Source organism: Pseudorasbora parva, chromosome 5, assembly GCF_024679245.1.
Source record: "Pseudorasbora parva isolate DD20220531a chromosome 5, ASM2467924v1, whole genome shotgun sequence".
In the NCBI taxonomy this organism is placed as follows: Eukaryota; Metazoa; Chordata; class Actinopteri; order Cypriniformes; family Gobionidae; genus Pseudorasbora; species Pseudorasbora parva.
In genome coordinates this window covers 25,558,016-25,702,194 of record NC_090176.1, presented here as the reverse complement: position 1 = coordinate 25,702,194, position 144,179 = coordinate 25,558,016, and the positions used below count along the sequence as shown (strand labels likewise).

The following is a 144,179-nucleotide window of genomic DNA, read 5'->3' as shown; positions in this document are numbered from 1 at the left end:
TTTTGTGGTTTGCAAAAACATTGCCACAGGTACATTTTGCCAATGAGGTTGCTCGTTTTATGAGAAAAAAAAGATATGTAAATGTGCAGATGTGAACGTTTGTTTGTGGACGTGTGTTCGGAGGATTCAAACGATTTGTCAATGCTTGCACAAGAGCGCATATGAGGAAAACACTCGGACAGTGTGTGAAATAGTATTACAATAAAGGAAAAGTGCCCATAGTACCAAATTACCATTAATAGTGTTCAAATATAGGTGTTACACTTACCACTGCTTTCTCAGGTTGGAGCTGGAATTATGCTGAGATGACAGTTCATATTGGTGCACACAGCATGCATTAAATTATGAAACTGTTCTTTTTGACATCTTGGACTGAAAACAGGCTGAACTTGAGGCCACGTACGGGTGATCTGCCGCTCACACACATCTCCCTCTGCTTCGGCCATCATCTTCTGACTAAACGCGCGCTAATTTTATGCGGGTGATGCGTATCCACCTCTCGCGAAGCAGCCTCTCCAACGTTTCGCGAGACTTGCGAACAAGTCATAACTTATTTTAAAATATATAATTAATTATCACCATTGACAGTAGCGGAGGAACGCCACCGAATGTAACGAAGTAAAAGTACAGTTTTTTCACAAGAAATGTACTTGAGTAAAAGTAAAAGTACCCATTTTTAAATATACTCTAAAAGTACAAGTTACCCAAAAAATGTACTCAAGTAAATGTAACGAAGTAAATGTAATTCGTTACTACCCACCTCTGCTGGGCAGTCTCAACTTTATAGAAGTGGTAACGCTTTAGCTAACGTTGTTGTGATTAAGGGTGCGTTCACACTTGTAGTTCGGTTCGTTTGGTTAGTTTGGTCCGGACCAAAAAACAAAAACAAACATAATAGTCCTGGTCCGCTTAGCGTTCACACGGGCATTTTTAACAGCGCACCTAAAGTTACCGAACCAAAGGCACAGGGAGACGCTCACAACCTGATTGGTCGGTTTATATGAGGTAGGAGCTCGTTTACCGAACATGCAAAACAATGCTGTGGGCGGATTACACGCGCGGGCATTTTATGCGTGTACATGGTATTATTTTTTACCAGAGAACTCATGAAGAGCTCATGAAATGTTCACAACATTCAAAACAACGCTGTGTGCTGGATTAAACGCGATCATTTTATGCGTGTGTAACATATGGCATTATTTTTTTACCAGAGAACTCATGAAGAGCTCATGAAATGTTCCAAACAATGCTGTGTGCTGGACTAAACGCGATCATTTTATGCGTGTACATGTGGCATTATTTTTACCCGCTGAGAACTCATGAAGAGCTCATAAAATGTTCAAAACATTCAAAACAGCAGCAGGATTTCCTCCGTTGTGCAAAAGAGACGGCCGTTCTGTCGTCTGTACCTGCTAATAATGGGCAACACAGGAACTTTGATGAGAAGAGCCAGGTATGCTTTTTGTGTGTTTTTTTCTAGCATTTTCGAAACATGCTCGTCAGACCAAATATTGATGAGGCTCTTCCTCGTTGCTCTACGTTTGCCCTCTAACGTTAAAGTTACTCATTTTGGATAACGTACACCGATCTTTCCGCGTCGTCAAATCAGCTGCATTATGCGTGGCATCTTGTGACATTATACGTCCGGTTTTTGGTCCGTTTACATGTCTTTGGTCCGTGTTGCGTTCATATATCAATCGAACCGCACCAGAGTTCGTTTGGAAGCGGACCGAGACCCATCTTTTTAGCGGTCTCGGTCCGCTTGTTTGGTGCGCAGTTCGGGTGGCAGCGTTCAAATATGTTCAAATGAACCGCACTAACCGAGCAACCGCACCAGGGTTCGTTTTAATCGAACCAAACATGACAAGTGTGAACGCACCCTAAAACTCACATTCAGTTCATGTTGAACCGTAACATATACAATAATCAAACCATCAAAATGAATGGTTTTCATTTTAGTTGTTTTCACAAATCTAAAATAGAAAAGTAAAAACTTACAGAGAATAAGCCAGCCATGTAAAAGCGATATCCCAAACCGATCGTCTCTGCCACCACTGAACAAGCAGGATCTTTTTGGAAAAAAACAAACAAACAAAAAAACTTGTGGGCAGGGGGAAATAAAGGCCTTCTGAAGCGAAGCCATGCATTTGTGTAAGAAAAGTATCCATATTTAAAACTTCACAAAGTGTAATCTCTAACTTCTGCTAACTGGCGTAGGCGTATTCACAAGAGACTGGCATTGAAGCATATGATGGGGTGAGAATATGCAAATTTTCGCGAGAGCCACGTTTGTTGTCATCAAAGGGCATCCATGTAAAGAATTTGAGTGTTTACATCCAAGTTGCTTCAACAAAGCAAAAGTCGCAAGATTATGTGATTCGACATCAAAGGGAGATGCTCCGTTATCAGTTCGTCACTGGAACATCGTCTCGCTTTAGAAGGTCTTTATTAACCCCCTGGAGCCTTGTGGGGCACTTTTATCATGGATCGATCGCCTTGTATGAACTTCGAAACAGAAACAGCCATTCGCTGCCATTAAAAAGCTTGGATTAGCCAGGACATTTTTGATATAACTGAAAGAAGAATGTCATATACATCTAGGATGGCTTGAGGGTGAGTAAGTCATGGGATAATTTTCCTTTCTGGGTTATTTTAACTATCCCTTAAAATAAGCCAAATGTTTGAACTGTAGTGTGTTTACCGCTAGTGGATCATTTCAATTTGAAGCTAGATCTCATATAAATAAATATTGTGAGCTACGCTATAGTCACTGCTAAACATCAGCGGAAACTCAAGCTACTGCTGTCTTTATGTTCTCTGATTTTGCTTGGTTGTTGAACACCCAGCTCTCACTACAATCTACAGCCATCCATAATAGATGAGCTTTAAAATGTGTGGTTTTCTATGGGGGCTCAGCACTGCTTTAATGAGCTCTAGTTCCAGGCAATGTGAAATCTAAAGTATTTCAGGTGAGTATATTACTGTCTTATTCATTTGCCTCAGAGCAAGTGTTTAGTTTACTTGTTATTGTTTACAGAGGGAATGTTTTTACCATCTCATTTTGCTGCTTGACGTGTTTTAGATTGTGCCGAAGGGTTTCATTATTAACCTCCCCATTAAATCCAGTCTCCTGTTAGCTGTAGTTGTTAAGTGTTATGTAAATGAAGGGTTTCTCTTTAGAGAGAAAGTGGGGTCATTTGGATTGGTTAACACTATTGATTTCTGCACATCACAGTGATCTTCAAGTATAAATATATGAAGCATATCCACATGAACCCTTCTGAGTTCACAGTTGAATAAAATCACTTGAAATGCTGGATTAGAATTTTTTTTTAAATTCTCACACATCCCTATTAGTGGTGTTCACAAGAAAGAAATGCCTTTCTTTAGTAAAATTGCTGTCATTAGGCAAATGCAACTTCAGCTACACTTTACAGGTATGCCGCTAACCCTGTGATTTTCACCAGAGGAGGCCAAAGAGGAGGAGGAAAGTGAGCAGAAGAAGAAAATCATACATGTATTAGAGAGCAAACAGGAAACACTTTCATTCGTTAGAGCTTAATTTGCCTCGCTCTGCTGAAATAAAAAAAAAATACTTAAGCTAGCCTCTGTGGTTAGATGATTGATGGTTTTAGAGATGTACTTTTACATTTATTTTTTTTATACAGTGACATAACTCACTGCTTCAACACAACAGGACTTGTTGATTCAACACACCAGTGGTGGAGTAATCATTTCTGCTGATATGTTTGATATTGAATTACAGAATATTGCTGTAAATATTGAACATTATCTAAGGATGATTTCCCTATTTTTGTTATCTGATGTTTGGCCTTATTTACAGATGGTTCCCCACACATTATTTATGGCACTCTTCAAAAACTGTGTAAACTAAATTATTATATATAATGTATATAATGTATATAATACACACACACACACACACACACACACACACACACACACACACACACACACACACACACACACACACACACACACACACACACACAGGTCATAACATTATGACAGGTGAATAACACTGATTATCTCTTCATCACGGCACCTGTTCGTGGATGGGATATATTAGGCAGCAAGATTTTTTTGTCCTCAAAGTGGATGTGTTAGATGCAGGAAAAATGGACGACTGGGTCAGAGCATCTCTAAAACTGCAGCTCTTGTGGGGTGGTTCCGGTCTGCAGTGGCCAGTATCTATCAAAAGTGAACCGGCGACAGAGTCATGGGCAGCCAAGGCTCATTGATGCACGTGGGTAGCAAAGGCAACCAAACAGACGAGCTATATCAAACAGACAAGCTATAGCTGGTTCTGATAGAAAGGCGTCAGAATACACAATGCATCACTGTTTGTTGCATATGTCGCTGCATAGCCGCTGACTCCTGTCCACCACCAAAAGCACCAAAAGATGGCATTTGCACCTACCATTGTTGCAGACCATACACCGTTTCATGGAAACGTTATTCCCATGGTTGCTGTGGCCTCTTTCAGCAGGACAACAGATTTTGTAAGTTACGCCTGCTAGCTATACCTGAGTGCATCTACTAAACAAAAAACATGTATATTTTCAGATACTGATCGATCCATGATATATGAAAAGCCGTTCTCCTTTTAGCTGCAAAGTGAGACTTTGAAGGTTGTGTTTCATAATCATATGCTCACACATTGCTTTTGTTGTGAGAAAAAGGTGAATCTCTGTGCCAGTCTCCCTCAGGTTTTCAGTAGAATCCCTGAATATTTTGTCTTGTGGTTATCAATGGGGACGTGGCTCAGAAACTGTCATATGATGACCTGATAGCTGATTTTGCAGCTAGGAAATGTAGACGTGTGCCTCTGTAGGGCCTCTGACAACTGATGGTAGTAAAAATGTTTAATATAGTTCTATAGAATAGCAGAATGGACTCTTTATAGATATGTCTGTTGAGTAATTTCTACTGTGCAGTTATGCATGGTTATTAGCAGTTTAAAACGTGCACTTTAAAATTCATACTTATACTATTTGCACTAAACTTTTTTTGCACTTTTAACTTTCTGTGTTTACATTGTTCAGTTCCAATTATTCATTTGCATCAGTTATTTTGGAAGTAAAGAGAACCTAAATAAGAAATTCTGAATGGGGGGGGGGGGGGGGGGGGGCATTTGTGCTTAGGGCACCCAAATGGCTAGCGCCGGCCCTGGTCCTCATAATATCTGGATAAAAGTTTTTGCTAAGTACATATGTACAATTATCTTTCATGTACACACACATGAAGAATTAAGATTTGTGTTGTTGGGCCTACCTGGATAAGCAGATACTTCTCATACTCCGCATGTCGAACAATGTTCAATCATATTGCACATTTATCAGCTCTTCTGTAATGTTGTTTGCAGTTCATTTTACACTGCTGCCACAAAATGAAGTAATGTTTCTACATTAAATGTTGTCACAACAGCAAGCTAATAAGCTGAGCTCCATTTACTTGCTCTTCTGGGGCTGAGTAATTCTGAACAAATGTGAAATGAAATAATGTGCTTATGATAAAATTACTGATCGCTTTTGCTAAGAGTGTTAATCAATTCCACAATACTGCGATAAATATTTCTAAAGTCATTACTAACATAGAGACAAAGATTAAATGTCTCAATAATACATAACAATCTAGAAGACTAAAGAAATTATAAATATTGACTACTATATCACTGGTGTTTGTTGAGGCAAACATTGAAGTGAACTACAGTTTATGCCTTAGCTGTCAGCTGTCTGAATACACATCAGTTTTTTTTCTATAATATTGTTAGAGCATATTCTGATTTCCTGTCTTGTCAATATAAACAAAAGGTCATGAAATACAGTTTTGTCAACTGCTTTGTTCTGTAGATGAAAGATTGCACTGATGAAATGTTATTCTGTATATCTTTGGATTTTCACTTTTGTTTGTCTCCATAAACCTATTTTCTCAGCTCAAAAAGTAAAGGGGCCTCCACAAACTTCCACATCATTTGATTTAAATTTTGTTAAATTAAAGGCACGATATGTAAGTTTTCACCAGAGGTCACCTTTTCAAAACAATAAGAAAAGGCGAAGCATGATGAAGCGGAAGGAGAGATGATGGGAGATGTTGTGGATTTCACAAATCATGTTCACAGATGCGTTTTTTTTTTTTTTTTTTGTACTTTTGTTTGATCCCACTATTTTGTTATCATAATGATGAATTAGCTGCAAGGAAAGTGAAATGTAATGCTAGCCTTCTGATATGTTTTGTCAAATGATTAAGTGGATTAATGCTGCACAGTTTTACTAAGTAAATTTCAACAAACCCACAGTATTTGCAAGTAATGGCTAACTATTTTTATGCAACACAATAATTTCACTGCCGTAGACCACCAGACTTGATAAAAAACTTTGCTGAAGTACAAAAGTAATACATATATAATACAAACATATGCTGTAATTCATAGGGCACCTTCATTCATATCTATTTAAAACCATCTGTACACTTTAACTTGTACAATAAATATATATATTTGCTTAACTTACTTCTTTAAGTTCCGTCTATTAAAACACATGCAAGAGCATCTCTGTCAAGTCCACATTTGTCACTGCACTCAACACTATGCCAATATTGATCCTTGGTTTATTTCTCTGTTTGTCTCAAACCCTGCTTGCCTCAGTTGATCTACGTTTAGGTTTAGGTTTTTTCCCCTCTGATTTCTATAATTGCCAATGAATTCCACATTTGTCCACGTGTGTTGCCATGGTTTCTACAAGTGGAACCCGAGGATAGGATTATGTCATTGATATACAGTAGGTGGCAATGACAAGGTACGAGCCATTATTGACAATAAGAATTTCTCTGAATTTACAAATTCTTGGGAACTTTTGGGATAATAAAGTAAGTACACAACTGCATACAACGAACAGACATAACATTATGACCATTAATTGAATAAAACTGATTATTTCTTCATCACGGCACCTGTTAGTCGGTGGGATATATTAGGCAGCAAGATAACATTTTGTCCTCAAAGATGTGTTAGAAGCAGGAAAAATGGGCAAGCATAAGGATTTGAGCGAGTTTGATAAGGGCAAAATTGTGATGGCTAGACGACTGGTCAGAGCATCTTCAAAATTGCAGCTCTTGTGGGGATTTGAATAGGTCATGGGTGGTCACAGCATCAGAACTGGACCACGCAGCAATAGAAGAAGGGGGCCTCGTCTGATTAATTCATTTAAGTCTTAATTAATTTAATTAAGTCTTCTTTTACATCACGTGGTTGGCCAGGTGGGTGTATGTTGCTTACCTGGGGAACACATGTCACCAGGATGCACTATGGAAAGAAGGCAAGCCGGCAGTGGCAGTATGATTTTTTGGGTAATGTTCTGCTGGGAGACCTTGGGTCCTGCCATGTGGATGTTACTTTGACATGTACCACCTATACCAAAGCATGGTTGCAGAAATGGTATTCCCTGTGGCCTCTTTCAGCAGGAGGATGCACCCTGCCACTAAGCAAAAAGAGAAAAAATGGTTCAGGAATGGTTTGAGGAGCACACCAACGAGTCTGAGGTGGGTCTCCAAATTTCCCAGATCTCTCTAATATAATCAAGCATCTGTGTGGTGCTGAATAAACAAGTCCGATCCATGGTTTGGGATATTTTATTACAAAAATCTTACACATTGTCCCTTTAATAATGGCAACAGTGTAAAAAACAGAGAGGTGTGTAAATATGGAAATGAGGAAAAGTGCAGCAAAGTGTGTCAACATGTAAAAATCAGTAAAAAAAGTGTGAAATTTTGAGATAACGTAAATAATACACCGCATATAGAAAAGACTATGCCTGGAGCTTGGGTGGCTGTTGTTTAAAAGAAAATGTAATGCTTTAATATTCTGATTTATACACTCTTTTTCTCCTGTCTCTCATACACTCCCCAGAGTCAATGCCAGCAATTCACTCTAGCCCTGTCCTCCTCCAGGGCTGGAGTACCTCGGGGAAGCAATGAGTGAAAAGCTAAGCATAGAGAAGCTGAGAGCACTTGCCACTCTCCCTAACAGGATTATCCCTCACTCACGCTGCTGTCTCCACTCACGAGCGGATCACATTCTTAATAAACGTGTTACCTCACACTCTAAACGGCCGCAGGTGATGATATGTGGATGTGGCGGTGGGGAGTTCTCGCTGTCACGGTTAGACATTGAAACTTGAATTTGTTACACTCTCTCTGAGCACCCGTAGCATTATGGGTAGGGCTACAGTGCTGCAATCCCACATAATCAATAATTCATTGAATAACATACACTCAACTAAGTTAAGTCAAATGCTCTGTGACCAGCCCAAACTTTAGGGGACGTGTTTAGATTTAAGGAGTCAGCTCGCTCATGGTTGCTCAGCACTATAGCTGTGAGCTAAAATTTGTTTTTGTACTTGTCATTTCCCTGGTCTTTCAGAGAGCATCTGAGTCCCAAAGCAAAGCACAAACATACTGTCTGCCTAAATACAACAATTTCGTCACTATGTCATCACCACCAGTTTTGGTACACAGAGAGAGTTCTCTGTTAATGTGTTACCCATGAGTATGGTCACCTGCTAGAAGGTCAGTATTTAGTTGCTGACAGTTATTCTTCCTAATATAAAAGCAAAGAAGTCAAAATAGCTAAAAAGCAAAAAAGTCGAAATATGTCATATAATAACACTTAAATAGCCACTCCATAGCCTATCACTGTTTGGCTTTGGCAGTCATTAACTGCATAGGCTACTGACTGATAGATTTTCACTCCTTGAGATGAGTAGGACACGCCCTCTTATGTCCTTTTCACGGTGATAAGAAATATTGCTGCTCCAGATGGCATTTCACATAACTCAACAATTCTTTCTTCGTAGAGCAGCCAGAGATGATAGCTACCTGCCTGGTTAGGAGAAACTTCAGACGAAGCGTAAGCTGAGCAGCTGCTTTAATTTGTATTGTAAGCATGTGCTTTTGTGGCATTTACACACTCCTGAGAATAAGACTTCAGATACTTCATTATACACAATTTAAAAAAATGCTGGCTTGGAAATTCTAATGTTGTTTGGAGGACTCATAACTGCAGTAAAGTTCTAATGAACTAGATGAAAATGTTTTGCAGTCATGACAAAACAAATAAAGCCTCTTCATTTATGCATTTTAACTATAGACCTACATACATGTTTATTTTTTTACATTTTCAATGGTAGCTAGAAATGAAAGTGAAATCAGAAGAGCCTAGAATAACTGAAAATTATGTGAAAAAAGATGTGAAAAGATGTTCTGAAGAAAATTGTAAGATCATTTGAGGATATTTATTAGGGGTGCTGATGAACCTAAGTTGTATTGGAAAATTGTGAAGCAGTCTGAGAGATGATTTTGTTTGAAGCCAAACAAGACATATTTGACGGTGATTTCATATTTAAAAAAAGCTGAATTGCCCATAACAAAATGTTTCTGTTGAAGATGCAGAGGAAAGGGCCCAGATTATGTTCAAATACGCCTATGAGTTATAGCTCAATATGGGGTAGGTAGGCCTATATGGATTGTGGATGGATTGTATAGGCCTATTCGTAGCATTTTTTTAAAAAATGGAAATCATTAGGTCATCAGTGCATCCACCCAGATAAAATTCACGATTTTCCCGTGACAGCTGGCAGGGAACTAGTAGGCCTTTATATGTGAGCAGCACAGTGACTGTAGCTCATATTTAACACCTTTATGTATCATATTCAAAACACAAACTAGACGCATCACTTCTATCCTTTCATGTGCAGATGACTCCATCTGCTGGAATAGCCAAAGAAAGTGTGAACATTTGGCATGTTTGGTCAAGCAACATGCCTGTACAAAATGTACCATGCAACTTAGCATAGCTTCTGCCAAAACACCACTGCTCATTTTGTGTCTGATGTGCAAATTTAGTTACAATAGGTCGGTTGTTTAGTAATTGGCTACAGTTCGATTACGTCATCAGAACAGCGACAGCAGCGCCAGTTTTTGTTCATAGTGAAAGTGAAGCCGGTGAGTGAATGAAATTAGCCGCTGTCATAAGAAGATGGAAAGAGTTTTGTGTGAAAAACACGGTGAGTAGGCTACTGTACACTCGTTTATCAGAGAAAGATTATTGTTGAGCATTTTTACTCTGTAAGCCGTTTGTGTTCACAAGTTGTATAGCTCCCGGCAGTATGCTTTTGTTGTCTTCTGATACATGGTGCGAAAGTGCATTTTAATTTATTTAGGAAACATTTGCTTATTGTACTTGTGTTATTCAGGTTTTACATGTTTGTTAAAGACTGGTGTAAAGGAAGGACCGAATAAAGGCAAAAGTTTCTATGTTTGCACTGCGCGTGATGCAACGCCCTGCAACCTTTCACTGCCTACAGAGTAAGTGTTTACACGCCTTTATGCATTAAAATAATATCAGCATACTGTTTTCCCCCACTACATCTACTGGGCACATTCACAGGAGAATAAGTGGTTTTGTTTCTCATTTTCTCGTGGTGTTACCCTGCTCTGAGTATATCATGTGTGTTCTTCAGGATCCCCCCATCTCACTGCCTTCAGCATGAGGACTCCATGGTTGAACTTCAAGCACTAATTTACAGTGAAAAACAGGACAAATACAAGTAAGGGTTATGTATACCTATCTACTCTATTACATACATGTTTATGAGACTGAAAATGTATAGTGTTAGGGACAACAGATATAGTTGAAACTAATATGAACAATGAAAAACATTGGTTTGGTCAATTGAGAGGATACAGCAATGACTGATTAACATAGTTTTTGAAATCTTATGCAGAATCAGTTAGTTGTTTTATTGCTACAATTATGATAATTTCATAAAAGTTCTGTTTCACTACATGAATGCAGTTACTTTGAGATAAAAGACTCAATCTCCTTAATTCAAAAATAAGTGTCATAGGTTTGTCTAGTTAGTCACAAATCCCAGATGACTCTTGTCTAAACATCTCTGAATGTCTCTAGGCAGAAACTGATCGGATGGAGACTCGTTCTCTTGGCTTGGTCACATTTTTCAAATCTCCAAACAATCTCTGTAATATAATAGTGAAAGGAAGAAAGTAAATGATTGTCAGTCCACACCATTAATACTTTATTTCTTTCATAATCAGGTTGTTTTATCGCTGTATGCTTGGAAAAACTGAGGGACAGAAGTGGTGTGGGTGTATTCCATGGAGAGAGGTGCACTTTGATTATTTAAAAATATATAAATATATTATATTCTATATATTAAATCATAAGTAGAGTCTTTTAAACTTTCACCTTCTTGCAGAAAGACCCTGAGAGACAGACTGATTTGTCAGACAAAAATCTTCAATCCTCCAGCCTCACTCCAGTCAGAAACCCTTTTAAAGTCAAGACAAAACAAGACAAATCTTCAGAACACAGGAGGAATCCAGATGCTGAAAAGGATAGAGGAGTGGTTAATGGTGAAAATAAACATGTGAACAGTGAAGATCATGACAGTGCTAAAAAGAAAGAAGAGCACTTCAAGATAACAGAGATGGAAGGGAATAATAAGAGTGGCCCGGATGGTCAAAGTGTCTTGGACAGAGAGGGGCGAGACTCTGGAGGTTCAGAGTCCTGGAGGAACAAGAAGCTTCCCGCTGGGATGAAGATAAAGAAGAGAGTATCTGATGATGAGAGACCTAGGAGCACAGCTGAGGATGAGACATTTCCTGAGAGTCCAAACTCTGTAAAGGAGAGTGTTCAAGGACCGTGTGAATCTGAGACCAGCATCAAAGTCCAGCAGAAACAGAAGCCTACAAAAACAGGCAGTTCTGCACAGAGCCCTTCAAAGAGCTCATCTGGATGTGATAAGAAACCTTCAGTAGATAATAAAACAAAGGATGACTGCTCAAACAAGCAAAGCACTTCTGATTCAAAACCAGTTACAGATATAGCTCAATGCCTGCAGACCAAGAGCCAGTCCCCTTCTTGCTCCACATCACGGGATGTGCCAGTTTCTGAAAAGCCATCAGCACTTAATGTACAGAAGACAGTACCAAGCCAGAGTCAGGAGAAGGACCAGAAGGGCATAGCGCAGTTCGGTGAGTGGAGTGATGAGGATGATGATGTTCAGCTGGTGTCGGTGCAGCCTCCCAGCCAGCAGAGTGCTCCGACTATAGCTGCACCTGTTCAGAAAACACTCACCTCTTACCCTGGTTTCCAGCCTGCTTCTAAAGTCCAGGGTCAGTCTGAGGAACTCCACAGCCATCTCACAGCCCAGCTCAAGCAGAAGAAGGTTACTCGCTCTTTATTGCTTGTATTTAGTATTTAGTTACAATAATAGTGTTATATAATGTGTTATAATGTACTTCTTTTGCTTAACACTTACTTTTTATCGGTGCTCCGTCTTTTCTTAGGCCACTCTTTCAGTGGTGAATGTGTCTGCTCTGCCAGATAAAGGAGAGCGTTTGAAGAGTCAGGTGAAAGAACTGGAAGAGGCTCTGGAGTCTCTGAGCTTGACAACACCTTCTCTGTCTGGTGAGACTGATGCTATTCATATGTGACTAGTATAAACTTCTGCTATGATGTGCAGGTTTTTAATTTCCAAATCAAAATGTACTTAGCTGGGTTTTTTTAGGGGTGGAATACACTACCATTGAAAAGTTTGGGGTCAGTAATTACATTTTTTTTTTAAATAAATCAAAAGTCTCAATAAAGACATTTTATGTTTATGTTTATTGATTTCTGTTTCAAATAAGTTCCTTTTGATCTTTCTATTCAATTAAGAAACCAGAAAAAGTGTATTATGGTTTCCATAAAAAATATTAAGCAGTGATACTGTTTTCAACATTGGAAGAGACTGGAGTAATGATGCTGGAATAATCACAGGAATAAATCACATAAAATATATTAAAATAAAAAAACTGTTATTTAAAATAATATTTACAATATTACTGCTTTTACTGTATCAAATTCGATCAGACCTCGTTAAATGGTAGTGTAAATGTGAGGGTGATACTGTCCTGCTGTTAGAATGAATGAAAGCCTCAATATAGGAATTATATTTTTGAAAACCTTATTTAGTTATTAGCAAAATCGTATCATGCAAATATCATGTTTTATAAATAATAGTAATAATATAATAAAGAAGATCCCCACAGACCCCAATGACTTTGGCAAGGTCAATAAATCTGATGATATGCAGGGCAACTTTTTTGATTTTAAATCTTAAGGTTGTAAAATATAATTTGGTGCGACACCCCAATAATATAATGACGTTTATGAATTAATTATAATTAAGGTTTATACACATAATACCCTCATACTGTGGAAAATTTGTTAAAATATAAATTAATTAATTAATTGAATTATTTAAATATAGGGTCTCAAGATAAAGACAGAGCAGATACAGAACATAAGCCCACACACAGCCTCTCCAATCCATTCAGTCGTCCTGGAGGCACCATCCTCCTGCCCATAGCTCCTGCTCCCATGCTGAAGGAATCCTCTAGTGGCTCACTGGGCCTGAACCTGAGCCAAGGCTACTCCCAGATGTATGGAGGTATAATTTTTGATCTCATTCTTCTCTTACAAACTGGTGTTTTCTGTGCCCATTTCATTAGTAAGTGTATTGATGTTCTGATTTGGCCGGTTGTCTGTTCAGTGAATCCTCAGAGCCAGGCTTTCTATGGTGGCAGGATGACTGAGAACAGACTACTGGCTGTTCGCAATGCCACCACTGAGACCATCGACCATCTGCACGACTCACTGGAGTCCTGCCCTACAGAAGACACAGAGGTACCGGATCCCAAAGGAATCAAGGCAAGTCAGTTCAGGCTATAAATCAGTGTTATTCTGTTGATCCCATTCATTCATTCTTAAACTGTTTAAAGCATGAATAAACACACCATAATGCCATCATAGTGTAATTTACAGAAATTGAATTATGCAGTTCTATTGCTAGAAAGAGATATTAATATATCATGAAAATAAATGTATTGTTTATTTTTTTTATTTTTAGCTAGGAGATCATCTATTATACTGTACTCTTAAACATTGGCATTATTATTATTATTATTATTATTATTATTATTATTATTATTACTATTATTTACAATTGTTTCAGATATACACTTTATATTGATGATATTGCTCTTAGTTAATTAACTTCAGTTACTACGAGTATATGGTTTGTACTATCCACATTTTAAATAAAAGATCAGCAGTGTTTAGTGGGTGTTTGAAACTTGTTCTGAAAATGGCTTTAAGAGAGAAATTGCATAATAAGGTAATTTCACATTTTTCTTGGAATGCTTAAATAAGGCTTTTTTTAATGAGATGATATAAGAAAGTCAATTCACATCATTTGTCATCTTACTAACTAAAACAGCTAAATGTAATAATAATAAACTGACTTTGTCATTATGGGCTTGTTTCACAAGGTGGAGCTGTTGCCTCATCAGAGGAGAGCCCTGGCCTGGCTGCTGTGGCGAGAGACACAGAAACCCTGCGGAGGAATTTTGGGTAATATTCTTTTTAAAATTGTTGTTTCAATTTATCATGTTTTTTGTGCAGAATTATTCTGTTTATTCAGCCAGTCATTACTGGATAACAAGCCCTGAGAAGATGATCAGGATGTGATGCCAAGTGGTCTTGTATCACACCGTGACCATCAGAGTTTTGCAACATTACATTATTAATTAATTAATTAATTAAAAATTAATTAATAATGTAATGTTGCAAAACACTGATGGTCACGGTGTGATACAAGACCACTTGGCATCACATCCTGATCATCTTCTCAGGGCTTGCACATGTAGACCCAAGTTCTGTACAGTCAACATACACATAAATAGTTCACCCAAAAATGTGTAATTATTTACTCACTCATAATTATTTACCTGAGCAATTATCATAATGCAGGAAACCTCTTTTAGCCTAATATTAAACAACATCCAGTTCACAGTCTGCATAAGGACTTACATTTCCATGGTTTTTAGAGGTTGGGGTAAATAGCACAAGTATATTTGCTCCAATAGCAGAAGAATATATCCATGAGAATGTTTCCATAGATTTCTGAAAGTGGCATAAATTATTATAGATTCATTATATCAGTCAGAGAATAGAGAGAATTTACTGCCACTCCCTCAGCTTATTTTAACACCTATGTAATACTTATAACACAAATGATAGTTACAAAGGAACATCAATTTAAATCAATTTCTAGATTTATGATGTTAATAACTGTAAATGTTATTACAGTATGTTAAAGGGTTCCTTAAACTTGTTTTATTATTATTTATTTAGTTTCTTACTTACTTACTTTTGTTAAGCTGATGACATGGGCCTGGGAAAGACCCTCACAATGATCTCCCTCATTCTGTCTCAGAAGAAGAAGGATGAAAAGCTGGAGGAATGGCTCTCTAAAAAGGGTATCATCACTAATTAATAGCTCAGCCTCAGTGTGTTTTATCTGATTAGCTGTTGTATAATCTAACAGATGCAGAATTGTATGTATCATAATTACCATCCTCAGATTCAACCATAGTGGCTTCTCAAGGGACATTGATCATCTGTCCTGCTTCTCTGGTGCATCACTGGAAGAACGAGATTGACAAGCGTGTGAAGAGTAGTCGCCTCAGTGTGTATTTGTACCATGGCCCCAATCGACAGAGGAGTTCAAGCATGTAGGCCACAGGCTCACATACACACCAACAGCAGAAGGATCAGTCACACTTTAGATTAGGTCCAATTCTCACTGTTAACTAACTATCATCTACGACTTCAGCCTCAATAAACTCCTTATTTCTGCTTATTAATTGTTAGTATTAGTCTATTTATTGTTAAGTTTAGGTATAAGGGATGTAGAATATGGTCATTAAGAATAAAGCATTTATATGTGCTTCATTAGAAATAATAAACAGCCAATATCCCAGTAATATGGAAGTTAATACGCAACTAGTTCATAGTGAGAATTGGACCCTTAACTAAAGTGTTACCGAAGGATCACATACACACAAACACATATGCCTACACATTCAGTGGAGCCAAAAAGTACTTAATTCTATATTTTTAATTACATGAAATACAAAATACAATATTATACTTTCTAAATGCATTTTTAGTGGATATGAAGTCAGCCCCCTTTTTACCCAAATTTTTTTTATGATACTGGGCTACTTATAGGTATTGTTTTTTTTATACTTTGTTTAAAAATGCAATGTAATTCATACATTTTTTTGTCGTCCAAATATTTGTGTGCACACATTGCATACTTAAAAGCAGCAACAGTACACGTATAAGTTCTGTTAAGTTCTTTTTTGTCTTTTTCTGTTTTTCTCATGTTGCTTTTGGTTATCATCTAGCTTAATCTTTTATTCTCTCTTGGCCTCCACCAGCCTTGCTGAGCATGATGTGGTGATCACTACATACAGTCTGGTATCTAAGGAGATCCCTGTGCAGAAGGGGGATGCGGAGAAACCCTCTGAGGACTCTGATCATCTGGTATTAATACTGACCACAGCATTTGAATTATTTATTTGATTAGCTGAGATGTTTAAGGGCCTGGACCTGTTTGCTTTGTTGACCCAGTATTACTCAGAAGTTTCTTTAACTAGCTTTTTCTTCTGGTCATAGGCCTCAGACCTGCCTCCTCTTTTGCGTGTTGCCTGGGCACGAGTGATTCTTGATGAGGCTCACAACATTAAGAACCCTAAAGTTCAGACATCCATGGCAGTTTGTAAGCTGCGCGCCAGATCCCGCTGGGCTGTCACTGGGACCCCCATTCAGAACAACCTGCTGGATATGTATTCACTGCTCAAGTATGATCAGTTTGACTCTTTCTTGCTGCATTTCAATACATATCCCAGGACTTTGTTCAGACAGGCAGCAAAAAAATTGTAGACATAAGGTGGAAAATTAGTATTTTTATATATATTTTTTTCTGATTCATATCCATTTTTTTGTGAAGCCTGAACAGAAAAATAAACATGGCTTTTGATATTTAGAGTCTTTATCTAAACCCCATATGTTGTTTGAAATCAGATTAAAATAAACTGGAATGTTTTTGGTTTTTGGGAGATGTTTATCCAAAGACTTGAATTTGAAGCTATGAATTTGATCAGTTTGTGCAATGTCTCCGATGTCTAAAACCTGTTATCAGCTTTGCTGGTATCCTACTCTGAGATGCACATTCCTTAGCTTGAACAACAGTCTGAACAGTCATCTGGTTTTTAGTAGATTCTTCCATAGTTCAGGAGGGCACGCATGCAAGGCCACATACCATGCTTAAGTGTTTACAGCTCTGTTCGAATACACACATTTTTGCTCTTTCCTATGCGGATATGGTTACTAGGACAATGAGCTTAATCGCATTCATTTGATTGAAGTATTGCATTTACATGAGGCAAAGTTTAATCACAATATTTCTAAAATCCATATATGCATCTATGCAGATTTCTGAGATGCTCTCCATTTGATGAGTATAAACTGTGGAAGGCTCAGGTGGATAATGGCTCAAAGAGAGGAGGAGAGAGACTGAACATCCTCACCAGAGCATTGCTGCTTCGCAGGACCAAAAACCAGCTGGACTCTACTGGGAAACCACTGGTACACACACATGTTGTATTCATAGTATTGAAATGAATAAAAAGTAAAATGGAAATATTAACAACATTTCAAAATGGTTTCCTGACCTGAAAATCTATCAAATCCAAAAATATCCTGGAAATTTCTATAGTGAGCATACTTTTTTTTATTTTGTTGTTGCTATGCTCAGACTACTTCTTTAAACTAGAAATTGCTCTTTGTGAGTTTAATCTCTATAAAATAAATGTATTGGCAAATTGGTTTCCTGAAGGATTTTTGTAACGTTTGTGCTTCTGACTGTTTCAGGTGTCTCTGCCTGATCGGACCTGTGAGGTTCACAGATTGAAGCTGTCTGAAGATGAGCAGGCTGTATATGATGTTGTGTTTGCACAATCCAGGTATACCATGTCACTGAACCTCAGTCGATATGTCCATTTCTTGAAGTTTTGTGTGCATGATGTCTCATACGGACATTGGCTTGTGTTCTTCCTCCCCAGGTCCACACTCCAAAACTATCTTAAGAGACATGAAGAAGGAAACACTAAAAAGGGAGACAATAGTAATCCTTTTGAGAAAGGCAAGCAGTCTCTGGCATAACATTCTTAGTTAAGGGCTGAGTATTTGTGTGTATTTATTCTGTTGTTTTAAGCCTTAAGTTCTCAGTCTTAAGCTTCAAATACATATTCCAAAATTAGGAGTTTAAATGTGATGTTCAACCATTGACTTGCTAAATTGTTAATGGCTTGTACACATGGGTGGTTGTACACATGAGTGGCCATAGAGAGGTGTGAATGGGCACAGTCAATACAATGGAAAAAAAAAAAGACGCTGTCTAATTTATCTCTTTATCTTCATATTTGTAACATGATGGACAATATAAACTTAAAATGTATTGGCATTGTTATAGTTTTCTTGTAATGATTGTGTTTGTGTCTCAGTTGCACGGGAGTTTGGGATGTCTCAGCAGGACTCGCTGTCTTCCTCTCAGCAGCCTCAGGCCTCCAGCACCATCCACATCCTGTCACTGCTGTTGCGTCTCAGGCAGTGCTGCTGCCACCTGTCTCTGCTCAAGAAGGTGACGTTTCCTCTCTGTCTCACACACACTTATTACACACACTCACGTACTCATGCAGCATCTATGTGTTTTTCCAGACTCTGGATCAGTCAGAGCTGCAGGGGGATGGTGTAGCTCTCTCTCTAGAAGAACAACTGTGCGCTCTGTCTCTGACTGAGCCCTCAGACTCTGAACCTAAAGACACTGTCTCCCTCAACGGCAGTCGCTTCTCCTCTGAGCTCTTCCAGGACACTCGTGAAAGCACTAAGGTGAACATCCTCTGCACTAGCCACCTTATTTTTAGCATAAAAGATCTCTGACACTTCTCTTTGTGATGTTATTTATTTCAGATTTCAGCCATACTGACAGAGTTGAGAGAAATTAGAAAGAAAGATCAAAAAAGGTATGTCAACTACAGTTTAAGTATATTTGATCAGTAGTAGATCCACATGAATAATGTTTAGAAAGCCTGAATATTCTATTATAGATAAAGGTTTCTAATTTTCAGCATGTTTTCTTCACTATGTGTTTTATCTGAATGTATATTGTTATTTTTCTCAGTCTGACTTTATTGAGATTCCTTATCCAAAACCAGTTTGTACTTTTTTGTATTTTCTCACTGTTGGAATCACTTGGCAGTGTGATTGTGTCTCAGTGGACCAGCATGCTGCACATTGTTGCTGTTCACTTGAAGAAAATGGGTCTGACGTTTGCAGTAATTGATGGCACAGTCAATCCCAAACGCAGAATGGACCTAGTGGAGGAGTTCAACACTAACCCCAAAGGACCACAGGCATGTGGCTTATTTCTTCTCATTGAGATCACAGGGGGTCAAAGTTAAACTTTTCATTTATTGTATAATTGAATGGCGGTAATCTCACTGCCTGAGTACCTGTTAATGCTGTCAATTACTTTGCCCACTGAAATTAGGAAGCAATATGTTTGTTGTTTGTTTGATATCACAGGTGATGTTGGTGTCTCTGTGTGCTGGAGGTGTGGGCATCAATCTGATTGGAGGGAATCATCTGTTTCTCATTGACATGCACTGGTGAGCCACTTCACAGGTCCTCAAGAGATTTTAATGGTGTTTAAAGGAACACACCCTTATTTTTGAAAATAGGCTTATTTTTCAACTCCCCTAGAGTTGAAGAGTTTTACCAATTTTGAATCCATTCACCCAATCTTCAGGTCTGGCCGTAGCTCTTTTAGCATAGATTAGCATACATCATTGAATCTGATTAATCTATTAGCATCTCGCTAAAAAAAAATGACCAAAGAGTTTAAATATTTTTCCGATTTAAAACTTGACTCTTCTGTAGTTACATTGTGTATTAAGACCGACAGAAAATGGCAAGGCAAGTTTATTTTTATAGCACGTTTCATACCCAATGGCAATTCAAAGTGCTTTAAATAAAAATTAATTAAAATAGTGGTAACATATGCATGACTCAAGTGGCCCAAAATGAGTGATGGGAAGGAGTGGTCCATGTTAGATGAATATCTGGACAAACTGCTTGGAGCAGTTCAGGCAGGATCAGCAGAAAGGAAGGTGGATGTACTGACAGCCATCACCTACAATGTGGCAAAGGAACGGTTTGGAACAGTGCCAAGGAGAGAGAATAAAGCAAGACCAGAAAAGCAGGACAACAGAAGAGAAAGAAAGATCAAACAACTTAGGAAGGAGATCAAAACCCTAAGGAAGCAGTTCAAACTGGCAAGCGCAGGAGAAAAGGAAGGAATAAAAGAGCTGCCTGCCAGCCTCCGCGAGCAGCTCATCAGAACAAGAAGAGCTGAGAGGTTCAAGCAGAGGAGGAAGAAGCAGGAAGCTGCACGACCCAGTTTATAAAGGACCCCTACCGTTCCACCAAATCACTTCTGGGGGAGGCGAGGTCTGGGACTTGTTCCAAAGAGGAGGTGGAGCAGTCTGTTGAGGAGGCATTCAGTGACCCCACAAGAGACGAAACCCTAGAAGAAAATCATGGCCTTACTAACACTGACCCACCGTCTACATCCCTCAGTACAGAGTGTCCATCATCGAGAGGTCCAAGAAGTAGTCAAGCATGCAAGATCAACTTCGGCTCCAGGTCCCAGTGGTATACCGTACAAAGTATACAAAAAATGCCCTAATCTCCTCCGAAGGCTGAGGAAGCTTATGCGGGTAATTTGGTCCAAGGGAACCATTCCAACAAGCTGGAGAAGGGCGGAAGGGTGCTTTGTGCCCAAAGAGCAGGGATCCACACAGATCAGTCAGTTCCGAACTATCTCCCTGCTTAGTGTGGTGGGAAAGATTTTCTTTGCTGTGCTCGTGAAGAGAATGAGCGCTTACATCACCCAGAATGGATATATTAACACCTCTGTCCAGAAGGGCGGTGTTGAAGGGTTCTCTGGGTGCTTGGAGCATACAGGGGTCCTCAGCCAACTTATCCAAGAAGCAAAGGAGAAGAAAGGCAGCCTAACAGTTGTCTGTCATGACTTTGCAAATGCATATGGTTCTTTTGCCCATAACTTAATCCAAGTTGCTTTGGACTACTACCACATCCCACACAACATCCAGGGACTGATCACCAGTTACATGAGAGACATCAAGCTACGATTTCAGTCTGCCAAGTTTACAACAAAGTGGCAGCCAGTAGAGAAGGGGATAGTGACAGGATGCGCAATCTCTCCCATCTTGTTTATCATGGGAATGAATCTGATCATCTCTGCAGCGAGTACAAAGTCAAGAGGGCCAAAGACTGCAGCTGGATGTCAGAAGCCAGTAATCAGGGCATTTATGGATGATTTTACCATGATAACACCAACTCATGTGCAGGCAAGATGGGTCCTGGCAGAACTGGATCGTATGGCCAATTGGGCAAAGATGGTCTTTAAGTCCAAGAAATCAAGGAGCATGGTGATCCAAAAGGGCAAAATCACTGGAAGGTTCAAGCTACTTATTCAAGGAGAACAGATCCTGAACATCCAAGGGAACCCAATTAGATGCCTTGGAAAGTGGTTTGATGATTCCCTTTCAGATAAGAACAGCATCTCCAGCACTGGAAAACAAGTTGAAGAATGGCTGAAGAAGATAGATAAGTCTGGCCTGCCTGGGAAATATAAGTGCTGGATCTACCAACATGGCCTGCTCCCAAGACTCATGTGGCTTCTCACTGTATATAAGGTGTCCCTATCAACTGTTGAAGAAATGGAGAGGAAGTTCAACAAGCACCTTAGAAGATGGTTGGGAATACCTCCGAGTTTTACATCCGTGGGGCTTTACATAAGGTCGGGCCAGCTCCAGCTTCCCCTGTCATCAGTGGTGGAGGAGTTTAAAGTCGCTAAATGCAGACTGTCTTTGTAACTTTTAATTTTCCGTCGACCATAAAAGAGAATGGTCAAATTTTGAAAAGGAAAAATATTGAAACTATTTGGTCATTTTTTTAAGCGAAATGTTACTGAAAAGTGCTACTGTCAGACCCAGAGATCGGATGACTGGATTAGAAAACGGTCAAACTGTTTAACTCTAGGGGAGTTGGAAAATGAGCCTATTTTCAAAAATAGTGTTGTGTTCCTTTTAATGAATATGTATCAGTCAATGGAGTACCTTTATGTAAGATATTCTTGATGCTTGTTTAAATGTTGTTCATACCATCAGTCTGAAGACAGTAAAATGCAAACAAAACGGTTTTGGTTGCAAACTGGAGTTATGAACTCCAGTCTGCGAACTCTCTCTCAAGTGCAATGCTTGAGAGAGACAACAGAAAGATGTATATGAATTAGGCCTTCATTCACAGGAATCCAGCGCTAGAAGACCAGGCCTGTGATCGGATCTATAGGGTGGGACAATCCCGAGATGTTACAATTCACAGGTGAGTTTTTGTATTCAATATAGTCATTTACACAGTCAATGAGTTTCATACTGGCAAGAAAATAGTTGTTTGCTCATGAATGAGGCCCTGTTTACGATTGATGTTAAGATGCAATTTGGTCGATCGGATCACAAGTAGACAAGGCAGACACATTCCCGTTTACAGCTGGTGTTTAAATCTGTAAATGTATGGGCGGGTTCGCAGATCATTCGATCTAACGGACAAAGTAAGCACATGAAATTTCCTTATGAATGTGCCCAGAAACAACAGAGCTGCTTCTGTTCCTGCTCTTATAGCTGCAATACCATGCCAAACGTGATGAGTGCTTGTTAGAAGTCAATTGTGCAAGAAAACATTAGCTGCAGATAAAAATCAAACAATCAGATTGATTGCATTGTGTCGTGTGGGCCAATCTCTCCACAGGTTTGTGTGTGATGGTACAGTGGAAGACAAGATCTCTTCTCTACAGGAGAAGAAGAAGGAGCTGGCTCAGAAAGTCTTGTCTGGAACTGGATCCTCATTCACTAAACTGTCTTTGGCAGATCTCAGAGTCATCTTTGGTGTGTGATGTGCATTTTATTTCAGAAAGTAAATATTAATCTACGGTCTCAACTTTATTTGATCTACTTTTGTTATTGTCTTGGACCATGTATTGTATTACCAGGAAAATGTCATGCAAAGACTTTATATTCAAATGCTGCATGTTTATATTGAATAAATTGAAAGGATGACACTTATTGTCTTGTCATACAATATTCTTACTTTTAAAAATAATAATACTTTCTCAGCTTGAAATAGTCAAAGGTATTTTTTAAATGCCTCTATTATTCTAGTTTAAAGGGGTCATGAACTAAGAAATCAAATTTTCCTTGAACTTTTGACATATACAGGGTATCCGCGGGGTCTTGAAAAGTCTTAAAAGGTGATAAATCAATTTTGGGAAAATTAAGACCCTTATAAAGTATTAAAAAGTCTTATCACGGCTTTATAAAGTCTTAAATTTTGAAAGTATTTTGTTCAAGCTTTGTCAAAAGAGTTTGACTCCATAAAGTATTTATGAATATATTTCTTTTCATCCCCATAAATATTAAAAAACAACGGGGCGCTCAGTCTGAGATCGGCTCGGAGCGCGCGCGGCAGGGATGGACATTAGCACCGCCACCAGCCAGACGCGGCTGATTTAGAGTTGTGGCGGGTAAAATCGCTTCACCTACCGAGCTGTTTCACCTCTTTGTAAACTTTGTTCAATGCATGCGAGCGCTGCCGTATGTGCGCATATAACCAGTCGTTTTGATGACGCGCTGTGAGACTCGCGCGCTGAGAGAAGACCTGACGCTGTGCATCATCCGAGAGCGCGCGCGAGTCTCACAGCGCGCAAATATTGAGTTTTCTTTCAAATCTTGCGCTTAAACGGACAAACTCACACAAGAAGTATGTCAACATGTCCATCTTGATGAGTATCCTAGCAGACATCGTCTGAATATGCCTTAAGTGAACTGTATAGTGTGCACAGTCGAGAAAGATGAGCATATCCCTGCCTCAGGTCTTAAAGGCGCAGTAGCCTTTACTGCTGCCTGAGGGATGTCCTTATATTTAGTTTGACATTAAACAATGCTCTTGATTGAATAGCTTTTGTAAGTTTAATAAGGATTAATCTTTCATTTAAACAGTTAAATATGCAGTTATTGTACATTTGATTACTTTATTAAATTTCTGTACCTTTCTGCAGGCCAGTAGGCCTGTACATTATTATTTAATGTACACATGAGTGAGGTCGAGTTAAACATTTTAGTTTGAATTTTATTTTTCGGTTTTTGGCTTTTGTTTCTTCTTTTTTTGTTTCGGCCAAGAATTTTGATTTCGGTGCTTCCCAATCCCTACTGACAATGCTCAGTATGTTGTCAACACGCTTCAAAGATGCCAGAACGAATAGTTTCATTCTTGGGACTAAAAACCATAAAACTGGAAGCCATACAAGACCACAAATCATCGTGAAAATGTCAGTATTTCATTGAGACTTGAGATTAAATAAACTGCCCAAGTATTGTAGAGCTTGTAGTATTAATTTGTTAAAAACAAAAAAGTGGCTGGTAAAAACATTGAGTGGTAGACTTTGAAAAAAGTTAATTTCCATCCCTGGCGAGCGCTGTCCATGGGTGACGTCATGTATTTTGCGTAATGCACAGTTGGGTGATGTGTCGCCCTCCATACGTTGTAAAACAGATATGCAATATAAACAATACAAAATTGGCCTACGATAGAGATTTTAAGTTTACATTCGATTACAACTGTTTATTAAAGGTTTGTTGCCGATTAGAACTTGAAGTGCGATGAGGTCTTAAAATATTTTGAGAAGGTCTTTAAAAAGTCTTAAAAAGGTATTGAAATTAACTTCAGGACTCCTGCATATACCCTGATATATGAGGTCACGACTGATCTTTCAGCATGACGTGATCGGTCACGAGACACACGAGAGCCAATGGCATTTTACAATCAAAGCTGAAGTAATGACGTAATTGGTCACGCGACATACAACAGCCGATTCTGTCAAACCTGACCTGACGTTTCTTCCGGCAGCAATATTTGAAAAGAAATAAATGTAAATAAATTATGCTGACTGAATCAAACTGACGAATATAAGGTGTTGGAACAGGGAATCCGTGTGTGGACCACGGATGCTGCCTGCATTGACATTCAAGTTTCTACAGTAAGGAGTGGGAGAGTGAACAAACTCTCAAACGTGGATTACACCTGTGACTCGAAGACTCTTTATAAATATAATGTTGTTTTGTTTTTTTTGTTTTTCAGCTTTGTTTTTAATGTCCAAGTAGTTAGCTATATTTCGTTTAGTTTCTTTATTAAGATAATTTAGAAAAATGTTTGGATAATTTTTTTGTTTGTTAAATTAAAGTTTTTATTTTTTTAAAGTGACAATCAAGCAGTCAGTGGGCGACAGTGGGTATGAGGTGAAAATGGACCCGAAGCCTGGCCCTAGGGGGCGTAAAAAAGTCAGGGTCCGTCGGGTTCGGGCAGAAAATGTAGGACTAAATCGTCTACCCAATCTGGCAACAGTGATCACACATGTAGCTTACATTTACATTCCAATAAAGGTTATTGATAACATGCCTCTGAAGTTTGAATTTTTGTACCATTACATTACTTATAGGCTATATGTAATGGTACAAAAATACAATAACCAACTAGTCATCATATCTTCCACTTCAGGAAACATGTTAATGCTCAGCAGTAGGCTACACATATGGTATATTTCCATTGTAGCCTACTAAATGCATTAATTTTCAATGGGTATATATGCGGCTGAATTAGGTAGCCAGTGCATCCCACATTTTTCAATATTAACATTTTAATATAACATAGTCATGGCCTTTAGAAAATGTTTTTTGAGGAGGTGGGGTATTGCACTATTAGGCCCCTGTGGTGTGGCCTAAGCTTCCCAGCAAGCAATTTTGCGTCTAAAAGACGTCTACTAGCCGTCTAAACACACCCCAGACGTCTAGGCTAAATCAAGGCTAAACTTGGGCTGTCAGTGAAAATCTAATAGACGTCTAATCATAGCCCAAGATTAGACGGCTACATCTATACGTCTAATAGACAGCAAATATGGGTCTAGGCTAAATCAAGGCTAAATTTGGGTTCTCAGTGAAAATCTAATAGACGTCTATCATAGCCCAAGATTAGACGGCTATTGAATGGCTACATCTATATGTCTAATAGACAGCAAATATGGGTCTAGGCTAAAACAAGGCTAAATTTGGGCTGTCAGTGAAAATCTAATAGACGTCTAATCATAGCCCAAGGATAGACTAGTCATCAAATAGACGGCTAACACATGACTAATCTATACATTTAATAGACAACAAAATGGCTAAAGGATTCTTTTCACTCAAATATAACGGGTTCTAAAAAATAACAATCCATCCAAACACATTAAATATAAAGGTTTTATTTAGAAAAAGAACATTAACAACCTAGACAACTTAAGATAATACTAAAAGATCAAAACATTAAAATGACCAAATAAAATGTTAAAAATAAAATTAAAAATAAAATTAGGATAAGAAATATGGAATATTAACAACGTAATATAATAAAAAAAAATATATATATAAACTCTGTTGCCGCTGGGAAGTCGGTCATCATGGCATCTGCCAAATAAGAAACAAAACATTGCACAAGAAAAGCAATGTTGACATCATAATTGTTTACTTTTTTTAAAGTAATTGTGATGAAGTCATTCTCTTTAGCTTGGATGCGCACTAGAGCTGGGCAATAAAAGGTTAAGATACATGTATGTGACATGTTTAAAGAGAGAGTCATCATTTACTCACCCTCAAGTTGTTCCAAACCTGTATGGGTTTCTGTCTTCTGTTGAACACACAAAAATATATATTTTGAAGAATGTTGGTAACCAGATATTTGATGGTAGCCACTGACTTTCACTGTAGGAAAATAAATACAATGGAAGTCAATGGGGCCCATAAAGCTTTTGATTACCCAGGTTCTTCAAAATATCTTTTGTCTTCAACAGCCAAAAAGAAACAACTTGAAGGCGAGTAAATGACAGAATTTAAATGTTTGGGTTTAAAGATATTTTAGCCATTATGTTGCATTAGAACAATGAGGAAGATGATTGGGAAAGCATTGAATGGTTTAAGGCCAAAGTACATTTCTGATCATCTGTCGCATTATGAACCATCCTCTCAGGTCATCTGGGTCAGGTCTGCTTTCTTTCCCCCGAGTCAAAACTAAACATGGAGAAGCAGAATTCAGTTTTTATACATAACATATCTTGAACAAACTCAAAGAAAACCTGCAGTCCTGTGGCAACTCTTCATTTTTTTTAAAATCAGGGTTTAATGTTTGCCACTGCCTTTTATTAACTGGAAAGGAATGATGATACATTTCTTACACTGCACTTTAAGTTTTACTCTCCTGTTATCATGTTTTTTTAATTATTATAGAACAATGTCTTCTTATATTGACTTTTTAAATTCCCCAATGTTGCTTTTTTGTTTTATGTAAAGCACTTTTGGCTTGGTAAAATATGCAATTCAATTTTGCCTTGCCAATTCAAAGACTCATATTTTCATATAATGATCTAAAGAGTAAAAGGATATTTGTGGCTTTCATAACAAATTATTATAGGTTGCACGTTTCATGTTTATCCCCTTGAAGGTGTACATGTAGCATGCTAACCACATGGCTTCATTCTACAATGTTACTAAGCTAAAATCTCACCGTTCATACACGATAACAAATAATGTATATAATGAGCATATGTCAAAACGAAAACACAGATACTTACAAGGCCAAATCATGTTTACTGTTGCCCGTTGTTGTTCTCCGTTCTCCTCTTCTTGTGTAAAAAAAAAATCCACTCCAACCGACAGAAATGTTTTTCGCGATATCTGCCGTTGCCAGTAGCACAGGCTACAGTTGCCATCTAGCGGTTGAGAGTGGTAATTCTTTTTTTTTTTCTTTTTTTTTTTTCAAATATATCTAGCTTACGATTTTCTTTGACTGTCTTACATTTTAAGTGAATGTTATGCGGGACAGCAAAGCTAAAACTAATTCAAATGTTTACAAATGGGTGGGCTAAAAGCAGACTACACATAGCCCGTCCAATTCAGAGCTAAATCGTGGCTACAGATAGACCATGACATGAAATGACACATCTTGCAGATATTATTGACAATGCGAACATGATGTAATATTAACCATATCATGTGCTACATTGCCAAAAACTAATTAATCAGTTTAGTCTTTTGACTAAAAGTGGGCTACGAATAGCCGGTCTGTATAGGAGCTAAACCGTGGCTACACACAGCCTATGCACATATCATGTTAAAGAAATTATACCAAACACCTTGTAATCACTGTTAACTTTGCTTACATGATGAAATATCATACATCTCACAAGTTGTTTGGACAAAAATTGGATGTAACCAAATTCAAGATTCTTTTGGCTAAAAGTGGTCTACTCATAGCCGGACTATATCAGGTCTATAGTTAACCTAGACGGTGAAATGACGGCTATTGCTTGCTGGGTTGTCTCTTGGCATTTTTTCCTCACATTACTTTTATACTTTAAGTAGTTTTGAAACCAGTACTTTTACTTAAGTAAAAAGCTTGAGTTGATACTTTAAAAAAAAAAAAAAAAAAAACTAGTATCTTTACTTGAGTAAAGAATGTGAGTAGGCTACTTTTGACACCTCTGCTAATAATGATATAGGGAACCCCCAACAATAAAATAATAATAGGCCTAATAATAATTAGCCTAATAGAAAATACATTAGATTTCAGTGATATTTTGACGACTCAAATAGGAAATGTGCCCCATACTCATATGCATGAATTATTGAATTATTATTATTATAATTATCAAATGTCCCCCATACTCATTGTTTATTAGCCTATACAATTTAGTTGTTTGAAAAACCATCGAACTGACCCCAAACCAGCCCACTTTTTACTCGCACAATCAAATTCAAAACCGGCCAAGACTGAAACCCGCTCAATCTGGCAACATGAGAGGAAACGAGAGGTCTTGTTCCTTATGAAGCTGTATCCAACTAGTTACAGAGCTTCAGCTGATCAACCATGCCGCATCTCATCTCTGATATTCCAGACAAACTGCGTTTGATACTGTCTAAGGCTGCGAATATATTTCTAGTCATTGTCATGTTTTACAGTTTTCAGTACGTCTTTAATTCGCAGTATTCGTGCTCATGCACACCTGCGTTTCCTTATAATATGGTAACTTACGTTCTTTTCGCTCCTATAATATTGTATTTTATTTTAAAACTAATGAATCAAACTAGAACAAAGGTTTGTTGGACTGTTTGTTGCTGTATTTTCCCTCAAATCTTCCAGCTTTTTGGAATCTGTCTGTTCTGGGGAGGATTCATCCTTTTAGACGGAGACGTGTTTCTCTGTATAGTAACCCGATATAATGACACACTGCGTGAACTTCCATGCAAGAAGAATCTCAGTCTTGAAGAAATAAACATTACTGCAATCTACAAAAACTGGTCACAGGTAAGTAGCCAATAAGAACAATTTCAACTAACATTTAGGAGTTTCTTCTGAATGGTGAGATTACATTATTTGTTATGTTTTTAATGTCTGATATCAGAAATGATAATCAGTTTGGACTGTATAAAGTGTCCTAACTTTTGATTTGGATACCGAGGCTGCCTTTACTCCCGTTGATTTTTCAAAATGTGGGTCGCACACGCACACACACACACACACACACACAATTAAACTTCCCCACCATTAATTGCCCAGGAAAATACAGAATGGTTTCATTTCTTTGGGACATGTTTTCATGGAATTTGCCATAGATGTGAGTTAAGCACAATCATAAAACACAACAAAGGATACACTTTTTACGAGAACAGAGTCGAACATTTAGGTTACAATCATCCTTCATTGGTTTTGTTCTTTCTTGTGCAGTTTTTTGGTTACATCAGCATAGCTGTTGGTTTTATTGGATGGTGGCTGATATCAAACACCAAGGTTGGAGAGTCCTGTGGCAGATGTTCTTGTCAGTGTTTGAAGGAATGCTGCAACCAGTTCTGCAAATGTAAACCATACTACAAGAGCCGGTATGAGGAGCTTCTGTCTGTGGAGACCGATAAAATGCTGGATGAAAAATTGCAAGAAATAGCCAAAAAGAAAGCAGAAATGATATGTTTAAAGCACATTGTTGAAATAGAAAAGAGTGAGTTTAGCAAAAATAGAACCACACAAATGGCTGAGAACGCTTGGGCTGAAATATCTCGGCCAGATTTTTATACATCAGACATTTATGATAATCAAAAACCACAATTTTGTATCTATATGTAAGTATCTTTGAGTGCCCAAAAAAGTGCTATTTAAATGTAACAAACTATTATTATTACTTATTAAGAAGCAGATGTCTTTGATATTTTCCGTTTCTGCCCAACCAGAAGTGAAAAGGGAGGGTGACTAAAGTTGGGCACAGATGCTGAATAATTGTTAATAAATACAAATAGCTACAAAGTAATTCTGCTTGTAAAAATGTATTGTCTACTAATAATAATTATTATTATTTTTTTCTAAAGAATGTATATCAGGATTTCTGGTATAGAGAGCTAGTATGTCTGTAAAATGAGACATTCTATGATTGTGTGTGGTGCTACTTCAGACACCAGTTATTACTGCAACAATAATTAATTTACAGTATGTGTGTATAGCTTGTTCTTTGTACTGTCTGTGCTTGAATAAAAATAATCGTTCAATGATCAGTTTCTACCACATCCACACAACTTGCTACATATAACAACCTGCATTCAACATTCAAGCAGACATATATATATATTTGTATATGTTAAATATAGATGAATCTTTATTACATTTATTACATTTATGCATTTATGCATCTGGCAAACGCTTTTATCCAAAGCGACTTACATTGCATTCAAGGCACACATTTTTACATTATTGTAATTTCTTGCTTTCCCTGGGAATCGAATCCATGACCTTGGCGTTGCTAGCGCCACGCTCTACTAGTTGAGCTACAGGAAAGCTATTTTACTATTTTATACTATTATTAAAGTTATTCAGTGGATTTTCTTTTTCTTTTGTTGCTTGATTAACATTAATGACGGACAACAGCAGCCAGTTTATTAGTCTGCTGTCACTTCAACACACTAATCCTCCCAACTGTTTACAATCACTACGACACAACCGTGTTTAAGTGAGTACTCTGAAAAAAAATGACATTTTGACATAATTTTGTGTGAATTCCATGGACAAGCGTTAAAAGACTTAAAGAGAACTCAATTGAGTCATGCGCTGACGTCTGATAGAAGGCTTTCTGTGTGCACACTAAAAAATAGACTGAATAGAGTGGTGCAGGTATGATGTCACTTTGTATGCCAAACGTGAAAGCGAGTTTGCATTTTAGCACTTCTGGTTCTGGTTGGTTAAATGGCTGAAATAATGCCTGTGGTGAAAACAAGCTCAAGCATAGACAGTAAAAGAAATAGACAGAGCGATCCCATTGACTTCAACGACAGAAAATGAGGTCAATCAGAGGCGCTCACTTCCTGATGGCTGAGCGAACTGCACAGGCTCAGACTGAGCTTGACAACGTAGATGTGACGTGAGCCTCCTGTCTGACAGCTGTAGGTCTTCTAGTAGTTGTGGAAAGTGAAATCTGAATCACGTTGTTTAAATATTTTCTATAAATAAACAATGGACAAATGGAGTCTTTAAACGCCTCAGATGTAAAGTTATTCACTGTCAAAGTGACTCAAAAATGAATGGGAGTCAATGGGATGCTAACAGCAGGTGATGGCTTGGTTAGCAATGGCCGCCCCTATGGGTGGAATGCTTTCCGAGTGCTAGATTACCCCCTTGAGCTCAAGACACTTCACATTCACTTTTCACACTTTCACCCTGACGTAGCAGTAAGCATTTTTTACAAATCGCAACAGCACGAATTACGTGAACAGCAACATATTTCTGCTTCAAATATTGTGCGTAGTTAACAGTGTGTGGTGGTTTCAGATTTTGTATTTTAATTAAAGTGCTTTTGTCAGTCCCGCACTCGTATTCTACCTGACAGAATGAAAAGCTTGTACTGAAGGCAGAGCGGTTTGGCCAATCAGATAAAAGGGGCGTTTCAGCGGCACACACGTGGAAAAGAAATCTGGAACCCATAATAAACCGATTTGTAAACCACAAACCAAAAATTTAAATCGAGCCAAAATTTGTTTTCCGTTTTTAAACGAACAAAAAAACGAATAAACATGCCAATTTATCTTTTCTCGTTATTCCATTCCAAACAGGAAATGCAATGATAAAAATGTACAACTTGCCCCTAACCTGGGGTAATTTGATCCACATGAATACTATTTTTAGAACAATTTGTCATAGATGTGTATTCTGATCATTTAAAATGATAGCAATTATCCTGAAATTACTTTAGATACTTTTATTGTACTTTGACCTAATTTTCTTACTATCATGAGGACCACATAAGTAAAAAATAAACATAAAAAAGGCTCATCATACCCCACTCTCCCCCTATTCATTACAGGGAGAATCCTTACAAGCTGCAGTAGGGAGTTTTTAGCAAACGTTGACTTAACCTTAAAATTTGCCCATACTTTGACTACAAACCTGGGCCCTCATTTATCAAGGGTGCGTACGCACGGTTCTGTGCGTAGTGAGTGCGTAAGAACAGTTTCACGCAAAGTGTGGGATTTACCAACTTGTACTTATACATAGAAATGTGTGTAAATATAAGCACACCTCTAAGCATGATTACGCAGAGAATGGTAGAACAGCGATACTACACATAAAACAGCATGTAAAGGGTTACTTCAGCAATTAAAATATGGCTTTGTATCAGTAGAAACCTGGGAGTATATTCGAATGATCGTGCTAAATTTATATATATATATATATATATATATATATATATATATATATATATATATATATATATATATATATATATATATATATATATATATATATATATATATATTTATTATTTGGATGGATGGATGGATGGTTGGATGGATGGATGGATGGATGGATAGATAGATAGATATAAAGTCATTTTAAACACAATGCGTAATTGGTTTCAAACCCTAAAAAAACAGTTGTGACAAATGTTGGATGCAATTATTTCCTTGGACCCAACCCACAGTTCCCTTACTGAAATCCTCAACAAGCCGAAATAAAATGGGGCTTGCATGCTATCGCCAGATTTCCAAACAGAATTAGAGCCACAGACTGCACCCACATCGCCATAAAAGCACCATCATAAACCAACAAATGTAATTATGTAAATAGAAAAGTGTTTCATTCTGTTCTCTGCTAGACAAATAATCATTTGTGTTGCAAATTTGTTGTTGTTGTTGTTGTTGTTAAACGTCATTGTCATCAATGTCAAAATGATTGACTCATTTTGTTTTTTTGAAGTTCCTGTTTTTGCCATAACTGCGGTGAGGGAAAAAAATGTTTTCGTGATTTTTAAAGGGATGTGTTGTCACCATATATGGTTCATTGGAGGCGTTTCTGAATGCTAATGACTGTGAACGTGAACGAGCATGGCACTTAAGGCTGCAACATACTCCGCAAGAACAGAGAAAAAAGTTCTCGCTCCCAGGGCTGCGAGAACAAAATGACGTCATTTTGTCCTCGCAGCCCTGGTTTGAGAGTTTTCGCAGCTTGTTTCTCGACACATCGCCTGAGCAGAACTTTTTTCATGTGCGTGTCCGAGAACTATTGTGTGATTGGTCAGAGATTTAAAGTGGGCGTGGTTAATGTGGAGAAACGCAGATGATCGGCACCTGCTTTTCTCGTGAAGTATGAATGCACTGGCCAAAACAAACTGTGTTCTTGTTCTTGCCACCTCGAGAAAACAAACTAATTTCTTTGTTCTTGCAGAGTATGTTCCAAGCTTTACGCACATGTGGGATTTATCAACAACGATTGCTTACTCATGTGCGTAAGAACTGTGTACGCACGTTTGATAAATACGGATTTTCTTGTACTTAAAGGGGGGGTGAAATGCTGTTTCATGCATACTGAGCTTTTTACACTGTTAAAGACTTGGATTCCCATCCTAAACATAGACAAAGATTCAAAAAATAATGTTGGACGTTTGATGGAGTATTTCTGTGTTAAAAATACTCATTCCGGTTTCTCACAAGTTTTTTTTCGAGTATGGGTCGACTTGACGTTGATAGAACGGAAGGTCCTTGTATGGGCCGTACGGCTCTTCTCCCGGTAGGGTGCGCGCACGTGTGACTAGAGCGAAAGAGGAAATGCACGGCCGTAAACACTGCTCAGCTGCAGATCCAGTCTTCCGTGAACACTTATGTCGGTTATAGTCCACTTCATTCCTCCACGCGCTCCACTTCATTCCTCCACTTTGACATCAAGCGACTTCAATTCTTCAGCACAGCATTCCGGGAAGGCAGCGCTGCATTTGAACCGATTTTAACGCAGAAATGCTTCAGTCGCATTGCAGAGTGGATCTCCACACTCCAAGAAGTGTGTTTTTGACGGAGCGGTCCCAGCGATAAAGGTTCGGTCCTGCTTTGGAAGCAGCTGGTGAGTTAAACTGCTTCAAATGTCTTTATTGTTGGCTATCGTCGCGTGAGCAAACATCAGTAAACGACACGATCGCGTGCTTCGTCATTCAAATGCGCTAACGGTTACTCCATTGCTGTTCTATGTATAACGTTACACTAGTCTGACGTGCAAAACCGTTTTGCTTGCTACTAAGGTTTGGTCACATACAATAGTCCATAAACCGAATCATGTCCTCATAAACTGAGAGTAAAGACAAATGTTGACAGGCCACTAAATACAGTACATACCACAGAGACGGACGTCCTGCTGTTGCTGTTTCTATTTCAGCCTCCGAATTAGATTATGGATCATATCTATTAGCTGAGATCAATAGCAAGGATTTCTCCACGCTTGAGGACGTCACCGCTTTGCGCATTCGTCGTTCTTTAGCTCCGCCCACTCAATACGCCTCCAGGCGCTCGTTTTTTTCCGGAAAGACTCGGTACAGCCCATATTTCTTTTACAGATATAATAAAACTAAAGACTTTTCGGGTATGAAGGATGCAATACTACTCTATAGGTACTCAAGATTGACATGAGATTGACGAATTTTGCAATACATGTAACGTAACTATATGACGTTGCACTATTTCTATACGTAATAAATAGCTAGTAAGATAATATAACGGCAACTAACGTTACAGTATGCAAGTAATTATTCTATCGATATATAACGCTAAATAAGGTTTGCTAGTAAATTATTTCAGCAACATGATAAGCCAGTGAATTAGTAAGTTTTAATAGTTGCTTTGCACAGTGCGTGACATTTTATCTGTATGTTATGCGGCTAGAGTGTTGACACAACGAGGAATTCACACCCACAGCAACTTCGAGGGAAGAAACAAATCAGGCAAGAATACTTACTTGTCAAGAAGAAATGTGGCTAACTGTGCATCGTTTTTTTGTTTCTCCGCCATAAGCAAAGCTGTGGACACACCAGTGATCTTGAATTTAAATGCTTGCTGTGCATGAGAGGGGGTTGTGATCAGGGCATGAGCTTGATTGACACTGCTAAGACACTCCTTCTGGCTCTGATTGTTTTTTTCTTACCGGGAGCGGTGTATTTCTGCAAATGGCAATAGGACCACTGGGAGGACCCAGAGGAGCTTGATTTTTTCACAGATTACCTGTCTCATATTCTACTGTCAGGAAATAATAACAAGTTTAACAAATATGTAAAAAATACAATTTTACAAAAGTTACCAACTGCAGCTTTAATTGGTGAAGTCTGGTGCTAATCTCTTTATTGTGATACAGTAGAAAAGCACATAAGATCTTTCATTTTTTAAAATTTTAAGTTCAGTCTGGCTAAACTTGACATGTTTAGCCCCCCATCTCCTGCAATTGATGTCAATGCGCATGCTCAAGTAGCCTGGTTAAAACCAGATCATTCTCAGTAGTAACTGAGTTATGGTCTGTTAAAGCTTCAAAGACAAATAATTTCCAAAGGGGTGTCACCAACCGACGATGACATAGCAGAGCGACGGAGAATCATTTGAGACAACAATTCTCTGTTTGTGGTTTCAAGGAAGATGATGCAATGGCTTATTAAGGCGTTTGCTGTTGTTTTTACATAAATATAATATTAGCTAGTGTCCACCGCCACTCCATCAACATTTTTGCAAAATTTGGAAAACCTAATAGCATTTCAGACCGACTGAAACATCTCGGATTGACGGTCGAACAGAAAACATCCAGCTCTGTTCGCATTTGCCCCCATTGAAACCCACAATAAATAAGTAGTATTTAAGCAGTAATAAGGAAGTATTGCGATTCGAACGCGATTTGCAATTTTTGACAATAAAATAATATTGAGGATCTTTGGAAAATTGTCTCACACAAACTTTATTCAAATTCAGTCATTTCAGATGTGTTAGAACTTTTTCAGACTAGAGCATAGTAAGGCTAGTTATTTATTTACATTTTTTTTTTTTTTTTTACATGATAACATGATATGATAGCAGATTCGAACGAGTGATATTCCAATATATATTTCAATATATATTTACAGTCAATGGTTTGAATGAGCTCTTTGCCACACTACTTGCAGAGCAAATCTAAATTTGCCGGAAGTCGTCTGTGTTTTCCCAGGCTAATGCACAAGCTGAAACAAGCAGAATGGCAAACATGAGCTTGCAGCAAAGGCTTTGAGCATTCAGTCTTATGTGGCTGAAAACCTTAACCCACATCCTTGTTTGGCACAAAGCAATAGACGATGGTAGATATTTTTATGTAACTGATTAGATGTAGATCAGATGATGAGTTCAGGTGAACTACACAGATGTTTACATGGAGATGTTTACGCATTTGAAAAAAAAAAAAATTCTCATGGTTATTTAAACATATCAATACTTACAGCAGCAATTTTAATTAATTAATGTATTATATCACGTGAATGATTCTGCTATTTTTAAACTGAACAGTTTTATTAGATGTACAATTGTATATGATTATTAAAATGATGAGAATGTGAGACATTCAAACTGACCAATCAGATAATTACACCTTTACACCTAAGGTGTGACACACATTTTGGCCTACAGGCCTTGAGGCTTATCAACACATCTGTCTTTATAAATTCCAAAGGACCCTTGTGGTTAAAACAGTAAAGCAAATGTCTTTGTTCATTTTCAAATAAGTTTCAATGCTACAGCAGACTTCAACTCAACAGACAAAGCAACTACATCATCATATGAGGATATGACCATTCATAATTTTTAATATTAACATTAAGGTAAAAACAGCTAAGAGCAATTTTCCTCTTTTGTAGGCTAGGCTATAAGAAACCTTTATAATTGGATTAGCATAAATGTAAATTTAACATTAATATTCATATTATTGGATGGTTCATAATGTGATATAGAGTGATGTAATAATCTTACACTCAGCATCAGTAAGTTTATCTTTTTCTGTACAAGTTGAACGGTTGTTGTAAGCATTATATGGGCATTGGAAGTCAAGTTTAAATGTGTCCTGAAAACGATGCACTGCTAGAAGCCAGCTTGTTCATCAAGATCCTTGCAGCTCAGAAATGTTTGCAGTACTGAATAGGTTATGTAGTTAAAGGTATTAAACATAGTTGCAAGAAAAAATGTGAACCGCTTGCAGTATCTGTGAAAATGTGAATAATTAAAAAAAAGAGATTATACAAAACTATTTTATCTGTATTTTTTTATTTAGTCCTGAATAAGATATTTTACATAAAAACAAGTTTACATATAGTCCACAAGACAAAAAAACAAAGCTGCATTTAAAATGACCCATGATGTTTAAAAAAATTGTTTTTTTTAAAGTAACTAGTAACTGTAACTAATTACAAATTTTCAGTAACTGAAATTTTTGTTGTGATGTTTGTTCTTGAGGACCTTGTTTGTCCTGAGCAGTTAAACTGTTCTGCACCTTCTTCAGTTTTCCAGCGGTGACTATGATTTTGAGATCCAAATATAGACTACAGGTATATTAAATTAATTAAAGTAAAAAGAAATACGCAATTATTCTTGCATAATTGTATTTTTATATATATATATATATATATATATATATATATATATATATATATATATATATATATATATATATATATATATATATATATATATATATATATATATATACCTAATGGGTCTGGGTTTAACTGAGGTGTGTGTGTAAATCTTAGATAAATTAGGGCTTTTTATTGTTTTATTAATTTATGATACAGGAAATATTGTTTGAAAAATAGTCAAAAGGTTATAACCCTAGTGTACAATAAATCTAAACTCACTAACTTAATATAAAGATAATATACAACAACAAAAAGGTTTGATAACACGATTATACTATAAAGATGATATTTTTGTGCTAGTTCACCCATTAAAGGTAGGGTAAGAATGATCTAAAACACTTTTGTCCAAATTTGTTTAAACTTTCTTGTCAATACATAATTAAAATGTAAGTACTCTGAAAAAGAGAATATAAAAATTGAGTGACTCTATCTTCATCTGCAATAAACACCGCTCATGCTTGGGTGACTGTCACTCTCTCGGTACCATGGCTTTTGCTACAGGATCTGCCCACATGTGCACACCCCTAGGAAAGCAAGGCACAAAAAATCTTTAGATAAACAAAGAAATCAAACATGAGTAAATATCGGCGGGGCTTTACAACGATGGTGAGAACTGAGGGACCTGAAAAGCGACTCTGTGATGGCTATATTTCTGCTGGACAGGTAATCATTCATTTTGATTATACATTTTTTGGTTTATGTTTTCATGAAGCATGTATCACTAGCACATGTAGCTGCCTAATATAGCTAACATAACATTACTTAGCATAAAGTTACAATGTTATACACTTAGCCATTAGTAGAGATGATAAATACTCAATATGCTTAGCTCAAGTTGATCGCTGTCGTGTTGAATTTTGAAAAATTTAACTTTAGATGACAAAATGCATGTGTAAAAGCTAGCACATCGCATCCAGGAACTTTTCAACTTTCTACTAATCAACAATGCTTTCATCATGGAAACTCTTACATGCAAAACACCGTATATTTTATGAATCTTACACTAAATTCATCTTCATCACAGTATAACTGATGTTATTGGAAAAACATGTATCAATGCTACCCGTTTTTAGCTTGCCTTATAAATATAACTAGCTCATTACCAAATCAAACAAAAATATATTTTAAACTTTACCAGTACCGGTATTCTAGCTTGATAGTGAGTAATAAAAAAACATCTTATTTGTTTATATTCATACTGATAAAGTAAGATTTTTTTATTACATGTGATTCTGACATGATGTCACTGTATGCACACTGCTCGTCTCAGGTCAATAATGCTCTTCCAGCTGAGCGGCTGGTGTAGCACGTTCATGTATTTTGGGGGCGTGGAAAGACTTGAGAAAACAGTCATGAGAGGTCTACAGACACTAAATTTTTATACTTTCCTTTTTAGAGTACTTACAATTTAATTATGTATTGATATATAAAGAAAGTTTAAACAAATTTGGTTAAAAAAAATTAACCAATTCTTACCTAACCTACCTTTAAAGGACAACTCTAGGGATTTTTTTTAAAGGGGGGGTGAAATGCTGTTTCATGCATACAGATCTTTTTACACTGTTAAAGACTTGGATTCCCATACTAAACATGGACTAAGTTTCAAAAGTTAAGGTGGACGTTTGATGGGAGTATTTCTTTGTCAAAAATACTACTTCCGGTTAGTCATAAGTTTCGGCAAGTTTTTTGCGATCATGCGTCCCCTTTGACGTTAATGGGGGCGGAATTTCCTTGTATGGGCCTTACGGACAATTCTACCGGAAGAGCGTGAGAGAGAGAGAGAGAGAGAGAGAGCGAAAGTAACAGCCTACGCCCATCAAAGCGCTGGCTCGTAGGCTGCGCTGCACAGGTGATGTGCACAATTACAATGTCACCAAAAAAGTGCGTTTTTGGTTGCCAGACCAAGACAGTCCTGCACAGATTCCCCAAAAACCCCACGTTAAGGCAACAGTGGATGTAATTTGCTTTTCCGGATCAGCAACTGAGTTGCGCGAATGTTTATATCTGTTCGCTGCATTTCGGTGCCGACTGTTTCATAAACAAGGCCCAGCTCGACGCCGGATTTTCCAATCGCCTATTGCTAAAGGATGGAGCAGTCCCAACGATAAAGGTCCCAACGTTAGAACCGCAGGCTGTGAGTTAGACTGCTTCAAATGTCTGTGTTTTTGCCTATGCCCATCAAGTAGCCCAAACATGATCACGTATAGTTAATTGATCAATGGAGCATGTGATGTGTAGTGCGTGTACATTTGTTTAGCTGGCCACTATATGTGTAACTTTATGTTTGTGTATTGTAAAAGCACTCCAAACAACAATACACAAAGAGTGGGGAAATATGTTGAACTAAATAAGCGCGCTTCTTCATTCAAATGCGCTACTATTCCATGTCTTTCTATGTAAACACTAACTTAGCCTGCCGTGCAAAACCAGTCCGCTTAATAACGTTACAATTGTCTACACAAACCACGCGTAAACACACACACACACACGTGCACAACTGCACTTCCCACATGTACACCTTCAAAGACAAAAATACGACGATATAATTCAAGTATAAATATGTAAATACCACAAGCCGCTAAGCATATTATATAGTTAGTGTATAACTTGTACCACATAGAGACGTCCTGCTCTAGTCGTTTTTGCTGCTGCTCCTGTTCAACTGCAGCCTCTGGGTCTGATTCCGGATCATAGATGTATGGCTGTATCTGATTAAAAGCCATATTTTTATTTTGAATAAAGTTTTTTTCCCGCTGTTAGGGATGACACAGCTTTATGACGCACTCGACTCAACACAATAGCAGCAGCGAGCACACGTCATTATTTAGCTCCGCTCACACGACACGCCCCCACCCGCTCTGCTTTTTTCGGAAAGACTCGGAACAGCGCATCTTTCTTATATAATTATAAAAAAAATAAAGACTTTTCGGAGATATGCAGGATGCAATGCTACTCTATAGGTACTCAAGATTGACATGACACTGACTGAAACTGAGTGTTTCACCCCCCCTTTAAGTTTATCTCTATCGTTATACCTTTGTGAGTTCAGTCTATAGAAAAAAAAAAAAAACGAACCGGATTGGTGCTTGCAACACGGAGTTATTACAGTTAATGCCCAGAGCCCCACTCAGCTAAAACGGCAGATTTGGGGGCATAGACGTAAAGGGTGTCTTTGTGCATCTCAAAAGACACAAAATGCGATTAAAATGTCTGTCCAACATGAATAGGGCCCTTACATGACAACGAGATGTGTTTAGCTACTTAGCTATTCATCTGTTGTAGACAGCTAGCTGCTCAGTGGGAACTCAATGTTGCCGGAAAAAAAGGCAAATAGTCCAGTTGGGAAGAGCGTCATGTGTGTGTAAAGCATGATTATTTTATTACTGCACATCTTTCCTCAAGCCGTGTGTGCCCAAATGTAAGGATAAATAAAGTTTAGATTACCTCCACAGTGGTTGCACCCATCTTCGACTACAGAATGGCATTTTTCTTCAACCGGCCCCGCTGTGTTGTGTCTGTGCAAGTTAGTCATCCTTGTCAAAGTATTTGCTGCAAATTTTCACATTCTTTTGCCACAATTCAGAAAGGCACAAACGCGAACCATTTCTTCTTTACTTGTGAGCCCGATCGGATCATCACTCTAGTGATGTCTGGTTCACGAATGAATTGTTCTTTTGAACCGGTTCTTTTTAGTGAACCCGTCGAAACAGTTCACCAAATCGGACTGAATCATTCTTAACGGTTCATGTCTCAAATCAGGCCCACAAATTACTTTAGTTACTCACTTTCTGACATGAGTGACAGTCCCTCCGAATAGAAATAAACTAATGTCTTGAATTATATGTTGTAACGCCAATCGTTTACTGAACTGAGACATGTTTTGCTGAGAGAACTGATGAACTCATAAGAAGCTGATACTGAGCATGCGCATGTAACTGAACGTACAGCGGTTCTCGGATAAGCAGTACATAATCGAAAACCATTTCTCTCGGACACGTTCGATACTGAGAACCGACGAGCCGATGATCAGAGCAATGAGATCACTCTTCATACACTCGACGCTCCTCCCAACTGGACTATTTGCTTTTTTTTCCTACAGGACTTCAGCGCGAGACTGTAGCTAGCCTTCTAAAACAGATGAATTTAAACAATGGCTAAGTAGTTAAACACATCTCGTTGTCATGTAAGGGCCCTGTTAATGTTGAACAGACATTTTAATTGCATTTTGTGTCTGTTAAGAGGCAGAGACACCCTTTACGTTTATGCCCCAATAACAGCTGTTTTAGCTGATTGGGGGCCCTGGGCATTAACTGTATTAGCTCCGTGTTGCAAGCACCAATCTGGTTCGTTTATTCCTTATAGACTGTACTCACCAAGTTATAACTTAAAAATAGCCTGGAGTTGTCCTTTAAGGGTCGATCCCACCATTTGTTACAGGTTTTTTTTGTCTAGAAATCTGTTCTCTCAAGCACGCACCAGCAATTTCTCTTACAGTGACAAATGCAAGGCAACAAGAAAAATGGTACTGCTCACCTGACAAAATGCTATGCTGTCCATCATCATCATACAGAAGACAGCTCACCATACACATTATGACCAATGTGGCAGCACCATATTTATAAGCCCTTTATCTCAGGCACATGCACACTATGCACTCTCTCACCACTATGATCTAGAATTCAACGTGCCAGTCTGACAGAAAACCATGTAATATCCTGAGTTGGAGCTGCACTACACATCTTCGCTAGCAGAGTGTGCTGTTGCTCCAGAAAATGCTTCACTTCCATTAATGAAGCGATTGAAGAATAGAGAGGCCTTGCTTACTCCTTTATTGTTATTACTATATTAAAAAATACAGACAAATTTACAATTACTGAGACCTGCACAAAATATTTTGTTGTGTTGGAATCATAGATTTTAAAATCGGAAAAAAGCCTTGTCAGTTTTATCTAGGTAAATGAAGCCTGCAAATACCTTTTGTGAGGTTAAGATTTGTAGTGTCATGTTTTATGAACTGCTGTTTTAATAACAGCAAATAGAAAGACAAGGTTCTGTTTAAAGTTCATGGCTGTGTCTTATGGTCACCTCCACATTGGAAAACACTTTGTCTGGACCTGCAAAAATATTCAGAATGTGAATGAAGCCTTGTGCTTCAAATGTTCATGTTGGTATTACTTCTGAGATTTCTTAATGCCCACAAAGTAAAAATCTACTGGTAAGTTGATAAAACAAAACAATTGCCAAAATGAAGCAAAACAACTGGAAAACAAATTATTTGTTTATTGATTTTAAGGAGATTAAGCAATGATACATGTACATACTCACCTTAGAATCTTCAGTGCCGTTTATGTTCCATGAAAATGTGACTGACAAGTGACGTCTCCAGATTGGATTTCTCTGCAGACGTATGGAGCCCACTATAATGTCCCCTTCCTCGACTTCCACTGGAGCATCCAACATGAAAAGAGTCTGTTTCCAGTGAGTGATCCTGGAGAAAATGAAGGCTATGTTTTACATTTAAAGTTACAGATTATCCTGTGAACTTAAAATTAGAACCTGCATTCAGATCTGAAATTGCAAACTGAATATTAAATATGATATCACGTATTTGGTTCTTTTTTAAGTTTGTGCATCATACTCTGAATATGGTCCTGTGTTCAACTCCAGTGATGATCCATCCTCTTCTAAACTCTGGAAATGTGCACTGAACCAGACAGTGAAACCATGGAAAATGCCTGACTTCTCAACAGTGAAACTAAACTCTCCTTTGAGTCTCTAGAAGAAGAGGGGGAAACCAGTGTAGTTAACATTTGCTTTCATTTAAAAAATGGTTATTTAATATAATCCAAATTCTAAAATGTACCTCTAAGTCTGAGACCTGTATTGTGACCATTTCAAGAGTGATAACATCAGCTGGAGTGGACAAACAGTCCTCAGGTAGGAGATGATGGCTAAATTTAGGCTTGGAGAGAAACTCTTTCTGTGCAAGTGACCTACAATACACACATGCACGGTCAGAGAACTCAATTGTAATATAACAGTGATGCATTTTGATGATCAAAACATCTTGTTTCAATAAAATCCACAGTATACAGTGATACAGTTTTAATTACTCTTAACTACAAATTATTCAATAATAATAATTAATTGAAATACTTAGTTTTATTAAATAAGTAATTTAATTATTTTTTACACAGCAAACATGAAGTAGTACAAGAACATCTGAATTCTTTTTTTCCCCCATTGACTTCCATTATGGTCAATCATCTCAAGGCAATTTTTTGTGGATATATGATGTTCAATTTACAGGTGTCCTATCCCAGCATGTTCCACTAACATTTGACAACCAGAAAGTACTACAATAATGTTGGCCTGTAAACATTATCATTTTAGAGCCACTTGAGTTGATATTGTCACTTAATGCAATGGCAAGCTGCTGAAATTCACACAACATGTCACAAAGAGCTGTATATCAATAAGAAAAGCCTCACTGTAGGTAGCTGAAGTCTAGACCATACGGTTTCTCCCAGAACTCCATTTTTTGCCTGTAGTCAGAGAAGGCCTGGCAAGGAACGACTGTCAGACAGGCAGAGGACGGCCAAATCATTCCACCTTCCTTCAGCCAGCGATCACGTGCCAGCAACACTGACTCCAACATGTACTCAAACTGAGAGACAGTGATAAAGATCAGTTTATTTCTGTCTGAATATTAAAGTGAATTAAGCAGTAGGCCTAAGTAGTATTTAAAAGCTGCTCTCGTACCAGAAGGCAGTTGCCCATCCACTCTGACACTAGAACATCCACTTTCCCAGGAAGAGTGAGATTCTCAGCTCGGTCCCGAAACACTGTTACGACTCCCTCACAGCCATTCTTCCTCACTAGTTTCTCAGTGTGTTCTGCCATTGAGCTGGCCTCCACAGCATATACCTACAGGAACAAAAACAGAAGGAAATTCTTCTTCTTTTTTTCTTTTTTTAAATCGAGCAGTTTATTAAAACCAAATAAAAAAGTTTGGATATATTTTATTTAGAGGCCCCAAACTGAGAAAAATCAGTATTAAGATTTTCTACTACAGGTTTTGTTGATAATTTAAAGGCTTAATTTCACAAATCAAATATGACATAGTAGACTTTACATGGTTAAAGAACTTTTACTAATTACTTTATTTAAATGGTTAAATATCTAGACTGATAATCAGATCCTGTATAATCAGACTGATAATCAGAGCCTTTATGTCTGTTCAAACTCCACAAGATGCCACCAAATAAAGATGACGAGGATTGTTCATATTTAGGGCACCTGTTTGAGTTTACATTAGAAACTGTCGATATAATAAAATATTCATATACACATAAGGTGTATATGACTTTCTTTTTTCAGCCAAACACAATCGAAGTTATATTAAAGCTTTATAATGGAAGTGAATGGTACCATCATTCATTCATCATTTTTTAAGCCCCAAAAAGCACTTCCATCCATGACAAAAGTAATCCATATGGGAGTTAATAAAGGCCTTCTGAAGTGATGCATTTTTGTACAAAAAATATCCATAATTATAAATTTATAAACTGCAACAAACTCAAGCTCCTCAACATATAGTTTGTAAAGTTTTAAAAATTTATATTTTTCTTATAAAAACATTTCTTTGCTTCAGAAGGCCTTTATTAGCCCCCTGGAGCTGTATGGATAACTTTTTTGATAGATGCATGTGCTTTTTGCGGCTAAAAATGGTACCATTCATTTTTAAAATAACTCCAATTATGCTTGGCTGAAAGAAGAAAGTCATATACACCTAGGATGGCTTGAGGTTGAGTAAATGATTGGATCATTTTCATTTTTGGGTGAACGAACACTTTAACAACTTTAAAGCATTCTGCAGATATTTAGTTTGTCTCACCGCTGCAGGTTGTGCTAGAAGGGCACAGAAGAGGCTGATAATGCCTGTCCCACAGCCCAAGTCCATGACCACCTTCCCCCTCAGGGAGGCGCTATTACTCAGGATCACCTGCCTGTATGTTTCTGTGCGGGGTTTATCTGACAGCATCTCCAGATGAAGCCTCTGAGAGAAAGATCCAGATAATACATGTTAACACATAGTTTGCTTCTATATGAAGAATCATTTGAGTTTAATCCTGCCATTGTATTGAAGACATTTTAATGATTTAACTGGATACTTGCTAGGTTTTAGATTTAACATTTAAAGTACTTACTAATGTCCCATAATTTCCAAAGTATTCGTCATCTTGCCAAACATCTTCTACATCTTCTATACTTTTGTGCAAATAGCTGGATGGGACATAACCAAAAAGACCCTGTAGTTCAGCCCACCACCACACGTCTGAAATCCTCTCATGGACCAGCAGTTTATCACCAACTGAGAAACTAAGCTGTCAGTTAAAAAAGAAAGTAAAAAACGAAGAGAAAAATATTTGTTCTTTTGTGCATATCGTCACATGTGAACAGATTTTGGTCAATATGTTTCTCTATCTAAAGCTATGGCTTTAGAAGACTAAAATAGTAAGCAAACCAGAAGTTGAATGAGCTGTGGCATTTGGTCAACCATTTTAAAAGCGAATGAAATAATATTCCACTTAATCCTTCACGTGCTAGTGTACGTTATTGTGTAAATGGCGTGTTGCTTTAAGCCACTTAGGGACGCTTTAGGCCACTTTTTTTTGTTTTTTTTTTTAGGTCGACAGCGTACCTAAGCAAACTTTATATAATGTCATGCAATCTGATCTAATTATCTGTGACAGTAACAGAGCTACAGATAATCAAGAAAAAAAAAAATCAGATATATTCATAATCAAAGATGTTTTCTGAAATAAGTACTACATTTTATAGCATTTTCATAATGTCTGTCCTGTATATCATGATTTTAAATAACATATAGCTAGGCCAAACATATAGAAAAAGGTAAAAGTTCACACTCAGTAGGTTTTGTGAGGCTTTATTCAAGTCATGGAGACATTAAAGTTATAAAAACATAAGATTATAGAAATCCCCACGGAAAAAAGGACGAAAAGTTTAGGTCGACAGCGTATAACGTTTTGTAGACCTTACTGTAACGTTACACCTTAAAACATAGCAGCTTTTACACATTGTTCTGTTTTTTTGTTATAAGTCAGAAATGACAAGGAGACCGCTTCATGCCTTCAACTATCCAATACAAAGTCAATGGAGATAAATAGAATAAACCTCTTCCCACAGCAAAGTATTTGAATGCGACGTTCTCACGACTTCAGAAGTGGAAAGTAGGAATATAGCACGTGAAGGTGTCAAGAATCTCACTCACTCACTGTTTACGTTATTTTGAGAGGCGACCATCATGAGCACAACAGCATTTATAACGTACCTGCTCATCTCCTTCAGCCACAAAATCCGCAATGCCGACATACTCTTCAGCTTCACCCTCTCTGCTTTCATTTTCAAGCATTTCAGCACGTCAAAAAATGCTAAATGTACACAAACTACGAAATGCAACCGCAGGTGTCTACAACAAAGTGAAAGGAACGTTTAACTTTTTCCCATGGCGCCCCTCCCACCACATATTCTTTTTTTTCAAAATAAAAGCCCTGTTGCAATACATAGAAATTACAGTTGTCATATGTTTTAACAAGGGTCAGAAATGAAAGGTCGAGCTTAAAATGTATCCCCTAACGTCACAATTATTTCTTAAACTTCTGTTTATTTAATCTTGCATGCGTCTTTATCATAAAGTAACTTTACACACTATTCATTGAAACTCTGCAAAACTACAGTGAAAACAGTTATGTTGTGAAATATTATTGCAATTTAAAATAGCTGTTTTCTATGATATATGATATTCATATGTGATATGAATATCAAGTAAATTTCAATGTGTTCCCGTGATCAAAGCTGAATTTTCAGCATCATTACACCAGTCTTCACTGTCACAAGATCTTTCACAGATTATTCTCATGATGGTTTGCTGCTCAAGAAACATTTATTTTTTATATCATGTTGAAAACAGTTGTGTAAACATCGTTTTTAATGATTCTTTGAACGCTTTCTATTTTAGATAAATGCTGTTCTTTTGAACTTTCTATTCATCAAAGAATCCTGGGGTAAAGAATTGTGAGCATATTTAGCATGAAAAAAATAAAAATAATTAATCGTACATATCCCAGTCTGAACCGTACTGTAATTTTGAATATTAAAGTGCAAACGAACACCTGAGCACTCTTTTGGGTTTGCTACTTTTACAATTAAAAACCGTATAAGGGTAAAAACATGACAGACAGACAGACATGATGTAAGCAGCACAGCTACAACTAATAAAAATTGATAATCGGTGTACGATTATTATCAAAAATTGACAATAGTCAATCGGTTCTGAGGGGCCCCCAAATAAAATTCTGCTTAGGGCCCCATGAAGGCTTGGGCCGGCTCTGATTCAATATTCCGTTTCACTCGGAAATATGTCACACTGAAGAAAACTCACTTGTTAAGTCTGGTTCATTGGGACTTTAAAGGTCCACTATGTAATATTTTTGTAGACTTAAATCCAAAAACCACCAGGCCAGTGTTATATATTTTGTTCAGTTGAGTTCTTACAATATCCCAAAAGTTTCCAACTATTTGTAAATTTCGAGAAAATTGCTATTTTAAACAAGGAACTGGGATGTATGAGGGAGTTGCCTGTCAGTTGCGTCATATCTGCGTTACCCTTGTTTTCCTGTTTTATTTGGCAGAAGCGCTTTACTCTTAGCAGTGTGCAACAAGTGTCACAGCAGCCGCAGAGCAAACACACAGACTAACGTCAACATTATTTTAAACACACTCATATGTATCTAATATGATAAACACAGCTGCATCACCTCATACTCATGACCAGAAGAGCGGAAATGGAGTCGGCGACTATGTTCCATCATAATAAAAGTCCTGCTGCCCGCGAGCTGTGTGTTTGCGTAACAATCACTTGCTCAGCACCACAACACTCGGTCCTGCTCTGCTTCATACTACAGTAACGTTAATAACCGCAACCATGAACATGATTTCTGCCCGAGTCGAGTCCTATCCCGATTCTTTTCCGAGGTGAAGACCGCATGTCCCAAGATTCTGAGCTCAAGCTACACCTTTGTTTCGAATAGACACCCTCTAGAGGATGGAAAAATTACATAGTGCACCTTTAATGTGTCCTTGCTGAATAAATATATTGATTTTTAAAAATAAAACATTGTACTGACCCTAAACTTTTGAACAGCAGAATAAAAAACTTCACAACAGCTCAATCACAACAACTAAATCATGCATTAGTGGTTAAAAAAGTATATCAATTTTAATTTTTTCTTGAAATAACAGATTGTTTCACAAGATAAGACGCCATTCCTCTGCTGGGATTGTGCAGAGCCCTTCGATGCCATTTGAAAGGGCATTGACTTGGACCTTCAACCCCTTGGTTGCAATTAAAATCCATAATATGAAGAAAAATCCTGGAATGTTTTCCTCAAAAAACTTAATTTGTTTTCAAATGAAGAAAGAAAGACATGAACAATTTGGATAACATGGGGGTGAGTAAATTGTCAGGAAATTTTCATTTTGAAATGAAAAATAATTCTTTAATAATTCTTTAATAAGTATACGAAATATTGGACTGGTTTCACAGACAAGGTTTAGATTAAGTCAGAATTAGGCCTTAGTCAAATTAGGACATTTATTTTGCTTTTATAAACATGTAGAAAAAAATGCTTTACTAGTCTGCATCTTAAAACAAAACAATGACACTAACATATTTTAAGATATGCTAGCAAGTTGCTTTCAGTTTAAGCAGCTCCAACATGCATTTTAGTCTGGGAATATTAAACCATGTCTGTGAAAATGAGGATTATCATTAAGTTTTTAATCATTAAAGCCTATTTCAAGGATTGAGACTAAACAGACAGCAATTGTATGAAGGTACCTATATAAGCAAACTTTATATAATTTCATGTAATCTGATCTAATTATCTGTGACAGTAGCTACAGATAATCAAGAAAAAAATATCAGATATATTCATAATCAAAGATGTTTTCTGAAATAAGTACTACATTTTATAGCATTTTCATAATGTCTGTCCTGTATCGTGATTTTAAATAACATATAGCTAGGCCAAAACATATAAAAAAGGTAAAAGTTCACACTCAGTAGGTTTTGTGAGGCTTTATTCAAGTCATGGAGACATTAAAGTTATAAAAACATAGATTATAGAAATCCCCACGGAAAAAAGGACGAAAAGTTGTCTTCATGTATCTACTCCTTCTTCTTTTTCTGAGTTTTCTTGAAGCATTTCCTGAAACAGAACATGCAGCTTTTGACAGTCACAAAAATAACAGTCACTAGAATGAGGATAAGAAAGCCAATGACGTCCAGAGAATGATACTGAATCCAGTTTAGCTCATGAGCTGCAGTCCTGAGATGATCTGCCCCTTTGTGTCTCATGACAAACTCAGTCCAGAAAACAGCCAGGTCTAGAGGCTCAATGGGCCGGTCTCTGTGAATAGCTGAAAGCTTTGTCATCTTCTCCTTGTAACTGTTGAGTCAAAGATGGAGGAAGTATGTTTATATTTTGTTGCATAAAAAAAGAATTACACAAATAATTAAAAAGAAATGGCAAGTAACATGTTGAATTAAGCATGAATTTTTGAAGCAGAGACTGAAATCATATTAACAAACCACTTTGAGTTCATTACTAAATGTTTTATGATCTCAAATTTTAAAAAAATATGTTCAATCAAATAAATTTTTATGAGTATTTAGAACTTCCTTTTTCTTATAAGTTCACAAAACCGACACTTTTAAAGTAATTGTTTCACTGTATTGAGTTTTAGGAACTTGTTTCTTTTAATTTAGACAAGCTTAAATGTATCTGAAACTGGGATGGGATTTATATTTCCCTGCGTGCTTTTATGACACTTACAAGGGAGAGTAGATGCTAAAATGCATTTGTAAACTTTACATTTCTTAACTTAAAAAATGTGATGGAACTGATTACCTTAAATTTTTATTTGGGTTTACATAAACTACATTTCATACACAGGCTGAACATAATTCATATGTTTACCTTTTGTCATTCAGGACCTTTCTCAATGCAACCAGCAGTTTATCTGAGGTCACATCAAAGATACTCAGGGCTTCAGCAACTCCTCGAGCGACTAAGCGCTGGGCATTATCCCCTTGGTCTCCAAACAGAGGAAGCATCACCATTGGCACCCCATTACAGATTCCCTCATAGATTCCATGTGATCCGCCATGTGTAATAAAAGCCTTAACCTTAGGATGGCCTGCATCATACAAGAAAACATTATCAACACATTCAGTATATCAGTGTAATTCAAATTATTTTTTAAATAAATTAAAATATGACATGAGTTCCAAAAAGCAAATTTCTTTAAATCAAAAAACTTCCAGGAGGCTTAGCGAGTCAAATGAGAATATAATCATACCTAAGAGATCATTTTGTGGAAGCCATTTCATCAGTTTGACATTCTTTGGAGCATTTTCAGGGACTGGTCCAGTGTGCCTCCATAGCACCTACAAATCATTGAGAGCTAAAGGTTAAAAATATAAAGCAATGTAATCCTAAACATACACTGTGATGACATGCATTATTTTGCATAAAATACATATTGTTTCACAAAATAGGCCTATATATGGCTTGCCATCAGAGTTGCCAAATCTTTTTCACAGCAATGAACAGAGGCAAATACCGCTCTTTTTAACCAAAATGTTGTAGTTATTCAAGCCAGAGATGTGTGGTTCAAGGTTTTGCTAGGCATACTAAAAACTTCCAGGCTGGTAAGTTGAGGGAAGTTGGAGTTGTCCTAGAACAGAGTTTAGACTCCCCTGGTTTAATCTAACTGAACCCACATACTGACTTTTTACCATACAGTAATTTTATTCAACATCTTTATGTCATTACCAGATGCTTTTTGTGCAACAGTAATACATTTCTTAAATAAGTATATATGCAGACTGTAAGATGTGCATATAACCAAAACCAGAGGTAGCTTATTTTGGTCTTTTTTTCTTCTCTAGCAAAACATGAAAAAACTGCTGGCCATACTTGGACCCAAAAGGGTCATTAAACATGATCATGATAGCGTTACACATTAACGTTTGCATTTCAATTTAATAATTTAAAAGTAGTCTTTATTTGATGCTTCCACACTTACCCTCTGAGGTATCTGCCTAAATGCCTCAAAGAACTCTCTGGCTTTGGCCTCGGGTAACTGTGACACCATGGAGCCCAAAGTGAAGACCACAAACCCATGCTCTCCAGAACCATTCACAAACTCCTCCAGCTCCTGTACAGAGACCAGACATCAGCATTGAACATATATATCACATTTCATGGACACAATGGAGCACATTTTGTTAACTCCCCCTTTTCACTGCAGTTCTTCTTAAAAAAATTTTTGTCACTCACAAATACCTAAATGAACTTGCATGTTCATACTTGCATTCTTTGTAAAAACAGCATTCTGCAACAATACAACAGATCTGCCTTTTGGTAAAAAGGTTTCCTTTCCTGCTTACTGAAAAAGTACACTACATAATTACAAAAACAATTTCCCCTACTGCTTCATGCTGTAAACACTGAGGGGCGCCTCATTTCCTCTCAAAATGAAAAAAGAAAGAAAAAATCAAAAGGAAAAAAATACTTTTTTTGCAAATACACTCATGCTGGATTGGAAATTTCTAAAATGATGCACCATGTCTGAACTCCTAAACGGACTCTCTGAGTGGTCTCACTTTTAATTATACACATCTTAGTTGATTGCAGATTGGACATTTGAACATTGTTCATAAATGTGCAAGTTGGCACTCTTAAACAAGTCGAGTCATGCAGACCTTGATCGTCCTGATGTCGTTAAATAAACATTGTGTGATGTAATGCATAAATGCTGTTTTTCTTCCTTTTCATTAACTGCACGCCTTACCAGTAAGTGTATTTCACTGTTGTAAAATTAAATTCATAAAACATCTGAGAATTATATGCTCATTAACATCTTACCTCTGTCAGTGGACCGTTCTTTGCACAGTTGATACCCCCTATCTGGACCATGTTTGGCATTTGAGGTTTGGGGAACTCAAAGGTAAAGTCATACCTATGAAGCCAGATTGCACCGTGCCCTAATAGCTCTTTGTATGTAGTGTCCTTCTGCAGATATCTACTGGCCAGTTCATCTGCACTAGCAAACAATTTACTGCAAAGGTATATTTCAAAAATGGTCATTAAAGTATTTTTTACTCTCTGAGAAAAAGTCATCTTATCTGAGTAACCAGTCATCAACCGTGGGACAAAAGACGAAGGTGATGGACACTGGGTGGCTGACTCATCAAGCCCACAGGGAATCAAACGCAAGAAGTAAACAGCGGGAAGTGAGAATGAATCAGCAATAATAGTGCCACATGGCAGGAAAGGATCAGTGAGCAAAACATCAAATCCCGTTTCTCTTAGACTCTTCATCAGGGGCTCGTCGTACAGCAGTCCTTCACAGGCTTTCACCTGCATATTTGTAAACTGCATCAGGTTCCTCAAATTTTCAAAGATATCAATCAATTGTGGGGGTTTCTCAAATGCATTCTTCTCTATATTGTCCAAGTTGGCCTTCAGATCAGCATAGGTGTAGGGCACATGAAAAGACTTAGTGATGTAGTTGTCAGATGCCTTTATCAGAACACTGGTTTCAGGGACCAGGACCACCATCTCATGACCCCTCTGAGACAGCTCTTCCACCAGGATCTTCATGCTCAGCCAGTGGCTGCCATCCACCGGCATGACAAGCACCTTTCCAGCCTGAACAGGCTCAAAGGAGAACAAGCATATCCAGGATAGAAGCCCCAGAGTGGGAATACTCAGTGCTCTCACCATTTCTCTAACGCTTGACAGCAACTGGAGATCTGCTAAATTTAAGAAACCTGGGAATGTTTTCAAATGAGGAGTGGCCTCTAAACTAGACAAAGGGGGAGGGAGTGGTGATATCCTTTGTTTCCTGTTTACGCTATGTCACTGCACTGTGGTTTAAAGTCTAACAAGTGGGTTAAATGTAGCCCAGGGTTAATTATTTCAAGAGCATACATATAACAACTGTTATCTAAAGACAAAGGTCAAGAGGACCAAATGTCAGCAACAGACTAATTGGTAATTCTTTTCAATAAGGCTTAACATGTTAACATTAGATAATGCATAAAGGTACACTGAACAATACTTTAGTTCAATACTAAGTTCAAAAACAATTCTAGTTCAAAAACAAAGGATGTGACAGGGGCGTAGTTTATGGGGTGGACGGGCGGGCGGGGGGGTGGGGGGTTGCACGTGTCGCCCCGCCCACAACTCGTCTCATTGGTTAGTGCCAAAGTATGACGTCGATTGAGGCGGGGTTGCACCTGGAGCGGGACTGCACGACTCGTACCGCCCTCAACTCTTCTCATTGGTTAGTGGCGTTAAGTCTGACGACGACGTTATGGCAAACAGGAAATGCGGTTAATAACAATGTCCTGAGGCAGTATATGTTCAAGACAGCATGTTTTTAGGAGACAATGATATTCTGAAACACAGTTGTACTAATAAACATTAGGGATATTATAACAGGTGAAACAGCTACTCATAAAAGTTTATTGTGGAACAGTGTATTTAGAAATATAAACTGGAATAAAGCTTGGTGTATTTTTGGAGCATACTGCTTAAATAATAAAGTAAAAGAAGTTACATTAAAAATTTTGCATGGTATATATCCAGCTAAAAGTGTGATAGAGAGGTTTAATTTAGATATTGATTATTCATGTGATTTTTGTTCAATAGAAAAATTATATATTATTCATCTATTTTGTTATTGTATATACACAAAGATTTTTTTGGGTGGACGTGGAAAATTTCATTAGAAGGAAAACAAATGTTATATTTAAATTAAATAATTTTGATATATGTATATTATTCCAATAATAATAATAATAATAATAATAATAATAATAATAATAATAATAATAACAATAATAACAATAATAATAACAATAATAATAATTTCACCTTTATTGTACAACTTTTTATTATTTTGGGAACACAAAAAGAAATGGTCAAGATCCAAGCCACATTTTATTCATTTTCTTTAGGAGACTAAGGACTTTTGCACCAGTTTGAATAATATTGTGAATAAAAAAGAAAGAAAGACTTGTTATATTTTTAATGAATATACATTTTTAAAATTAATTTATCAATGTTTGTACACTCTGGCATTTTTTGTTTGTTTCATTGTTCTTTTTTATTTTATTTTGTTGTATTTATGTATTAATATGTTTTCTTTGTTGTATATTACATGTTTTTTCTCGCAATAAAAAAAAAACACACACAAAAAATATATAAATATATGTTAATAACAAGTTAACTTATACTTATGAAGTACTATCATGTATAAAACAAAACGGTGAATCCGTTAATTACTTATACCTGGTGATAATATATAGTATCAAACACAGCACATTGTAAATTGGTTAATTTTTGGAAAACGTTTTATGTATGTAGACTACTTTCCTAACAAGGTTAGGTTACTGCTTTTGACTTTTCACATCGCAATGTTACAATGCAATAGTTTTAAATTATTTTTGTTAATGTATATTGTTTATAACAATATACATTAACTTATTAACTTATTTGTAAGTTATTTCTATTGTTATTTCCATCTTATTTGGTTATTTATATTGTTATTTTATATACATCTTTTATGGTACACGCATCATTAACATTTAAATAAAAGTTTAATATTCTCAGCAAGTCTTAGGATGTTATTAAAATTAATAGATTATGGATTTACTTAATAATGAAAAGGGTTAAAAAAAAATACCAGCATGGTTTGTATAACAACATGCCAAGACAAATAGTTCATTGCACACACACTCACACACACACACACACACACACACACACACACACACACACACACACACACACACACACACACACACACACACACACACACACACACACACACACACACACACACACACACACACACACACACACACAGCTTCTCTATAATTCAATTCAAAAAGCTTTTGGCATGACAAAAAAATGCATCTTGTATTGGCGTCTGAACTCAGTGTGTTTCTCTACTGTCCACCACAGTAACCTCAGCTCAGTGTGTGTGTGTGTGTGTGTGTGTGTGTGTGTGTGTGTGTGTGTGTGTGTGTGTGTGTGTGTGTGTGTGTGTGTGTGTGTGTGTGTGTGTGTGTGTGTGTGTATGTAGGCTGTGTGTATATATTATATATTATGATTAATGTTCATATATGTATTATTATTTATGTTCATAAATAAAACAATAAAACAAATCTGAATCTGATCTATATCTGAAAGATATGGAGAAATAGAGAGATATTATATATCATTTATATAATGTATATGTTCAGTTGTTACATGATTTATTGTTATAATTTTATCAGTTATTTATTTTGTCATTAATATTTTATTAAAATGTATTATTTTGCTATATCTAGCCATCTGCACATAGCCTACTATGTATGTCTTTTTATGTTAGTTCTATTATTATTACTAATATCACTAAATATATTCAGATGTTACAAATCATTTTCTATTGTTTGAATGCCTTGGCAATACAAAATTTATTTTTTGTCATGCCAATAAAGCTTCTTGAATTGAATTATAGAGAAGGTGTGTGTGTGTGTGTGTGTGTGTGTGTAGTTGTATATACAAATCCCATCATCTATTCATTTTAATAACATCTTAAGACTTGACATTCTTGCTGAGAATATTAAACTTTTATTTATATGTTAATGCATGCGTGTAACCATAAAGAATATACTAAAATAACCATATAAACAACCAAATAAGATATATAACTTACAAATAAGTTATAAATAAATAATATACAGTATACAAATAATTTAAAACTAGCCTATTGCATTGTAACATTGCAATTGCGATGTGAAAAGTCAAAAGCAGTAACCTAACCTTGTTAGGAAAGTAGTCTACATTCATAAAACGTTTTCCAAAAATTAACCAATTTACAATGTGCTGTGTTTGATACTATATATTATCACCAGGTATAAGTAATTAACGGATTCACCGTTTTGTTTTTTATGCATGCTAGTACTTCATAAGTATAAGAAACGATATCATTAACCGCATTTCCTGTTTGCCGTAACGTCGTCATCAGACTTGACGCCACTAACCAATGAGAAGAGTTACGGGCGGGACGAGTCGTGCAGTACCGCTCCAGGTGCAACCCCGCCTCAATCGACGTCATACTTTGGCACTAACCAATGAGAAGCGTTGTGGGCGGGGCGACACGTGCACCCCCACCCCCACATGCAGCCCCGCCTCGATCTGCAGGCTGCAGACAGGTGCGAGTGGCGTTTAAATGGGAGAGCAAACGGGTAACGTTAGCGCTAAAAATGAAGAGAAGCACTGCAGAGCGGACTATATTTAACTACTGCTCATGAGGGATGCAAAAAATAAAATAAAATAAAATAAAGCATGTACTGAGAATGAGGTAGCCTACTGTGTAATAAGTACATATTTTAGCTAGCTAATCCATTGCAATGTATTTAGCTATAACTATCAATATAATAAGTTACAAAGTAGCAGAGTTCATTTTTCAATAGTGTCTATAATTATCGATGACAAAAGTATTTACGTCGGTGTTTGTTTTCTTCCTAAATTAACATGACTTTTGAACAATAAGAGGCTCACTAATTTAAACTGTGAATCGCTGCCGCCTAGAGGCTACTGGCGGTTTCAATAGCCTACTTAATTTCTTTATTTTTATAATCTCTATATCTATGTTAGAATTTTATGAACTATTATACACAAATTTCATTACATTATGAGGTGTATAATCTCTTAACATGTTTTATTAACAGATTCGAGGTAAATAGCAGCAGAGTAGAAAAGTCAGAGGGAGAGGAGGAGCAGGTGATCAGGTAAACGAAGATACCCTTCAATCAATAAAATAAAATAGGAAAAAGCATAAGAACAGCACAGATAGATAGGAAAAAAATAATTATCCAAAAACAATACACATTGAAAAAAATAATCAGCATACCAACGTTCAACCCCAATGTTTAAACCAAACGTCACCCCATGTTTAAACCAAATCTACGTCCTTAGTTGTGTCAGATAATTCTGAATATTTCTGACCTCAGGGTTTGCAGGGATGATCTCTATGGTATAATTATTTGTTTCCTGTTTGTTTTTTTCTGAATATAAAATCGTAGAAATAATAAAAGATTGTCAAACTTTTTTGAATAATAGTTTCTGTTCCTCTCAATTTCGATTTCGTTTCAACTCCTACGGTGGCCGATTTAGTCATGACAGTCATGGCTTCCAGTTCGACCCTTTTCAGTGAGTGTTGCTTCAAGTGATGAGGTTACTTTTGAAAACTATTATAATTTGCAGTTATTTAATTTGCCAAATGATCTATGATCAAATTAATCTATGTAAAATGAGTAATAGTTTTACGTTTTCGTTATTTTTTACCATTTCATTGCTAACATCAGCTATCAGGTTCCCAGACGAATGCAAGCTAATCTTAGTAAAGTAACTTTTATCAGTGCTATCGTTCTTCTGTATATTGTACGACATCACTAGTGTAAGGCAAACAAATTATAATGCAATTAAAATATGAATCTCATGTTATCCGTCATAGAACACGGATTTATGTTATAAGGTAAACAATACTTTTTCATCATTAACGCGAGGAAAACTATCCTAGACGTCGTTCTAGTGTTATGCACAGCACACCATGATATAATTAGCCAAGCAACAATAAAACTTCCAATATACACAAATAGGCTGTCCCTCTTTGGCTAATGTACTTTCAAGATGGAGGAGCAACATGGCGACCGCCATCCGAACCCTCACCCGTATGTATTTTCAAAGGTATATTATAAAATTACGAGAATAAATTATTACTTGAAAGAAGTAAATATACATTAATGAGCACATATATTTTTGAAAGAACTAAGTGATTTTAGCTAAGAATAAACTAAAAAAGTTACACAGTGTAGCTTTAATTATCATATAGGACAGTTCACTCTGTCATTTAAGATTGGATTCCCCTCAAAATATAAATTTTAAATAAATATAGTTTATTTAGCAGGTCTAAGAGTTTTTATATTTCACCAATAAATTTAAGCTGCAATCTGTAACTTTTTTTGGGTTAAAAATTATCCAAAATAAATGTTTGAGCCGGTACATAACCAACTAGTGTTCAAAACTATCTGCTTACCGTAGCTCGATTTACAGCAGTAAGCTTGTAATGTTTTTAATTCCAGTGGTCAGGGGCGTCGGGCTGGGGGGGGGTAAAGCGTACCGAGTACCCAAGGCCCGAGGCCCGAGGCAGAGGGGGGCCCTTAGAAGTCAGTTTTCTATACATACATATACATTAATCAGAGTGTGGCTTATTTTGTTTACATTTTAAGTGTTTTTATGATAAAAATGCAATACCCCACCCACTGGTATCACTATGGTATTTGGTACAGGGGCCCAGCAAAATGGTTTGTACCCAGGGCCCAAAATTAGGTGCTACGCCGCAGCCAGTGGTACTGGTGAATTTCCGTGGGAAATTAAAACATATGTTTGCGTCATTACGTCACATCTGTACACATAAAGAAGGAGTCCTGGTTAGCAGGCTATCGCATGTGATGTGAGGATGTTGGAAGTGGAAATAGCCTTTTCTAACAGCATTTGATATAACTTATCAATTTGATGGCGGGTCCAAAAAGGTTCAAAATGACAGTCACCAGTGACAACTGGAGATTCATCCGTTGTAAAATGCAAAAGTCTTCAGACTTCGGAGTGAAAAAAAAGAGACTTCACCCAGGTGATGTGAAAACAAGGATAATTTAAGGGTGGCGTGAACTCTGTGTTTTGAAGGGGTTTTTCAGCTTTTTTTCTGCTGGACAGGTACGACATTTCAATGGTTGAATTGTGACGTGTAACAGTAGCACGACTGTTAATTCGCTTAATTCATGCAGTAAAGGAGTTTTCTTTATTGTGCCTTTCTTGTTTTGCTATGTGCATTATGGTAATATCAGTTATTTTGTGCTTGCTATGAGAGGGAGCTTCACCTCTACTCCACATTAATGTGTTGGTATAAGACGATTAGAAGTTAGACTGCACAGAAATGGAAACTACTACAGGTAGTTTGACGTGATATGATAAACGATCGTTAGATTAATCATCGCGATGTTGCCTATTGCAATGCTTTTTTCTCCTTACTTGGTCAGAACAAAAGTGGATGTTAGCTAGGCTACTTACTTGTTCAGATGGCATTATTATGTCGGTCATACTTTCAAACAGTAAAGTCTGTGATTTTGAATGACAACCACACCGGCACTTTGACTGACAGCCCTTCTCCTGACAGCTGCACATCCCAGCTAACAGGGAACGTTCTCAGAACGTTGGCTAACGTTCTCTGAAAGTTCTCTCAAAGTTTTCAAAAAACGTTCTTGCAGTAACATTATTAGAACGTTGTGCCAACGTTATTTGCTATTGAGTTACGTTCTAAAAACGTTAGCTATAAAACGTTATTCTTACATTGTTAGTGGAACGTTTTAAAAACGTTACTACATTAACAAAAGTATTAGTCACTATAAATTAGTCATACAGCTTTTTTCTCAAACTTCAGATACATAATTTGTATATCCAGAGATAACTTAATGACACAAATGCCATTTTATGTGTATATATTTATTTATTTTACAATCAGAAGAAAAATCTAGTAAACTAATTATGTATTAAGTATAAATGTAATATAAATATAAAAGTAAATTATAAAAGTGGTTTTAGCTATTTTTAAGAAAGAATAAGATGTCAATAAACAAAAGCAACATTAAAGGAGAAAACAGGAATATTTTATTTGATCATACTCCACACCCTTATAAGAATGCTATTTAACGTTCTTAGAACCTGATGAGAACGTTAATACAACGTTCCACAATCTGGACATTTCAACGTTCCTAGAACATTCAAAAACGTTTTTATAACTTAATGGGAACGTTAGGGAAACGCTCTTATAACCTAAAATTGTTAGCTGGGATTCTCCTCAAAACATTGGATTCCTCCGCGCTGTGCCGACCGGGGCAAGTCTCACGTAAAGGTGATAATTCGGCGAATAACTGCAATTGCAGTTTTCGAACAGAGATGGCGAGAAAGAGGAAAAACTACGGACTGTAGCTTTAAATGTACTTTTCAAGGTTAGCAAACAGTAATTAAAAAGGAATCTTTGCCATACTTAACATCAAACCTAATCCTCTTTCTCCTAAAAAACTTTCTCTCAGATTATCATTTATATAAAAATCTTAAGCACAATACATTCAATTGCTATCATGTTTATCACAGTCATCAGTTTTTACATAATTCCAAGAAAACAGAACAGAACGGAACAAAAACAGTAAAAGTTCTTGGTTCATTTAGACAAAATCACTGAATTTGAAATTCCATACAAGTCTTACTGGCTATATAAGATATGGCAGCAAGAATATTTTGGTCATGTTCAGCAGCAGTGATTTCTCTTTCAACAGTAAAGCTTCTCAGCCTGTCATTGTAGCATCTCTGTAGATTATTTTATGTTTTACAACTGTGTTATACAAGTCTTTATGTTTGTTTTTTTACAAGTAAGTTATACATGTTACAATTGTTTTATAAGCTGAACAGATATTACATTATATAATCTACGCATATCCTGTGTATTCCAGAAGTCCAGAATGTGCAGAATTACTGGACATTTATGCATTTCTATAGTTTGGAGATTTATTTATTGTTTGATTTATTTATTGTTTAATCTACATACCAGCTACAGCACTTGCATTAAGCCTATATTAGGAGCTGAAATAATCTCTTCTGCGTTTGTTTTCAAACGGTCGTGAATCAGCAGATTGATTCGTGATTCGTGAACTAACTAACGGATTTCACATATGGACTACTTTGATGATGTTTTCATTACCTTCTGGACGTGGACAGCAGGTGGACATACACTTACATTCAAAGGACAGAAAGCCCTCGGACTAAATCTAAAATATCTTAAACTGTGTTCTGAGGATGAACAAAGGTCTTACAGGTGTGGAACGACATTGGGGTGAGTCATTAATGAAAGAAATTTCATTTTTGGGTGAACTAACCCTTTAATGATAAATGGGACACCCACCCTACTGTCTTGTGCCTGCAGCGGCCATTGTAAGTCCCCAAGACCTAAAGCGCACATGAAGTGTGCCATTTGGGACAGGGTCGATGTCGAACACACTTAATGCACTGCTTCAAGTCAGCCGCCAATCGGTTTGTGCAGTGCTGTATGAAGTGGAGCCTATTGTCATAATCACCGACATGGGACTTGTCTTAACTCCTTAAAGAAACAGACTGAATATTTGGGACTTATTTACTGTATCCCCCAGAGTTATACACAAATCCATTTTATCATTTGCGTGCCATAATTCTGTCTGATGCAGCCACCACAAGCCTAGCTCAGCACAAAGTTTGGAGGTAAACAGCTCCATCTAGCCTATAGACCCCTTCAATGTTTGTAAACATCGCAGGTGCGCGCGCAGCATGGGGTCAGAAAAGCAACGCGATCTACTGTAGGGAAAGCGCTAATGTAAAGCCAGTCTGCAGCATGCCACAGGTCAAATTACCAGGTATCAAACTTCACCTAACTATTGAATCAGTCTACAGTTTACAGAAAACATTTTGTTTACTTACGGCTTCACTATACCGTCATTGTCACAATGTTGGCGCCAGCATGCGGCTAACTACTAACGATAAATTACCTTTTTTCTTTTTAACCTTGGCTTAAGTCAGCTAATGGACCAGCTTATAGGTTCACTACAAAGGGCAAGTATTTATAAGGCACATATAAAACACAGACAATGACTATAAACAGACCAATTTTGTTGGATTAAATGAAAATACAAAAGCATCGTTAGCCAAAGGCATTATTAGTTTCATTGTTATCAACATAGTTCTAGTCTGTGTTTCCCGAAATCATCGTTCGAACGAACATCCATAAACATCATCGCAAACTTGTGTGGTTGCAACGATAGCTCTCGACCTGTGCAGATTGTCTTGTTTGCATGCCATGTGGACTTAATAAATCCTTATCTTGAGCAAGATAAAGCAAGCTGACATTCAGTACGATCATATATTTTATTTTGAATTCATAAAAATGTCATTCATGTCTTTTAGTCTGTCAAGCACCTTTTTTTGAAGAGCGCATGTGCGAACATTAAGAATTACGAGCTATGAACGAATCTGGAAATGAAGCAAAATAACGGAGAAAAAAAGAGAATTAGTCCTCAGATGCCATGTCTATAATTTATAGCAAAAAAATCTAGCATTAATTCGATCTTAAGCTAATTCATTAAAAGCAGTTATTACTCCACCACCTGCGTGACATTAACACACCCCAGCCCGATATAGCTTGCAGTCACGTATGTCGTCGATGTTCTTTAACGGATGAGATCCTGTGAAAATCCTGAAAAACTTGACTCCACAACTGGTGCGATTTTCACAGTTCACGATGCAAGTAGGCATTTTCTTTCTTGATGAAAAATTCTCTGGTTAACATACAGTTCAATGGGATGGAATTAACTTTCTGACCCCGACATGCGCACTGCGAACTGTGAATTTTCCTGTGACGTCACCCGTGAAGGGGTCTATACTGCTCAATTAGATAGAAAAAATAACATCAACATTTTCCTATTTACATGTTGGGATGTGTACAGTTACATTGTGTACTGAGACCAACGGAAAATTAAAAGTTGTGATTTTCTAGACCGATTTGGAACAACTTGAGGGTGAGGATGACAGAATTTCGGATAAAGAAATTTAAATTGAAAAAACCCTAAGCTCTTGAATGCTATATGTACTTTCACAGAAAATTAATTGATATTTATATAATGCCATAGCTCAGAGGTGTTTATTCCTCTTCATGACGAGATTAGCTCCAACACACCTGCCTGGAAGTTTTCATTAATCCTAATGAACTTGATTCAGGTGTGTTTGATAAGAACTGGAAATAACACGCTTTCTTTTGATATTGAAGGATTAATAGATTTTATTAAAAAAATATAAACAGAATTGAATTATACTATAATCATAGTTTGAATATTTTGTTTTGAGCAACTTGATTAAAACCTAGGAACCCAGCAAATTAGTTATAGACCACAGAATAAAGGACTTTTAAAGGAATTTCAAGTACTTCACACAACTTATTCTATTGCACTTCGAAGCTCAAAAGTCTGAATATTATCTAATTGAAATGTTATTAATGCTGACATTACCAAATCACCATTATAACATTAATGTACACTTTGCATTGCTGTCGAACTCATGTGACACAATAACCATATAATAATACCCTGATTGCTTTAATTTACTTTTGTTTTTTATTAAACAATTACAAATTATATTTTAAAAATAGCTAAATAATACATTAATCTTGCAATAAAAATTACTTTGCATTGACCTGACCTGGCAGTTAAGGTATGGCAGCCATACCCAATTGATGCCACTAGGCATTAACATGAACATAGAATAATAATTGCAGGTTTTTGTTTTGTTTAGTGTTTTTGTTTGTTTTTTTGCATTAACTGTAGTCTTAACTGTAAAAGTCACGTGACAGTAAAATTTCTGTATTTTGTGCATGACTTAGAACTGAGAATGACTATGCTCATTAACATCTTACCTTTGTCAGTGGACCCTTCTTTGCACAGTTGATACCCCCTATCTGGACCATGTTTGGCATTTGAGGTTTGGGGAATTCAAAGGTAAAATCATACCTATGAAGCCAGATTGCACCGTGCCCTAATAACTCCTCATATGTAGTGTCCTTCTGCAGATATCTACTGGCCAATTCATCAAAGCTGGTATACAGTTTACGGCAAAGGAACATTTCAAAAACTGTCATTAGCATATTTTTTACTCTCTGAGGGAAAGTCATCTTATCTGAGTAGCCGGTGATGAAGCGCGGGACAAAAGACGAAGGTGAGGGACACTGGGCGGCTGACTCATCAAGCCGACAGGGAATTCCATGCAAGAAGTAAACAGGGGGAAGTGAGAGGGAATCAGCAAGGATAGTGCCGCACGGCAGGAAAGGATCAGTGAGCAAAACATCAAATTCCGTTTCTCTTAGACTCTTCATCAGGGGCTTGTCGTACAGCAGTCCTTCACAGGCTTTCACCTGCATATTTGTGAACTCTATCAGGTTCCCCAGATTCTCAAAAAAATCTGTCAACTGTGGAGGCTTCTCAATCGCATTCTTCTTTATGTGGTCCAAGTTGGCATTCAGCTCAGCAAGAGTGTAGGGCACGCGAAAAGACTTAGTGATGTAATTGCCAGATGCCTTTATCAGAACACTGGTTTCAGGGACCAGGACCACCATCTCATGACCCCTCTGAGACAGCTCTTCCACCAGGATCTTCATGCTCAGCCAGTGGCTGCCATCCACCGGCATGACAAGCACCTTTCCAGCCTGAACAGGCTCAAAGGAGAACAAGCATATCCAGGATAGAAGCCCCAGAGCGGGAATACTCAGTGCTCTCACCATTCCTCTAATGTTCGTACAGTAGACAGCATAGAGAGATACATTTAAGAAGCCTGGTAATGTTTTTAAAAGAGGAGGGGCCTCAAAACAAGACAAATGGGGAGTGAGTGTTGATAGGTCTTTGGCTGCATCAGCTCAGATGTTTCGCCCTATGTCACTGCACTGTGGTTTGAAGTCTAACAAATAGGTTAAATGTAGCTCTGGATTAATTATTGCAAGAATAAACAAGCATGAAGAACTGTCAGTTATCTAAGGACAACTTTGTTCATACAAAGGTCAAGAGGACCAAATGTCAGCAACAGAATAATATATTGTCAACACATTTCAATAAGGTTCAATATGTTAACATTAGTTAATGCATAGGTATCATGAACCAACAATACTTTTACAGCTTAAAGACAGAAACTTTTTTTGTCATGCTAGTCCTGATAAAGGGCACAAAATGTACTTTTTTTATTTAACAAGCATAAATAGGCAAGTGTAAGGATTTGAGTGAGTTTGACATGGGTGATGGCTAGGTGACTGGGTAAGATCATCTCCAAAACTGCAGCTCTTGTGGGGTGTTCCCGGTCTGCATTGCAGTATCTATCAAAAGTAGTCCAAGTAAGGAACAGTGGTGAACTGGAGACAGGGTCATGGGCAGCTAAGGCTCAATGATGCAAGTGTGGAAAGAAGTATGGTCTGGTCAAACAGACAAGCTAATGCTCAAGAAGATCATATTGGTTCTAATTGAAAGGTGTCAGAATACACAGTGCATCACAATTTGTTTCTTATGGGACTCCCAGAGATCAGTCAGGGTGCCCATGCTGACCACTGCAAAAAGCAGCAACAGTAAATGGACTGTATTTATATAGCGCTTTTAACAGACCCTATGGCCATCCAAAGCACTTTACATTTTTGCCTCACATTCACCCATTCATACACCAACGGTGATGTCTGCCATGTAAGGGACCATCAAGCTCGTCAGGAGCAGCCGGGGTTAGGTGTCTTGCTCAAGGACACCTCGACACTTGGTCAGGTGGAACCAGGGATCGAACCACCAACCTTCCGGTTTATTGACAACCTACATGAACCACTGAGCCACTGAGCATCAGAACTGGACCACAGATCAATGGAAGAAGGTGGCCTGGTCTGATGAATCACATTTTCTTTTATATAACATGGATGGCCGGGTGCGTATGTGTCGCTTACCTTGGAACACGTGGCACCATGGTTGCACTATGGGAAGAAGGCAGTGGCAGCGTGATGCTTTGGGCAGTGTTCTGCTGGGAAACCTTGTCCTACCATCCGTGTAGATGATACTTTGATACGTACCACCTACCTAAGCATTGTTGAAGATCATGTACACCCTTTCATGGATACAGTATTCCCTGGTGGCTATAGCCGGATAAGCAAGATAATGCACCCTGCCACAAATCAAAAATGATTCAGCTGAAAAAACAAATCCGATGGAGGTATCACCTTGCAACTTACAGGACTTGCAAGGCTGTGCTGCTAAAATCTTGGTGCCAGATACCACAGAATACCTTCACGGGTCTAGTGGAGTCCATGCCTTAACGGGTCAGGGCTGTTTTGGCAGCAAAAGGGGGACCAACACAATGTTATGCCAGAATGGTGTTCATTAAAAGACCATTTTTGGTAGAGAAATGAAAATGGTAGTAATACAAAATCATGATTTTTTAAATTTTTTACAAGCAAATTTGCCAATTCTGATGCCGGTTGCTGGTTGCTGTTTGCTGTTTGCTGCTCCAACAAAAATGGACAGACTGAATGAAAATTCAAGTTCAGTCTCTAACAGCATTGCGCTTGGTGCTTAAGGAAGAGAAGCGATTCTTTGGGTAGCGCTAACAAAGCAGCTGCCATGTAAACACTACTTTATTCAGAGGTAAGATGAAAAGAAAATGCCATCAAAATATTATGAAGACAGTCAGTTCCCTATAGAAATACATTCATATAAAACTCCACTCCAATTCCATATTTCTTCCTATATTTCGAGCATTGCAAACATTTTGCTGTGCCTTGTACTATGCCTGTGCCTTCTGTGCATCTTTGCACTCGTTTTTGTGTCCATCTTCAATGTGTCTTAATATTCTATCAACAGACTTCATAAAATTTTCACACAGATTACATTTGAGGAAATGATTGGAATGCAGTTTGTGTGCAAGTCCGGAAAAGAGATCAGCTAAAATTAAACTAAAAACTGATTGGCTCATCTCTAGAAAAAAGTTTGCACTAAAACAAATATTTGCACTTACACAGATGCTCACACATATTAATTTTTAGGAGCATATGAGTGTTCAGCGCGCCGTGTGCCATCGAGCGGCTGGCTGACAGCGGTGGTTGTCAAGGCAACCAGCGTGCGTCAGTCGTCACCCTAGATGCGCGGTCGAGACTGTCATAGACAGTAAAAGAAATGGACCGAGCGATCCCATTGACGTCAACGGCGAAATAATGAAGTCAACCTAGGGGCACTCACTTCCTGATGGCTGAGCGAACTGCGCAGGCTCAGACTGTGCTTGACGACGTAGATGTGACGTGAGCCTCCTGTCTGACAGCTGTAGGTCTTCTACTAGTTGTGGAAAGTGAAATCTGAATCACGTTGTTTAAATATTTTCTCCCGTTGCTTTTGGCTCACTATGGGCTTCTCCCCATTCTTCTCCCTTGACTTTATCAGACTGTATGTCTCCACGTCCCCCCGACTGTCTCATAGACAGTAAAAGATTGCTTGTGAACGTCTCCTCAGGTCTATACGGTAATTTCTCAACTGTGCGACAGGGTCGCGTTGGTTATGACGCAAACGTTAGCCTATTTTTACAAAAACAGCTTCTTCGGGGTGATAGTGTAAGATACAAGGTAATGGAGCCTTTTATACATTGTCGTGTTTCTTTAGAAATAAACAATGGACAAATGGAGTCTTTAAACGTCTCAGATGTAAAGTTATTCACTGTCAATGGCAATGGCAGCCCCTAGGGGTGGAACGCTTTCCGAGCGCTAGATTACCCCCTTGGAGACTATCCGCTTGTTAAGTCGTGTCGTAAGGAACGCCGTTTCCGGGTCCAAGCCTCAACTCGTTTCACTTGAGAATGCCATTGACGCCCGTTTATGAGCGCGATTTATTCATATTAAACATCAAACGTTTAAAAAAGTTTAACATTTTAAATACTTACAGTCTACACAACAGTCTCTGTGCTCACAGCGTCACATACATTAATATTTTAACGATTTACAAAAGATGAATCACTGTCTGGCCATCTAGAATTTTGGTACGGAGAAAAAGGTTATGATTATAGCTTTTTTTGTAGTATCACACCACATTGTGTGTGTATATTAGCACCGTTTGTAGTTTTTCTTGTGGTATAAGATAGAGCGTTTGGACCCGGAAACGCTGCCGCGTGACGTCAGCCTTAACAACCGGATGAAACCTCAGATGGGGTTGAGTCCCTTCGCCTATCCCCCGAATACTTTTGCTGATAAGCGCTGGTGACCTGAGGATTACAGTGGGAAATACTGTGAGCAAATACTGAACTTTGCTCTCTCTCCCTCATCTCCCGACCGGCCCACTGTCGGAGAGGTGTGTGTGTGTGTGTGTCGGTGAGATGGGCATGTGTGTATGTGTGTGTGTGTGAGTGAGAGAGAGAGAGCGATGCACAGTGGACCAATCCACTGTAATGCAAGAGAGGGGGGACTCAAAATGTTTCTTAACTTAAAACTCTTTTCTTTTTTGCCTGTTTGCATTTTTAGTGTTTTACTACTTACACAATTAAGTGATGATATTATTGATATACAGTGTAGAGTAAAAAAAAATGCTTACCAAAATTAATATTTTAATAATTAAATCTACCTCAGTTTTAATAAACTGTTCACCTGTTGAGAAGTGTTTGTCATGTTTTGACAATAAAGGATCATTTAACACTGTCTGTTTTCTACATCTTTCACTCAGGAGCAAAAATATGCCTTTAAATTTTAAAGATATAAAAATATTACATTTACCGTGATATTTATTGATATCGACTGATATGGAAAATTATATTGTGATAATTTTTTGGGGCGATATCGCCCAGCCCTAACTCGGTATGAAGCTGGATTCTGTCAGCCGGACTGCGCGCCTCACGAAGGAGTGAGTCCAGTCGGTGTTGAGCTGCTTCAATTCATTCAAAGGCAGGACAGCGGTCCCACTGAAACTCTTTCAGAGGCTCCTGCGGCATATTGCATCTGCAGCCGCGGTAACGTCACTTGGATTGCTTCATATGAGACCGCTTCAACACTGGCTCAATGGCCGAGTCCCGGGTGGGAGAGCGGTCAGTACCGGGTCCCAGTGACTCCGTACTGCCGCCAAACTTTCAGCCCATGGTTTCTCCGGGCCGGGGTACCCTTAGAACAAGTGTCCAGGCATGCTGTGCTGGTCACGGATGCCCCTACTACGGGCTGGGGGGCCACATACAACGGGCATGCAGTTGCGGGTCTGTGGACGGGATCCCAATTGCATTGGCATATCAATTGCTTCGAGTTGCTGGCAGTATGTTAGGCACTGCGCCGCCCAAAGGGTCTGCTACGTGGCAAACATGTACTGGTCTGTACGGACAACACTGAGGCAGCTGCGTACATCATCCGTCAGGGTGGTCTACGCTCCCGTCGCATGTTCCAACTCGCCCGCCACCTGCTCCTGTGGAGTCAGAAGCAGCTGAGGTGGCTTCGGGCCATTCATGTCCCAGGTACGCTCAACCGGACAGCCGACAAGCTCTCTCGGCAGCTAGTACCTCCGGGAGAGACTCCACCCTCAGACAGTCCAGCTGATATGGGACCTTTTCAGAGCCGCACAGGTAGACCTATTTGCCTCTCTGGACTCGACCCATTGCCAATGGTACTATTCCCTGACTGGGGGGCACCCTCGGCACAGATGTACTGGCGCACAGCTGGCCTCAGGACCTACGCAAATATGCGTTTCCCCCAGTGAGCCTTCCTGCACAGACCCTCCTTGGCCCATTCCCCTGAAGAAGGACCTTCTTTATGTCTGGTCCCTGGACGGGACGCGGAGGTTCTAGATGGGCTACAACCAGTCGTAGACACCATCTCTTCAGCTAGAGCCCCCTCTACGAGGTGCCTCTATGCACTGAAGTGGAACCTGTTCATTGAGTGGTGTTCTTCCCGCCGGGAAGACCCCCGAAGGTGTTAGATTAGCGTCATGCTTTCCTTCCTGCAAGATGGGCTGGTGCCCTCAAAGTGTACGTCGCCGCAATAACGGCGTATCACAATGCAGTTGAAGATAAGTCCATGGGAAAGCACGACCTAGTCGTCAGGTTCCTCAGAGGTGCGAGGAGACTAAATCCTCCTCGCCCAAACTCGATACCCTCTTGGGACTTGGCTCTAGTGCTCAGAGCACTTCAGAGCCCTCCCTTCGAGCCTTTGGAGTCAACTGAGCTGGAAATTTTGTCAATGAAGACAGTGCTCCTGAGCGCATTGGCCTCCATTAAGAGGGTAGGGGACCTGCATGCACTTTCGGTCAACAAATCGTGCCTAGAATTCGGGCCTGGTAACTCTCACGTTGTCCTGAGACCCCGGCCCGGATACGTGCCCAAGGTTCCTACCACTCCCTTCCTACATATGTGTATTCTTCTACGGTACCCGCTACCCTACTCGACTAGCCCTGTGTCTTTTCCTTGACAGAGCCTGCTCTGTCGTCTCTGGACGTGTTCTTTCCCCCCTACAATTAGGTTGGAACCACCCCAGAGACTGCCATATGTTGCACTACCCTGCCAGGTTAGTCCTTATGTGTATTCCGCCCCCAAGCCTTCTCTGAAGAACATGGCTCTGCAGCATACCATCTTCCAAGACAGGCATGGTTTCCCAGCGTTCCAGTAGTCACACTGAGTGGGTTTTGCAGAAACAGCAGTGACTGACCTCCCTGCTTGGAGCCTTGACTTCCGTACCATACTAGACGGTACAGTGCGCTCAAGGCCAGCAGAAGGGAAAGGCTGTCTCCAAGTGGATGCTATGGTCTTGGCTTACCAGTCCCAAGACGTGCCTTGCCCGTTCGGGTTGCGAGCACACTCAACAAGGAGTGTTGGCGTTTTGGTAGGATCCCAATTCGTCGGCCAGTTCCGACGTAATCAAACGTGACCGACTGAAAGGGAATGTCTCGGTTATGTATGTAACCCTCGTTCCCTGAAGGAGGGAATGGAGACATACGTCCTGTCTCCGTTCCCTCCTTCAGGGAACGAGGGTTACATATGTAACCGAGACGATATTATATGGTGACAGTATTTATTTAGCAAAAATAAATTCAAGATAGTAAATCCACAGGTGACAAAGTCAGGACATCCTATCATTTAATTCAACTTTGACTGGGCCATTGCAACACCTTCATTCTTTTGAAGGAGCTTTTCAACATCAGCCATTCCGTTTGTAGATTTGCTGGTGATCTTTGCATCATTGTCTGGTTTCTTGCTCTTTCTCAGCCTAGATACTCTCTATCGTATAGAGTATGAACTGTTTTGAGGTTTGTTTGTGCATTTCCTAGCTATTTTCACAGTCCAATGATGAAGACAGACAGGGATAAAGAAAAGTCAGATGACTAAGAAACCTACAGCACTGATGATATTAGTTCAGATACATGCAATGACATGCAAATGTAATAATGGGAGCTTACTTGTGACAATGGCTTTGGCTTCTTGGTTGACATTCCTCCAATCATGACCATGTTAGGCATCAAAGGTCGTGGAAATTCAAAGGCAAAGTCAAAGCGCATAAACCAGAGAGCTGCACGGCTCATTATTTCCATCACATATGCTTTTCTCTGAAGTACACGTGAAGCGATCTCATCTGCATTAGTAAACAAATGTCTGCAAGCCATGGGCTGCAGAAGAACCCTTACCAGGTTCACACACCTCTGCCACAAACTCATCTGGTCTGTAAAGTGGGTACTACGTTGTGGAACATAAGAGGGAGGACTTGGGCATTTGCTTGCTAGAGTGTCGACACCACAAGGAAGGTTTATTTGCATATAAATAGCTGGAATGGAGAGATATTCACTAACAATAACCCCGACAGGCTCAAATGGATCTGTGAGAATAGCATCAAAGTTGTAGTCTTGCAGTTTCTTCATCAAGTCCTTGTTGAAGAGCAAACCCTCTGCATTCCTCACTATGAACCTTTGCAGAATATCCATTGAGATTATAAATGTCTGGAACTTGGCCAGGTCTGTAGACATATCAATACTCAGAATTGTGTTTATTTGCCCTGCTAAGTTCGTTTCTAATTCAGCCTTGGTGTAGTTCACTGGATATGTCAGAGTGGTGGTGTTCTGTGAAGGACCCATACTCAGACTCGCCTCTGGGATGACGACCACCACCTGGTTTCCTCTCCTCCCCAACTCCTCCACAATAGGCTTCATCCCTATCCAGTGACTGCCATCTGATGGAATAACCAAAAGTTTCCCAGCTTCAGCTGAACCCAAGAAGAAGAGACTCAGAAGCAACCACACGCAAGCCATTCTATCAGTGGTATTTAAAAAAATCTCTCACTTTGGCTTTTGCCAGCTGGAGGAGAGGTCGACGAAAAGCAACCAGGAAATGTGTAGCTTCCAATATCTCACTATGAGTCTGATTTATGAAGGCCGAAGTGGAGACACTAGCAGCTGGGTGGGACTTCTATATTTATATATGGTGGTGAAGCAACCAATGCGGGTGAAAGTTTATAAATATGCTATGTCATGCAAAAAAAAAAAAAAAAAAAAAAATGCATATGGCTTGTAATGGCATAGATTAAAATGGACAAAAGAAAAAAGGCGAAAAGCGTATTACGAAGTAACTATTGCACAGTTTTGTGTACTTTTTTTAATGCTTTTCTTTTATATAATTATCTTGACTCTTCCTGTCAAATGCAAAACTCATGGCAAGCATGAAATGTTATTAGGTCTTGTTAATTAATAAAATATATGCAAAATACGTGTTGTTTTTTTTTGACCTCACATTTTAACAAAAAATGGAACACTGTTAAATACTTATCTATAAACTATAACCTATTAAACAAGCACTTACCAAAATCCAAGACACTTTTAAATGCTATTTGAAACTCTAAAATCTGTGGAACAATGTGTAATTAAAGTGTATTATTAAGTTATTATTAAAGTGTATTATTAAGTGCTCTTTTAAACATATATTTTTAAAGAGAGAAGCATGAGCTTGAAGATAAAAATCAAACACAGCCCACTACTGGACTATTACCTGCAAGGGTGCTTATAGGAATATAATTTGTTTGTTGACCAGTTAAGCTTACAAAATGTGAGTCTGTATGGCATGATTGGCAAATTATCCAAAACTAAAATTCAAAATCCAAAATTTTCACACACTTTCCCTCTGCAAGGCAACTGCATACAGGAAGATTGTTCACTACTACTATTACTGTAATTACTGTAAAATATGACAAATTAAATTAGTTTAAGGATTTGTCAAAACGATGTAATAAATAATAAAATGGATGGTATGATTGAAACTATTAGTTAGGCTACAGGTAGAGTGAGAAAACCGTTATTACAATTTGACTAAAGATTATGAAGGCAATACTTTTTTTCTTTCTTTGAGACAACATGCACAAGTGCATCTGTCACTACAAGACTAGACACATTCTGATTAAAAAATAATATTATAAAGAGAAAAATGACAGCTATTATCGAATTTCTTTTTTTTTTTAATGCAATGAAATTTAAACATTTTAAAGTGTATCCAAATATTATGGTGTAACTGCACCAAAAAAAAAAAAAAAAAAAAAACCCATCTTATATGGATTTTCTGGCATTCAATGTCGTAACAGCCCTACAAAATTATATCACGTAACATGCATTCGAGTTTAGCAGTATGATTGTAGTTTAAAAAAATTAAATGGTACTACACTACTGTTTATTAAACATGTGATGAAAGCATCCACAAAATGAGGGGAATTAAAAAAAAAAAAACGTTTAAAAACAAGCACAAATCAGTGTAGAATTTTTTTTTCCCTCAAGTTAATTTCTTGCTTAATAGTCTGACTATTAAATACCGTGATACCAATCCTTTAAGGTGCAATCACCATGTATGCATTTGCTGTCGAAAAAACAGTTCAAATCTAAATGAACAGGCTACAAAATTATAGCATTCTAAATAATTTTTAAATTTAGACATGCAGTAGTGCTATTGACACATTTATCCATATGAGCTGTACTGCATGCACTGCTGATATTTAACTCAAATAATCCAGAAAAGACTCTTTGTGTAATTGGTCATTATTTTGGTCATTGCATTAGCACACTGCACAAAATATAATACTTTGCACTGACCAGACCAAGCAGCCAAGGTTTGGAAACTGCAATACCAAATTGTTGCACCTGGTAGGCATTAACATTAACCTAGATTTATAATTGCCATTTTATTTGTTTGTTTGTTTGCTTGTTAGATTTTTGCATTAATTGTACATTTTTATCAGTGCAAGTGCATTTCACTATTGTAAAAGACGTGACTCAGGAAAATCTCTGTATACAACAATTTAGGACTGAGAATGAGTATGCTCATTAACATCTTACCTTTGTCAGTGGACCCTTCTTTGCACAGTTGATACCCCCTATCTGGACCATGTTTGGCATTTGAGGTTTGGGGAACTCAAAGGTAAAGTCATACCTATGAAGCCAGATTGCAGCATGCCCTAATAACTCCTCATATGTAGTGTCCTTCTGCAGATATCTACTGGCCAATTCATCAAAGCTGGCAAAGAGTTTACGGCAAAGGAACATTTCAAAAACTGTCATAAGTGTGTTTTTTGCTCTCTGAGGGAAAGTCATCTTATCTGTGTAGCCGGTGAAGAAACGCGGGACAAAAGATGGAGGTGAGGGACACTGGGCGGCTGACTCATCAAGCCGACAGGGAATTCCACGTAAGAAGTAAACAGCGGGAAGTGAGAAGGAATCAGCAATAATAGTGCCACATGGCAGGAAAGGATCAGTGAGCAAAACATCAAATCCCGTTTCTCTTAGACTCTTCATCAGGGGCTCGTCGTACAGCAGTCCTTCACAGGCTTTCACCTGCATATTTGTGAACTGCATCAGGTTCCTCAAATTTGTAAAAATATCCATAAATTGCGGAGGCTTCTCAATCGCATTCTTCCTTATGTGTTCCAAGTTAGCATTCAGCTCAGCAAGAGTGTAGGGCACGCGAAAAGACTTAGTGGTGTAATTGCCAGATGCCTTTATCAGAACACTGGTTTCAGGGACCAGGACCACCATCTCATGACCCCTCTGAGACAGCTCTTCCACCAGGATCTTCATGCTCAGCCAGTGGCTGCCATCCACCGGCATGACAAGCACCTTTCCAGCCTGAACAGGTTCAAAGGAGAACAAGCATATCCAGGATAGAAGCCCCAGAGCGGGAATACTCAGTGCTCTCACCATTCCTCTAATGTTCTTACAGTAGACAGCGTTACATTTAGGTAAACTGGAAATGTTTTTCTAAACCAGACAAAAGGGGAGTGGGTGTTGATAGGTCTCTGGATGCATGTGCATACAAGCCCCACCAATTAGCCCAGACTTTTATACCACATCAATGAACTGCGGTTTAAAGTCTAACAAGTAGGTTAAATGTAGCTCTGGGTTAATAATTTCAAGAATGTACAAGCATGAAGAACTGTCACAGTTATCTAAAGATAGCTTTGTTCATACAAAGGTAAAGAGGACCAAATGTCAGCAACAGGTTGCTAGCACTTGTCATGTTAGAATTTGTTGAATCATTAGGTATCATCACTTTTACATAAGTTAAGTTAATTTCTACATAGAGGTAGTTTTACATTTTCAAACTGTAAAAACATGAATCTACCAACAAGACATCATGACCTTGCGTAAACATACACACCACTTTCTAAAGGCAAGTGGCGTGTTATCTGTACGCATTTTGAGCTGTCCCCGTGTGTATGTCTACGCCTAAATGAACCATCATCTCCACGTGTATGTCTACACTGTGTGATTCCGCGTGTATGTCTCATAGAGAGTAAAAGAAATGGACAGAGCATTCCCATAGACTTCAACGGGGGAAAATGAGGTCAATTAGAAGCACTCACTTCCTGATGGCTGAGCAAACTGCACAAGCTCAGACTGAACTTGATGACGTAGATGTGACGTAAGCCTCCTGTCTGACAGCTGTAGGTCTTCTAGTAGTTGTGGAAAGTAAAATCTGAATCTGAATGTTATGTCCCATTGCTTTTGGCTCACTATGGGTTCTCCCCATTCTTCTCCCTTGACTTTATCGGACTTTATGTATCCACGTCCCTCCGACTGTCTCATTGACAGTAAAAGATTGCTTCTGAGCATCTCCTCCTGTCTAAACGGTAATTTCTCTACTGTGCGACAGAGTCGCGTTGGTTATGACGCAGTCGTTAGCCTATTTTTTACAAAAACAGCTTCTACAGGGCTACAGTGTAAGATAAAAGGTAATGGAGTCGTGTTTCTTTAGAAATAAACAATGGACAAATGGAGTCTTTAAACGCATCAGATGTGAAGTTATTCACTGTCAAAGTGACTCAAAAATGAATGGGAGTCAATGGGATGCTAACAGCAGGTGATGGCTTGATTAGCAATGGCCGTCCCTATGGATGGAATGCTTTCCAAGTGCTAGATTACCTCCTTGATATGTCTACGCCCAAACAAACCATCATTTCCACGTGTATGTCTACGCCCAAACAAACCATCATCTCCGTGTGTAAGTCTCCACCCAAACAAACCATCATCTCCGCGTGTATGTCTACGTCCAAACAAACCATCATCTCCCCGTGTATCTCTACGCCCAAACAAACCATCATCCCCGCGTGTATCTCTACGCCCAAACAAACCATCATCCCCGCGTGTATATCTACGCCCAAACAAACCATCATCTCCGCGTGTATGTCTACGCTCAAACAAACCATCATCTCCGCGTGTATATCTACGCTCAAACAAACCATCATCTCCGCGTGTATGTCTACGCTCAAACAAACCATCATCTCCGCGTGTATATCTACGCTCAAACAAACCATCATCTCCGCGTGTATATCTACGCTCAAACAAACCATCATCTCCGCGTGTATGTCTACGCTCAAACAAACCATCATCTCCGCGTGTATATCTACGCTCAAACAAACCATCATCCCCGCGTGTATATCTACGCCCAAACAAACCATCATCCCCGCGTGTATCTCTACGACCAAACAAACCATCATCTCCGCGTGTATCTCTACGCCCAAACAAACCATCATCTCCGCGTGTATCTCTACGCCCAAACAAACCATCATCTCCGCGTGTATCTCTACGCCCAAACAAACCATCATCTCCGCGTGTATCTCTACGCCCAAACAAACCATCATCTCCGCGTGTATGTCTACGCCCAAACAAACCATCATCTCCCCGTGTATATCTACGCCCAAACAAACCATCATCTCCGCGTGTATATCTACGCCCAAACAAACCATCATCTCCGCATGTATGTCTACGCCCAAACAAACCATCATCTCCGCATGTATGTCTACGCCCAAACAAACCATCATCTCCCCGTGTATATCTACGCCCAAACAAACCATCATCCCCGCGTGTATATCTACGCCCAAACAAAACATCATCTCCGCATGTATGTCTACGCCCAAACAAACCATCATCTCCGCATGTATGTCTACGCCCAAACAAACCATCATCTCCCCGTGTATATCTACGCCCAAACAAACCATCATCCCCGCGTGTATATCTACGCCCAAACAAACCATCATCTCCGCATGTATGTCTACGCCCAAACAAACCATCATCTCCGCATGTATGTCTACGCCCAAACAAACCATCATCCCCGCATGTATATCTACGCCCAAACAAACCATCATCCCCGCGTGTATATCTACGCCCAAACAAACCATCATCTCCGCGTGTATGTCTACGCCCAAACAAACCATCATCTCCGCGTGTATATCTATGCCCAAACAAACCATCATCCCCGCGTGTATATCTACGCCCAAACAAACCATCATCCCCGCGTGTATATCTACGCCCAAACAAACCATCATCTCCGTGTGTATATCTACGCCCAAACAAACCATCATCTCCGCGTGTATGTCTACGCCCAAACAAACCATCATCCCCGCGTGTATATCTACGCCCAAACAAACCATCATCCCCGCGTGTATATCTACGCCCAAACAAACCATCATCTCCGCGTGTATATCTACGCTCAAACAAACCATCATCTCCGCGTGTATATCTACGCCCAAACAAACCATCATCTCCGCGTGTATATCTACGCCTAAACAAACAATCATCTCTGCGTGTATCTCTACGCCCAAACAAACCATCATCTCCGCGTGTATGTCGATGTCCAAACAAACCATCATCTCCGCGTGTATGTCTACGCAGTGTGATTCCGCCAACCTGATCTCACAGAATTAATATTTATAACCTAATTTTATATTTTGGAACAACTAACTCCACTCCTACCCTAAACCGTAACAGGCAAATAAATGTACAGTTACATGTATTCATTGCAAAAACGGACCAAAAAAACAGTATAAAAGTATTAACTCATGTTGCATTCCAGGTCTTCTGAAGTCATACGATATCTTCATGTGAAGAACAGAGTTGATCTTAATGTTTTAGTCGTTAAAATGATGACTGCGCCCCTTTGTGAACAGAACACACATGCACTCGTTAGTATTCTGATTCAAATGATACACAAGATGGAAAGTTTAGAATGACTCGATCGGTCACGAGACACACGACAGCCAATGGCATTTTACAATCAAAGCTGACGTAATGACGCAATTGGTCACGAGACACACAACAGCCAATGCTGTCAAAGCTGACCTGACGTTTCTTCCGGCGGCAATATTTGAAATGTATTATTAATCTTTGGTGGATGGACTCGACGTTCTTATCGCTGTGTAGGGGGGTAGAATGAAACGGTGTTGATAAACACTCTAAAAAGCGATTATGCGTCTTTATAGCATTTTTTACTTTTCATTCTGAGCTAAAACTCTCTTTTTTTGGCTCATTATCAGTAAAATAAAACTAATAATAATAACCTTATAATTCTGCACACCTGAATATAAGGTGTTTTTCATTTCTAGCCTTCATGGACAATTATATATCACTTAAAAATTATTAAATACAAAATTAATAGTTAACATTAAGATTATTGTGGTTTGGAATTGGTAAAATGTACCTGAAAAAACAAATCTGAAAATCAACATGCCTAATAATTCAGCATGCAGTATTTTATTTTTTTATTTTATCCTTTATTTTACCAGGATAGTCCCATTGAGATATAAATCTCTTCTTCCAGGGAGTCCTGGCCAAGATGGCAGCACAGAAAGTTTCACATAAACAACATACAAAAAAAAAAAAAAAAAAATCTGAATCTTTCATAAAATTTTGTCCAACACTCAAAATAACAACTAAATCTACTTAACAAAACATACACATGTTTCCCTTAACTTGGTTAATAAGAGATTTTTAAAAACTTTTAAAGAAGGGAGTGCTTCTATCCTTATTATACTCTGCAGCTCATTCCATAACCAGGGAGCATAGAAAGAGAAGGCAGTTTTACCAAACTCTGAACGTACTCTAGGAACCTTTAAAAGCAATTTATCTCTCGATCTAGTGCTATAAGTACAGGTGTAATACGATAAAAGTTGACAAATATAAAGTGGTAGTTTTCCCAACAATGCCTTAGCAATAAACATCAGCATGTGTATTTTTCTCCTTTGAAACAAAGAAGTCCAACCCACCAATTCGTACAAGTTACAATGATGAGTCCGTGAAGAGGCACTCGTCACAAAGCGCAAGGCAGCATGGTATACACAATCTAACTTTTTTAGAGAAGATGAACTTGCATGCATATAAATCACATCACCGTAATCTAAGACGGAGAGGAAACAACTTTGAAAAATTCTCTTTCTTGCTTCTAAAGGAAAACATTTCTTTAAACGAAAGAGAAAACCCAGTTTTGGTCTAAGCTTTTTCAAGAGATTTTCAATATGTACATTAAAACCTAATTTTTCATCTAGCCATATGCCTAAGTATTTATAACAGTTTACTCTTTCTATACAGTCTCCTTCTAAAGTTAAAATCGGGAAATCTGTTTTAATGGAACCCCGGGTGAAAAGCATATAATTTGTTTTTTGTGTGTTTAAAACCAGTTTCAAATTTGACAATGACAGCTGCAAAGACCGAAAAGAATCTTGCAGAAACTCCATGGCTTGATTCAAAGAATGTGCGACTGTGTAAATGATTGTGTCATCAGCATATAGATGGATTCTAGCTGGAGTTATCCCACAACCTATGTCATTGATATAAATAGAAAATAATATTGGTGCTAAAACTGAACCCTGTGGGACACCTTTTTTAATTGTTTGTTCTGCAGATATAAAATTTTCAACTGAGACACATTGAGTTCGTTCAAATAAGTAATTATTAAACCAATTTAGAGCTGTTTCACTAAAACCCACACAACTAAGTCTCTGCAACAGTAGTTTATGGTCTACAGAATCGAATGCTTTGGAGAGATCTACAAATAAAGCTGCACAATGCTGTTTACTATCCAAACATTTAATAATATCATTAGTGACCAGCATGGCTGCAGTTACAGTACTGTGACCTGATCTAAAGCCTGATTGAAACTCATTTAAAATATTATTTTCAGTAATAAACTGTTTTACTTGATCATTTATAAAAGATTCAAATACTTTTGCCATCACTGACAACCTTGAAATTGGACGGTAATTATTCATCTCAGATGGATCACCACCTTTTAACAAAGGTAGAATCATAGCTGATTTCCATGCACGAGGAATAACATTTGATTTTAAACTTAAATTAAAAATTGAAGTGATGGGTTCTGTTATAAGATCTGCAGCAATTTTTAAAAAGTAAGGCTCTATTTTATCAAATCCCGCTGATTTTTTTACAATCCAAGTTAGACAAGGCTTTATAAACTTGTGTAGCCAAAATAGGAGTAAAGGTGAACAGCTGAGAACAACACGAAGCATTTGCCACATTGCCTTCTACATTATGTTCCTCTAAATTACTAAAGTCCGTAATTAAGCCAGCAGTGATAAAATGGTTGTTAAAAGCTGTTACAATATTTTCCTTGTCCCGTATTACACTCTCATTTATTTTTAAACAGTCCGGCAGTATATTGGTATTAATCTTGTATCATTATTGGTGTAATAGCAACATATCATAAAGATGACCCCTGCAGACAAAGGTGAAAAAGAATCTTGAAATATCGGGTAATTTGACCTTTTTATGACAAGGCAAAGTTAGTTTGTTTCATATGGTGTAACTCCCAGTTTCTGCATGTTTTTTTTATTGTCTCAGAGCTATTGAAAAAAGATTAAGCCAACCTACTTAATGATTATATATATATATATATATATATATATATATATATATATATATATATATATATATATATATATATATATATATATATATATATAAGAGCACCAGAAACATTATGTTGTATTTCGCTTGTTCCGATTCTATGCTTAATGGGAAATAATGGGCGGCACTAGAGCGTCCTCGCCATAGATATCCATAATAAGGGCTAGATATCCTACGGCGTAGTCACCATCGTCATCACCGGCGGCCATCTTGTCACTGGCAAGATTTTAAATCTTTTAAATCCTTTTTAAAAGTTTAAAAAAAACATACACACAAAATAACTTATTTTCAATATAAAAAGTGGTTGTGGACTGGATATTTTTTGACCTTTTATTACAGTCTTGGACATGTCAAAGATTAGTAACAACACTGGCTCTGATGGATTGTTAGTTTGTGTGCAGCATCAGATTTACATTTTTTTAATCCCTCATTTATATGCAGTTATTATACTCTATACAAATGCCAGAAACTAAGCTTCTTTCTTTTTTTCTTCAGCACAGGCCTATCTAAAGGGTTAATAGTGCCACCTGGTTATCAACTGTAAAAATTACACATTTTACCTCCTCCCAACTGGGAAAACCACCAACAATCAAGAATGCATGAGTATATGGTGTCATGGCTTTCCAATCAAAAAATGTGGCTATAATGGAAGTCAATGGGCAAAAACAACCACGAACAGTAAATGAGGGAGAAAAAATCTGATGCTGCACAAAAACAATGCATCAAAGCTAAAGTTGTTACTAATCTTTGACATGCCCAAGACTTTTATATATATATTTTATATTGAAAATGTCACTTTGTGTGTATGTTTTTTTTTTTTTTTCAAATCCGTTTTGAAAATCATTTATGGAAAATAAACTTGGAAAATAAAGAGTATTATTATTTTGGTACTGGATAATTTGAACTGAAGAGCCTCATAAATTAATAGACTTATTAATAAACTTATTTTTATTAATAAAATAAATAAAATGTATTTATTTAATAAATAAATATTTAAAAAATGAATTTTATTTAAATGTATTTATTTAAATAAATAAATTTAAATTTATTTATTTAAATAAATAAATTTATTTAAATAATACATTTTTTAAATAAATTTTTTTTTTAAAAATTATTTTATAATAAAATTTTATTTATTTTATAATAAAATATTTTATTTATTTTAAATAAAATATTACAAAAAAGGAAATAAAGCATCTAAAATGTGTTTAATAATGCAAAATTCCATCTCGCCTGGGGCAACCAAAGAGCTAGAGCCGGCCCTGGGTACTACACTGCTGTTTATTAAACGTGATGAAAGCATCCAGAAAATGAAGGGAATACAAAAAAAAAAAAACATTTAAAAACAAGCACAAATCAGTGTAGAAACATTTTTCCTCAAGTTAATTTCTTGCTGAATAGTTTGATTATTAAATACCGTAATACCAATCCTTTAAGGTGCAATCACCATGTATGCATTTGCTGTCGAAAAAACAGTTCAAATCTAAATGAACAGGCTACAAAATTATAGAATTCTAAATAATTTTTATATTTAGACACGCGGTGGCACTATTGACACATTTATCCATATGAGCTGTACTGCATGCACTGCTGACATTTAACTCCAATAATCCAGAAAAGACTCTTTGTGTCTAATTGGTCATTATTTTGGTCATTGCATTAGCACACTGCACAAAATATAATACTTTGCACTGACCAGACCAAGCAGCCAAGGTTTGGAAACTGCAATACCAAATTGCTGCACCTGGTAGGCATTAACATTAACCAAGATTTCACTAGTTCACACTTACATCAAATTAAATAGAGTAAAGATCATGCGTATTTGGCTTGCTTTCCGGGGGAGGGCTCCGGGCTCGGAATTTGGCCCGAAACCAGAGTACCCCCCAGTTATCAGAACACTGGTTTCAGGGACCAGGACCACCATCTCATGACCCCTCTGAGACAGCTCTTCCACCAGGATCTTCATGCTCAGCCAGTGGCTGCCATCCACCGGCATGACAATCACCTTTCCAGCCTGAACAGGCTCAAAGGAGAACAAGCATATCCAGGATAGAAGCCCCAGAGCGGGAATACTCAGTGCTCTCACCATTCCTCTAATGTTCTTACAGTAGACAGCGTTACATTTAGGTAAACTGGAAATGTTTTTCTAAACCAGACAAAAGGGGAGTGGGTGTTGATAGGTCTCTGGATGCATGTGCATACAAGCCCCACCAATTAGCCCAGACTTTTATACCACATCAATGAACTGCGGTTTAAAGTCTAACAAGTAGGTTAAATGTAGCTCTGGGTTAATAATTTCAAGAATGTACAAGCATGAAGAACTGTCACAGTTATCTAAAGATAGCTTTGTTCATACAAAGGTAAAGAGGACCAAATGTCAGCAACAGGTTGCTAGCACTTGTCATGTTAGAATTTGTTAAATCATTAGGTATCATCACTTTTACAAAATGTTCATTTTACATTTTCAAAGTGTAAAAACATGAATCTACTATAAACAAACATAAATAACAACAATAAATAAAAATCACTTTTTCATGAAGGCTGGAAATAATAAAAACACCTTATATACAGGTGTGCAATGTTGTAAAGCACATCTTTTACTGATAAAATGGGGCAAAAAATAGATTTAACTCTAGATTTAAGACTGAGAAGCATACAATATTAAAGGTGCACTATGTAATATTTTTGCATTAAAATATCCACACAAAAAAAACACTAGGCCGGTGTTATATATTTTGTTCAATTGAGTACCTACAATATCCCAAATGTTTCCAAATATTTGTAAATTGTGAAAAAAATGCTATTTTATCTAAGCGTCATATCTATTATGCGTCATATCTGTGCTACCCTCGGTTTCGGGTTTTATTTTGCAGGAGCGCTTTACTCTTAGCAGTGTGAACAAGTGAACGCACGGAGTAACGTCATAACATCATTTTCAACACACTTAAATGTATCTAATATGATAAACAGAGCTGCATTACCTCATAATCATAACCGGAAGAGCGGAAATACTGCAGGCGCCCGGCGAATGTGTCCCGTCCCGTCATAATAAAAGTCCCGGTGTTCACGAGGCGGGTATTTGTGTAACGATCTCTCCAGCAGCTGTGCTCAGCTCCACAACACTCGGCCCTGCTCTGCTTTACACTACAGTAACGTTAATAACCACATCCATGAATGTGATTTCTGCCCGAGTCCTATTTTCCACCGGCTGTGAGTTGAAGACCACATGTCCCAAGATGCTGCGCTCAAACTTTGCATCATTAAATTATGCATTTGTTTTGAATAGGCGACCTCTATTAGACGGAAAGTTGCATAGTGCACCTTTAAAGCAAAACTAGACATTGCCGTTAACGCCGCATTCACACGGGGCGTAGGCGTTAACGCTTCCCATTTATTTTCAATGGGTGACATCATCCTTTGCCGAACTGAATTGTGGGTTCCGTCGCGGCGCTTCACTCGCGTTGCAAGTGGCAGAAGTTGAAGATTTCTCAACTTTTCAAGCGCCAGCGCAGGCGTCATCCAATCAGATCGCCGTATGCAAATATCCTAAAGCAGACACTAGCCAATTGCATTCATTACTGCTCCGTGAACCATCCAGACTCCCAGCTCCCGGACTACTACGTGATATTCTTCCCGCTGTCTGCGCTTTTTCAGTATTTAATGTACTTAACAGCTTCGTGCACCTGTGCAGTGCACTGACAACAACTACACGGGCAATCGCACTCACACATACAACCAAATCGGCATCCATTTCATCTCACAGACTAGCTGTCATAAAAAGTCGCTTTTTTGTGTTGTGTTTTGGTCCAAGCGGCAAGTTAATGTGATTGGCTGTTGTCACTATGACGATCGCGTCAGCACCCAGCTTCAGCCACGCCCCCGTCAAGCGTTAATGCCTGCGCCCCGTGTGAATGCGGCGTAAGGCATTGGACAGTGAAATGCTCATTGGGTTAGGAGGATCAGAAAAAAAACAGGAGGTGAAGAAAAGACAATACAAAAGAATTAAGACTTAAGGTGAAGAATTAAGTGTGAGGCCATCAGGAACCCTTTAGTCTCAAGCTTCACCATTTTCCAGAACTGTGACCTACCTAGAGTCTCCAGAAGTGCAAGTGTCAGGATCTCAGAGACTTAAGTTAGATAAAGAATTCTAAAAAATTACCCCACCTTAATATGAATCACAAGCTGAAGTGTTGTAAAATATATGGAGAAGTGTTGTGAATACAGAATACTGTTTGTTTGTTTGTTTGTTTATTTATTTATTTATTTAAATATAGACAGATTGGTTGACAGTGACTCTTGAAGGACCAGCACCATATCCTCTTGTTCCAATGTTTGAAGAATTCATCTTATCTGAAATGTCTAGGATTGCATTAGTATTGAATCCTTCTCATTGATATTTATACATTTTTTACTTTTCAGTCTTCATTATCAGTAAAATAAAACTAATAATAATAACCTTATAATTATGCACACCTGAATATAAGGTGTTTTTTAATTCCAGCCTTAATGAACAATTATATATCACTTAAAAATTATTAAATATAAAATTATTAGGAGTCATTAAGATTATTGTGGTTTGGAAAAAAAAAATCTGAAAATCAACATGCCTAATAATTCAGCATGCAGTATATTGGTATTAATATTATATCATTATTGGTGTAATAGCAACATATCATACAGATGACCCCTGTAGACAAAGGTGAAAAAGAATCTTGAAATATCGCATAATTTGACCTTTTTATGACAAGGCAAAGTTAGTTTGTTTCATGTGGTGTAATGTTTCTTCATGTTTTTTTATTGTCTCAGAGCTATTGAAAAAAGATTAAGCCAACCTACTTAATGATTAATTTTTCTTCATTATGATATCAGTACAGAAGTATCACCCTGACCATTTTTTTTATTTATGCCTAAAAATATCTAAATTAATTTTAACAAAATTAATTTTTTTAACATCATAATAAGGTGTATTCAAGTCATTATATATGAATTGCAATTTTTAATTGATCAAACAAAAAATAAACGTCAGGTCACTGATAGTAATATTAACAAACAGAATCAAGCATAACCAATATTTTCCTGCGTTTTTTCCTATTCTTTTTATAAATCAATAAATTATTCAAGAACAAGAATAATTCTGCAAGTCACTATTGTCCAAGTATTATGATTACCTCATATATCATGCAAACTCTTTAAACCAATGGGATTATGGGAACACAGGACAGTCATATACAAATTTGAACTCTCACATACAAGGTGCAGTATAATGGGGGACTTTAGTGGTCAAAAGCACACTACTCTGAATGAAAGAAAGTGCTGAGAAAAAGATTAATATGGACTATATGGTATAACAACCCGATCACATGTAAATGTGTATAAATAGTACAAGTGTGCAATGTCTTGTAATGTATATGCCAAAACTACGCTTTTTTCGCGTGCATATGATACTCAATTTATGTTGTGCTCATGCATTTGCTGGCTATTTTCACAGTCTCTGATGATGAGTTAATGACAGACAAGCATTGAGAAAAGTAAGCGTTAGTGCAAATGTAATTATGGTTACTTACTTGTGACAATGGCTTTGGCTTCTTGGTTGCCATTCCTCCAATCATGACCATGTTAGGCATCAACGGTCGTGGAAATTCAAAGGCAAAGTCAAAGCGCATAAACCAGAGAGCTGCACCGCTCATGATCTCCACCATTGATGTTTTTCTCTGCAGTACACGTGAGGCAATCTCATCTGCGTAAGTATGCATGGATCTGCAAGCCATGGGCTGCAAGAGAGCCCTTACCAGGTTCACACACCTCTGCCACAAACTCATCTGGTCTGTAAAGTGGGTACTACGTTGTGGAACATAAGAGGGAGGACTTGGACATTTGCTGGCAAGAGTGTCAACACCACAAGGAAGGTTTATTTGCATATAAATAGCTGGAATGGAGAGATATTCACTAACAATAACCCCAACAGGCTCAAATGGATCTGTGAGAATAGCATCAAAGTTGTAGTCTTGCAGTTTCTTCATCAAGTCCTTGTTGAAAAGCAAACCCTCTGCGTTCCTCACTATGAACCTTTGAAGAAAGTTCAATTGATTGAAGAACAGCAGAAACTTGGACTGGTGAGAAGAGAGGTCCTTATTCATAAATGTAGTTAAATTGCCTTCTAATAACGTATGTAGTTCAGCCTTGGTGTAGTTCACTGGATATGTCAGAGTGGTGGTGTTCTGTGAAGGACCCATACTCAGACTCGCCTCTGGGATGACGACCACCACCTGGTTTCCTCTCCTCCCCAACTCCTCCACAATAGGCTTCATCCCTGACCAGTGACTGCCATCTGATGGAATAACTAACAGTTTCCCAGCTTCAGCTGAACCCAAGAAGAAGAGACTCAGGAGCAACCCCACGCCAGCCATTCTATCAGTGGTGTTAATAAAAAAAACTTTGTCTCACTTTGGTTTTTGCCAGCTGAAGGAGCAGTCGATGAGAAGCAACCAGGAAATGTGTGGCTTAACCCTTTCGCACGTACGTTCTTAAAAATAAGACTGGCAGCCTGGCGTGAGTTTTTTTATTGCGACCGTTATTATGCAATGACATGCGTTCTAATTTCCATGGTAACACACATCAACCTTGACACGTGAGTTTTTGCAGTGACGCAGTCACAATGGCGCTCGTGGTGGATGACCGCGTGCAGGTGAGCGCTCTATGAATGTTTTGCTTTATTTTTTTAATTCAAAACCTTTCACATTATTTGTTAGCGTGTACACACTATGGTTGACATGTTTATGTTGCTATTTTTTCCCCACTGCTTTGAATTTCGCTTGCACACGGCATTTTGCATCTCCCTCACAACATCCGCGTGTCAAATGGTGAGTATATTTTAGTTTTTTTCCTCCTATTTTGGAGCACATATAATTATTTACAAACATGCAATAAATATGAATAAAGATATTTAAAAAATTCTCTTGTAAAACGAACAGTACTCAAAAATGTGGACGTTCAAATGTCATGTTTGTCATTTTGCACATTGCAAATATGCTCCGTGCATTCGGTAAAGTTATTAGGGTTCAGTTGGCTTGATACGTAACATGAATATATTATTTGTTTTAGTGTTTATATTGTTACTGAGTTTCATATTTCACTAGCAAAGCAGAGAAAAGCTATATGGTCACGCCTCACTGACTATTAGCTTGCATATAGTTTAAGTTACATGATGTCAAATGCATACATGATGACCTTTTCTCTGCTTTGCTAGTCAGAATGTGTTGTATAAGTTTAGCATAATTAAAACGTATGTCTTTAGTTAAAAAGAAATTGCAAAATGTACACATTTCATTCATGTTTTATTAAATCTCCTCAATTTAAGCTAAATGTTTTTTTGTTTAGACTATTATACATATATACACTTTCTAATAAAATTACAAAACAAATTATAAATATAATTGCAATGAACAACAATCAAAATAGTATTATAAACAAAACAATAAATATACTGTTCTCCAGCAGCCCTCTCATCAGGTTCGTCTTGAATTGCAGGGAAGTGATTTCCTTTCCTACTCACAGTAGAACAAATCCATAGGGCGTAAGGAAGAGGATAGAATAGTATGTGACAGTGTGATCTGTTTATTATTGTACATTTGTTTATAGAGGGTATGCATGTGACCTCACCGTCAGCTGGCATGTAAACACCTTATATCTTATACCTTAATCGCAATATTGCCTCTCTGACCAAAGTGCATGTGCGCGGACATATACGGATGCTGTGCGTTGTTCACACAACTTCATGAATGAACTCTGTGACATTATTCTGAAGTTTTCTCTTCTCCAAATCACTAAACACTGTCAACACAACCCGCTGTGCAGTCTCTGCTCCTTATCTTCATCCAGATGGAGAGAACGTGACGACAACGTAGGCCAACCCGGCATTGCGATGTTCATCAGGGTGCTGAATAATATCTTGTACAGCCATAAAGATGTATTTTGAATTGCTAGCAGATTTAAACAATGGCCAGTAACATGCATGATGTATGCCTATATGAGTGTGGTATAACTTATTAGCAAATAATAAAAACTATTAGAAGAGAGATTTAAAAAAAACCTGTTATAATTTAATTAATTCTTTATTTAGTTATAATTGAATTAAAATATTTTAGTTATAATTAAATTAATTTATGGACTGACACAATCTGTTCAGTAAACCACTGTTTAAAAAAAAAAAAAAAAAAAAACTATTTTATATTTAGTTTTCTCTCCCCTGCTGTACCGAACCGTGACTTCAGAACCAAGGTGCATACCAAACCGTCAGTTATGTTTACCATTACACCCTTAGTATATTGTATTTATTTAAAGCATTCACAGGCAAATTTGATTTATGTATTTTACTGGTTTCAAAATCAGGCATGTAAAAATGCCAGGAAATGTTCTTGTCAATATCCATGGATCACTGGATCTTTGGTAAGTTTTAAGCACCACTATATCAAGTCTAAGCTTTAGTTTAAACTGAAACTTGTTTACTCGTTGTTTACACCGGTTCCCCTATTAAATCCAGTCACGCAGCAGCTCTTTTGCCACTCACTCAGGAAAGTGACATCCATGCATACCCTTTATAACACTTTTGTTTACATTAATTGAAAATGTGATCAATTTTTTTTATCTTGTTTATATTCTTTGATTTATAGAAATATCTTACCAGTAATTTGCCGGTAGACAATGTGGCTGTTCAGTAAAACTGTGTCAAGTAGGTGAAAGAAGATATTTTTGTACCACTTGGTAGACTTTCTGGTGCATTCAAGAAAACCAGTCATCATGTCCGCTTTGTCAACTGCTCCCATCTTTTTGTTGTACACCAGCACACAGACTGGCTTCATCTTGGCTTGCCCAGTGATGTGATCCAGCTTCCCTGTGGCTGCCATACCAGTTGGGTGGACAGTGGTAAGGACATGGACGTCTCTCTTATCATGCTATTTGACTGCCAACTGTGATCCATTTTCCTTGAGTTCCACATTACCCTTTGTCATTCTACAGGCGAATGTTGGCATCCCTTTGCGGTTTGCACACACAGTCCCACAAGCTCCAGTGCCAAGAGACAAGGTTCTGGAAAAGTGTGGGACTACTGTACCAGTTATCCACATAAAGGACATGACCCTTTCTGAGGTAAGGTCCTAGTAGTGTCATTACAACAGACCCAGAAATCCCAAGTCCTTGGTGGTGTTTTATGGCACTGGTAGATCTGGAGTAAATGATCATGTCCTGCACATAACCAGTGAGCACATCACACAAAACAAAAAACTTGACCCCAAATCTGTGCCGTTTAGATGGAATGAACTGACGAAATGCCAGCCTGCCTTTCCACTTCATCAGAGATTCATCAACACACAGATCCCGGTATGGCACAAAAATGCGATGAAAGGAGGAGGTGAGAGCAGTAAAAATATTTCTGATTTTTTTCAGAGGGTCATTTAAAACTGCTGTTGCATTGTTTGAACAGTGAAGACAGCAGAGGAGCAGAAGGAATCGGTCCTGTGAAAACAAAGACCCGAAAAATGGTGTCAAGAGCATGGGGTCTGTGCTCCAGTAATCCCGAGCTTGAAGGTTCGGGGGAAGGTCTTCATCACTGTCACTCTCTGCCTCACTGTCAAAATTCTCCTCATCAGAATTAAAAAAAACTCCTCTATTTCCTCACTTGTCAGTTGTCTTCTTTTGAAAAAATTGTCTTGCTTTTTCTCTGAAGTAGTTAAAAACTGGTAAATTGTATTAAAATTGTGTCTGCAGTGGGTACCAACGTGAGCGTGAGGTAACAGTGACATAACTTGTCAGCAGGAAAAAATGCTTGCAATGCATGTTTTACATTTAAATTTATGCATTTGGCAGACGCTTTTATCCAAAGCGACTTACATTGCATTTTAAGGTACACATTTTACATTTTTGTCAGTTTTTGCTTTCCCTGGGAATCGAACCCATGACCTTGGCGTTGCTAGCACTATGCTCTACTGTTTGAGCTACAGGAAAGGTTTTATTTTATTATTTTTCATTAAAATATTTTCAAACTTGTTAACTAAATTTAAATGGATGCAAGTTAACTCCTTATGGTTTATGTACTTATTAAAAATATATAAGTTAGAATAGATGTTCTGTAATTTATCACTAGCTGTGGGTGTGGCGCCGTCATGTGTTTACAACAGTACCAGGGAGGCAGTCAGCTGGATTTGCGACACAAGATCACCCACTTCTCCTGATTATATGTGACATTACATGAGGGAACAGCCCTAGACTGATCGTACACATGAAATGGTAGTAAATGATTGTGTTAGTTGATATGTAATGTTATAGCGGGCTAACGTTATGGGCATTTGTGCCGCGATTATGTGTTTACAACAGTGCCAGGGAGGCTAAGCTAGCTGGATTTATAACACAAGATCACCCACTTCTCCTGATATATGTGACATTACGTAAGGGAACAGCCTAGACTGATCGTTCACGTCAAAGGGTAGAAAATGATTGTTATTTGATCGGTAATATTATCACGGGCCATTTATAACACTGATATCTTGCTGTTATATATAGTAGTATGCAGTTACAAACTATATTTAGTGTTTGCTGATATTTTTGTGGTTGTGTAATATAATTTGAAGTGTATGAAACCTAAAATAAACATTAAAAGACACCGAGCGAAGTCAGTCTTTCATTCACTCAGTCTTTGGCTCAGCGCCAGTCAGCGCGCTAAAACAGATTTTAAATTTTGAATTCGGCAGTTGGTCACTGAGCGTTCTAATCGCACCGGTATGATCGTACGCACCAGGGACCAGCACAGAATGATCATACGGGTTTGATCGTACGTGTCAAAGGGTTTTAAACTACTCCAGTATCTCACAATGAGTCTGATTATGTTAGCAGAAGTGGCAATCCTAGTATGTGGGTGGGACTTTATCGACTATATGGAGGTGAAGAAACCAATTGGGGTGAAAGTTTAGAAATATGCAATGTCATGCAAAAATTAACAAATGCATGGCTTTTAATATTATCCCTCATGAAAAAGAAGTTTATTCAAGTGTGCTATTAGTATACTTCTTTTAAACAAAAATTAAGAAAGTAGGCTTAACAAACTCCTCCTAGAGATTTAATCAGATCAACATCATATTTAGTCAGTCTGATCTAAAGGCCTTTGTGATATTAAATTGTGAAGATCTTGAGTTTTCCCTGGAGGGAATGTCCATGCGGCCTGACAAATTTAGATGTTTCGCCATGAAACAGGAAGTTGTTGTAACTTGGACATACAATGTCCGATCTGCCCCAAAATTCACAAGTTTTATTAGAGTCCTGGCCTGAAGACATCTATACATCAATGAGTTACAGTTATAGCGCCACCTGCTGGGAACAGGAAATGGCACACTTTACACTGTAATTCACTCCCAGAAACTCATTAAAATATGCCATGAAGTACCAATTATGCTAGAAACACATTAAATCATATAACACGCGGCTAAGTGCTAACGTAACGCTGCGAAAGTTGGAACTCAAGCATACAATGTACAATTTGCCTCAAACATCACATGTTTAATAATAGTTTTGGCCTGAAGACAACTATGACAATTCAGTTACAGTCAAAGCACCACCTTCTGGCAGCAGGAAGTGTGGCACATTGGAGTGACTGCCATATTTCTCCTATATTAACCGGCTTAAACGCATGACACCCACTATTCGCTGTTTTCCTGAGGCCACCGGGGTGCTCCCAAATGTGCAAGGGTCCTTTTACCGATGCTTACAGCTTTAATTAGACATATAATCCAATGCTTAAAGGTAGGGTAGGTAGGAATGATCTAAAACACTTTTGTCCAAATGTATTTAAACTTTCTTTATATGTCAATACATAATTAAAATGTAAGTACTCTGAAAAGGAGAGTATACAAATCGAGTGACTCTAGACTTTTTAATCTGCAATAAACACTGCTCATTATTTTCTTTCAGGCCGAAACAAGTGATTGGCTTGGGCGACTGTCACTCTCTCTCGCTACCATGTCTCACCGCTTTTGCTCAAGGGGGGTAATCTGGCACTCGGAGAGCGTTCCACCCATAGAGGCGGCCATTGCTAACCAAGCCATCACCTGCTGTTAGCATCCCATTGACTCCCATTCATTTTTGAGTCACTTTGACAGTGAATAACTTTACATCTGAGGCATTTAAAGACTCCATTTGTCCATTGTTTATTTATAAAGAAACACAACAATGTATAAAAGGCAGCATTACCTTAAATCTTACACTATAGCCCCGTAGAAGCTGTTTTTGTAAAAATAGGCTAACGATCGCGCCATAACCGACGCGACTCTGTCGCACAGTAGAGGAATTACCGTATAGACAGGAGGAGATCCTCAGAAGCAATCTTTTACTGTCTATGAGACAGTCGGGGGGACGTGGAGATATAAAGTCTGATAAAGTCAAGGCAGAAGAATGGGGAGAAGCCCATAGTGAGCCAAAAGCAACGGGACAAAACATTTAAACGACGTGATTAAGATTTCACTTTCCACAACTACTAGAAGACCTACAGCTGTCAGACAGGTTGCGTACGTCACATCTACGTCGTCAAGCTCAGTCTGAGCTTGTGCAGTTCGCTCAGCCATCAGGAAGTGAGTGCTTCTAATTGACTTCATTTTCCGCCGTTGAAGTCAATGGGAACGCTCTATCCATTTTTATTACTGTCTATTCTTTCGCTACAAGATCTGTCCAGGTGTGCGCACCTGTTTGATTTGAGCAGTTCAAGAGGCACGAAACCTAGGCAAAATAATAGCAGAGAAAGAGCATTCAAAATTCACAGTGCCGGGTTTTGCAGTCAGCGAAGGCAAACATTGCAAAAAAGGAAGACTCATACTGATTAAGTTAGATTTTTTATTACATGTGATTCTGACATGATGTCACTACATGCACTCCGCTCGTCTCAGGTAAATAATGCGTCTTCCAGCTGAGCAGTTGGCGTAGCGTGTTCATGTATTCTGGGGCGTGGCTTTGGAAAGTGCCCAGAAGGGAGAAGGTGGAGTGAATGGAAATATTGAGCCGACTTTAAAACGTGAGTGGGCTACAGACACTCAATTTTTATATTTTATTTTTCAGAGTACTTACATTTTAATTATGTATTGATATATAAAGAAAGTTTAAACAAATTTTGGAAAAAAAAAAAAGTTTTTTACCAATTCTTACCTACCCTACCTTTAAATAAGAAATCAATACTCAAATTATAAATCAAATGCTCAAACCAACATTGAAAATGGCAAATCAAATGCTCAATTGGAAAACCACAAAGTAGTGGTGTAATTGTCAGATGCCTTTATCAGAACACTGGTTTCAGGGACCAGGACCACCATCTTATGACCCCTCTGAGACAGCTCTTCCACCAGGATCTTCATGCTCAGCCAGTGGCTGCCATCCACCGGCATGACAAGCACCTTTCCAGCCTGAACAGGCTCTGAGGAGAACAAGCCAGACTAAAATGTGGCGCCAGAGCGGGAACATGCTTTCACCATTCCTCTAATGTCCGTACAGTAGACAGCATACAGAGGTATATTTTGGTAGACTGGAAATGTTTTTCTATGAGGAGTTGCCTCTTAACCATACAAAAGTTAAGTGGGTGTTGATATAGCTCTCTGGATGCATCAGCTCAGTCTTTTAAAGGGTTACTTCAGCGATTAGCATATGGCTTTGTATCAATAGAAACCCTGGAGTATATTCAAATGATTGTGACAGAATCTCTATGTTACAATGTCAATCCACACGATACAGTTAACCAAAAGATGATCAATGTTTTAAGAATTTAGAGATATATTGCCTTAGTATGGTGGGTGTGGCTTTCAGCCATTTGGCCTTTGCATCAATACAAGTCTATAGGACTTGATTAATGCAAATTCCCACTGTGAACTTGTGTTTACATCTGAAAGAGTTTTTACATTTGTTTCTGTGTATTTAAGGGAATGTTGCAAAGAGCTCAAGGCTTGACACTTTAAACAGGTCAGCCCGTAATGCTGGACGTCTTAAAGATAAACCAGCATTATGTAATTTTCAGAAGTCAGGTATATATTTCATTCTCTACTTCAGGTTACAAACGGGCATAATTTCAATGAAGGGTTAAAAGGAATAATTAAATGTGTACTTAAACTATTAAATATAATGACCAAATAACCAATTGGCATTCTAACCTAAATTCTAAATTATGATGAAATGGAGTCAGATAAAGAGAAATTTGAATAAAATCCCTTTGCCCCGCTGAAAAGTCCGAACGCGCAGCGACCTTCACCCGCCGATCGTTAGCCTCCATTGGGACGATTTGGGCGGCCTTACAAAGTATTCATTTCAACGGACCTCTGCTGGTCAATGTAAGTGTTTTAACTTCTCAAAATAATTTCTATGAAAGTTAAGCTTCCAAAGGCATGAACTGAAAATGCACCAGACTGAACTCGCGTTGTGAATGTATGCTGCTCATTAACTCATTTATGACGTTAAATGTAATCTGACTCCTAATCTGAGTTAGTGCTGTGAGACTCACGCGGCGACTCGATCGTTATATTGAACAGACACGTTCAGTTTTTAATTGTAGTGTCTTCTCCAACTCAGTCAGAGTAATCCAGTAGCGGTGGCTTTGGGAATGGCCTCTTGGGAATGGAGTCTTTCTTCCCCATGAGACAAAAATACATTTTCTGTCTTTTCTCAGTCTAGAAGGCACCAAATTCAAAAATAATTTCAAAAAAGGATATTTTTAAAGATTTTTGACCTTTGTCTGCAGGGTTCATCTTTATGATGTTATTTCTTGTTTCAATGTTTTTATTTCTAGATGTATGTATTGTCATATAACTATTATAAAATTTAGAATTTCATTCACCAATCTTTTTTTCTTCATTATATCAGGACAGTTTTATCACCCTGACAATTTTACCTAAAATATCAAAATTAATTTTAACTTAAACATTTAACGGTGCACTATGCAACTTTACGTCCACTGGAGGGCGCCTATTCTAAACAAAGGCGTAGTTTGATGAGGCCAAGTGTGAGCACAGCATCTTGGGACATGTGGTCTTCACCTCTCAGCCGGTGGGAAATAGGACTCGGGCAGAAATCATGTTCATGGATGCGGTTATTAACGTTACTGTAGTCTAAAGCAGAGCAGGACCGAGTGTTGTGGGGCTGAGAACGGCCGCTGGAGCGATTGTTATACAAACACACAGCACGCGAGTACCGGGACTTTTGTTATAACGGGACGGGACACAGTAAGGGGGGCGCGCACTTCTGCTTTTTCCGGTCAGGTAAAGCAGCTGTTTATCATATCAGATACATTTAAGTGTGTTTAAAATTATGTTATGACATTCCTCTGTGCGTTCGCTCGGCGCTGCTGTGATATGTTCACACTGCTAAGAGAAAAGCGCTTCTGCAGAATAAAACAGGGTAACGCAGATATGACGCGATCGACAGGTGACTCGCTCAAACGCTATGCTGAAACATCCTGGTCCTTAGTTAAAATTGCAATTTTCTTACAATTTACAAATAGTTGGAAACATTTGGGATATTGTAAGTACTCAACTGAACAAAATATATAACACTGGCCTAGTGTTTTTTTGGATATTTTACTGCAAAAATACTACATAGTGCACCTTTAAAACATCATAATTATTAAAGAGGTGTATTCAAGTAATTTTATATGAATTGCATTTTTAATTACTAAAAGTAATAGTAATATCTAAAAAACGAATCAAGCATATAAGATCCAATGTTGTTTGTTGTTTCTTTTTTTCCACAATTGTTTATAAATCCACAAACCATTGAACAATCTAAGAATAAAAAAATCAACGTTTTGGTTCATGTGTACAAAGTTTGTTGAGAGGTTCAACTTACTGTTTTTATCTTTACCTTTTGATTGAACAATTCTGCAAGTCACTATGGTCTGTCAGTACGTGATTACCTCATATATCATACAAACGCTCTTAACATACAAGGCAGTTAAAAGCTTGAACTCTCACATACAAGGTGCGGTGTCAATGAATGAAAGAATGTGTTTAGAGAGAAAAAAAATGTTTTACATTGTTTTCCTCTTAATCATTATTTGATAGTACAACATAATACAACAGATGCAAATAATTTTTGTCAAAGTCTAAAGCAAAGAGTGTTTGATTAAAATTCTAATAAATTTATAGAAATGACAAAAAGTGTAACATAATTGAATCTAAAAGCCTACACTGGTTTCAAAGCAATTACCAGGCCTCTTAAAATGTACCCTACTTATGCTCAAAACGATATAGATTAGAAATCATCCACACACCCTAGGCTACTTAACATCAAATCTAATGTCTCTCTTTCTCACTGGATATCCTTTAAGGCAAAAATTCAAGACAAATGAATAATAATAATAAAATGAGCAGAGAAAACAAAACAACCTAAATATATTTAAAAAAGTACTGTATGACCCTAACAAACTTGCAAAGAGAATAACAGCTATCATGAACAAATAAAATAAATTTTAAGTTATTCTTAGAAATATGGTCAGAAATAAATGTTGTTAACCCTGGAGTGCAAACTTGGAGGGCCCAGAGACTGCATAGGGCACGATTTACACACTTCCTTTGGCTCAGAACTTCCAAATGGCTCCAGCAGCACACGTTTTCATTGTCTGAGGTCTCAGAATCTGCACCATTAGCTTTAATTTTTTTTAACTGATCTGACTGACCTGTCTTTCTGGATGAAACACTTTTTAAAAGATGTGTTACAACCCAACCCACCCTTTGTTTTGCCTGAGATTACAATTTAATTTAATTTAAATTATGATAATATTATTTTATCTGCAAACGTTTAAGTACTAAAGAAAATATGGTAACACTTTACACTTTACAATAACAGGACATGAATAATCATGTATTAATACATGAATTAATAGTTAATTCAACATGAACTCATTATTAGTTAAGATATGAACTAATCATGAACAAATGAGGAGCTATCATGAACTAAGACATATAGTTGTGAATAAGGATTCATTCATGAATAACAGAAGCATTAATACATGTTAGTACATGTTTGGTAATTAATGCATTAATTAACAAGTATGGGTAAACTAAATCAAACAGGTTCCTTAAAATAAATAAGAAGTACTTGACTTTTAATTAAACATGTGATTTAATACTAGCATAATTTAAACTGTAAACTGTATTAAAATCTGCCATCTGCAGCTTTGTGACAAATAACATGATTATTTAGCCATCAATTTCACAGATTTGATTGATTTTCATTTGATATAAACCGTTTTCTGATTTTTATAGTTAATTTACATTTAGTCATACACTACAGTATGTTGGGTTTGTTTCTGGTGGGACATCATTAGTGGTGCTCTCGGTGCTCCTAGCATGCTGGTTGTGTTCCTTCGGTAATGCTGGCATTTTATCAAATAATAATGTCGACTGCTTTGGTTAACCGAAATAATAATTTAAGACATGTTTGTATGATTGTTGTATTGGGATATTTACGGAGGTGTGTACAGTAATTACCTGTATTTTTATTATTATTATTGTTTAAATGTATTAGCCTGACGTGGTCATACTCAATTCGAACCAATGGGTGCGCTCCAGAGATACCGCCGAAAAAGGGGCTTATATTAGCATACAGGAGGCTATATAAAACCCTGATTCGCCATAGGTGTCAGGTTTTAAAAATCGACTAAAGCGATACGTGAGAAGCACGAACACAGCGTGAAACGCAATACTCGTTCCCTCTCTCAGGGAACCGAGGTTACGAAAGTAACCGAGTACTTCCCTATCGAGAGGTTCCTTGTATTGCGTATGGGACCATAATGTAAAACGCTGTGCGTGCTGACTGACCCAAAATCCCCAACTGAATGAGGGAAAGCCAAAAAACCTCCAGAGAGACCGACACAGGTGTGCTTCATAAGGGGAATGAAAAGAACCGGAAGAGTCATTTCGTTTGAACACCTGACCGGACATAGTCGGATCTATGGTAGAGTGTAATGGTGCTTATGAACGATTGTGTATACGCAATATAAGCAATCGTGTTGCCAGGGCTACAGATAGAGCCCTTAGACGGAGAAAAACACTGCTTGTAAAGCTGGGACCTCCAAATTGTAGAATCTGATAAAAGTGGGCGGAGAGGCCCAGCCTGCCGCCCCACAGATATCTTCCATGAAAGTGCCACATGACCAAGCCCAAGACGAGGCCATGCCTCTAGTGGAGTGGGCTTTAATGCCTGTAGGACAGGTTAAGACCTATATTCTTAGACCTATATGCTAGTGATATAGTTAGGTTCTTAGACCTATATGCTAGTGAGATCGCATCCACTATCCAGTGTGAGAGTCTTTTTCATGACAGCACAACCTTAGTGCGGCCACCGAAGCAATGAAAAGCTGATCCGACTACCTGAAGGGGGTGGAGCGCTCTAGATACAATCTCAATGCTCTTACTGGGCAGAATAGGTTTGCGTCTTATTCTCTCGCGGGTAAAGGAAGCAGTGTAATGACCTGCATACTGAAAGGGGTTGATAGCACTTTGGATATAAAACCATGTCTCGGTTTGAGCACAACCTTGAAGTTGTTGGACCCGAACTCAAGACAGGAAGGGCTCACGGAGAGTGCGTGTAAGCCACCCACTCCCTTAATCCTTAAATGCATGACTGTTTCCCCAAACATTCTTACATATTCGGGTCGTTAGCGACCCGGATATATATTTAACATGGATAGACCTCTACCTGTCACGATAATATATAAAACTTCTGATGTTAGAGCAACAGTTACAGAAGAATAAAATAAAACCTATTTCGTTACCTTTTGGAGCTTGGAAGGGTTCAGTGTGAGCAGATGTTTAACACCATCATCATATGTCCTCGTCAGAGCTCGTTTACCAGTACATTCAGTATCTGCCTCATATTCGCGATCTCACGCATATTCTCCAGCTCATTTTCGACGTCTTCATAATCAATATTTTGATCACTGACAGCTTCTTCACCAGATCAATCATCAGTGACATTGACACTAATATTTGATTGTGTTTAGTACTTGCTCTCTGCAGTAAATCACTAAGCCATTTTAAGTTTTGGAGATAATAAGTATTATAGTTTCGTTTTCTGTCAGAGGTACTATGAGTGAAATGTCATTTCATCATTGTGTATCAGACATTGCCACCTTGTAGAATAAAGGTGAATTGTGCCCGATTTCATCATTATAGATTAATTTATCATTGTGCAAAAAATATAACTCCACCTGTTGGGCCCAACGTAGGAATCCAACAGCTGATTGAAGGAATACTGCGTGTTCGTCTTTTCAGGCGCTTCTATAAAGGACACTGTAATTTATTAAAGTGTGAAGATCCAATTTTAAATCTGACTCCATGTTTTAATTTAATCTGACTCTAATTGTATGTAGTTTCCTTGAGTTTGTTACATTTATAAATTACGGCTGATCGTATGATTAGTTGTGATTTAATTTAGATATTTGATCTCCCTGAGTATCTCTACTTCTCACTATCTTCGTTCATCAAGGGACCCGATATCTCTTAGAGATATGTTTCGCGAATTACATTCCCAAACACAGACGGGCTGGTTCTGATATTAGTCAGAGGATTGCAGAGTGAATATTTTACCTTTAAGAGGTTGCGCCTGCTTACTCATCTTAAAGCGTAATGGGAATAATAATCACAGGAACTGCAACTTGCTAATACAGTGATAGTCAGAAATCAGATTATCCCTAATGTTGTGCTCCATGCTCCATACATTGAGTCATGCTGTTTGATCTACGCCGAGACAACGCCTGCGGAAATACCAGACTCCGATTGATCATACTAAAAGAAGCGGCCTTAGAATAATACAAGATTAATCAAAGTTAATGTTTATTTAGCCAGGCAAAATCATCAAAATATAGTCAAATTAAAAGACAATGATACACAACTGATCAGCATACAATGTTACTCAAGTATAAAATAGTATAAACATAGTTTCAAAGAGTCATCATTTACCTGGCTTATAGAAACACACAGGAACAGTGTGGGAAGTTCTGGATACAGATGCTTCCCTGAGTGGTTTGCTCCTTCCCCTTAAATACTCCACCAGATCAAAGAACAATAAACATTTAGCACCCAAATATTTATGCAGATCTTGGTTCTTTTCTCAGACCCAAATGGTCCCACCTATCCTTGAGGCCTGACAGCAAATGTTTATCAAAAGATCTTTATGAGCATCTCCCCACACCAGAGGAACAAACCCAGTTGTCCTTCTTTTACGACCTGTTTTACTACAGCTGGAATGCCACCAGTTCCACTGATGTGAGGATGAAACCTGTTTACCAATCACACCAAAAGTATTTATATTGACCGTACAGAAACAGCTTGTGGCAGTATCTGTGATATTTGCATGTTTGTGTGACCCAAAGGGTGAGAGGGTCATATCTCGGCAGGGGTGAGGAAATAGGATTGGGCCAGGTGCAGTCTTGTTTTCTCTTGCATTCAGAGAGTGAAGTTTTATTGTCTTTATTGCAGCTTTAATCCCTTGAGTTTGTTCTCAGGTGAAATACATTCTTACACGTACAATCCTACACACCTCGGGTCGTTAGCGACCCTATACAATTTTGACAAAAAACTAGTGAAAAAACAGGCATTCAATTATAATTCTATTATTTTTTTCTTGTTATATTGTTTAAAATGGATTGATTGAGGAATACTAAGAAGGCTGATGTCTAAGTTTAAAAAATGAATGAGGAGCAGGGTAGTGAATGACGTCTCGGGTCGCTAACGACCCGAGGTATGCATTTAAGGGTTAAAAGCACTGTGGATACTGTCTCCCTGATCTTTTTTGATGGTTTGCGGCAGCATCACGATCGGAGGGAGCATATAGCGGGAGTCTGGGCCAACATGAGCCAGGGCATCCCTGCATTTGGAGAAAAATATTGGGCAGCGAGTCTTGCTCGAGCTAAATCGTTTGCGGGTGAAGAGACCATTCCCCTTGGTGAATGGGTCCTCTGGATAACATGTCCATACCTTGATTCAGAAAAAACAATCGTTGGGGCGAATGTGCGCAAGGATTTGTTTCACCGTCAGCATCTTGAATGAGCATGTCATAAGTGCTTTGTTCAGATGTCTGAAGTATGGGCCTAAAACCACCATCCATTTTCGGGACGAATAATTAGCGACAGTAAAAACCTGACTCGCTAGCGTCGGGTGCACTGTTTCCACTGCTCTCTCCTTTAACAGTTTTAACACCTCAGCGAGAAGCACGTGACTGACACTGCTTCTTACTGAGGGCTCAACTACGGCGTGGATTGCGAGGGTCTGCGAGCAAAACTGTAGCGAGTAACCTCGTTTTATGTGTTCAATGGAATGGCCTGCCAGGCCTGGCTCGTGAAGCCAGGGGTTGAATTAGATACAGGGGTGTAATAGCGCTTAGTAATAGGGACGTGTTAACCCCGTTGCCTGTGCTGTAACACTGAGCTTGTAACACTGTGGGGATAGTGTTTAGGTTTTGGCGGGGCAGGCTTTGCAGTGGGCGCGCGCCTCACATTTATAGTGCTTGTGGCACGAGTGCGCTTTGTGAAAAGTGCTTTGGTGCAGGAGTGCAGACTGTAAAGTGGGCACATTTCCCTCATAGAAAAAGCTCTTTTGTGTATCGTTGTAAATGATGTGCAGTGGCGTGCACTGTGTAGTGGGCGCAACCTACGTAGAGTACCCACGTCGCAAGCCAGTAAGCGAGTCCACAGGGATAAACGCACACAGCGTTAATGTGCAGACGAGCGTGTTTGACACAGTCTAGTTGACTGCAATATTTCATCTCCAGTCACTTAACTAAGGGAACTGGGAGAATATAAGGAAGTCCATGGTGTAATCCGTCCGCGGCCGGATTTATTTGTGATTTTGTGGGGCTGAATTAACAGTGCTTATGTAGGGGTGTACACTGTGTAGTGGACACATTGTCTACTGTGTAAAAACCTTTCCAGCTGCCTGAATAGAGGGGACTGGAAGAAGTGATAGACTGAAAAAAAAGCTTTGCTTGGCAGCCATATTCCGACGCCGTTATGCTCTGACAGTGAGCTCGTGCCATGACGTAAAGCCTTGTTTATACTTTCGCTGACTGTGTGCACTCCTCCTCAAACGGACGAGGCGTTTATACGTGACGCGCGCCGTTGTGCTATTCTTTGAAACGACAGAGGGCGACTCGCAGTAATTGTTCTATAAACCATCAGGAAAAGGTGTCGAGAAGAAGTGGGCTAATGTAAACAGGTGATGATATTTATTTTAGTACATTTCACCAAAAACCACACTACAAAAGAATTGTGTAAAACTCCATTGCTAAAGTAGTAAACCATTGCTTGATATTATTACTTGTGACATGATTACAAAATATGCACTAAATTAACAAACTCTTAAATATTTCTAATTTCACTAAACTTTAGTGTTGTGATTTATTTATTTATTTGGTTAAACATGGATCTTTATTTAAAATGGCTTATTTCTGCTTTTGTAGGCTCATTTAGTAAATATAAGCACCTAATTTGTATGTGCAAACTGTGGAGAGGGCTGCAGTGAAAACGGCTGTGACGTAAGCTGCATTCTTGACATATCTAACAGCCCGAGTACGCTCGTCTAACTTACTCTAGTATTCTCTCTCCACGGCGCATCTTAGCGCAATGGAACGAGAGAAGTGGAAGAGTGAGGAAAGCTCTGTCTGTCCGCAGCGCTTCTTTGGTTTATCTAACGTTACTGTAGTATTCTCTGTCCGTGACGGTTCTTAGCACGATGGAACGAGAGCAGAGGAAGAGCTCTGTCTGTCTGCCGGGCTTCCACAGCACATAGTGACGAGAGCTTCGGCTTGTTTATTTACTTTAGTATTCTCTGTCCGCGGTGCTTCTTAGCACCACGGAACGAGAGAAGAGGAAGAGTGAGGAAAGCTCTGCGGCGGAAAGAAGAGCCGCGGCAGCAGCAAAGTGAAGAGAGCTTCAGCTTGAGTTTGTTCATGTCCTCTAACATTCTCTCTCCGCAGCGCTTCTTCAGCGTGATGGAACAAGAGGGAGAGTAAGGAGAGCTCCGTCTTTTCGCGACGCTTCTTGGGCACGAAGAGGGAGATAGTCCTCGCATAGAACAAGCCTGTAAGCTCTTTGAAGTGCTGTTGCAGCGGCAACACACACACAATATAGACACACTGAATAAAGGATATTTAACGCCGGATGGCGCAGCTTGAACGCAGGTGGCTGAAGGCGGAGACCTGGTGGGAATCAGGGTCTTATATAGCCTCCTGTACGCTAATATAAGCCCCTTTTTCGGCAGTCTCTTTGGAGTGCCCCCATTGGTTCGTTCCTTTCAGCCATCTCACCATAGGTTCCTGTACTTGCCGTGGCCCGGCCAATCAGAGCGCTCCTCGCGCCGGGCTATTGCCGTGCAGCTGCATAGCCGTGCTTTCCATAGATACCTTTATTAATAAAGTTTTGCTTTATATTCTCGAGAAAATGAGCTTTTCCCATACGCAATATGAGGAACCTATGGGCTGTTGGCTATAAAAAAAAATATTAAAAAAATATTGTACCCTAATGTCTCACTCATTGTGCCCATCCGTATATCAGCTATCATGTTAACATGCGATCATAGTTAACCCTTGTATGGTGTTTGGGTCTGTTGGACCCATTTTCCTTTTTTATCGAAAGAAAAATTATATGATTAATTATTTTTTCAAACTGAGACTCACTGGCCTTGGCTCATTTTCTGTGAGGAATATATATCAGAACACATTTTCAATGACCACACACTGTACATCCCCCCTACACATTTACATTACACACAGGATGTTCGGGTCCACTGGACCCGGGGCTAATAAAAGTGTGGGAATTGTAGGTCATGTGTACCTTTACTCTGTCCTCCTCCTGTCAAGACCTGCTGTTGGTCTGTGTGTGTTCATGTATATGGTTTATGAGGACACAAAAGTGTATAATGACATGGGTATTACAACCTAAACATGGTTTATGACGATATCTGTGTCCTCATACTAAAACATACTAAATGGTGTTTTTTGAAATTCAAAAAAAGCCAAAGGTTTTCTGTGATGGGTAGGTAGGGGGTTGCGTGCGTGTGTGTGTGTGTTATGTGTGTGTGTGTGTGTGTGTGTGTGTGTGTGTGTGTGTGTGTGTGTGTGTGTGTGTGTGTGTGTGTGTGTGTGTGTGCATGAGTGTGTGTGTGTGCGTGTGCGTGCATGTGAGAGAGATTGTCTGTGAGTGTGAGAGAGTAGCTACAAGAGTGAGTTTTGTGTCTACCCCTGCCCTTCCCACACAAGGTTGCAATTCTTAAATGTGATCCAACAAAGGTAAAGAGAAAATATTAACCATATATGCTATCTGTGTTGCTTGTAATTGGGATGAAGTAAAAATCTGTTGAGTATTTTAACATAACTTTTTTGATTTTGTTGTTTGAAAAACCCCAAAATGCAGTGGGTCCATCAGACCCACGAACACTGGCTGAGTAACAAAAATATGAACACCACACAAGGGTTAAATGTCAGCGTGTTTTAGTGTGGAAGGAGGATGTCAACCTTTAACAAAGGTTATTTGCCTCAGTGACAAGAGATAGATACTTTTTCATATTGTTGTTAAAGCAGAGCTGTTTCAAGAGTAGCATACTACTGAAATGATTCTGTCATCTTAGACATGTTCTGGAAAAAAGAGACCCAAACATTTTCTTGCTCTTTCTCAGCCCATTAGACACCATTAATTTAGAAAAAAAATATGGTATAGACTATATTTGGTATAGATACTGGTTTGAGGATTGCTTGTGCATTTGCTGGCTAGTTTCACAGTCAATGAGGATGAGTTGATGACAGACAAGGATAAAGAAAAATAAGCAACAGGATAGAGAGCAATGACACCAATAATGTTGCAAATGTGCTTGCAGTTACATGCAAATCTATTTATGGCTGCTTACTTGTGACAATGGCTTTGGCTTCTTGGTTGCCATTCCTCCAATCATGACCATGTTAGGCATCAGCGGCCGTGGAAATTCAAAGGCAAAGTCAAAGCGCATAAACCAGAGAGCTGCACCGCTCATGATCTCCACCATTGATGTTTTTCTCTGCAGTACACGTGAGGCGATCTCATCTGCATGATTAAACATATGTTGGCAAGCCGTGGGCTGCAAGAGAGCCCTTACTAGGTTCACACTTCTTTGCCAAAGAGTCAAATGGTCAGTAAAGTGAGTAAAACCTTGTGGAACATAAGAAGCTGGAAATGGACATTGGCTGGCAAGAGTGTCGACGCCACAAGGATGGTTTATTTGCATATAAATGGCTGGAATGGAGAGATATTCACCAGCTATAGCTCCAATGGGCTCAAATGGATCTGTGAGAATCGCATCAAAGTTGTAGTCTTGCAGTTTTTTCATCAAGTCCTTGTTGAAGAGCAAACCCTCTGCGTTTCTCACTATGAAGCTTTGAAGAACATCCATTGACAGGATAAAAAACTGGAACTTGGCCAGGTCTGTAGACATATCAATACTTAGAATTGTGTTTATCTCCCCTGCTAAGTTCGCTTCTAATTCAGCCTTGGTGTAGTTCACTGGATATGTCAGAGTGGTGGTGTTCTGTGAAGGACCCATACTCAGACTTGCCTCTGGGACGACGACCACCACCTGGTTTCCTCTTCTCCCCAACTCCTCCACAATAGGCTTCATCCCTAACCAGTGACTGCCATCTGATGGAATAACTAACAGTTTCCCAGCTTCAGCTGAACCCAAGAAGAAGAGACTCAGGAGCAACCACACGCCAGCCATTCTATCAGTGGTTTCTTTAAAAATAAAAAAATAAAATTTTAATCACTCACTATGGCTTTTACCAGCTAGAGGAAAGGTCAACGAGAAGCAAGCAGGCAATGTGTACTTAAACTACTCCAATATCTCACAATGAGCCTGATTTATGTTAGAATGGGTGGAAATTCTATAGCAGCTGGGTGGGACTTTATCTATATATGGCGGTGAAGCAACCAGTCAGGGTGAAAGTTTAAAACCAAGTTAAGGCATGCAAAAGGTCAAAAGGGAACAAATGCAGAGATTGAAATGGTATAGATGGGGGGGGGGGGGATATTTTGGGGAGATATGCAAAATACTGGATGTGTTTGTAGAGTAATGAATGTTTTAAAAGCGGACAAGGATATGTTAAAATGTACATTTGCAAGTTTACCTCACATTTTAACAGCAATTTAAACATTACAGAATACTTTTAAATATATAACTATTAATACTCTATATTGAACAAGTACTAACCAAACATTTCAACACTTTTAAATGATATATTTGAACACTAAAATCTGTGGAACAATGTGTAATTAAAGTTCATTTTTAATGCAAGTTGTGCTCTTTTAAAACATTTCTTTTTAAAGAGAGAAGCGTGAGCTTGAAGATAAAAAACAAACACACCCAGTTTTCAAATCCTGACCTGTTACCTGCATGTGTGCTTAGGAATAGAAGCATTGTTTGCCAGTTAAGCGTGCAAATTGTGAGTATAGCATTAATTGCTTATACAAAAACTAACAGTCCAAAACCAACCATGGTTCAGTTTCCAACAGTGTTACTGATAATATTAATATAATATTTTCTCTGGAGTGAGAAAATATAATATTAATATAATATTTTCTCTGGAGTGAGAAAATTAAAATCTAAACAGAGAGGAGACTGGGGAGGTTTTGCACTTTGCCCATGTACACAGAAACAGAATAACTTGTTTGTAGAGTTTTGTAAAGTGATAAAATTCCAGAAACAGCCTGGACAGAGAGTTTCATGTTTTAGAACAGTTTTTTTCCTGTTCTTACGCAGACCTGTGAAAAGGCTCAACGAGGTTCTCCCTAAGACCTATTGAGAGGTTTTATTCCAGTAGTATACATGGGTGATTTATTTATTTTATTTCTGAAGTGTATTTCTTTTTTTTTTTTAAATGTGATACTGGCTAATTATCTTCACATTTGAGGATGATAATGTGAAAACAGCACATGGAAAATCAGTAGTAGTGGCAAAATAAGAGCTATACGAATTCTTACCTGCGACAAAGGTTTTGCTTTCTTGCTGTCCATTCCTCCAATTATGATCATGTTTGGCATTAATGGACGCGGAAATTCAAAAGTAAAGTCTGATTGCACAAACCAGAGAGTTGCACGGCTCATGATTTCCACCATTGATGTTTTTCTCTGCAGTACACGTGAGGCGATCTCATCTGCATGATTAAACATACGTCTGCAAGCCGTGGGCTGCAAGAGAGCCCTTACCAGGTTCACACTTCTTTGCCAAAGATTCATATGGTCAGTAAAGTGAGTAAAACCTTGTGGAACATAAGAAGCCGGAACTGGACATTGGCTGGCAAGAGCGTCGACGCCACAAGGATGGCTTGTTTGTATATAAATGGCTGGAATGGAGAGATAGTAACCAACTATAGGTCCAACAGGCTCAAATGGATCTGTGAGAATAGCATCAAAGTTGTAGTCTTGCAGTTTCTTCATCAAGTCCTTGTTGAAGAGCAAACCCTCTGCGTTCCGAGTTGTAAGAACACTAAGCATATCCATAGTGTTGATGAAATTCTGAAACCTGGCCAGATCTGTAGATACATCTAAACTTGTCAGAGTAGTAATGCCTGCATTCACATGGGCTTGTAGCTCGGTCTTGGTGTAGGGTACTGGATATGTCAGAGTAGTGGTGTGTTGTGACGGACCCTTGCTCAGACTTGCTTCTGCGATGACAACCACCACCTGGTTTCCTCTACGGCCAAGCTCCTCCACCAAAGGCCTCATGCCTGTCCAGTGACTGCCATCTGAAGGAATTACTAATAACTTCCCAGCCTCTGCTGATCCCAGGCAGAAAAGACTCAAGAGCAATACAGAGGCAGTCATTCTAACAATCCAAAAATATATAAACAGCAATATTTACAAGCACGTGAGCTAGTAGTATTGGTAAGAAGATTGTCTTTTAAGTCTGGAAGCACTTTTGAACACAGACACAGGCTTTTATCCTGAAAGGGGAGTTTCAATAACCAAAAGTAGGCTGGGCCTGAAAAGTTGATGATTCTTTAGGGGCAAAGCATGTCCTTAGTAGCAGAGTAAGTAATGTATCCAAATCTCATAAATGAATAAAGCAGCATGATATTTTGAATATTTTTTTACTTTTTAAAAGTTTACAATTTGACTAAAGATTAGGAGGCACCTTTCTCTTCTTTCTTTGAGACAACATGCACTGAAACCTTCACAACAAGGCCAAGGACATGCTGGTTCCCTAGACATTTGCAGTTGCTGACAGGCAGCAAGGGAAAAATAATAGCTAGTATATTGAATGTCTTGAAACAAAAAAAAATTCTCCAAATACTTCTGTGTGATTTTAAGTCTTTAAACATTAATACATTTGTTTCTCGTTATATTTAAGAGAAAACCCCAATACACATTACCCTTTCAGACTGAGGGTAAACTTTGAGCTGCATGAATCCTCTAATGTGAAATCTAGCAATCAAAGTACATAAACTAAGCTCAGCATTTTTACCCAGCAAGTAGATTGACTAGAACTGCATTACATGTTTTGTAATATGGTTATAAGACAATAGGCATTTTCTCTTGATGGCCTGATAGCACATGTATGAGGAAGGTAAAGGGGGTATAAACTGTTCATGGTTATCTTCATGTAACATGCATTTGTTGAGTTTTTTTTTTTTTGGTTACATTTTTTTTTTTTTTTTACCAGTATTGTAGTTTAAAAAATGAAATTGTTAAAGTACTATATTGCTGTTTATTAAAAATATGTGGTGAACATATCTACAAAATGAAATGTAAATGTGGTTAACATCTGGTGTTTTCTAATTTTACATAGTCACAACACTGAGAAAATAGGGTTGCTTTAAAAGCTTAAAGGGGGGGTGAAACACTCAGTTTCAGTCAATCTCATGTCAATCTTGAGTACCTATAGAGTAGTATTGCATCCTTCATATCTCCGAAAAGTCTTTAGTTTTATCATATTTATAAAAGAAATATAGGCTGTACCAAGTCTTTCCGGAAAAAAACGAGCACCTGGAGGCGTATCGTGTGGGCGGAGCTAAAGAATGACAAGCGCGCAAAGTGGTGACGTCCTCAAGCGTGGAGAAACCCATGGCTATCTCAGCTAATACAGATAATGATCCACAATCAAATCTGAGGGAGAAATAAATTGAACAGGAAACGGCAACATCAGGACGTCCGTCTCTGTGGTATGTACTGTATTTAGTGGCCTCTCAACTTTTCTGTGTCTTTACTCGCAGTTTATGAGGACATGATTCGGTTTATGGACTATTGTATGCGACTAGACCTTAGAAGTAGCAAGCAAAACGGTTTTGCACGCCAGACTAGTGTAACATTATACAGAACAACAATGGAGTAACCGTTAGCGCATTTGAATGACGAAGAACGCGGTCGTGTCGTTTACTGATGTTTACTCATGCGACGGTAGCCAAAAGCAGACATTTGAAGAGGTTTAACTCACCGGCTGCTTCCAAAGCAGGACCGAACCTTTATCGCTGGGACCGCTCCGTCAAAAACACACTTCTGTGGTATGATTTGGTGAAGTCCTGTGACAGCAGTGGCGTGTAAATCCACTTTGAGACGCGACTGAAACGATGTTGTGAAGCTTCCCATCATTTCTGCGTTCAAATCGGTTCAAATGCAGCGCTGCCTTCCCGGAATGCTGTGCTGAAGCGTTGAAGTCGCTCGACGTCACCCATAGGAATAAAGTGGAGCGCGGCGCCACATAAGTGTTCACGGATGACTGGATCTGCATCTGAGAGACTGTTTACGGCGTGCATTTCCTCTCTCTCGCTCTAGTCACGCGTGCGCGCACCCTACCGGGAGAAGAGCCGTACGGCCCATACAAGGACCTTCGATCTATTAACGTCAAGTCGACCCATACTCGAAAAAAACTCTCCGAAACTTGTGAGAAACTGGAAGGAGTATTTTTAACACAGAAATACTCCATCAAACGTCCAACATTATTTTTTGAATCTTTGTCTATGTTTAGGATGGGAATCCAAGTCTTTAACAGTGTAAAAAGCTCAGTATGCATGAAACAGCATTTCACCCCCCCTTTAAAAACTTAGATTTGGGAAATTTGGGAAAAGCATCATCCAGTAGTTTAGATTCAAGAGAGCAAATTGTCATTGTTTTTGGAGCACACAAGCTTATAGGTAACATTAAGATATGTATATAGGTAATGTTAACATTAACATTATTATATTAACATATTAATATAATTAATTATATTAAAAGCTATAAAAAAACTTCATGGGGACTTTAAATGCATATATCAATCCAGACCGAAGACATGTGCTCTTTGCCCCTGTATTTTAAACAGAGAATGAACTAAAGATCAAACTCAAATAAAAAGTCTCTGTGTGATTATAGAGATGGAAACTATTTTTACCAGTTAATACTACAAAGCATGATGAATTTGTGACATCCCTCTCAAGAAACTTCAGGAACTGCATCAGTTAGTGAGTTTGTACATGGGAAAGTGAATGACACACTGTACTCCAGTGGAATTATTGTGTACAGTTAGATTAAATATTTTCTATGGCTCTGGTGGTATCTGGAGAAGCTGCACAAAATGCACTTGAATCGCTCTTGCGGCACTTCGTTGACATTCGTCACAGTCACATTGGGTCGGCGATGCCACAAGTCTGACAAAATTTCTAACCAGCATGCACTGTTTCAAGTCAGGCCCTGTCCCAAATGGTACACTTCATGTGCACTTTTAGTCTTGTGGACTTATAATGGCCACTGTGTGAGCATGTCAAGACTGTAGGGTGTCACATTCGTAATTTAAGCTTAAAGAAGGGTGCTCGTGAGCGCCCCCCTTGCGGCTGCTATGCGCCTTCAATGTGCACCTCTCGAATTACTCAGAGGACTTAGGCAGGTCTACCCAGCAGTCAAAGCGGCATTATGTTGTGAAAGTGCGGACACAGAGGAAGACTGAGAGGGTTTAGGGTGCCATTTGGGACAAGGCCTCAGCCACCAATCGTTCTGCGCATCACTACATTAAGTTGAACAAGCCTAACAAGCCTAACAAGGCCCTTTCCTAAATGGCACAATTCATGTGCAAGGAAAACCGTGAGGGTTTAGGGTGCCATTTGGGACAGGGCCCGACTTTGCGGCTGATAAACACATTCAAACTGCCATTGGTGTACGATGACAAAATACATTCTAAAAAAAGCTGGTTTAAAATGAAAATGGACAAACCCAGGAATTGGGTTATATGAACCCTAGTAAATGGACCTATTCAAAAAACCCAATTTCTGGGTTTGTCCATTTTCAACCCAACTTTTGGGTTGAATTTTTTTTAGAGTGAAGGCAGGAGTGCTCTGGGGGCTCTACCTTGGCTGCACCCTAAAACCTCACGGTCTTCCTCTGAGTCTGGACAGGTTAACTTCAATAAAGGTTTGGCTCCTTTGTGCATCACTATGCATTTATTTAAATCTATATTTTATTATGTTAATTTTATAAAGCACTTACACTAATAATGATGAAAAAGGCATTAATTTATAGCCTAGTTGTAGGGTTTTTTATATTCTGTCATGCCATAGGCAACAAAATGTACAATAGATATTTTCCTAACTTGAGAGAAAATTAAATGATTTATTCACATTAAAGCATTTGAACATGTATATTGCTAGTGTCTTGTGGCTATATACGAAATAGTGTATTTTTAATGTTTACAGATGGGCCCCTATCTCTTCCATTTTAAAAGCTTGTAGACTGTAACTAAAACCCCTTCAAGGCAGAGGGTGGGTGGACTTTGATCTGAGAGTGAGACTACTCCAGTCAAGATGACAAAGCCTCCTAAAACCTCTCACTCTTTTCTCTCTGCACGATTTACCTGTGACCTGCTTGGCAAGTCTTTCAAAAAAACATAGGCCACCGTAATATCCACTTATATCTAATATCTTTAGAATGTGCATAGTCATTCTTGAACTGCATAGAGCCAACGGGTTTGAAATGTTTTGCAATACAGTATGATTTTCAGTCAATAAACTGTGTGAAAGTGATAATTTATTGTAAAGTCATGGTAAAGCAGAATTTTAAACACCATAATGTTAATAAACTACAAAAGATATGTGTTTATTTGTTAATTTGTGACATATTTTTCAGCTAATAACTGTCTGGCAGTATTTTATTAGTGTGAGAATATTGTTTGTTTGTAACTGAAGTAAATATTTAACTTAAGTTGTTGAACTGCTCTGCAGTCGGTGCACTATGTGCTTGTAGGTGAGGGGAAAGTACATATTTAAAAAGATATGATATGAGAATATTCAGTTCAGTAATCATCTGTGTTCTTGAGACACATAACCAAGACATTGAGAAAACACTGCTATACAAACTTCAGTGGTTACTTTGATGGTAAAATCTCACCCATCTCTTTGATTGCCACTTTCAAAAGCTAAGAAAATTAGTTTAGTTATACTTTTGAATACTATACACACTAGATCAAATTAAATGGAAACATTTAAATTTACCTCTTATTTATTCTCGGTTTGAATACGCCTGCCATTTAAATAGCCTACTTCAATTTGATTAAAATACATTTGGCATTTATCCTATATAATATTCTTTACATTCATATCTAGCCTGATTGAAAATTAGCCTACAATATTACAGCACTATAAATTATTGAGGCAGTTTACACACATGGTGGCGCTATAGGATTATATAATATAGATTGTGATAACTGCATGAAGTTGCACTGCATGCTCACGGTTTAACTGCATTCAACTCCAGTAGGCTTACTCCAAACACACATTCCCCACTAACAGTTTTTGCAATGTCAACATTTTAATAAAATGTGTGGGTGTATCGGTAATGTTGTTTTTGCACTATATATTTCACCTCGGGTAAAATGCATCAATAGTCTGACTCTAACCTACACTTTCTCTCTCTACTCTAAGGCTATTATTGCTGTGGCTTATGCAGCCTTCACTAGGCTAACATATTCATTAAATAATAAACCTATTAAACAAGACTACAAACTTACTATAATTAGTCTACTTTATGGACGGTTTTTCAGTCTAGCCTACCTGAGCGGGGCACTATCGCGTCACCTCAAATAGCCTATTTTCGTAATCGTTCAAAAACTTTTAAAACATAATACGTCTAATTAATTTTTATGCTGATAAATTAGTTATGCTTAGTACGTTACCGTAGGCTACTTATAAATTCCGTACCTCAGATGAAGACAAGAACAACGCAGACACGTGCCTACAATGGGTTAATCAGTTGACGTCTCTCAGTTGAGAGTCCCTCACAGGCGCTAAATCTGAAGAGCACTTCAAAGAGGGATTCACATCACTACACTCATACACATTCACAAATCAAACTACAGACGAACCAACTAAGATATTGAGCTTTTGGTAAAATATATACTCTACTTTGGGGCTGTATAAAACTTTAATCAGAACAAACTGCCATAAACAAGAAGACAAACGGCGGACTGCGCGAGCGAGCACTCGCATCAATCACGCAAAATGCTGAGAGGCTTCACACCTTCGCACTGATCGGACTCGGCGCATTTCGTATGTCATCGCTGCGTTCCGTCGATCTATCGAGCAGCCACTCGGACACTACTTTCCAATAAAAATCTATTTTAAAGCAGCCTTTCCTGTCCCGAGCACATTTATCAGTATCACTGCCGCCTGTGGGACCTTCTCCAGCTGTGCCGTCATAAACCCCGCTGGTCACCGTCACTTTTCAACATGATCAACACCTTTTGCCAAGGGTAAGCAAACACTTTGCTTTATGGAACATGATGCCATTCAACTCTTCCGACAGTAATCTTTCTGATAAACGCATTCAATTTCGTGTCATTTTCTAATTCAGGTAGTTGAGAGAAATGGCACTTTCTTGTAAACCCTGTGAACTGGATATTTGCTTCTCCCACCTCAAGTAAGAGTCCAAGACAATTTTCTGTAGTCAAGATGCAGATCGCTTCGGCTGTTTTGCTCCTGTTCTGTTTGCATAAGGTGAGTAGCCTTTCCATTAACACGTAGCCTATATGAAAACTATGCAATTATGTGCAAACTTTAAATGTATTGTAAAGAGCAGTAAAGATACGTATAGGATATTTTTGGTAAACTAGTTCATTTGAATAAAAATAATTGCGAATGCATCATTCTTGTGGATGAGTCAATCACTATCTATTGCCTTTTTAATCTCTTTTATATTAGCTTTTCTTGGACAGAAAAACACATTTGACAACTTTTTTATTATTTGTCTCGTGCAGCCTGTCACATTGAAATTCAGATATTGGAATTAAATAACATCATACTTTTGTTTTAGCTGAGGTGATGAAAATTGTTATTTACAGGTAGCTCGTTTTATTCATCTTATTATAACTATCTTATTCTCAACTGAGCGTCACTTTACACATTAAATATTTTCTATTATATTATATTTCTATAGAGTAAAACTATATATATATATATATATATATATATATATATATATATATATATATATATATATATATATATATATATATATATTATTGTGTAGCCTATTATTAATTCTTCATTTTTTTTTATCATATTTTTATCAAGCAGTTTGTTATTAGACGTGTAGTTACATCCACTTTTGGAGATTCTAAAACACTTATAATCAGTCACAGAACTGCATACAAACATAATTTTCAGTTAGATGTATTTATGTAGAAATCCAACCTTGCACATAATACTTTTTAAGATTTGTCTGACAGCAGCATTTGGCTATACCTGTGGGAATGGCTTCTGTGTATGAGTACATCCACTTTTGTACAATCCTCCAAAGGCAGCGTCCCAATGGATTAGAGTCCCTACAGTCTCTCCTCTCTCTCTCTCTCTCTCTCTCTCTCTCTCTCTCTCTCTCTCTCTCTCTCTCTCTCTCTCTCTCTCTCTCTGAGACACACACACACACACACACACACACACACACACACACACACACACACACACACACACACACACACACACACACACACACACACACACACACACACACACAGAGTGACTCAAATACCGGAGAAGTAGCCCAGCATCTGTGTGGCTCTCTGGGGACAGATAAGAGGGTCAGAGCCTACACACTAGTAACTATTCATTCCATGACATCTGCTGCAGTCAACCTCTGAGAGCAGGACGCTGAACAATGTGATCAGCACTAAATCCACTTGAGCACAACGGCATAACTCTATTGTTTAGACACATTCCCTTTCATTCCTCATCTTTGTATGATGATTGTCCTCTGCATGGCTGAAATTCAGCGCAGTTGGCCTTTGCTGCCAGAGCTCCGCTCTCTTCAACACCCCCTCGGTTGCCCACTGTTGTGCTTTGCTCTTGTCTCAATATGTGCTCAAGATCTTCCAGAGCACAGCTTTGTTGATTGAAAGAAGAGATGATGAGTAATTTCGGAAGGCGGCGGTGTGTGATGTCCAACGAACTCCAACAGCACACAGATGTTTGCTCACTCAAACATTCATATGATGTCAGTCTGTAAGAATACCACAGTCCTCAGTTATTTTAGTATGAAACTCTGCCTCAGCCGAAATCTCAACTCAGAGGGCGCATTTGAATACTCAGACTTCAATGGTTTATGAAGAGCAAATTTAAAGCCGGAATAATGATTCGCAGCGAATTCCCTATCGCGAGGTCGGCCAGCTCTTCCGCTGTCTTTGTGTGCAATTAGTTTTGATTTCATTATTTATTTACTGGAGGAAAACTAGCGGTGGAGAATTTACTAAAAATTTACAGTGCTCGGATTAGGAGCCACGCTTTAATCTTATGCCTCTGATAATGCCGCGTGGCCTGATTGATTAGTTTTTCAGGAAGCTTATGTCAGAAAAACTAATCCGTCTTTGGATTGTGCCAGCCGTGTAAGGTTCTCCGCTCTGGTGCTGTATCACGGAGGCGAATTACAGAGCTGCTGGGCTGTGATAAGGCCCTCGTCTCTTTCACACACCCGTCCCTCCGGACAATAAAAACGCTGTTTATATTCTTCAGAACCTGCTGCAGCCCGAGTCTTCACATCAAGTCCTCACTGGCTTTGCCATGTGAGGGGAGAATGTACATCGGGATCTCAGAATTGGGCTGAGGAAACCAAAGTGAGAGGAAAAAGCAGTGCCAGAATGGAATCATGAAATGTGTGTGTAGGTCCAGTAACCCAGAAGTTCCTGCTAGAGAGATTACATGAGGGTTTCAGTGAGTGCGTCTGTAAATATGAGCGTTTCTCTCTAGATTGGCATTATCAGTGCTGGGCTTATACACCAGTGATGTGTATCTGTGTCTATATTGGGGTCATTGCTGCTTTCCAGAAGCCCGGCCTCAGTAATCCCTCATAAACAATGTTGTCTGTGACATTTACCGTTCTAAGCAGTGATGCTTGGTGGTGTGCGCTTTCTTATGTTTGTTAATTTCATGTAGGAAAATACAGGAAATCAACGTCACACCCAAAAGCATTTTCAATTTACGTTGCCATAATTTTTAGTTTGCTGTTGGTTTTCATAAGTTGTCTACTTTTCAGACGCATTTATTGTGAATGAATAATGACAGACATGTTGGATTTAATTTTATTTGCTTTACAGAACATTCTGATATATAGAAACATGACATCTTTGTTAACATTAGTTAATACAAAATCCAGCTGTTCATGGTTTGTTCATGTTAGTTCACGGTGCATTAACTAATGCTAATAAGATTTTAATAATGCATTAGTAAATGTTGAAATTAACATTAACAAAGATAAATAAATGCTTTATAAGTGAAGTTCATTATAATTTTAACTAATGTAGTTAACTAATGACCATTATTCTAAAGTGTTACCAAAATGTATAATAATAATAATAATAATAATAATAATAATAATAATAATAATTATTATTATTATTATTATTATTGCTTTAAAAAGACTTAGCCTGCAGAGATCTCTCTTAGAATTCCATGTATTTCATTTCAAATGGAATTCCATAAATTTGTATTAATTTATCACTATAGAAGTTTAAGACTTAAAATTAATTACAAAAAAACAAAAAACACTTTTGGCTCATTATTAGTCACTTGCACTGCAGAAAGTTACTCTAGGTTTACAAATGTAATCTTAAATGTGTGTCTCACACATTAGACCGTTGATGTTAATGTCGTTTGTCAAAGTTCTGACTTTTATTTTTGCCATGGATGTAATACCAGTGTCATCCATTACCTGAGATATGAAATCAATGCTTTTCCACTTATGGGCTGGAAACTGTGATTTCGGAGTGTTCCAGAGCTGAAGGACAGGCCTGTATATTTCAGGCTTTATATCGTGATAGATGTGTTGTGTAGCAACTCTGTCCTATGACCTTCCAAACCTGTATTATGACTTTCTTTCTTCTTCACAATGCAAAAGACGGCATTTTGAAGAACGCTTTTTAGCTTTCAAAGTATGGACATACACAACAAAATACTAATACATTATAATGGTTCAGAACGACCTGAGGGAGATTAAATGATGAGAGTTTTTTCTTTATCGTTTTGGGTGAACTATCTCTTTAAGATTGCAGATTTAGTATTTGCTATTCATGTTATAAGATTGAGCAGGTTTTCTCCTTTTAATGAATCTCCATTAGACCCATCTCCATCATATTTTCTTTACCTTCATTTTTTAATTCATCCCGTTGTCTCTCATTTTGTCACTCTGATGTGGAGACCCGCTTCTATGAAGAACCTATCAAATTTATAAGAAGCCAAAAAAAGCTTCTTCTTTTTTTGGTGCTGCTTCATTGTATTCAAAAGAGACTGGTATGTCTGAAAACAGTTAGGATTCGTCCTAATCAAAGAACAGAGACATCTGTACTGTCAGTTCTAACACTGCTGACAGGAAGGGCTGGCTGCATATGCTTCACACGCATGCTTCTCACTATTTATATTTGTATGATCTTCATCCAAAGCAAAGAGGGAAATTAAGATGTGAACAAATGGAACATCAGAAGTGCTCCCAGTCAGTAAGTTTGAAGTGTTGCGTACCTTTTTAATGTATATTTTTTCCCCGATACTTTCTCTCCAGTGTTGTCCTTGCATGTGAAACTTGTGATCATAGCTGTTATTCTTGCTGAGAAAATGTCAAACACATTTGTAGGAACAAAGACCAGACAGATGGGTATAATGGGATTGGAGAGGTGTTGATGGGATAATAGTTAGTACACCAGCAGAGTGTGGAGCAAAGAACCGACAGGTATTGAAGGGGAAAGAACAAGAATCACTTCTCACCTAACAGTCCTGAACTTCTTAACAGATTATGATGTACAGTAAAATGCAATATACAGTAGCACCTTGTCTGACTCTCTTTGTGTTGGTCCTCCTTAATGCTTTTGCACATATTTTTCTTCAGCTTTATCCCACAGTTGTTGACTTACATGTAGGGCATGTTAACACATTCAATTAACACAATTATTCAGTTTGAAATTATAACTGCTTTTAAGAGCTGAATATTCTTCAGGGATTTCACTCTTTTTAACGAATTAATTTCATCACTTCTACATCAATTTATTGAGAAAAAAAATAATAGACAATTTCCAGCAACTTAATCATAGATGATAAAATGATAAATATAAAAATTATAAAATAGCTTGGGATAACAAGAAAACATTTTTCATTTTAAAAATGCCCATGGGATTTGTATTGGTTTATTGATGTTTTCAGGTCTAATAATGCTTTTAAAATTAAGCTACAGTTAAAGTTTACAGTTAGACCACAGGTACCCTGGTTCTTCAAAGAAACCCAAATGTTCTTTAGGAAGTGTTCTAGTGTATTTTAAAACGTGTTTTTTTCACTTCCCTTGGAAGTTTTCTTAGGCCCCCTATGGGCCCCAGCCCCATTCTCACCAAGAACGATAACTATAAAGATAACTACAAGATATTAGAGTCCAAACTATCGCACATGTATTATAATCGTGCACTGTAATTTTTTCGTCTGCTACTTGAAAAGCGTGAGCTCTTTAATTCAGGATGGATTTTGGTTGTTTGTCAGTGTTTCTATAATTCATCAGCTAAAAAAATTAATAAAACAAAAATATTCTGAAAAGGGTTAGGGTTAGGGTTAGGTTAGGAGTTTCTCTGTGCCATTTTCATTATAGTTGTGTTGTGGACGAATTTAGAACGATATTTAGAACTATATTTTTTATCATTATACAGACATTTAGACATTTAGTTGCAGTTACTAAAAATATTAAATGTGTAAGCTATAATATATATATATATATATATATATATATATATATATATATATATATATATAAATATATAATTTAATCTTACTTTTTAGTTACCATGCATTATCACAACATTACTCTCTTACTTTATTACCAAGCAGAGAAAAGTTAAAGTCCTGAAATACTAGTAGAACAAGTGTAGGTTTCTGAATCTTTTTAGCGCATATTTAAATGCAGAGTTACATACAAATGTTTAAGCATGCATTTCATTGGACTCACATCACTTTAATTGGAAGTCATTGAAAGCGACCATACCTCTGATTGGCTGCAGGTCTGACCGGATGATTTAAGGGTCCGGTGACTAAGGCAGCCATGCATGAGCGTTTGGCTCTGTAAGGGTCAGGTGCTAATGACAGCGGGGATTATATGGCATTAGACATGCAGCACAGCGTACAGTTCAGCGATCAGTCCCGGCTGAGGGTGAGGCTTTCTCTCTTTGATCCTCTCCACTGAAAACCTGCCATTTGTTAGCAGCCCGGCTCTTGATTAAGAATGATGGGTTTCGGGTTGCGGCTGTTTCACCCATCAGGGTAGCAATCTATTCTGCGGCCGTGTGTAGACTCAGGACCCCACCTGCCTCCTCAAGGCCTTTAGGGCCTTCTCTTGAAACTGCTCTTTGTGTGAATCATTACAAATGAAATGCCCTGCAACACCATACAGGAGAAACAGTGGGGAGACAAAGAGAGAGAGAGAGAGAGAGAGAGAGAGAGAGAGAGAGAGAGAGAGAGAGAGAGAGAGAGAGAGAGAGAGAGAGAGAGAGAGAGAGAGAGAGAGAGAGAAAACGACATAGACTTTGGGGAGGAACATGGACAGGGCTTGGACAGCTCTAATGGAGAGGCAGCTGCCTCCATGTTCAGTACTGTTCAAGAAACTGCTATTCGATTGAATGGGTAACTTGTCTAAAACAAATGCTATTATGTGTTGTAGAACATCAGAGTAGGTGATCTTAGATGGCTGACACACTTGAGTATAGTGCACATGCTCATATAACACACAAGATTCATTCAGGTTTTAATCGAAACCTATCACCCTCTCTCTACCTTCACTTTTTTGTCTGTTCTTTAAAAAAGCCTATGAATAAAATAAAAATAAAAGGTTATCCCACTTAGATTTTGAACAAAAACAACAACAAAAAAAGGGACATATAAACTATATTTCACTGCTGAATCCATACGATAGCAATGTGCAAGGATTAGACAAGATTTAAAATGACATTATTTTTGAGTTCTGGACATGAACCCCGACTTTTGAGAGAACTATAGTGACTTAAACATCAGTTTCTCACTCAAAACTATCATATGACTTCAGAAAACATTTAATGTATATGTCTTATAAGTTTATTGCCCTTGTTTGGACAATCTTGACAGCCACGGCCACTATAATGTAAAAAAATATATTAAAAAAATTCAGGTCTCCAACTGAAAATGTTCTAGTGACTGATCATATCTAAAAAAAAAATCAGTTGACCAAATTGAATTTCTGTGAATTGATGCAATTTAATTCAAAGAAATTCAATTTGGTCAATTAAAAAAATTAGGTGTAATCAGTCACCAGATCATTTTCAATAGGAGACCTGAATATCTTTTTTTTTTTTTTTTTTTTTTTTTACAGTGTATGAACTGTAATCTTAGAAAAAGAAAATCCTTTAATTTTCACTATAGAGGTGGAATGGAATGACATGAAAGTGAGCGAGGATTTGAAAATACACAACTGGTCTGAATAGATTTAAAAAAGCATAACTTTAAAAATATAAACAGCTGAGGATCTTTTAAATCGTCCCCAAAAGCAACCCACGCAAAAAAAAAATGTCTTATTAAAAACATTTTGTTCTGAAATCAGCTCAAAATATCAGTAACATATCCTCTGATTCAGTACCAAGTTTAAAAATATGAGTCTAAACGATTTACTGTGAAATTTTTCAACTCTTACTGTCGAATATCTGCAGATTTGCCTCTGAATTTCAGCAACTGGCATCTGTTTATCCAGACTGCAGAGCAGGGCAAACATATGGGCAGAAATCGTGTAGTGTATTCCAGCCTCAAGAAAAGTCAATTTTCACTGTTGGATGAACTATCTTTAGAATAAGGCAGAATGTAGAATTCAAGGAAGTAAATTCTCAAAATGAGGTATGAACATTTTGCTATGACTGGTAGCTGCACTACCATGCTGAACAAACAGTCTATGGGGCTGAGAAATAGGGAGACAGAACGAGAAAGAGAAATGGACGGAAAATGACAAGAAGGTGAAGGTCTGACATCCAAACAGATTCATGCCCCGGGGCTGGAGAGCCATCAGAGGTGTGCTACTGGCAGACGAAGCAAATGCATTTTAACAGCATCCTCATCCATGATCCGCCACTGAGATGTCCCTGACTTCTTAATAACTTTCTAGAGGGCTAGTTCTGGTCACCACGGCAATTACCTTTATGTCAAGCCGTAAAAGATATGTCCACCCCAGGGACTGGCAGACAGCTTGCACTATAATGCTCATTACAGATGAACGTCTAGACTGCTTCTTTTCTCACTTTGTGGATGTCATATTATGATGCTGTCACTATGAAAATGGGCAGGCTATCGATGTGGGTGACCGACACATTGTACAATACTTTACCAAATTACAGATATATGAGTGAATATCAGAGGTTTAAACTATTTAATGTATGCTTTTATGATTATATAAATATAATCTTTCGCCTTCAGAACTGCCTTAATTCTACGCGGCATTGATTTAACAATGTGCTGAAAGCAATCTTTAGAAATGTTGGCCCATATTGATAGGATAGCATCTTGCAGTTGATGGAAATTTGTGGGATACACATCCATGGCATGAAGCTCCCGTTCCACCACATCCCAAAGATGCTCTATTGGGTTGAGATCTGGTGACTGTGGGGGCCATTTTAGTAAAGTGAACTCAGTGTCATGTTCAAGAAACCTACAATGGTGGTCGTAAAGGGATGGACATGGCCAGAAAAAATGCTCAGGTAGGCCGTGGCATTTAAATGATGCCCAAATGGCCTAAAGTGTGCCAAGAAAACATCCCTCACACCATTACACCACCACCACCAGCTTGCACAGTAGTAACAAGGCAAGATATATCCATGTTCTCATTCTGTTTACGCCAAATTCTGACTACCATCTGAATGTCTCAACAGAAATCGAGACTCATCAGACCAGGCAACATTTTTCCAGTCTTCAACTGACCAATTTTGGTGAGCTTGTGCAAATAGTAGCCTCTTTTTCCTATTTGTAGTGGAGATGAGTGGTACCCGGTGGGGTCTTCTGCTGTTGTAGCCCATCCGCCTCAAGGTTGTGCCTGTTGTGGCGTCACAAATGCTTTGCTTCATACCTCGGTTGTAACGAAGAACTGAGCTCTTCTATCAGCTTGAATCTCCTCTGACCTCTAGCATCAACAAGGTGCTTTTTCGCCCACAGGACTGCCGCATACTGGATGTTTTTCCCTTTTCACACCATTCTTTGTAAACCCCTAGAAATGGTTGTGCGTGAAAATCCCAGTAACTGAGCAGATTGTGAAATACTCAGTCTGGCCCGTCTGGCACCAACAACCATGCTACACTTAAAATTGCTTAAATCACCTTTCTTTCCCATTGTGACATTCAGTTTGGAGTTCAGGAGATTGTCTTGACCAGGACCACACCCCTAAATACATTGAAGCAATTGCCATGTGATTGGTTGATTAGATAATTGTATTAATGAAAAAATTTAACAGGTGTTCCTAATAATCCTTCAGGTGAGTATATATATATATATATATATATATATATATATATATATATATATATATATATATATATATATATATATATATATATATATATATGTATGTATGTATGTATGTATGTATACTATCTTTAATTCAGCAAGGATGCATTAAATTGATAAAGAGTTACAATAAATAAATCTAATAGTATTACTCCACAAACAAAACGATGATTGCCGCTGAGGATTACAAGACATTTTGAAGTGCCAAGTTGTGGGAACACACAGCATTTCACATTCCCATCCTTGTGATCCAAAAATGTAGAAAATGTGGAAAAACTTTTTTTTTTACAAAGTTCCAGTTAGATTGCATTGACACTGTTTGTTTGTTCGCTTCATTTAACTTTTTTAAAGAAACGTTTGAAGCAGGCTTTTTTAGAGAGTCTGAAAATAAAAGATGACTATAATGGCTCTGTTGCAACATGTATGACAGTGTTTTAACCAGTTGTTACTAGGGATGTTAACGATTAATCGATGATTGATTAATTGCAAAAAAATACATTTAATCGATAAAACTTATTGATCATCGATTAAGCAGAGTCAAGCACGAGTGAGAAACACGTAAAGCAGACACAAGGAAAAAGTGGCCGCGCAGGAGTTTGGGACCATTTTACAACTAGAGTTGCACCTTCACCGTGATGTGTATTCACGTGCACCTTTTATTTGTGCAAATGTTGTACTATTGTATTTATTTTCTGTAGACATACATACATATATGTATATGTATGTATGTATGTCTACACAATATAAATCGCCAATGTCACGTGATTTCAGCAGTTTGGCAGTTTGACACGCGATCCAAACTGCTGAAATCACCTGACATTGGCGATCCGAATCATTGATCGATTCACTGATTCATGACCGTTTGAATCTTTATTTGAGAAACACGGAAGAGAAGACAATGCTGAATGAAGTCATAGTTTTTGATATTTTTGGATCAAAATGTATTTTTGATGCTTCAAGAGATTCTAACTAACTAACTGATGTCACATATGGACTACTTTGATGATGATTTTATTCCCTTTCTGGACATGGGCAGTAAAGTGTGCATAGATTGCATATGCTCTGGGACTAAAATATAAAATATCTTAAACTGTGTTCCGAAGATGAACGGAGGTCTTACGGGTGGGGAGCAACATTAGGGTTAGTCATTAATGACATCAGTTTCATTTTTGGGTGAACTTTAAGGTGAACCCTTTAAAGCTAACGATTAATCGATTAATTGGTCGTGAATACAAACAATGATCTATCATTGTAATTTGACATCCTTAGTCACTATTAATTTGTGTGATGCAGATCGTTTGATATGTACTGAGTATTAATACTGTAGCTAGCACTGCAGTCAAATGCTTTGGATTATCAAATGCACATATCACGTAGAGAATGCTAGTTTTGTTATTGCTTTGATCCAAGCCATTCGCTGTACCTTTATCGTCAATTTTCGACGCGCTGGGTGCTCCATTCATTTCAATGAGAAACCTTTGGCGTCATACACAGACGCATTTAATTCTTTGCGTTTGTAAAAGCAGACATTATTTTATTAATATTTAAAGGCTTATTTTATATATTTTGGAGCAACTAACCCAACTCCTACCCTAAACCTACCCACATCTTAACAATATAAAACACATACCAGTATTTATTGCAAAATCTGACCAAAACAGTATAAAAGTATTAGCTCATGTTGCATTCCAAGTCTTCTGAAGTCATACGATGTCTTCATGTGAAGAACAGAGTTGATCTTGATGTTTTAATCGCTGAAATGATGATCCCGCTGCCCCGTGAACGAACTCATTCATATCTCATTCAAATAATTCAAAAGACTCTTAAACATGACGCAATCGGTCACAAGACACACGAGAGCCAATGACATTTTACAATCAATGCTGACGTAATCACGTAATTGGTCACAAGACATACGAGAGCCAATGCAATTTCACTATGAAATCTGAAGTACGGGCGGCAATATTTGAAATTTGATGTGTTCGTGATCTTCGACGGATGGAGATGCTGATCGCTTTTGGGGATTTTCTTCATTCAAACCAATCGTTTGGCCTCGGAAAACTTGGATTATTTAACTTTTTTGAATAACTCGTGGATGCAGTCGTATGTTATATCCTGTGTTTTATATCATGTTCACACAAATGGGTAGGTTTAGGGATGGGGTGGGGTTGGGTTACAATGTGTCTAAATAGCGTAAATAAAATAAATGTAAATGAAATCATGTTAAAATGTGTCTAAATAGCGTAAATAAAATAAATGTAAATGAAATTATGCTTGCTGATTTAATTGAGAGGCACACTCCAACATGTCATAATGGCAAAATTATAAACCAATAAATAATTTCAATAAATAAATTTCACCATGACGATAATATTCCCATTCCCAGTGCGTCTGTGTATGACGGCAAAGGTTTCTCATTGAAATGAATGGAGCACCCAGCGTGTCAAAAATTGACGATAAAGGTACGCCCAGTTCGTTGAAAAGTGACGACAAGGGGTCCTGGTCAAGCGTCCATATGTGATGAGTTGGGTGTGAGAATGTGTTGTGTAATCCTGAATAAAAGCTTCAGTGAGCGACATCTTCAATTTTGTCATCACATTTTACTTAAAACACGGGACCGCAAATGACAATTTATACGTTTGTAATTTTATCAAAGGGGATGAACTATGAATAGTTTATGAGAATGTCAGTGGGACAAATGATGGTACATTCATTTATTATTTCGGTTTTAAGAAACACAGCGTCATCTTTTATATACATCTTTTTAGTCAATTATTGATGGCCTATTATTTAAGTACTTAAATTTAATTTACCACAACCAAGACTTATAAAGCATATGTGATATGCATAAATGTTTCACATTGTTGGAACATGTCTCAAATATGTAACAAGATATTTTTGAACATTGGATATTGGGTTTCCTTGTTTTATGGGGACTGTATATTGCATCCTTTAAACCTTAACCTATACCCCTAAACTTACCCATCACAGACAACTTAATTTAATACATTTTCAAAAAACAACCGCAAAATGTATAAGCTGTTTTCCGAAAAATCAAAAAGTCAAATATTTCTGCTATTGCCATCATTGTGGGACCTTTTTGTCCCCATAATGTAGGGTTTAGCAAACACACACACACATTGGGATTTCATATTTGATGGAGACTTTTAGACTAAATTATTTTACACTGTGCCGAATGTATATTCTATCACCTAACCCTACCACAAAACACTGTGGTTATTCTAATAGAATACTTGTATGAACTTTAGGCTAATTACTGTATATAACTGCTGTTTCTGAATTAAATTAAAGGTAAATATCTGTCTATTACAGATATCCGAGTCTATAGCCGGCAGGACAGTACTGTACTTAAAGTCTTAATTAAAGTCCTTAGATTTTCCCCTAAGCAAACCATGTATGCCTTACCTCTACCAAAGTCACAGCTTCAGTCCTTTCCTTGAGTTAGACATCAAACATTACCAAAATATGTGTAGAATTACCACCCTACATGTAGGAAAGAGAGAGAGAGCATGAGTGAAGTAGAGAGGGAAAGGATTGGGACCGATTGTCAGCACAACCTTTTAAGTTATCCTCTCAAGGCAGTAAAGCGTTTTATTTTGCCTGTGATCCCTCCACTTGTCACAGCAATTTCCCCAGTTGTTCATCATCCTTTAACTGCTTCTACATTAGCATTATCATCTCCTTCCTGCTTCACCTGAAGTTGTCTCTCACCACATTTTCTCTAAATGTGAATGGTATTCATATTCCCTTGTCAAGTCATTGAGGTCTGCGAAATGAAAAATGAAGTGACTCACAACCAAATGCAAGAACAGAGATACGAGCGCTCTAGTTTACCGAACATCGCACAGTACCAGGGGGACTCAAAAGTGAATAAATGTTTCATCACAGACAAAAATCTCTATCTCTTTTTTTCTCATTTCCATTGAGGGTTATCTTCCATCTTTTATTCGTCGGACGTTCAGAAGATGCTGGAAAGTTTCACCTGCAGCCCATAAATTAATTATGGAAATTTACACTGTTCTCTCTCTCTCTCTCTCTCTCTCTCTCTCTCTCTCTCTCTCTCTCTCTCTCTCTCTCTCTCTCTCTCTCTCTCTCTCTCTCTCTCTCTCTCTCTCTCTCTCTCTCTCTCTGTTTTTACGTGGCGGTATTGTCTTAATTAAGGTTTGTGAAGAATGATAGATGAACAAACCGCCCAATCCATGGGAGACACATTGATTTCACATTATACAGGGAACTTTCAAATTACTGGGCTATTACTGGCTGTTTGCATCATTTATAATGTTGTGCATGATGTTCTCTACAGCCATTACGCTATTTGACAACAACATTACGCACCCATCTAAAAGTTTACACAGACAAACAAAAATGTTTTGTTTACATAGAATTTTAACCATATTTGATAAAGCACAGCCACAGCCTCTAAAATACTAATATGCTCTGGACCATTTTAGATGGAAATGTCTTCATGAACATAGTCCTTTGCTGACTGAGTTCTCATATGCTTCTGTTAAGCTTACAGCAAAATTAGTAATTATAGAGAAAATACAGGGTTGCTCGTCTGTGCGATTTCAAACAGCCCTACTTTCACATCTGCTTCAGCAAATGATCCTCTCAGCCGTGCCTTAGGATGGCAGCCTGCGCTAATTACCAGCGAAACTAGTTTGGCTTATTTCTACAAATTATTAAGACTTTATCTTAAGTGGACCAGAACTCAATCCTGGAGCAAAAAGGTTATTTGGCACATAGGATCAGCTCTGCAGTGTATTGCAGAAATAATTTTGTGTTTACACTTTTAAATATGCTTTGCAGATCACTTGAAGGTTTTTTTAAAAAAAACACATATATTACCAAGACAATTATCCCATATCATATCAATGTCCCTCTACACAATGGTATGGTATGCAAAATATATTGCTTCTATATAATCAACATCTTTACATTTTATTTAAATTAAACTTTATATTTCTGCATCATTTTGTATTCGCAATTTTTCAAGGGATTGCTGTTCTTTTTCCACATTAAAGACATTAATATTTTTTCTGTCAATAATTAAATATCTTTTGCTTCAAATCAAAGTTTGCAATGTTCACTTCCTAGCTCACTTCCATAAACTGTTTATACTCTTAAACACTTTTTTAAAATCCCTATGGGAAAATGGAATGGAAAAAATAATTTAATCAAAGCAGCCGATATTATAAAGATTATAATATTAGATTACAGGTTAATATTAAAATGATGGATTCTCATGTTTGTGTTTTTCTCAGTGTTGTTGGAAGGTCACATGCAGAAGAGTCCATATTCCAGAGGTGGGGCTTGTGGACTGGGGGGAAAACGAGGAGCACCCCTCCCCCAAAAGCGCCAGCCCCCGTGTTCTCAACCCCCTGCGCCTGTTCGCCCGAGGATCCCCTGGGTTCAAGAGCAACAGGAGGGAGATTACATATTTGGAAAACATTGAGGACTCCTGGGACTGGTTATCTAACCAGACAGATGTCAGAGAGTCGCAGAGCAGGACTAAACGCAGACCCATCGTGAAAACGGGCAAGTTTAAAAAAATGTTCGGCTGGGGTGACTTCAACTCCAACATCAAGACTGTGAAACTAAATCTCCTCATTACAGGCAAGATAGTAGACCACGGCAACGGCACGTTCAGCGTTTACTTTCGTCACAATTCCACAGGGCTGGGGAACGTCTCCGTGAGCCTGGTGCCTCCTTCCAAAGTGGTGGAGTTTGAGATCGCCCAGCAGTCCACCCTGGAGACGAAAGACTCAAAATCTTTCAACTGCCGTATCGAGTACCAGAAAACGGACCGTAGCAAAAAGACTTCACACTGCAGCTATGACCCATCTAACGTGTGTTACCAAGAGTCCACCCAGAGCCACGTGTCCTGGCTCTGCTCAAAGCCCTTCAAAGTCATATGTATCTACATCGCTTTCTACAGCACTGACTATAAACTGGTGCAGAAAATCTGCCCAGATTACAACTACCACAGTGACACACCGTACGCCTCCACGGGTTAAGATCCAGTCCCTCCTCCACAGTGAGAATGGTCAACCTCATTTCCCCCATGTGCTTCATCTGATTTAGAAGCAATTAAAATAAATCCAGATGTTTCGCATTAGGCTACATTACTGGCATGTGCTTCAACCTCTGCCTTTGCCTTTTGTGATCTGGCAGTCACAACGTTTGATGGCAAAATTACTTATCAGCATTTTTGTTTTTGGCTTGAAACATCCCACATCCTATCCCGTGGTTTGAGTTCTGTTGGGAAGTTTTCTCAGAAACACCTTTCGCTTTTTATCAAGCTAATAAATCACAGACCTAGAGAGGATAGAATATAAGTGATACACCTTTTTATTGTGAGGTTTATGTGTGTGCGTGTTAGTGTGTGTTTTATTGAGCAATGTGTTTGGCGCTAAATTGTGGAAAGCATGGTACGGGGTGCCAACGGTTTAAATCATACAGCAAAGACATCACATACAAATTTCTCTGAGTGATTTTGCATTTCACAAAAGATCTATGTGTGAATTGAGATTTGTGTATAATTTCAAAGAGTAATTTGCGACGTCTCACGAGAGCACAATTCATTGGACAGGTGGATTTAGTGAATCTGGCAGCCGGTTAACAACCCTTTGTCATGGTCTCGCCACAGAGATCCACATTTCCAGGCTCTAATTAACATTAATTATAGTGGGAAATTTCACTTACAAACCATGACAGAGGGGACCGAAGCCAAAAACTGAAATTTAGCATGTCAGTCATGTAGCAAACCTCTATTCATGCCAGTGACTTTGGACTGGAAACACACTCTTTTGTGTCCTCTGTTCCTTGAAAAGTGAAGATTGGAGTAAATACAGACATTTATGCAAACACACATGAAATACATGCGAGTCTGCCTTGTACTGAGTCTTTCATCATTTAAAACAGAAGCCTACCTGGAGATCATTAGAAGGAATCTTTTTGTCTTTTTTTTTTCTTTTTTTTGCACATTATAGTCTAAATGTCAGTGTGTCACAACGAACCAGTTGAAATGCCATAGTCTGATAATCAGAACTGGAATTCTCAGGTTCCATATGTGTGTGTGTGTGTGTGTGTGTGTGTGTGTGTGTGTGTGTGTGTGTGTGTGTGTGTGTGTGTGTGTGTGTGTGTGTGTGTGTGTGTGTGTGTGTGTGTGTGTGTGTGTGTGTGTGTGTGTGTGTGTGTGTGTGTGTGTGTGTGTGTGCGTGTGTGTGTGTGCGCGTGTGCTAAATAGATTATGGCCGTTTATTTCATTCTTCTCATATCAGAGCGACTGATCTGGATCACAGTTCTGCTCGGAGTGAAGAATCAGATGGATTATTAATTGTACTGATACTCTAATTGTCTTGCCACATGAACATTAGCATCAAGAACATGTCGATACAAAGATAGCTGTTTATAATTGTATTTAGTTTATAATCCTGTGTGCAATTTTGTGAATAGTGTATAAATGTGACTATAAAACCGTGTGTATTTTGCCTTTTAATGATGAATTAGTTTCTTTATTCTCTAAGTACAACATAAACAATTTTAAGCATAAATAAGTAGATGTATAGGCTATTTTAGTCATCTGGCTTGTCAGGCTTTATTTTTCACAACAGCAAATTGTACGCTTTATGTTTGTCATCAATATCTGTAATATATACAACAATAACAAACAAAAAATACCTGAGCTGCCAGCTTTCTTTAAGCTTTTATTTAGTATGACTGTCACAAAGAAAACCATGAAGCATATCCAGACAGTATATGTGAGATTTGTAGTGAAACTTATGCATATATTGCCCGTCATTTTTGACCACATTAAACACTGATTCTTCAATCAGTAAAAAAGCGAGCAAAATCACATTACGCCTGGATAAAATCGTACATCATGTGATATGTGCTTCGTTTCTTTAAGCTTTAACACATAATCATTTTCAATAAAAAGCTTTCTGATGTGTAGACCCGTGTTACATTATAGTTTATATGCACATGCAAACGATGGACTCTTCCTCAAGTGTTGTTAACCTTTTGTTTCTTTCAGAATGGATTGTCATGTTGTTGGCTTTGAACATAAACGGCCTCCTACCATCCGATTCACACAGAAGAAAAGAAAAGAACAAAAGACAAAACTGAATTGTCCTATGATGGAAAAAGAACAACTGAATGAATCCGCAACGTCTCATTAGCTCAGTGGTGCACTTAAAAAATGTCTTCCAGACAGACAGGAGTGGGAGAGAGGGTTTCTAATAGTGAGATGTTATCACAGTTCCCTAGGAGCCGAAGAAACGGGCGGCATGAAGCGGCATGTTGGCACGGGAAAAAGATGTGTGTTTGATAGCTCAGATTACGGACTGCATGCTGTTCACTTTAATTAGCCCCGATTTCCCCATCAAGGAGGGTGCGAGAGCAATACGTTGAGACTGCTGCAGAGATCACAATGGTCATGGCATCACATTTTGTGCTGCATTACAGAGCCTAGCATAACACTGCGATGTTTAATCCATTGCAAAATGACTATTATGTTTAGCAAAATGCAATCTGGGATTCAGCTAGTTCTCCATATATCGTTCTTTTTGACCATTCCATCTATTTTCACCTTTGTGAAATGTGCCATTCACAAATATCCAAATCAAAATGTCAAAACATTAGTCATAATGCAGATGGCATTTCACTTCCTGCAAAACTTAATAAGCTACTCAGGATGAGATCATGAAATAATACACAGTTCTTGATGAAGATAATCTCATTCTCTATAAAGGACTGAATTGAGCACACAAAAAGAGTGGAGGGGGGGGGGGGGGGCTGGGGGGGAAATCAGTCAATTATTAAAGGGTTCACCCAAAAATGAAATGTATGTCATTGACTCAGTCTCACCCTAATGTCACTCCACACCCGTAAGAAATCTATTCATCTTCGGAAGACAGTTTAAGATATTTTATATTTAACTTAGTCCGAGAGCATAAGTGTAAGCACACTACTGCCCATGTCCATAAAGGTAATAAAACATAATCAAAGTAGTCCATATGTGACATCAGTTATTAATTAGAATCTCTTGAAGCATCGAAAATACATTTTGGTCCAAAAATAACAAAAACTACGACTTTACTCAGCATTGTCTTCTCTTCCATGTTTGTTTTCAATCGTAACATAAAGATTTAAACGGTTATGAATCAGCGTATTGATTCATAATTCAGATCACGTGTCAAACTGCTGAAATCACGTGACCCTGGCGATCCTAAATGTATTTTCGATGCTTCAAGAGATTTTAATTAACCAACTATATCACAAATGTACTACTTTGATGATGTTTTATTAGCTTTCTGGAACATAAAGTGTGGCATAGACTGCATATGCTCTTGGACTAAATATAAAATATCTTAAACTGTGTTCCGAAAATGAAGTGAGGTCTGAAGGGTGTGGAACGACATTAGGGTGAGTTATTAATGACAAATTTCATTTTTGGGTGAACTAACCCTTTAAGAAACTGCTACTGCAAATCTAGAAATGACTTAATTATAAACATATTTGACATAATATCGAAAGCACTTCATTCTACATGCCTGTTCCCCATGTCTATGTAGTTCTTACAGTTATCGGTAAAAATTACCCCTAAACCTGATCTTATGTACTAGTTACCGTGTATTAAAATAAAGTGCAATCGTATCTATTGTTCAAAAGTTTGTTTTCAGTAAGATTTTAAAAAAGAGAAAAATATATATTCTTTTATTAATCAAGGATGCATTAAACAAGTCACAAAAACATTTATAATGTTAAAAAAGATTTCTATCAAATCAAATCCATTTTCAGTAAGCATAAGAGACTTATCTTACTCACCCCTAACTTTTGAACAGAAGTATAAAATATAAATAATACATAAACCACAGAACGCTGAAAAACGTTTTAATGAGTTAATGCAGGCATTCTCGCAGACATTTCTTTTTTAAAAGATGGAACAAATTCCAGAATCTTCACAAAACTTGTCCTTTAACAGAACAAGTCAGTATAGCATCTCACAATGTACAGACTGCTCCAAATCAATGTCAGTTTGACTAACACCACAGCTCAAAACAAAACCGTGATAGATCAATGACAATCAATCTATTTTCCACTCACACATTCATCAATCCATCCATATGACATACATAGCAATGCCACACTCTGATGCTCAGCATCCAAATATTTCCTGATCACAGAGGACAGCGTGTTCGGAGATGGATTGTCATGACTAGTTCAGGTTACAGGTTACACAAATGCATTATGGGCCAGACAACTTTAAACTACTTGTCTGTGTATGGTAGACCAATTCAAGGGAAGCAACACCATTGAGTCCAAAAATGTAGTCCCTTGTAAAATTGTGACTAGATGACAATGTTTTCACAGGTTAAGGGGCAGGACATAAACAGCAATTCATTTTGTTACACATATCAATACAAATCTCTGAAATGCATTTCATTTTACGACAATATGGAATAGTACTCATATTTTCTCCTCCCCACGTGGTTAAACTGAGTCTTTACATAGAAATGGTGCCATCAATATGGGGCATAGCTATCTTTTTAAAAAGTGTAAAGAAATGACCTTGCACTCATCGTGTTAACGTTTGTTTAATGTCTAGTCATACAACTAAACATTAGGAATATATACTATTTCCTGTGGATCAAACTCCTGACACATTCCTAGAGAGCTCCATATCAAAACAGCGAGACTTTGGGAACTAGTGCAACAGGGAAGAGGCCTGGTCTCGTGGGACAAGGCAGGCACAGAGTAGAACTGAGAGAATTCAAATACTCCACACAAGAGTCATGGCAGATAGTTTAAGGCTGTTTGAAGTGACAGAAAGATTCACAAAATAAAGCTCAGATGCCAAACCCATTGCTCGAGAAGGGTGTGAACAGCTTTCGCTGTCATTTAGAAGCCAGCCTGTCCCAGTCACGTGCCGTCGGGTCAGATGACAATGGGATAGAGTCGAAACTCTGCAGTCTTTTGCCCCAGGACAGGCCCAAGAGAGCAGCAGGAACGTTGTCACGACTGTTTTAGGCGCTTCCTGGGCAGGCCGAAGTGGGGGCATTGTGCCGACGCGAGCGCACGGAAAGCCTCCGCCACTAAGTGAGGATGAGACTGGATCATTGACTTCCAGCCCGCGGTCTCCATTATGTCCGTGGCATGACTGTCAGGAGAGGGTAAAGACATTTCAGTATTAGCACAAGACGCATTAAAAATCGAGAGGCTCAATTAAATGGTGCATATGGGATATAGAAGCAACTCTATTTATACGAAAGGCCGTTTTCCTCCGAATGAGCATGCACTAATGCAGGAGTTATTGCCGTTCTGAAGAGTGCGATCAGCAGGGTGCCAGGGATCTTATAATAGAGACCTTGTGATATGTTTATAATGCAGAAATGTTCCCTTCCTTGACGTTTCAGACAGTCAAGAGTCTATTAATAACCAGTATCAGGAGATAGGCGGGCTGTGGGTACCAGGCAAGCAGCCCGGGCTGCCCAGAACCTAAAACAATGAATTCTAATGCATCTAAGAAAGCAGATAAGAGCTTGGTATTAATCTTGTGTCACACATATCAGCTAATTACATACTTGCTATTCCAGTTTTTCCCATCTTTACAGCCCAGCTGTCGGAGGACACTGCACCTATGGATAAGATAGAAGAAAAACACTCTCATTCTCAGGCTGGTAAACAGCCATGGCAGCAGGAATTTATCAAGCGGAGTTTCTTTGGCGGCGCTTGCCTGTTGATAAAATCTATGGCCTGTGCTTTGAGCTGCTCGGCGCTGTGCAAGTCGGCCAGGATGAGGGTGTCTGCCACGTTTTCCACCGAGAGGCTGTTGCAGAGGGCTTCCTCACACATGACCTTTAAGCGCTCCAGAGCGTACTGAGAGAATGACACACATGACTTACACTGAACAAACTCAAAGGTTTTTGGTGCCATTTTAAGCATTAGCTCACCCAAAAATGACTATTCTGGCATCATTTATTCACCCACATGTTGTTCCAAACCTGTATGACTTTCTTCCATCTATGAAACACAAAATAATACATTTGTAATCATGTACTGGTCAATATTCTGAAGCTTTCAAGCTTCAAAAAGGAAAATCCTCCAAAACAAAAATATCACTCCTATTTTGAGACAAAGTATACGTTTATTTACTCTTAATATTCTCACTAGCTCACCATGATGCATTCAAGAAAGTAGTTGTGATGCTTAAATTGTTCTTTTGAGTCTGATCTTCTTCAGCGAACCACTTAGCTTTAGTGATCAGATCAAAATTTCTTTCCACAGAAGAAAGTCATATGGGTTTGATACAACATAAGGGTGCGCAAATGATGACAGTTTCACTTCTCGTTGAACTACCTTGCTTTTACACAAACAATTTGTTTTCTGAACTGTGGTTTTCAAAATAAACACATATATAAATGGAGCAAATCCTCACACCATTGGTACTCATGCCCAGTTTAAAAGTTTGGTTGCAGTAAGATTTTTCCAAATGTTATTAAATTATGATAATAATAAACATTTTAATTGCACATTCTGAAATATTACAATTTATAGCCATTTTCTATATGAATACATTTTAAAATATAATTTAGCCCCATGAAGGTAAAGCTGAATGTTCAGCATCATTACTCATGTGTAATCTTGTCTCATGATCCTTCAAAAATCATTCTATATGCTGATTTGATGTACAAGTAATGTTTCTTCTTATTATCAATGTTGAAAAAAGTTGTACTGCTAAATATTTTAGTGAACCATGACTAATTTTTTCCAGGATTCTTTGATGAATAGAAAGTTCAAAAGAACAGCATTTATTTGGATTTTTGCATTCACACCCTCACCCATTTGAGGAGTTAAAAATATTAATTTTATAATAACATAAATAAAATAAATCTTACTGACTCCATACTTTGGAATAGTAGTGTATGCCTTTACTGCAAACATCTCTTATTATATTAATCATATATTTTATTATATTTAAAAATAAAATATATGCTTTTAACATGATCAAGTTTATAAAACACCCACTTACTTTATCAGCTGCAGCTAATAAACTATCAGCCATTTTCTCTAAATTTGGTGCTTTTCCTGTGTATATGAAGCCCATCATTTCTTTAAAAACCTCTGGTTCAACATCGCTGATGTCCACTCGGTTCTGTAAAAAACAAGGCAGCTTATGAGCTCGTATGTATTAAAGCAAAAGTATCTGAAACAATACTGTAACATAAGATGCATACCTTTTTACTCTCCTCCATTTCATGTTCAAACATTGCATTAAAGACCGGTGATCTCGCTGTCAAGAAAGCAATAAATCTGTCAGTCACATTATATGAGCATCTTTCGATGGTCACAGTCAAAAACAAATGACACAAGAGTCCAGTTTTTATTAGATTATGCCAGACCTGTGAGTCAATCTAACCAGGGAGGCAGGCAAAAAAAAAATATTTTGCAGAAGTTACATCATGAACCCAGTCGTCCTTTGAGAACATTAGCAGTGGATCACACTCTGGATTTTCAATGATGAATCTAAATGTCATATTGAAGAATTACGACCGCAGAAAGAAAAAAAAACAAACAGCCAAGGTCACACAAACTGATACACAAACCCTCAGAAGGGTGGGTGCTGAGCTAGCGTCGCTGGGATGAGAAGAGGACATGGAGGTGATGTCGTCAGCAGGGCTGGGGGTCTGGATTAGACTCACCTGCCAGGATGGATTTGTGGGCTTTGAACTCCTGCCCCCCCACATATAGAGTGCAGTCCGTGAAGCGTGAGCATTCCCACAAGTTACCCAGGTCATCAGAAAGCTGGCACTCCGGAACCTTCAACATGTTCATGTTGGACTGTCCAGAGATGTTCACGGAGTCCTGGACAACACTTACCTAATTAACACATATTTAATTAATCCACTTGGTCTGGTAATGCAATGTGATGTACTGAAAAGCCTTTGCACTGTCCTGTTATATTTTATTATAACATGTTAAAAGCATACATGTTAATGCATGTTACTTGGCAGTATTCATTTACTTCTCAGAACCGTGTAATGCAATAGAGCACCCGAGGTAGTGTTATGGTGAATTTATTTGACTGCAACCAAATCAAAGCTATGATGTCATCCATGACGAAACATGACCTCAGATGCTACACTGCTCAAAGGAATTGTTTCAAGTGAACTATTCCTTTAATTATGTGATTGCAACAGCAATGGAGACTGGACAAGGAAAAGGCAGGTCCTATTAAATTAAGTACTAATTGACTAAGTGCCCCTATTTATACTTTTTCTGAGTATATCGTTGACGTATTTAGAGTACTAGCAATCTAACCTGCTTCAAAAATATTCCAGTGTTGATAAAAATGAAGGTGAATGGAAGGAAAAAAAGAAACCTCTCTCTTTCATATGCAAAATGAAAAACAACTGCAGCAATCAGAAACACCGTTGATGAAAGCGTCCTGCAGTTGTTTAATAGATTTTCTGGCAATAATCATCTACAAAAACTGTCCAATTAATGAGGGAAAACATTATCAGCAATTTGCATTTAGTTTCAACTTTGCCTTGTGATATTGCCAATTTCCCTGCAAATATTAAACCCCGCAGCAGATCTCAACAGGCATGTCGACTATTTTTCAAGCAAGACTCATAATTGTGTTACAGTAAATTCATTTGACAACCCATTTCATTTGCCGCTCTAGGTGATATCTCTATCCTGCTACGTTCGGAAGAGAAGAGTGATCTGTCAAACGGCTACTAGCATATTCTTACAAATGGATCAGAGCGTGCCGAAAATTCAATCTGCAATCTACTTACAGGAGAAAAGCCTAACATTTTGCAAGTTCCACATTTCCTTGCTTCATGTAAAATCAATAATAAATCACCCGAAGGATCAGAGAGAAAAAAATACAATCAAGAAAGTGTCAAAAAAAAAAAAACCCATTGTCCTGCAAATAGGTCAAAGACAAATAAGAATATCTAAGTTGATAAAAGGAGAATTTGTTAAAAAACCTAATTCAAAAAGCAAGTGTCAAGTTTACGACATGTAATCTTTAAATTCATATGAATGCTTGATTTTTCTTGGATTGTTGATATGTGTTATTAATAAATGTTGGCACTATATAATTATTTAGTTACATTCATTTTTAAAAATCTAAAACATTGATCACTTACATAAAAAAAATTCACATGAATCTTAGATAACTTAAATCTGGACTAAAAATACGCACAAAACAATCTATCAGTGCATAACTGCAAAATCCTTTAAAGGGAAATACAATTTTAAAAAGATGAAACAGGTGCGGCTAACCCAAACCAATACTTTCATGCATGGAGGTCTGAATCTAAGGTACCGAACAGATTATGAAGTAAATGCATACTTGCCTCACAAAATAATGTGAGTTTATCATCTGGTAGCAGCCCATTTGCTTCATCAAGCAGAAAATCTCTCCTAATAAATTTTTTGAAGCCCCAGTCTTTGCCTTGGACAAACCGATAGGCTCTTTGGCTTTCTGCATTGGGAAAAGAAGTAAGAGCTAAGTTAGAAATGTTCTGTTCAAAAGCAATCAGCTGATACCGGATTTAAAATATAAGTAGCATTTAATAGGACTCCAGTAATAAAACATTTTTTTTAAGACAAAGTTCTTACCCATAGCTTTTGTCTCCTCCCGTTTAGCGTTCAGTAAAGAAAATTTGAACTTGGCTCTGACTTCACTTTTTGGACAACTAACTAATAGCAAATATAGCGAGAGATAATCTTTACTTTCATCATCGAGTCCCTTCGGATTGACCCGCAGGCACCTGAAGATATACAAAGACGCAGAGAGATTGAGACATCTTATTATCATGACAGCATGATAAGTGTTAACACACACACACACACACACACACACACACACACACACACACACACACACACACACACACACACTAATAGGGCTTCTCACCATTTCATCTTATCATTAGGCCCTGAGGAGAAGGTAGAGCTCTTTAAAACTTCACCCATCTCTTCTCGGCAGAAGCTGAAGTTGTTTATGGTCCACATGTAGGAAAATTTCACTACCTTGACCTACAAGATCACCAAAGATTACCATCAGTGGAAAAGGATAACTGTCAACACATATACCAATGTGCAGTCATTCCTAGTCGACAACACATAGAATGCTATGAGAAAACATACACTTCCTATAGCTTCAACTTCAAATGTTTTTACCAAACATCTGATTCACTTCCTAAGCAACTAAACAGCTCCTACTCAACATTGCATTGCATTAGCCTGAGGTTAAGCCTTACTGAGACAAATTTCCGATGGGTATCATTTTACCGTATCTGATAAACCAGCATGACCACATTATGATGACTGCTTGAGTTTCATTATCACTTGCACAATAAAGTGTCACTCTATCTACTTTAATGCACTTATTACCCTTCATTAGATCAAACTGTGCACAGCGCCGTAACAAGCAAGAGATCAAAACATATACATTTGCTCAAGCTACACATCAGTTTCAAAAAAAAAAAAAAAAATTATAGAAATTGTCAAATTTCAAATGTATTTGTATAGCGAAATACTGTGCAATATTGTGTATTTCACAATACATATTGTTTCAAAGAAAATCACGATTATGTTTTAATATCTCTATGCCTTACACCATATCTTAATCAGACGCGATGCCATGAAATTCCAGTGACAAGCATTTTGTCTGTTCACACGGCTACAAGAAGCAACAAAATAAAGATAAAAAGAATTGGGCACCTCATTATAATTATAATTACCATTATAAATACATTACTAATGCATACCGAGACTAAAACAACCCCTGCCATAAAATAGACTTGTTTGTTTACATTGAATTGACAGTGTAAAAAATTCTGATTAACATGGAAAAGATAGCTTTCACCAGGTTTTGCAGTGCCACTTCTGGTTAGGACATGGTGTTATAGTCACATTTAGCAGATTAGAGCAGCATATGATACAATGTGCTATGTAGTATATAATGCCCTGCGTGAATATACTGAACATATACGAATAAAGCTGGATACACTATATGTTCAAATGTATATTGAGAGCATTATGCGATGATGTAAACAATTAAGCAGTTTCCAAAATTCTTCCGCAAAGTCTGTATATGAGCTCATCTCACCTGGGTATAGCACCAGCTTTCTGCCACAGGCCCGCTGGACATCTCCCCTGGAGGAGGGGGGGTTGGGACCCCTGACATCGCCAGCTCACTCCCCACTACAAGAAGCGCTGACGGTCCTAAAGCGTTCACCACTTGACCTTTATGGAAACACAGAGCAATGGCATCATATAAGAAAAATAAACGGCAGCAATTTCTGCCTCTGCTCCTGACCTGAAAATAACAAATCTTTGACTTTGCCATCAGCAAGCCATTTTGTGTTCAAATGAGAGTCATTGCTAACCCCAACTCAGGGCACAAAATCTATCAAAAGTGGAGGAAGGAAATGAAAGAATGAGCTTTATGAAAACCTTTAACACCGGAAGCGTGCAATATCACAATCCAGTCTGTAGTGTGACAGAACATCACCACAAAAAAAATGTGTTTTAAATCCATGAAAATGCTTATGAGAAACCATCATTCTAAATATAGCTATGCTTGATGAAAAACATCAGAATAAGTTAAGTCCAATGTAGTGACTAAATGGCTTGTTGGCACAGGCCTGTTAGGCAGGTCTGAACTTGCCCTTGTTGACAAGGTATAGTCAAGGGCACATTAGTTGCATTTTGGTAAACCAACGGACAAATCCACCTGCCTATATTTCACTTTTAACCAAACTATTTTGATTTTACAGAACCAAATTCAAGTTGAAATAATGACTGCACAACACCCTCCAACTCACCTAAGCTTTAGTAAATATCTTGAATTTCATTTCTTGATGCCATTGTACACATGTATCAGGTAAACACTGCAGAAACAAGCTTAAGCTTTACTGTGACATTACAGCATGATCCAAAGGCTCCTCATCCCAACCTGTAAATATAAATAAATACATATCTTTCATACGATAAACTTTTCCATTTGAATCCACTCATAAGCATTTATCAGGCACTAATTAAAAGATCATCATGACATAATCAACACTGCTAATGATTGAAATCAGATTTAATGCAAAATATATAATGAAACATATCCAGCCACCACAGCTAACTTATATAGTTCTACTGACTGTCTATAAACTTCATTACGGTATTTACAATTTAACTTAAGTTGAGTGAGTTCAAATCCGGATTGACTGCTCCTAAAATCGAGGTGACAACCAATTTAATTCACGACATTAAAATGTAAATGTTTAGTACACGAATAACAGATTTTTTTCTGTGTTTTTGGGCTGTTGTTTTTAAATGTCAGATTGTTTTCTGGGCTTGGTCAATGTGGCAAAAGAAACTGGTTAGCCTTGGTGCAAACACCAAATCTAATTAAAATCACTGTGTGGTCAGCTTCTATTGTTTAATTCTATATAAGTTAACCATCATTAACTGAACACCTAGTGTATAAATGAAACAATCTAGTCTTACTGGGACAAAAGGAATCAAGTCTTTTGTTTGAGCTAGTCAGATTCTTGTCGGCTAGTTGGCTATGTTGTTAGCAAGCTAAACTATATCCACAACACTAACAAAAGTAGATCAGTTAAAGCACAAACCTTTCCTCGCCATTCTGTAAATACTGTTAAACACAAGGTTCGGACGGTCCTTGTGGATCTGCTAAGTTTAATCGCCACTATTTGAGATTGAAGTGTATTTTTGTCTTTTCAAAAGCAGCCCATCACAGTAGCTTGCAGTGTGCTGCTTATTCTGCCAGTGAAGGAAGCGAAAGCTCAGGGGTGTGAGCAGACAGGGCCGCGCTCAATTCATTCCTGTGGCTGTACGTAATTCCGCCAAGCGGGGGCGCGTCTTGGCCAAACAAACCAGATATTAGGCTAATTACTGTAATTCCCAAGTCAGAGAGCAGGGGTAATTCGCATTCATTGTGTTGTATATATCTCTGTCCTTAAATAAATAAATATTGTGGAAGCATATCA

General features: G+C 38.0%; 6 protein-coding genes, 1 long non-coding RNA gene and 1 pseudogene across 22 annotated transcripts; 3 read left to right on the top strand and 5 right to left on the bottom strand.

The window, feature by feature from the left end:
* The first annotated feature begins 9,838 nt into the window (after nt 1-9,838).
* Nucleotides 9,839-23,178, top strand: ttf2 (transcription termination factor, RNA polymerase II). Its single transcript, XM_067444984.1, has 23 exons — nt 9,839-10,082; nt 10,272-10,383; nt 10,539-10,625; nt 11,134-11,203; nt 11,295-12,266; nt 12,388-12,508; nt 13,353-13,532; nt 13,635-13,792; nt 14,413-14,494; nt 15,304-15,402; nt 15,507-15,657; nt 16,369-16,474; nt 16,607-16,791; nt 17,425-17,578; nt 17,864-17,955; nt 18,055-18,134; nt 18,496-18,632; nt 18,710-18,880; nt 18,962-19,014; nt 19,251-19,404; nt 19,577-19,659; nt 22,385-22,459; nt 22,883-23,178. Exons 1-23 carry the CDS (start codon nt 10,055-10,057, stop codon nt 23,025-23,027), a joined length of 3,495 nt encoding a protein of 1,164 aa, XP_067301085.1. The 5' UTR covers nt 9,839-10,054; the 3' UTR covers nt 23,028-23,178.
* A 6,622-nt stretch (nt 23,179-29,800) lies between these two features.
* prmt2 (protein arginine methyltransferase 2) lies at nt 29,801-47,680 on the bottom strand. 5 transcript variants are annotated; one of them, XM_067443603.1, is made up of 9 exons: nt 47,503-47,680; nt 46,358-46,534; nt 46,045-46,206; nt 44,910-45,074; nt 44,639-44,814; nt 44,011-44,140; nt 43,786-43,922; nt 43,473-43,635; nt 29,801-30,107 (listed from the first exon to the last, which is right to left on the bottom strand). In XM_067443603.1, exons 1-9 carry the CDS (start codon nt 47,581-47,583, stop codon nt 29,970-29,972), a joined length of 1,329 nt encoding a protein of 442 aa, XP_067299704.1. In that variant the 5' UTR covers nt 47,584-47,680; the 3' UTR covers nt 29,801-29,969. The 5 variants fall into 5 exon arrangements, with proteins under 5 accessions (XP_067299704.1, XP_067299708.1, XP_067299705.1 ...); XM_067443604.1 differs by lacking the exon at nt 29,801-30,107 and adding an exon at nt 38,234-38,671; XM_067443606.1 differs by lacking the exon at nt 29,801-30,107 and adding an exon at nt 42,434-43,261.
* A 2,615-nt stretch (nt 47,681-50,295) lies between these two features.
* LOC137075248 (UDP-glucuronosyltransferase-like) lies at nt 50,296-110,063 on the bottom strand. Of its 5 annotated transcripts, none has more exons than XM_067443597.1 (5): nt 109,127-110,063; nt 52,323-52,454; nt 51,594-51,681; nt 51,212-51,431; nt 50,296-50,680 (listed from the first exon to the last, which is right to left on the bottom strand). In XM_067443597.1, the coding sequence occupies exons 1-5, from the start codon at nt 109,967-109,969 to the stop codon at nt 50,401-50,403; spliced, it is 1,563 nt and encodes a 520-aa protein (XP_067299698.1). In that variant the 5' UTR covers nt 109,970-110,063; the 3' UTR covers nt 50,296-50,400. The 5 variants fall into 5 exon arrangements, with proteins under 5 accessions (XP_067299698.1, XP_067299700.1, XP_067299699.1 ...); XM_067443599.1 differs by lacking the exon at nt 109,127-110,063 and adding an exon at nt 87,678-88,535; XM_067443598.1 differs by lacking the exon at nt 109,127-110,063 and adding an exon at nt 72,349-73,299.
* On the bottom strand, nt 72,949-76,236 carry LOC137075249 (UDP-glucuronosyltransferase 1A1-like). Its single transcript, XM_067443600.1, has 2 exons — nt 75,256-76,236; nt 72,949-73,112 (listed from the first exon to the last, which is right to left on the bottom strand). The coding sequence occupies exons 1-2, from the start codon at nt 76,114-76,116 to the stop codon at nt 73,095-73,097; spliced, it is 879 nt and encodes a 292-aa protein (XP_067299701.1). The 5' UTR covers nt 76,117-76,236; the 3' UTR covers nt 72,949-73,094.
* LOC137075250 (uncharacterized) lies at nt 88,619-91,781 on the top strand. 7 transcript variants are annotated; one of them, XR_010905016.1, is made up of 7 exons: nt 88,619-88,798; nt 88,989-89,155; nt 90,783-90,841; nt 90,954-91,035; nt 91,129-91,257; nt 91,419-91,488; nt 91,592-91,781. It is a non-coding gene; the product is annotated as an uncharacterized lncRNA (long non-coding RNA). The 7 variants fall into 7 exon arrangements; XR_010905013.1 differs by having other exon boundaries at nt 88,989-89,706; XR_010905014.1 differs by lacking the exon at nt 88,989-89,155 and having other exon boundaries at nt 88,626-88,798; nt 90,797-90,841.
* LOC137076041 (UDP-glucuronosyltransferase 1A5 pseudogene) lies at nt 106,821-108,060 on the bottom strand (annotated as a pseudogene).
* Nucleotides 110,064-115,335: 5,272 nt separating the features above from the next.
* Nucleotides 115,336-132,259, top strand: nxph2a (neurexophilin 2a). The gene is made up of 3 exons (XM_067444983.1): nt 115,336-115,856; nt 115,958-116,100; nt 130,413-132,259. Exons 2-3 carry the CDS (start codon nt 116,056-116,058, stop codon nt 131,163-131,165), a joined length of 798 nt encoding a protein of 265 aa, XP_067301084.1. The 5' UTR covers nt 115,336-115,856; nt 115,958-116,055; the 3' UTR covers nt 131,166-132,259.
* A 2,769-nt stretch (nt 132,260-135,028) lies between these two features.
* On the bottom strand, nt 135,029-143,963 carry spopla (speckle type BTB/POZ protein like a). Of its 2 annotated transcripts, XM_067443593.1 has the most exons (12): nt 143,802-143,939; nt 143,001-143,131; nt 142,283-142,419; nt 141,086-141,207; nt 140,788-140,939; nt 140,523-140,650; nt 138,855-139,032; nt 138,390-138,445; nt 138,185-138,307; nt 136,889-137,031; nt 136,737-136,790; nt 135,029-136,312 (listed from the first exon to the last, which is right to left on the bottom strand). In XM_067443593.1, exons 3-12 carry the CDS (start codon nt 142,358-142,360, stop codon nt 136,168-136,170), a joined length of 1,179 nt encoding a protein of 392 aa, XP_067299694.1. In that variant the 5' UTR covers nt 142,361-142,419; nt 143,001-143,131; nt 143,802-143,939; the 3' UTR covers nt 135,029-136,167. The 2 variants fall into 2 exon arrangements, with proteins under 2 accessions (XP_067299694.1, XP_067299693.1); XM_067443592.1 differs by lacking the exon at nt 143,001-143,131 and having other exon boundaries at nt 143,802-143,963.
* Nucleotides 143,964-144,179: the final 216 nt, after the last annotated feature.

What these genes read in the sequence shown, in the direction of transcription:
- LOC137075248 (XM_067443595.1), bottom strand. Translation starts at nt 65,705, where the DNA reads ATGGTGAGAGCACTGAGTATTCCCGCTCTGGGGCTTCTATCCTGGATA. An exon ending in AGAAGGGTCCACTGACAAAG is followed by an intron (nt 52,455 to 64,844) that starts GTAAGATGTTAA and finishes GTCTCTGTACAG; the next exon opens with GAGCTGGAGGAGTTTGTGAA. An exon ending in TTAGGCAGATACCTCAGAGG is followed by an intron (nt 51,682 to 52,322) that starts GTAAGTGTGGAA and finishes AATGATTTGTAG; the next exon opens with GTGCTATGGAGGCACACTGG.
- LOC137075249 (XM_067443600.1), bottom strand. Translation starts at nt 76,116, where the DNA reads ATGGTGAGAGCACTGAGTATTCCCGCTCTGGGGCTTCTATCCTGGATA.
- prmt2 (XM_067443603.1), bottom strand. Translation starts at nt 47,583, where the DNA reads ATGCTTGAAAATGAAAGCAGAGAGGGTGAAGCTGAAGAGTATGTCGGC. An exon ending in GGATGGGCAACTGCCTTCTG is followed by an intron (nt 44,815 to 44,909) that starts GTACGAGAGCAG and finishes ACTGTCTCTCAG; the next exon opens with TTTGAGTACATGTTGGAGTC. An exon ending in AACACAGGACCATATTCAGA is followed by an intron (nt 43,636 to 43,785) that starts GTATGATGCACA and finishes CATTTTCTCCAG; the next exon opens with GATCACTCACTGGAAACAGA.
- spopla (XM_067443592.1), bottom strand. An exon ending in CCACAAATCCATCCTGGCAG is followed by an intron (nt 138,446 to 138,854) that starts GTGAGTCTAATC and finishes CTTTCTTGACAG; the next exon opens with CGAGATCACCGGTCTTTAAT. An exon ending in GGGAAAAACTGGAATAGCAA is followed by an intron (nt 136,313 to 136,736) that starts GTATGTAATTAG and finishes CTCTCCTGACAG; the next exon opens with TCATGCCACGGACATAATGG.
- ttf2 (XM_067444984.1), top strand. Translation starts at nt 10,055, where the DNA reads ATGGAAAGAGTTTTGTGTGAAAAACACG. An exon ending in ACCCTGCGGAGGAATTTTGG is followed by an intron (nt 14,495 to 15,303) that starts GTAATATTCTTT and finishes ACTTTTGTTAAG; the next exon opens with CTGATGACATGGGCCTGGGA. An exon ending in TAGTAATCCTTTTGAGAAAG is followed by an intron (nt 18,135 to 18,495) that starts GCAAGCAGTCTC and finishes TTTGTGTCTCAG; the next exon opens with TTGCACGGGAGTTTGGGATG.
- nxph2a (XM_067444983.1), top strand. Translation starts at nt 116,056, where the DNA reads ATGCAGATCGCTTCGGCTGTTTTGCTCCTGTTCTGTTTGCATAAG. An exon ending in TCCTGTTCTGTTTGCATAAG is followed by an intron (nt 116,101 to 130,412) that starts GTGAGTAGCCTT and finishes TGTTTTTCTCAG; the next exon opens with TGTTGTTGGAAGGTCACATG.